We start from the raw sequence: 144,179 nt of genomic DNA, 5'->3' as shown, positions 1-144,179 counted from the left end.
TTTTTGTGTTGCTAACCCCTTGCTTCTGCTTTGTATTCATGGATTTTCTCTCTTACTCTAGAAAAAGTCTTTCATATAAACACATATATTATTTCAAGTGTATTGAACCACTTGGCTTTCAGCACTTTGAGAAGATATTATTTTCCTCTATGTCTTTTATTGCCTGAATTCAGTCCTTGTTAATATTAAAACAAATATCTTGGCACCAAATGCAGTCTCCTTGTTTTTTGTTAGCCACTGTTTGAAAACTTTGTTAGCTTAGTATCAGGCACTCATTAAACTTTCAACTTACACAAACTCTGACAGATTGTCTGTGCTGCAGCGTGTATATGTATGAGCATGTGTTTGCGTGCATGTGTTTGAGTGTGTGACTTACTGACCTATATGCAAGGCCAATAAAACTGTAAAAGAAATGCACCCCCCTCTCACCCCCCAAATCCAGGGTGTAATTCCTCCCTTCCATCTGTGGTTTGCAGAATCCAGCAGTGATCCCACAGAGGGCTCCATTCTGCTCTCAAACAATGGGCTGCTGTTCAGTTCATATTATCATGTACTACCTTAGCTGTGGAAACTCCTCATTACTAAGTTAATAAAATATTTTTCTTCCTTCCCTCAAAATATTTCACAACAAAAAGATGCATGTCTTTGCATTCAAAATGATCAATATCTCTGCTTATGCAGGCAGGTGATCACATGTTGTTTTATTTCATGTTGATTTTTTGTCCTTTTTTTTTCAGCAGAGCTGGAAGCAGCACAGGAGATGATGGAGGGTCTGTTTTTCCAAAGTTTGGGCTTGGTTTTGCCAGCGATGGCCTGGTTTGCATCTGTGGCAAAACACCATCAAAGAGCGCAGTGGCTCCTTATGCTGTAATTGCTATGTGGCATTTTAATATTTTGCTTTAGTTACATATCCCTTCTCTGAACACTTGCCTGCTGTTTTGGAAAAAACAAACAACAAAAAAAAAAAGAGGTGCCCTTAGAGAGCAATGAACCAAACAGAGACAATTTTGTACATCAGAACAAAAGAGAGAGCATAAAGTGCGTTTCTTTATCTCTCTCCCCCATGATCCTGCAACTGAACATATTGCGTTTTAGCAAAAGGAAAGCATCAGGAACATGAATTATGTACACACAGGTCCTCCTTTTCAGAGTAAACCAGCAGTGATGTCAGTGCTGCCACACTGATTTACTCCAGCTGGAAATGTTACCCATTGCTGTCATGGGGTTGTACTGGTATACACCTGCTGAAGGGGCAAGCTCTAAGACATCTAGAATATTAGTTAAGGCTTAGAGCACTGTTCTGATTCTGTTATATCTGTTATGAATTAGGAGTTTGTCCCATGAAATTAAGAGGGATTGTAACAGCATAAGGGAGAGTTTAATCAAGCTCCTTCAATTTCTGCTGACTTGTATGGCCTCTGAATTTGTTTCCCCTTCTATTCACCACTCAACAGCTACTTGTACTGCAAAATATCAGTATATACATTGGGATATGTTGCTGTGAAAACCAGTAGCTGATTATTATTGGTAGTTTGTGCTTGAGCTGAGATTCAAGGTAATGAGGAATTCCCCAAACCAAATTATTTAAGAATATTTTTTACATGTAATCTTTTTAAGACTCCTTAAATTCAGCGTTAGGGTTCCAAGTTCCTCAGTCACGATTTTACCATACCTATTTTGCCAGCAGTAAACCTGGCTCCAAAACTGGCTTTTAGTTCTAGAAAATAATTTTAAATCTTCAGAAACTATTTTCTGAAATTGGGAATAATGCTGTTTATGCAAACGATTTTAATTTGACTAAGTCAGCAAATCTTGAGACAAAATGCTTTGTTGGTGTACTTCTGGTCAGTTCTACTTTGCAGTAGTACTCTTGACTTGAAATCTATCACTCATTCTGAAACACCTGTCACTTTTGGGAAAACCTCCTTGTGCTTTCTTCTTTAATCTTCCCACTTTTGCAAGATGCTGATTGTCCTTCCTGTGGAGTTTGCTGTCTGTAGAGTGAGTAAAGAGGATGTTCTCCTCACCAGTTGAGAACGCCGTTGTTGCCACAGGAATTCAAGGGGAGGATTGCTGTTGATGTCGGTGATGCCTGTTTTTAAATCAAATTCATTGTCCTCACTATCTGCTTGTTCCATTTGTTGTGTTAGCAGAAATTATTCCATTGCTTATCACTGACAGGAAGAAATTAGTTTTTGTACACCTTTTCCAAACATGAGAGGGAAATGAGGTGAAAATGGATGGGGCAGGGATTTCCTCTTTCCTGTTTTAGCTATGACACAGGACAAAGCAAAATCCACCATCAACGTACCTCAGGTGCAGATATTTGTTGTCACATGACAACAATGGATGTGGCACCTGACACCTGACCTGGTGGTAGCACCCTGAATCATAGGAATGAGAAACACATATCAAGTGCACTGATACTGCTGAAAGTTTGTTAATGTAATAAACAACTTAGGTTGCATCAGAGAAACTAAAATAGACACTTTGAAAGAGGTGTTTGGAGTGTCAATTTATATGCATGCAAATTGAGATTCCCATGTCTTATTTATAGTCATTTTGACATTTTAGATTCCTTCTAACCCTGGTAGAAAACACTTTCAGGACTCTCAACATGAATCATATCACCTTTTGTCCACATTGTAAACATCTTACTGGATGGTGATAATACAAGTATAGAGAAATACCATACACATCCCGGTCAAGGAAGTTCACATTCTGAAGAATATATTAGAGGCTTGTGCAGTTCTTTGTTAGTGTGGAGGTGAGTTAGATAACTCAGTGGGATTTCCTTCTCCAATTTCTACTTTATATTCCTAGAAATATTTGAGCCTAGAGCAAATTCTCTCTCCTCTCCTTGGATTTCAGAAGGAAACATTAAGAAGTAGAAACTATGAGTCTCTGGTTTGCTTGTGACATGCTTAAGACTAATTTAAGATAGTAAATTGCTGTTAATACAAAAGTCACAGCATGACTTTACAAAAAAGAGTCTGATTGTCTCTTTTATGCCTCCCAGCATGGGTTTGCCATCCTCTGTCTTTCTTGTTGGAAACTGAAGGTAAAAGCTAGCTAAGTCTGTATCTTGCCCTGATTGCAGCAGTTCAGTGTTTCTGTCTCTTGGGATGTAGTTTGAGGTTCTTGCCTGTATCTCTTTTATCCATTCATGCTGATTCAGTATCCTGTCTATTTTAAAATAGATAAAGAAATAATAAAAAAGTTAGTTCATCCTTGCAGAATACAAGTCAGATGTTTCTGAGACTGAAGAGGGGACTTTTAGTGGAGTTTGAGTGGAGGGGTTTCTGCTGTTCCCCACAGTGGTTGCTAAGGACCAAAATGAAACCAGAGCATCAGAGTGCAGAAGGACCAGGCTTTTTTAGTTCCATCACTTCCAGCAGCATTCCCTAAACACTTCCTCAATTTGTTCCTTTGCTTTATCTCCTGTCATATTATCTGGTCTAGCAGGCCCATGTCTGCACATGCTGTTGGTGGTGTCAGTTGTCAAAAGTAGAACGTAAACTATTTCTTACGTGATAGCACAGCTTCTTTCCCTTTTGTAGCCAGAAAACAAGGGTAGAGGAGCTCAATTTCCTTCCTTCTTTTGAAAGGTGAGAATTTCTAGGTGTGCACAGGCAAAGTCATCACTGAGCTCTGTCAGTTTCAAGGTCTGTGCTTGCCCTTAAATAGGAGATGCAGGAATAATATCTTCCTGCATCTCTTGCTTTCCTCTTGCTATTGTCTTCACCTTTCAAGCCCTTCTTAGGTGCAGGTATTTTCAGGTGTGCCTGCAGTATACCCCTTTACCTTCCAAGGTATATTCCAACAGTTACTTCTGTTGCTAGCAGAATTTGCTAAAAAAAGCAAGTTTATTTTTCATGAGAACCTGAAAATGAATCTGTTTAATTTAAAAATAAATAAATTTTAAAAAAGTAATTAGAGTGAAAGAGTTGTTCTTTCCCCTCTGTTTCAGTGGGAGAAATGTAAGCAGGAAAATCAGAAAATGTTATATGAAAAATACTGACCATGATTTAAGTTCCATGTGTCAGCCAGACTTTACAGCACATTCCCTGCTTCAGCAGTCATCCAACTGAGGGAAAAGCAATTTCAGGCCATGGGGATGGTGTGTGTCAGCTCAGTGCCTTGGCCTGTGTGACCATGTTTAAAACAACATTTCATGATTAAAAGAAGCTCTTGTGAGATCATTTGATGAAACCTAATGTCCTATCTGACCTTCTCAGAACATAGCACATTGGTAATTGTACTATTGTTTTGTTTTATTGAGTAAGGAGATTGTTGCTTATAGTTTACAAACACTTTAGGTTGACCTTCTCATCTGCCACTGATATCCTCTCTCAAGTGGCCTATGTTATCAATCGCATTTGATTGTTTGAAGTACCTCAATACAGCCTAAATCATCAGTTTTGCTTTGAAATATTGCATGCTTCAATTGTCTTTAGCTGAAAAGTTGCTGTGTAGAAACAGCTGGAATGAAGCAGCCTGTCACCTTGTTTCGCTGTCCCTGGAACTGCTGACTTGATTACATGTAGTCACTCATGGTTTCTGTTACAAGAAACCTCCTAACCATCATTGCATAACAAGGTGATACAATTTCCATAACTCTATCATTTGATGTTAAAATTGAAGTGAAATATATAATTTTTAGAGGTTGGTGTCAGAGCTCTGCGTTTATATACTTATAGTGACATTTTCATCACGACAGCTGTAAGGATACCCTTCCTGCTCCTTTAAAGCTGCAGTGGGAAGTAAGTCAGCAAGCTCTGGGAATGTTCTTGGCTGACTTTTCTCTAGGGGAAGACACAGAGGAACATTCCAGCCATTATTGCTTTTTGTTTTCAAAGTGCTAAAAGTACTAACTCTTGGGGGTGTGCTGTTCACTGATGGAAATGTCGTAAGTATTGCTCTTCTGGACATCTATGACATGTATCACACTTTATCTCTCCTTTTTGTGTTCTTTATAATGCCATTTTAGGGGGCCAGTATCAGAAGGGCTTCCTTCTGTCCCAGATATTCATGCCATTAGTGAATAATGTTTAAAGTACTGAATTTTATGGGTGTGAGCTCATATTCTTCTGAATAAGCTGATTTTTAATTTTTTTTTTTTTAATTTTAATCTTATTTTCTAGTTTCTACCTCTCTGTCTGATTGTAGGAGGAAGTTTGAAAGTGTCATTGTCTGAATAAGATCCTGAATACCATGTTATTAGCCACAGGTGCCTTGATGAGGGGCACTAGATGCTTGATTTTTCTCTAAATAAGTGTTGGTATCTGAACACTGTTAAAGTTGCCATTTGTACTTCAGTAGTATTCAGAGTTATTCATCATGAATCAGTGAGCAGTAGTCTACAGAACAAAAAATGTTTTGGCTCCAAGAGCTTAAAATCTGTAAGCAAGCCTCTCTGTAGTCAAAGGTCTGACTGCTACTTGCATAAACATGTTAGCTTTCAGCTAGATAGTTTGTTTTCGCTGTATCTCTAAATACAGTAGCTGAAGCACAGGGAGAGGAAGTAACATCTCCAAGGTGATTTAAAGCCTTAGAGTCTGTGAAAAAAACCTGAACTGATGAGTTTTTCTACAATGCTCTGCCTACCAGACTGCCTGCATACTGTCTGCTAATTCTACTAGAGTCAGATGCTTCACTGATAAACACCTAACTCTGACTTAATTTGATTTATACTGCAGCTTTTGACAGGGATAGTTCCCCTGTGTGGTACCCAGAGAGTAGAAAGTCCTAATAGGTAGACACCACTAGCATCAGAGGAGTTGTTGATCTGTAATTAATAGGCTTCTAACATAATGGTTTCCTGATAATTGGAAATCCTCATGTTTGGAAGAGGCAAGACATACTAATATTCACCAGAATCAAATGGAGTGATGAGTATTGTGGACCTTCTGTGAGCCAGTAATGTCCTCACAGCATCATGTAGTAGAAGAAGACAAAGGCTTGGTCCTCCCTGGGGTTTCTCACATGGTGGAGGGAGCACTGCCAGTTTTACATTGACTTAGTTATTCAGCAGTGGAAGCTGTGATCATGAGCTGGATTCATCTGGTTTCAATCACCCGCTTCTCTCTCTGCTGAATGTTCTTATGTTCATGGAATATTTTTCCAACTGCCAAATGTGCTCCTTTGGCATTACCTTTCCAGCCCACAGCAGAAGGATTGCAGGAAAAAATGAAGTGGCTTCATCAAAGTAGCTGTTTGAATCAATAAGGCATTATCAACATTATGGGTAGCTTTCTCGGCTGCACTAGCAGCAAACTTGTTCTACTTTTCTCACAGGGAAGTGCATCATAACCTTTCCCAGCTCTACCCTCAGTGAAATTTAAAACAATCTGATCAGTATCTTTAGAGTCCTTAGCTAGCTAATATGATTCTATCTTGCTGGTATGGAGTTAAAGAGTGTTTGAATGAAGAAAGGAGTAGTGTTCTTCCAAGATATCACATTATAACTTGCTTTGGGGAAGATTTTCTTTTTATGTATGTAACACTAGTGATGGAAAATAACCTCTCTTTTATCCTTCTTACACTTCTGTCACCAAGAATTTACGCAAATCTGTTCTTCATCCCATCCAGATAAAGTCACAAGCAGATTTCAGAATCTTTGCATGTGTCAATAATCAAGTAATATAGAGGCCAGGGGACTGGTATAACTTTAGCAGTTTTGTGCTGGAATTATTAAAATGCATGGTGATGTGTTTCACGGATAGGAATATCAAAGTTCCCTCTTTTATGTGGAGGCAGCAATGGCACATGTGAGAACACTCTAACCAAACCCGGCATTTTAAATAGAAACATATCCAATATAAAGCCAGTTTAATCTGTGTCTGCTGCAGGATTCCTTACTGACTCCAGGAAATAAATGTGCTAAGTGGGTCACTTTCAACTTAGAAGAGCAAGATGATGTCAGTGTCTTCTGGCAGAGCCAAAATGAAACTTAGCTATTTCATGGAAATTAAATGAGGAACTGAGTATAGAAGTATGTGCATATCTATTCCTTTAGGTGAGGGCTACTTTTATTCCTTTGAAGAAGTGGCATGAAAGATGTGTTTCATGTGAACTGATTACTAGAAAGGGCCAAAGACTTTCATTGTCTATTAATAGAGTTTCACCACCAAGATGCAAAGGGACATCAAATTGAATCAGATCATTTTCCACTGGAGGCCAGATGGACCACTGTAATGAGTAGCCTAAGACCAAAGGAACAATAGATAAATACCTTTTGTGTCTATCTCAGTTATTTTAAGATAAGGTCACTTGATCTGGGTGAATTGTTTAGATCAGTTTTACAAGTGTCTATCATTACTTAAGACAGGCAAGACACACAATATTTTCTCTATAAGGAGTAAGTACCTCAGACTAAGAGTTAGAGGGAAGTGCTATTAATTTTTGGTGGTTGCTGTACTTGACCAAAAGGAACTACACATACAACTGAATGAAATTCTAGCAAATTTGAGTATTGCAAGCTAGATAAACAGAGGCATTAGGCTTCAAATGTAGAATGAGAAATCCCCGTATAAAATCATCCTCTGTTTGTAATCTTGTAACTATCCAGGCTGTTCAAGCCTGATCACCAGTATCGCAAAACATATAGTTAGGATAATTTTCATCTGAGAGCCAAAATTACAAATTTTGCTCCAGACCTGTAGATAGGGAAGTCTCTAATGCTAAGTAGACAGAAGGAGGAAAATAAATAGTTGGAAATCTAAGACAGGAGTTAAAAATAGTATCAGCTACAAGTGTTGCCGTGCAGCTGCACCCAAGTAATGGCTGAGGAAGGCCTCTTCCTGACATCAAACAGCTGTTCTGTCTCACAGAGAACAAGGCCATGTGGAGATCAGTGTCAGGTGGAATAAAACAGAACAGAAAGTGCTTTCCTTAAAACAGGTGGAAAAAGCGTCATTCAGAGATTGCTGAGCACAAGCCAAAAGCGTACTTTGTTCTATGGAACAGATACTTCCGCTTACCGAGGCTTTGTTGAAAATGCATGAACAGACAACTGGAGTATGTCATTGCCACAGAGTTAATTGGGATGATTAGCATCTCTGTCATGTCTCTAGCAACAGCAATTTTGCTAAGTTATACTTGCAAAATTGTTTCATCTTTCCATCCTTGCTCCCTTGCTTCCATACTCCCTGGTGTGCTAGCCATTTTTTTGTAAATGTCTTACAGTTCTTGGTGTGTCAATAAGCTGAACAAGTATATAATTCTTTCCACTTGAGACCTTCAGATCTTTTTCTGTGACCAGGTTACAGCTGAGAGTGAACATGCATTATGGTCCCTAGCTTATAACGTGGGGGAGCCAGCCATCCCAGTTAGAAAATACCATCAATGTAAAAGAGATTTTGGGGTGATTTATAGCCCAAATGTAAGAATCATGGATTACATTAAAGTGAAAAAATAAGAAATGTAATGGGTTTATATGATGCATAAAATTTTGCTTGTCTCCTGCATAGTAGCTAAATTGTGTCTGCAGTACATTGCAGTTAGCTGGACTAGGATGCAGGCTGGATCTCAACAGCCTCCCAGTCCACATTACCTAGGTGTGGATTTCTGCCTATAACTCTGTGGATTGGCCAGCATTGCTATGGGAGCAGAGACTGCAAATACTGATCTTTTATGAAACATAGTTTTAGGATTCCTTTAGAAAGGATACTGTGACACATTATTTGCTCACACTGTCTGAACTATAAGAACAGATCTAGAACGTGGTTACCATGCTTGGTCCCCCCACTGCAAGTGGGAGTTTGCACAGTGAGGCAGTGTACACGTGAGTTCTCACTGTCATAAAAGTTGTTCTCACAGAATATGTAAGACAACCTTGGGCTTGGCTATAGTGTAAGTCCTTCTAGAGCAATCTTTGCCGTGTTCTGAGTGTTACCCTGTATTCAATGAGTGTGAAACACCTGCCTTTCTCTCCCCTGTGCCTTGGCTTGTTTTGTGCAGCTTTCTTTATGTCAGAAAGATTAATGGGTTTCTATGATCCTTTCTCCTATTCTTCTGTCTGAAAGGTTTCATAGAGAGTATTCCTTATATGATTTAGGGAAGGCTGGACTTCTTGAGGGGAAATGCGGTGCTTCCTGATCCAAATACTCTGCCAGTCTAATTGCGATGCTCTTAGGCCAGTAAAGTCAGCCACTGTGCTCCTGTATATGTGTAGTTTCCCATCCTAATAGCATCTGTTACTGCTTGGCTTGAGTGTTTTAAAGCTGTCTATGATTCTTGGGACTAAGCAAAGAAGCTTTTGGGAGGGAATCTATCTTATATGTTACTCACTAACCAAATGTGAGAAGGTCTTTGGTCATTTGAGTGTAACTTTGATAGTAATTAAGTATTTGGCCTAATACCTTCTGTCACTGTTAAAAGGTATCATTTCTCCTTTTTACTGGAGTTCATGAATATCATATTCACTAAGGGCTTTTTAGGTAACAAGGGAACAGAAACCTTGTAAAATGCATCCAATATTGTGGAGTTAATTTTTAACCTACTGTAGACTAAAGCATTATAAAATCAATTTGGCCAAAGGCTGCTTAAGTGGGTAATTAAGGTCACAATCAACCAAAATGGTTTCTGAAACCATTGCAGCTATAGATCAGTACACTTCTTTCCTGGCACAATGCAAAAAGACAGGCCCCAGCTAATGCTTTCATCTGGCTATCAATCATCATTACATTGTAAACTGCCAGGGTGAGAGAGGGCAAAGCTTTGAATTCAGAGCTGATGGAAGTTCTATGACCTGGGGGCTTTCTTAAGCTAAAGGCTAATTAACCATAAGAGAGTCAAAGGTCTGCAAGTCTAACACATTAAACGATGTGCCTGCCCCTTTGGGTTCCATTGTATCAGTAAACATTAATTCCATTAAGTGTGAACATGGTTAAGGCAATCATTGCCTTCTCCCACCCCTCATTCCGCATTCTTAATTTTATATGTTGGGATTTTCTCCATCTATGTGAAGTTAGGTGGAGCTTGAAAAATGTACTCCTGCTGGAGAAAGTTCTGAGCAATGTAGGCTACATCTGGAAGGGGAATTCCTGACATTCTTCTTTCCTAATCAGCTTGGCCAAGCTAATCACATTAGCTTCAGAGAGTGTATTTGGTCATCTTAATCCAGAATAAACAAACTCATAGTCTAAACAAGTGTCTTTGAGATTTCATAGGCTGTGTGAGGCAGTTGCAAACCCACATGAATCTATATAATAAATCTATTGATAACAGTATAAAATTGAGAGGTAAAGGCAAACATTTACATTTAAAGGTAGCGATAGCACTATATGGGGCAGATTGGTTGGACAGATCTACGTTCTGGAGAACATGAATATTTTCCTAAGTAGTGTATTTTTTCTTTAACGGAATCTATTAGCCATTAAACAAAATGGTTATCACACAGTACCTGCTTTTGAGGTCTCATTCATACACTGTTGAACTCAGGGAGAATTTATCCATGAACTCCCAGGAAATGTTAGATTAGATGAAGTATGGTATCAAACAGTATAGCAAAGCTCAGAGGATGTGTATTTGCCATTCTTATAATTATGTGGTTCAGGTACCCTCCCCACACACCCCTTCATTCTAGCCTGTCTATCCCTTTCCATGCTGTCATGCTCGAATCGTTCAGTCTATAAACCAGAACTAAAATAGAGTTAAAAATGTTCATTTTAATCCAACACATTTCAGTGATGCAATTGGCAATTCTAGAGGGAGAGAATAAGATTTAGCAGGTGCAGGGGAAGGCAGAAGCTTCTTAAATCAGATTTGGCACCAGGGAAAGTGTTCATCTAAGAACATGCTGAGTGTCTCTTTGCTGTTAGTGTTTCACAAGTTCAGGTTCCTGAGGTTGCAGTTCCATTTTACAAATCTTTTCACAGCTGAGTGTAAGAGGTTACTGTTCTTGTCCCTGCCAAGCCTGCCTACATCCATCAGCTGTTTGTTCTTGCCACCTGCTAGACATCACACCCCTGTGGTCATGCCAGTGAAATTGTTTAACTGGGGTCCAAAGAAGTCTAAGAAATGACCTGTTTAAAAAAGGCAAAATGTGGAAATTCTCCAATCTTTCTCCCCAAAAATGGGATAAAAGAACCCCATGTCATGCCAGGTATGTTGACTCTCTTAGAATTCTCCCTTGTGAGACTGGAGGGCAAAAAACTTTATGAATGTTACTTAATAAAGGATCTTGCCTATAAGCAAGTAGAAGGTCCTTTACTATCATCTGCCTTGACTGGTTACATAAGCCAGTTTGGAGTTTTTAAGAGTATTTCACCGAGTCAAACCAGTTTTGTGATTCTTAACAGTGAATTTAAGAATATTCTAAACTGCTACTTTTAGAGGAGGGTGAATACTTTATAGCTCAAGCACATCATTTTGCCCACAATGCTGAGCTGTGGGTTATTTTAATTGCAGAATAGAGTGAGCATATGGATTAATTATCAATAAAGTTCAGAAGTTTGTGATCAGAATACTACAGCAGAATTTAGACTGCATTTGTGCTGGGCTTGTACTGATAAATACATAATGATGTAACAGGCATAGTTCACAGGGAGAAGTAATATATTTATTAGTTTCAGAGACTTGAAAAAGCTGAGAAGTTTGGCATTCCATTTTTATTACCAGATCATATCAACAGTCATGCTGAGACACAACAGTCTCACGATCTAGGTGGAAAACATAATTAGCATTTGGTTTGGGGTCTTGTTAGAAAGGTCCCTTCTGTGCTAAGAAAAAGATGTTGATATGTTCAAGGTCAAGCCCATATGTTTATGGGCTTTTGGCTGCTGAAAGTAACATTTTTGGAGAAGCCCTAAAATTATGTTCTGACCATTGAGTGTCAATTAAAGATACCATAATGACATTTTCACGAATGTTGATGCTGGAGTTTTGCTTCAGTTCCATTGTGGCTTACCACATTGTAGCTTTGGTCAAAAGAATTACTCCTTTTTGCTTCTTCAGAAATGTATCTCCAAAAGTCAACTCCTGATCCCTTTGTGATGGGGTTGTTGGTCTATTTGACATACATGACTTTCTCCAGAGCTTTTGACTTAGTATTGACAGAATTTGGCTGCATTTCAGGGTAGGTATTCTTGTAAGATCCCGTCACCTGACCCCATCCAGTCCTAATCTTCTGATCATCAAGTCAGAGCACTATTGGAGTGTACAGAAGTTCTCTTCCTGTTGATGTATATATCCTCCCACAGGACACAAACAGAGGCCAGGGCTGAAGGTTCTCTTACACAGATTGGTACTCTTTTGGAAATAAAAAGCATCTCACCAACAATTCTCACAGTATCACAGTCACACAGTATAACTAAGGTTGGAAGAGACCCCAAGGATCATCAAGTCCAACCTGTCTCGACAGACCTCACAACTAGACCATGGCACCAAGTGCCACGTCCAATCTCATTTAATTGTTAAAAAGAGCTAGGATGGATCCCCACTGACTGCTTTTTTTCTAATATTTTCTAAAACTAAATAGTGAAATAGATTTTTGAATGGTAGGTCTTGAATAAAGATTATTAAATAGTAATTAATGAAGAAGACAAATTTCTATCATGGAGTGACTGGAATAACCAGGTCATGTGCTCTTCCAACAAAATGTTAAGACTGCTGACTAAGAAGCCAAGGTATTCCCACATGCTGTTAGATTCTGTCTTGGAAATTCAGAGGAATAAGATACTGTCTCAGCAAGAGCTCTTAGTGCAGTGCTGAAACTAAAAGGGACAATGTGATCTTATAAGAGGGTAGAAAGGCTGTTAAATGGAAATATCAAACAGTCATAGAGAATTAATTTTACTTCTGTACATGGAATTGATGAGATCAGTTTTGGTGTCCCTATTTTGAAGAATAATGTTCAACAAAGAGATTATTGTGAGACAAACTTAGATGTGCCAGATCTTCTGCTTGTTTTCTAGAGATGTCGTAAGTGATAGAGGTGTCCTAATGAGGCTGGTGAGAGGCCTCAAGCACAAGCCCTATGAGGAGAGGCTGAGGGAACTGGGACTGTTTAGCCTGGAGAAGAGGAGGCTCATGGGAGACCTTATTGCTGTCTACAACTACCTGAAGGGTGGTTGTAGCCAGAAGGGGGTTGGTCTCTTCTCCCAAGCAACCAGCACCAGAACAAGAGGACACCATCTCAAGCTGTGCCAGGGGAAGTTTAGGCTCGAGGTGAGGAGGAAGTTCTTCACAGAGAGAGTTGTTAGCCATTGGAATGGGCTGCCCAGGGAGGTGGTGGAGTCACCGTCCCTGGAGGTGTTCAAGAGGGGATTGGACACGGCTCTTGGTGCCATGGTTTAGTACTCATGAGGTCCTGGGTGACAGGTTGGACTTGATGATCTTTGAGGTCTTTTCCAACCTTATTGATTCTATTATTCTATGATTCTATGATTCTATGATATGAAATGTCAGATTAGATGACTTCTTAAGGACTCATATCCTGTTAAACTTGTGAAACAACTGCTACTTCCCTTTCACTTAACCTATTTTATATGCAGGGTTAGACTGGGTGCATTCTAACTCCAGCATGATGGCACTGTGACCTAGCTGACTTCAGAAGAGTCACATTGGTGTCAGCTTGGAGTAGCTGGCTCTAGAGTTAGTACATAATTTTTGGGATACCTCAGAATAAAAGGTGCTATATAAATGTAGGTCTCTTTTATTAAATGCCTTGCAAATTATTTATAACTCCTTTAAACATCAGAACAGCCACACCACATCAATAAGCCCTGCACATGTGTTTACTTTATTTTAGTCTGCCGCAGCTCAGGCTAAATGTCTTAGATCTGCTCAGTAATTCGGTTATAATGAAATGCGCGAGCCTGCCATAAACCTCCGTGTTACAACTGGCCTCTGATGTAAATACTCTGCCAATTATATGTGCATTAGTGATGACTGTAGCAGGGTTATTAATGCTATTTGTAATTCTTTGGTCTCTATTCTCCTCTGTCTTGCGTAACTTTTATAGTAGCATTTAATTCTAGATTCACTAATTTTAAGGCCGGGGGGACCATTAGATCATCTAGCCTAACTAGTAGTGCAAGAGGCCAGAGAATCATCTGCCCATTTAAGCAATGAGTCCAAGAATTTCTTTACTTGACTAACACATATCTTCCAGTCTGCATGTCTGCAAACCTTCATGTGAAGACCTTGAGACATGAAACATCAGTTAGTGGCCTCTGAAGGTTGCTAAAGTTATTTACCATCCTCTCAGCACATCTTGTCATCTTCCCTTACTGTATCCTACTGTATCCTCTTTGATTACAGCAGAATATAAATGAGGAGAGCATCACTTTAATTTTTAGCCTTAGCTCTCATCTTTTCAGACTCTAACTTACATGAAGTTTGAGGGGGGAAAAAAAGCTTGAATTAATTCTTGCTACCCTTTTTTTCAACAGACCTCTAGACATTCTTTCCATTTTCTTTCCATAATGGATAAATTCATTGCAGAGAAGCTGTGTGAGAGCCATATGCCATCTCAAATTCATTTTCAGCTTTTGAGCACGTTACTGAAAGAACTCCTCTCAAGAATTTTAAGGGTTATACATCCAGAAAAGATGCCAAATTTTCAAGGGCCAGGCACTTCTGTAGTTACATACATAAAACCAATACAGTATTGAGCTTATCCAAGAATCTGTGTGTAAAGGTTAGTAGATGGGGGCTGAAAACCCTGAAAAATCTTCTTGGTTTGTGTGAATGTATCTTTTGGACAAATCCAGCTCTGTTCTGAGTCATGCAATGCTTTGACAAATTTTTGTACAGATGTGTTGGAAAGGGGTAAATGTTTCCCCTTTCCATCCGTTACCCAATACAACTACCTGATCACTTTTTTGGTAGCTGTCACAAGTTTCTTTACTCTCCTGTGGTTTATTCAGCCCTGTCTGAAAGTCTGCAAGTTTCTAACAGGATGATTTTATTGTCTGCCAAATGCACAGACAATTTCATTGTATGGGGCTGGAGGAGGAAGAAGATGGAGAGTCTGGATCCAAATGTGGATTCTTGTGTTGGAAAATTTTATTTTACTCAGACTGATTATGCCATCTGTAAGGGATAAGTAGAAGTACAGTAGAAGTACATCAGGGGCAAGCAGAAGAACAAGTGGTAAGCAGGAGGAGTTCAGCTGGTAGATGGTTTCTTGGAGTTTTGTGCTGGAGCAAGACACAGTATCAGGGAATTGCAATCTAGTAATTAAAACAGAAACTGCCCAATGCAGAGAACTCATTAATTATTAGCTTAATGGGCTAATTATTATTAACCCGTTCATTCTTATGTTAATGAAAGCACAAAGGCAGGAGAGATCTGTATTCTCCTGACCGATAGTGATGTGCAAATCAGACCTGTTAATCCACGGGAAAACATTGAAACCCCTTTAGAATAAACATGCAAAGTTGAGACAATGTGCATTCTTAATTGCTCTATTAGCACAAAATAAAAATGTACATAAACTTTAGTGCTTTTAATATTGTGCTTAGGAATGTTTACTTGCTGAAGGTAAAGTGCTTTGAGAAGGAAAGCATACTTCCTCACAGGGGCTGCTTTCCATAATTGGAGTATGACTGTTTAAATTGTAGCTCAGCAGAAATATTTTGATTCTGTGGGGCACCAGCAGCTCAGTAACAGTGCTGCCTTTCACATCCACTTCTTAAGCGTAACAGATCATTTAGACCCTGGGTTGGCTAGGCTCACATAAACCAGGTTTACAAAGAGTTATAAAAGCTTGGCTTTCCTCCTTCCTTCTCCCCCACATTCCAATTTTTCCCCTTTTAATTTTACCACAAGGCAATGCAGTCAAGCTTTTCTTGGATCAGATGAATTTAGATCAATAAATATCAGTTGCAGAATAGGAATCTATGCAGAGGCATGTGCTAGAAGGATGAAATGGTAGTGTTAGTTTAAAGGAACCTCAAAGTTTGTTTTGTTCTCTCTTTGCATGGCACAATGCCTATGTTATATAGGTACCAAGCTAAAGCAAGAATGGAATGAGAAAGTTCCTTCTGAAAGCAGCAATGCTGTAATGTGCTGTGGAGACTCAGATTGTTTTTCATCTCTGCAGGCATGTATAGCGAGCAAAATGAGGTTATCTTTGGCTGGATAAGGGTACTGCACATTGTGGAGTCATTTGCACTTCAGCTATGATCAGATAGTTATTGTCTATAAATAGTCTGTTTAACAACAGACTCAAAATCATTAAAGCAAATTTTTTTTCTGCCAGTACTTAGACTATGAGTCAATATCTACCAGGCACCTTGTCATTTTCTCCTTTCATACCTCCCTTGCAAGAGAAATCACTTTATTAGCTCTAAAGTGAGATCTAGAGTGAAATTCAACCCTTTGCAGCACACCACCACAAAAGTAAAGCATTGTTTAGCAGAGATTGTGTGGGCACACAACACTTGTGCTAGTCCTGAGCCATGTTGTTCTACCTACCTTATCTCAAACAGAGGAACTAAGATCACTGTATTACAAACAGTATTCCTAATGAAAATTTCCCTCTTTCTAAAATGGATTTGGATCTTTGCATGGAAGTGCTTATGGAAGAATAGCATAATTATTAGTTGGTCTCCACTGTAAAAGGATACAAGAACTGCCGCAACACCAGGAAAAGGTATTGCACCTTTCTAATTGCACATGACTCCTATGAAGATACAGCATTTCTTATCATAACTAAAGCAAAAAGTTGAACTGGTGTTGTATAGAGGTATGTTGAATCATCAATGATGGTGGCAGCTTCTGAAAGTTGCTAAATGGAGAAAATCAAGCATATGACTTAGCATGAGTTGTAAAGGCAATTGTTTTCTGTAAGAAAAACTGTTGGTTCTGTCATATTTTACTTTGAAGGAAACAAAGTACAAGATTTACATATAGGAATCATGACAATGAGATTTTATGTAGCCATCTCTTGCAGGCCTGTTTCATGATTCTAGGCAGTCACTTCCCTTCTTTGTGGGGCTATCTTTTAATTTAGAATCTGTGCAATACTGATTCCCAGGGTGAGGGTTTTTGAAGTTAGAAGGATCATTTATTTATCTCACCCAACTTCCTGCATAAAGTGACCATAGAATTCCAGCTAAGACTTATCACTATCTTACAAAGTACTGTGCAGTTCCTGGCCAGATGCAGCTGTATTCATGATGAAGTGAGTGGGCTGCACACTGATACAGCTTCTTTTCATTGATATGGCAAGGAGCAACATACCATGTGTGCTTAGAGAGAACTGGATGAGTAGGGTTTTTTACCTTCCCTGATACATCTCATTTGTCAGGAATAAATTTTCCATTAAAAGGTTCTTCTTTTCATTAATTAACAAATTTTAGGCATACAAAAATATCATCAGAAAGAATTTTTTCCCATCTGTTTTAGCTTCCCTGGGAGTAAGAGTACCTTTGCTTAAACTTAAGATAAATAATACATCTGCAGCTATGTAAGATTTATATGCACACATTCAGAGCATTCTGTGTGCATAGTCTGTATATAAATATCTGTATCAGAGTAGTGGGTCAGGGCAGTAAGAGATAAGTGGCCTGTCTCATACACCTGTTTTCAAAAACTGAGAGTTTGGGAAAGTTGCAAACTCTAGGCAAAACAAATGTAGTTGCTTTGGCCCGTTTGCATCTGACTTGGGATTCAGTGGGAAGGATTATCTGTGAGCAATTCTGTTTAGAGATGTACCAAATCTCTCAGGAACTTCTACCAGCTGAGATCAATGTAAGAAGGTAAGTCAAAAGAGCACAAACAGGTCAAAGGTTGAAAACTCACATTTTTGCTCTTTGTAATCCCATACTGTTGTTACTGACAGACCCTGTTGTTACTACAATCGCAAGATGGCAGCAGAGTAGATTGAAGATGATTCATGGTTTCAGAAGACAATCTTTAGAAATGTCTTTACCCTATGTCAGGCTCTCCTGTCATTTTGTTGCAAGAAACGTGTGTGTTTATACCAACACGTACACAGAGACTCTTGCACTCCCTGATGAAGACATCTTGCTAGAAAAACTCATCCTTAAATATAAATTAATCTGGTTTCATTGATCAATTTATAGCAAGTAAGGGTCTGAGTACGATTAATCCAAAGAAAAACCTGGTCCACCTGACCAAGATAGGATGTTTCTAACAGTCCAGTGTAGCTGAATCAGAGGTTTGGGGATTACTGGGGACATCACTTAGCAGAATGCCTGGATTGTGATATGAGTTTATGGTTTTGAAATTGCTGGTTTATCTTCAGTAAAATATGACAGTTTGGCAAGTACATCTAAGAGAGCAATTTCATATAAAGGGATATAGCTACAGTTTCTGTTTGTTGGTTTGTGTGTGGGTTTTTGGTTTGTTTGTTTTTTCCCACTAAGTAGCATTGAGTCAATTCTGCTGCCTGAGCTACCATGAATTAAAAAACAACTAATTTTAAGAATGGTGAATCTGAATGGGATGAGGATAAGATGGGACCCAGGACCAGGTATATGAGTTAATTTGAGCTACATGGCAATTCACTGGCTGGCATCGGAAGAGTGCCTGATCAAACTTTTGAGATACTGTGGTTTTCTGTTTTCATCTCTTAATCTGTGTTTCTATGCAGATGTGATGCCACATTACAGCAGCAGTGTAGGAGCCACAGTTAAAACACAGACCGTACTGATAAGAAATAGCATAGAAAAAGAAAATCATAAGCAGTCTGTGCTCTGCAGAGCTTACTGCCCATAATGCCAGTAGTACAGTATGTGGTAACCTCCAACACTCCACTGACATCACTGGGAAAATTAAAACATGCTAGCTCTCGTTGCAGTCTGTCTTACCTAACCCCTGATGTAAGCTGAACAGAGGGGCCATGTATTTTGCTGAGAAGAGACAACAGATTGAATTAGGACCCCAGAGATGGTTACATGGATTGCTTGTTTAGAGTTGTACAAACCCCTTTTCCTGCCCCATCATGATCATGTTAAGTTCTTGTGGCAACCACAATAATTCCCTGCAGGGGGCAGGGATATTAAGAAAGTATGTTTGGAGTCTCTTAATGTAATTTAGCAGCAGGAAACTAGGAAGGAGTGCCAGAACCATGCGTATAGCTAGTTCTTTGTGCAGCACTTGCAAACACTCCACCTAGGCCACAACAGGGCAATTGCTGCCTTGTTTATATTCATTGCTGAAAAGTGTTTGTCTACATTTATATTCCACACTGGATTTCAATCATTTCATTTACATGTGACTTACATAAGAGGAAATTTACAGTTTAAGTGTGGTTAATGAAAATTAGTATTGTATTCATTGGAAAATCTTTTTGACTTTCCAACTATTCTATTTTTTTAAGCTCTGTAATAATTCTAAGCTAAAAATGTTTCTTTCCTAAGACCAAGTAAGCCTGCTAGGTGAAAGTATCATCAACACCTCTTACGTGGCAGGTTTTTTTCAGCTGAATACTGGAAGTGCCCTCATTTTAGTTCTGTGGAAAACCAGCCATAAAAATACTTCATTGTAACAAACGTTCACTTAGACCAAGTCACTAGACCAAGTCAGTATGCAGAAATCTCTAATAACTAGTTAAGAAGAGTGAAGAGATGGTATCTGCATTGAAGAGCATGTTAAGGGAATGATTGAGGCCAGGGATACCCACAGACACAGAGAGCACAAGTGATTTGTCTCAGGCCATGCTGCTATTCAGTAGCTGGTTCACTCCTCAGTGATAGTAACTCAGCCATTTAATCATGTTGTTCCCGCTCTCCATCATACTGGTTACATGAACATAATAACAATATTTAGTTACAGAAGACTAATGAAGTAATTTATGTAGTAAGTACCAAATGATTACACGTTTTAAAAAACTCCAAAACTAAAATAACAACAACCCCCCCAAACCTCAGTTGTGTCCTTAAAAAGCAGTTTAAAATATCAAGAATAATTTATCCTCAAAGAAAAGACATCAGGGATGAATTTGGCTCCGTTTTATTCAATTTGTCCTCAATTTGTTAAGCTCATTAATTTTCTCTTGTTTTACTCTCTGTTAGCTGAAAAACAGCAGGCCCTTTGCAATAGGCATTAGAAGCGGGAAATCTCAGGGTATGTTTCTAATTGCCAGACTTTCTTTCCTTCTTTCTGCCACTAGGGAAACAGAAAAGAGTATCAAGGTCATTGTGAAAACCACACAAGAAGCAGGAAGAGATGCTTGCAGTTGGGTTCATGACCTTTGTATTTTTTTTTTTCTGATTGTCCAGGAGAGGGAGGAAGCAGGGTAAAGAAGGAGAGATAGGAAGTAACATTTGAGCAGATGTGTGCATAACCCCTGCTAGAAAACATGAGTATTATGAAGGTTGCACTGAAGCTGCTGAAAATTGTAGGATTCTTACTGAACATCTGGGAAAATCAGATGTGCTTCTGGTCTTTGTTCCTAAGAGCTGGGGTATTTCCAACAGGTAAAAATGCAAACCTGGGTTTCAAAAGGAGAACTGAACTGTAGAAAGATGTGAAACAAGTTTTAATTTTTTTTTTAGAAAGCATTTTAAAGGCACCCTCCCCAACCCATTAATAATCAGTAAATCTGAAGTTCTTACCAAATACAGTCCTTTATGATGTACTATCCATAGTAAGAGTCTAAAAATCTCACTAAGATGCTTGCATTCCTCATCAGTTCTCTCTGTGTTCTTACTTGGATGTGGTAATATACACATCCTACTCCACAAACACACAAATGAAAAACTATGACCAGGTCAGAGGGCCAGTTAATTTTGTCCAGGTTTGCTGAGGTCTCAAACATTTTGCTTTAGGCACATTCCTGAAGAAGATAGAATCTTCTTTCCAGTGCCTGGGGGAACAGATTTGATACATCACCACACTAAAAGGGTAAAAATCTGTTACAAAATTCAAGCACAGTCCTTGTCCTATTCCATTACATATGGAACTGCACGGAATTTTTTCCTACTGTTTTGTGAGACAGGACAATGAAATTCAGGAGCTGTGAGGTACTGGGTGATGGATTACTGCAATCAAAAGATGCTTGCTGGAATGAATATTCTATAAAATATAAGATGGTTTTCTGTGAGATTGGAAGGAATGACAAGTGTTTTGTAGTGATGTGCCAGATGTGTAGGTGATCTTTTACACCTTCATGAAGCACTGCCCATACTGTCACCTTCACCTGTATTGTACTCTGAGCCACAGTTCCTGCTTCAGTAAAAAATGCTGTGAAGCTGCAATGCAGTCTTCTGCCAAGCATAAAACCAACTCTGGAAAATGCAGTAACTTCATTTTTCCAACCAAAATTAACAGAAGTGCATAAAATGATGAGTAGAAAAGAGTTAAAATATTGATGTTCTGACTGCTGGTAGCTTTTCACTCACCAGCATATTCTACGTGCAGTCAAGATATTCTAGAGCTTAAATGGCTTTCCAAGCTCTTCATGTGATATCCTCTGGTGTTTCATGTACACAAAATAGTTTAGAGGTCTGTTCCCAAGACTTTGTATGTTGTCACATTGAGGATAATGGTTCTTTATTGTGTCATGGGTCTCACAGTAGTCATCTATTGACAGAGAGAAGAAACTGGGTTCATGGATATTCCAGGTTATATCTGGATGGAACTTGAAACTCTATCGCCATCTCTGAGGAGTCAAGCAATTAAAGAAGTCTTCATTTGTCTTTCTCCTGTGTGACACAGGAGACATATTAGTGACAATTAGCTCAGTTTCATGTATACCAAAAATAAGGCAATGGAGACAATAGTTTCTTTTGGGTGATGACAAGACATGAGAAGATCAACAAATGTCCCTGCAATTAATTTTTACCAGGATTAACTGAAGTTTAGTGTGATTGGATGCTAAAACCAGGAAATAATTGTTTTATTGAATGTAAATAAAATAAAGTGGAAAAAATAGTGTTGGTTTTGGTAGGTATTCATGAGGGTAATGATTCTGTTTGAGATATTGCATGGTGCTGAACTTTCTGGGGAGAGGTAGCATCAGGATAGATTTCATAAACCAAGCAGATGATCTCCAGGATTTTTTTGTTAACGTCACAGAAGCCAGCAGCCCAGCTGATGAGTTTCAGTGAGTTCCCCATTCAGTTATCAGAAAAATAATTGCTGAATCTGGACTTGCAGAGCATATTATGAAGCACTCCCCAAAATAGGAGTTTTCCTGAATTGTGGGTTTTACCAGCTCTGAAGATCAAAATGTGACCTGAAAGCCAAATGGAGTGAACCAGCAATTGCGGTGTATTGTCAGATACTCACGTAGAGAGGTGTCAAGATTAAAACAATGAAAGGAGGGACTAACACTGGGAGAGCCTTACCTTCAGATATTGGTGATCCATTATTGCTTCCTTAGTAAGTTTATTCTTTGCCAATCTTCCAGTTCCCAACAATGTTATTTGCTGACGCAGGGGGCTCAGTGCTTGCATTTGCATTTCCCAGTGCAGAATGTAAATAAAATTGTTAACAATTAGTGTTGATCTCAAAATGGGATTTTTGTTGCCTCTTCCTGTTCTAAACTGCTGCCTTCAACTTGCATTCAGAAATCCCATCGATGTTCATGTAGATTCAATGAAGAATATGTCTGCTGAATAATTAAGCACTGTAATTATCAGTTGAAAGGAGCTGAATCAATTTTTATGAATTAATTTTTAATGATAAGGAACTGGGATCTGTAAACAGAGAGAAGTTACCTATAAGCACCTGCATAAAGCTGTAAATCCTGAACCAAAGATAAGAGGATGGTGATAAAGACTTGGTTGTTTCATTAAACTCTAGCCTGAAAATTATTATGTACAGGAGAATAAGAGGAGGAAACTATATGTTCTACAAATCTCTGTTAACAGTAAAGGGAACATGTTCAAGTAGTCAGGAGCCATGTCTCCAGTTGGAAAATTTTCATTTGTTGCTAATGGTGCATGAGCACAGAGAAGTTAGCACTAAGAAAGGTCCCTGTAGAACTTCATCAAGTAGTAATGTAAACAGTGCCAGGAAGCATTCCTTAGCACTGAAACTCAGTTCTCTGTGTTGGAAAAGTTCCTGACACAGTTTCGCTTCCATTGCCTGGAAATCCCCTACACAATTCCAGGTCCAGGAGTTAGCAGTTTGCAGTAACAGTTAGGTTGAGAACACTCTGTTACAGGGTAAGTGAAACTAATAGCATGGAAGAAAACTGTTTTGTGCTAGTTGACGTTGGTACTAAAGAACATGCATGGGTATATATTAGTCCTCTTAGACAAGACACACACTGTCTTAAATCAATCTCAACACCAGCAATTCATAGCTTGTTTATCTGAGTGTTTCTGGGGAATGAATCATGCTTACAGTTCTAGAGACTAGGCTGGCAAAGCACCATTAAAACATACAACCATGATCTGAATCACCTTGCCTGTGTCCTTCAGCACCTGTAAGATAATTTTCTTGTGATGAGGACACTGGCACAGCTGAGATATTCTGGATTTACATTCCTAAAGATGAAAGTTCTTGTTTACCCACAGAAGTATAGGAAATGTCAACATGATTTAATTTCAAACTGAAGTGACTGCTTCCAGAATACTAAAGCCTGATTTAGTTTCCATGACTAACTCACTGGCATGTATCTTGGTGTAGAATTATCATTTAGGCTGCCTAAAATGATGGTGTGTTTTTTTTCCAGGCAGTTGGGATCTCAGCATCAAGTGCAGAAGTTCATCTAATATAAGGCCACCAGCAGCCAGAACCTGATCCTGGCTTGAGGTCACCTTTATTCAGGACTGAACTCTGATCCATTATCAGTCTTCTAAATCACAATATCACTTAGAATGTTGGAATTTGATGTAAAATCAAAGTCCATAGCATCCTTTCTGGCACTTTCAATCATTAGATTGAGTGGGAGAAAAGAGGTGACACAGTATCTTCTCTTGTATTCAGTATTACAAAGTAGGTGTTTGGGAGATTGCTCGCTTACCCTTTGCCTGCCATCAGAGGCTTTGCACAGTGGATGTCCCAGCAATGTTACCAGCTGTTGCCAAAGAGAGACAGGTGGCAGTGTGTAGGGAGGAAAGGAATTAGAGGTTTTGACTTTGACTTTGACATGGTTAGAAATGTGTGGGCACGGGATTCACTGAATAGAGAGGGTGTTGGTTAGCTGGTAACAACTCAAAACCAAGAAAGTCCTTGCTGCCCTGTTGGAATTCCCCAAAAAAGGCAACTCTGGAAGATAAGCAAAGTGTAAACTGGAATAGAAAAGAAGGAACAAAAGTTCCAGTATGGAGACAGAACAAGTGAGCTTGCAGAGAGGATAAAACAGTATTGGGATAATTGTGAAAGAGAGACCTGATTCAAAGTAGGATGGAGAGGTGACTGGTGGAGTAAGGTGAACAAAGAGAGGACAGGGAATGGTGACTAACAGAATAACCAGAAAGAGCAATTACTTGAATGACCTATATGACAGAGATCAGTAATGACATGCCTTATACTCTCAGGAGTTGTTATCAGCACCAGTAGAAAATGAAGCTAAACAAACTGTTAACTTTGGGCTAGTGACAAGTGCTCAGACTCCAGACTGCCTGAAATTTGCACTAGCAAAGGCACTGATTGGCTCCTAGACTGCTGCTGTCAGTAATGAGACATGGGACTGAATGCTCCTTTTCCCTCTTGGGGTGGTCTTGCAGCTCTGAGTGAGCTGTGTGTGTGGCAGAGACCCTCTCCCTGCCACTGCTTGTCTTGTACCTATTCTGCAGACAGAAGGCCTCTGTCTGCAGACTTGTTAAACTGGCATCTTCTATCAGCAGCAGATTCACTAAAAGAAACATGTAGGAAGGGAGAGTTTATTTTGCTGATGCTCTTTATCTTAATCATACAAAGAAAATGACAATTTTTATATAGAAGCCATTAGGGATGCAAGAGGCGTCGGTTCCTAGCTCTGGGGTTCTTTCTTTTAACCAGACTGTGGCAATGCAAATACAGCCCATCATGATATTTATATCTTTAATTCTTGCATTCATCACATTACTAACACACTGATGGGCCCCTTGTTCTTCATTTGTCTATTTCCTTAAACTTTCTGCCCCCTTTATTATTATTATTATTATATTTTCTGTCATGTGTGCAGTTCTTGAAGGTCAATCAGACGTCACGGATAGAGCCATTCTGTTCAGGGACTTGCAAGCAGCTTGTTTATGAATGAAGAAGGCTTTGTGAACTTCCAGGGACCTGCTGAGCTTTTTTACAAAACTACCAGTGGGACAAGGAGCTTGGGAAAGTAAAGGCCTCTTAAGGGAACAGAAAACAGAGGCACAAGGCCAAAAAACCTGGGCTGACATTCCAGTTTGTCAGAATCTTGTCCAAGTAACAAGTTTCTAGAAAACAGATCAGGTATCTACATATTCAGGATTCAAGCCTACCATATGTGAGCACGGGGCAGTAGGTAGTAGGCCACAGCAAGTTGTTAAGTCAAGATTTGACCATAAAGGTGTCATAAAAGGAACAGATCAGGAAGACCAGAGTTTTGTGGAACTGAAAACAGAAAGGTATATTCACCTTAAAGAAAAATCATTAAGGGACTATATCTGCCATGGCAGTAGCAGATGTGTATTGATCTAATACTGACAATCACAACTTTTTAGCCAAATTTCCCTTGTGTTAAAATCAGTGCTTCATGTGACTGAACAGACATTCTTCCATAAAAGGCATACACAAACACTTCTGACAAAAAACAGAAAAATGTAGAAACCACAAAGTGAACACAGGTAAAGGCAAACAAACAATTATGACTCTAATGCAGTTAGAGAAGGAATCAGAAGTAAAATTGATTACTCTGTGCATTCTATGCATTTTTACTGTTTTATTTCTAATGCAAAATTAGCAGCATGCATATTGCCATTTTTGGATGATGCAGGAAGGGAACAGAGAAATCTCTTTCCATTCAAGTCAGGCTACTTTCATGTGTAGATACGGCAACTTAGGGACATGGTTTAGTGGTGCATTTGGCAGTGCTATGTTTACAGTTAGAGTCACTGACCTTAATGGCCTTCTCAAACCTAAATGATTCTGTAATATGATGATTCTATGTCCTGTGCCATCTGGGAAACCTCTAGGTGAAAGAAGAAAATTTCTTTTAATCTCTGACTTGATGCTTTAGCCAGCAGACTGAAACAGCAATTTTGGGAAAAACCCTGTAGAATTTAGCTGTCAAACTGTACCACACTATAGTGCATGGGCAACCACTCATTTTTGCCCCCAATGAGTTAGGCTTTGGCTAGCATCAAATTGTTTTTAGAGGGGAAGATGAAAGGTTCATCTCTGACAAGAGAAACTCATTTGAATTTCAATTGTATTTTTCAGCAGTGGAAAAAAAGAAGTTGTGAGAATATATTTAATATGTATCAAACATCTCCTGCCTAATTTCACTGAATCAATTAGCCTTTTTCAGCACAGCATGTAAAATAAGATAATACTTCTCTAGCATCCATTTAGCCTGTGGCATTTCAGTTCTAACAGCTAATTTTGGCAAAGTCTTGTAAATATTCTAAAAAATATAAGGCATTGCTATGCCTAATGGCTATGAGATTAATATCGGTCACCTTGGACAGCTGAGGGTGAAAAATCACTTTAAAATATGGCCTTTGTTTTGATATTTCAGAATATGTTATAGATACAAATTATATCTCTCATACTCCAGCCGTACTCAGTATGGGTTTTCCTCTATGTATCTATCCATCCTGGTTTATATCCAAAATTAGGAAGTTAATTTGGAGAAGAGCCATTTTCTCAGCCGGTGTTGCAGGCCTTGCAACAGCAAATTTTCAAGTGACGGAAGATTTTCTGAGCTGAACTTTAAGAAGATCAGTGACAATTTTCTTGAGAGGAGACAACTATGTAACTGAGAAACACAACAAGGAAGAACGTTTTCTTCTGTGCAGGTGTTAGAATGGAGGAAAGGAGACTGACTATTATATATTTATTGCCTTGACTGATATCCTCCAAAACTGACAAACTTGAAATGTTCTTGGAGGGAAGATTAACACCATAGAGGCCTTTGAATGCTCTTCCCAAGAAGAAAGGAAATTAAGCTGGAAATCAGTTTAGAGGATCAAATCACCATGCGAATCACTTCATGGGTTTAGACTGACAAAGAAAGACTGAAGCCAAATTACAGGTACTTCTGCAAACTTACCATGGAACAAGATCCTGACTATACAGCTGCTGTGCCAGTGGAAACATCCTTCCTCTTTGAATACGTGAAGTCTTACTGACACCCATATAGCAATTCCAGTTGACCTTAAAGTGAGGTATGAGCTATAGTCTGACAATTTTGTATTCTGTGCTGCATCTGCTACCAAAGTTTCTCCATGTTTCAGAGGTCCAGCCTGATGACTCTGCTGCTAAGATTTCCTTTTGCACTGAAACTTGCCATATAAGGATTCAATGAAGAGAGCAGATTTTATGTACACTAAAATCTGTTTTGCTGTTTGGAAGCTGTTTGAAAACATTATGGTTACTAACTGGTTCAATATTTTTTTACAAACATTGACATGGTTAAGGCCTTGCTATTTTTCATAGGCAGGCAGCGCCACAGTTTGTTTTCATATTCTTGATAAAGGCTTTGCAGCACATGTGATACAAACCCCTCCTTCCTCTGCTTATCTCTTATGACCTTAAAGTATAGTTGGCAGAGTTTTTTTAGGCATGTGCACATATTCAGATGCAGTGGGCTCTAATAATCATGCAAGCCTCTCCTTCCTTCCAGTTCTGTTGGCTCCAAGTCAGATCCTGATATTAAAAGTGCTTGACTGCTGAGCTGCCCAGTGCACTGTGATTGTCTACCATGTATTGTAAAAGGGCAGGAAGATGTTCAGCCCACCTTTCAGCACCAGAGCAAGAAGTACTGCCAGTTATACTGGAACTAAATGCCTTCAGTACTCTAGCTAGGAGACTTGGACTTTCCTTAGCTACAGACACCAGGTTCCTGGAAGTTTTAGGGGCAGTAAGCTAGAGTAGCTGGTGGCAATAGCAGTAGTAAGGCTGGAGCAGTCTCTGTTACAGTAGAATGGGCATGCAATGAAGCAGTGAGCCTCTACAAAAATCTGTATTGTGGTAGCTACAGTAAACACCCTCGCCTATGATGATTGCTCACCAAGCACTCACAGGATATCCCTTTGTTGTGAACTGGAGAATAGTGATGTATGCCTGAGGGCTTTGGGTCACAATCAAAGAAGATTCTTAAGTGATGCTACTCTAAAAATGCCAGAAGTGATGCAGAATGGCATGCTGGTGCTGAGGGAAGGAAAGAATTTCCTGGGACTTTGCAGAGGGCTATGTAGAAGAAAGAATACAGTAGATTTCATAAGCTAAATATTTCCCAGTTCCAAGTTAGCAATAAATATTCTTTAAACCCTCAAGTAACTCTGTTTCACACTTGAGAAATGTCAAGGCTGCATCAGAATGGTCCCACTCTGTGTGTGTTCTCCAAGTTGCCAAGTGGTTTCATCTCGGTGCCCCAGTCTCTATGTTGCTTCCACTCTTGTTCCTAGCTTTGCTTGTTACACTCTTGAAGTACTTCCCCTCACCACTATTTTTCTGCCTGCTGCTCTTAAGAACAAGGGGTAATGAGGGATAGGGGGCTGGGGGGATATTTGCATGAATGACTGTGTGGGGCTTTGCTGTGGCTAGACCTAAAATCACAAGTGGTGACTGAAAGCACAGTAAATTTTGGTCTTAAAAAAACCAAACTGGAAAAATTCCAGAATGCCAGTCTTATTCCAATAGGAGAATTTATTTAATGGACCATGCTATCCTGCAGTTTTGTGCACTCTACTTAAAGGCATGAATTTTAAAGAAATCTTTCTTTGGAAGTGTAATAGAATATAAAAACTGTCATCAAGATCATTCTTGAGGAAACTGGTGGTCTTTGGGGAATCACAAAACCAGGACCCATGTGGGTCTTGATGCCTTCAGACATGGCATACTTATTATGCTCCTTGGTTGCAACAGTAACACATATTAACCTTTCTCTCCTAAAAAGATGTGATTGAACAGCTGCCCTTCCAGGATAGCTGTTGCCTGGCCGTTCAAAAACACTTCTGTTAAGCTACAAATAATATACTGACCTTCACTATTTAGAAATGCAAACAGACTCAGTTTCCATGCTGACTCTTCAATGAAATTATATCAAACCTGATGTATTTGAAGGGAACATGAAAAAGTCTTACTCTTTAACTCCAAAGTGCCATCTCTGGATGACTCAAAGGTCCTATTATCCCAGGTGTCATAGAATCATAGAATGGTAGGGATTGGAATGGACTTCTGGAGATCACCTAGTTCAGCTGCCCTATTAATGCAGGTACACCTAGAGAAGGTTGAACAGAAGCATGTCCAGGTGGGTTTTGAAAGTCTCCAGAGAAGGAGAGCATGCAACCTCTGGTTGTTCCAGTGTTGTGGAACACTGGAACTTCAGCCTGTGTTCTAGTATGTACATGTTGCCCCTTGTTCTGTCATTGGCTACCACTGAGAAGAGCCCATTCTCATGACCTGGGAGAGCTGAGGCTGTTCTGCTAAGAGAAGAGGAGTTTAAGGGGAGCCCTCATTGCTCTCTAAAACTACCTGAAAGGATGGTGTAGCCAGGTCTAGCAAGTGACAGAATGAAGGGAAATGGCCTTAAGTTCTACCAGGGAAAGTTTAAAGAACAGGCTGAGAGAGTTCGGGTTGTACAGCCTAGAGCGGAGAAGGTGGGAGACCTTATTACAGCCTTTCTGTACTTAAAGAGACAGATGGGGGCACTCTTTAGCAGGACTTGTTGCAACAGGACAAAGCATAATGATTTTAAACCAGAAGAGAGGATATTTAGTCTAGGAATAAGGAAGAATTTTTTTTACAATGAGAGTGGTGAAACACTAGCATGAATTTCCCAGAAGAGCAATAGATGCTTCATCCTGGAAACATTCAAGGCAAGGCTGGATGAGGCTCTGAGCAACCTGATTGAGTTGAAGATGTTCTTGCTCACTGCAGGGTGAATGGACTAGATTACCTTTAAGGGTCTCTTCCAACCCACCCCATTCTATGATTTTCATAGAGTTTCTGAGAAATTCTCAAAAGCAAAGGGCTTCTTTCTATATCTGTAATATTCTTTAGTGGCAGTGGGATTTTAATGTGTGGGATAAGGCTTGGTGGGTAAAACAAACCATCTCAAAGTGTTTCAAATGTTCATTTTCATACTCTAAAATGAATATGAAAGTTTCTTTGTAGCTCTTATTTAGTGCTTGTTATGCAGTTTCAATCATCATTGATTTGCCATTAGGTAAATGGAAGCTTTGCTTAACTTGAAAAGAGCACAATTTGGCCTCTGAAAAAGTCTAGGCTTGGTCTTGTTCTTTGGATACCTGGTAAAATAAAACTATGTTCATCTGTAGCATATTTAGTCTGCCCTGTTGTTACATTTTGCTGGGGGTTTTGCTCTTAAATTTTTAAATTCAGACGTTTGTATGATTAAAACTTACAGGGTTTAGATGGTTATTGAGAGAAGCAGATGAAGGAAGCATCAAGAAACCATTCTTAATTTTCCAACACCTCAAATCATAGCCCCTAGTTGGATGAAAAGTTCCCTTCTTATTGCCTACCACTAGTTTCTGCAATTGGCAAAACTGCCTGTTATTGTTTGAGTGTGTTTGGATCTCCTGCGGTAGGTTTTATATGTTTGAGAATTGACTGGAAAGAAAAGCAGTGGCTTTCCCAAGTCACTGTTTCATTCACACAGACTGAGCTGTAGGTATGAGATTAACAGGGTCTGACATGAATGGAGCTCCTTCTCTCTCAGGCCCACTGGAAAACAAAACACATACCGGCATACATTTGAGCAACTGTGAGTTGACTTTGGAGAGCCCTGGTATTTTTACACGATAACAGTCCATTGGATTCTCTCATAAGTCTTTCAGTTCTTCGTTACATAAGGATTTTTCCTGAACTGCAGGGCAGAGAGCAGCATGTATGTAATCCCTGTTTCACACTAATGCATCACATGTGCTTTGGATTTCAAACATCAATATTTGTAGGAACATACAGTAGGGCTCTTTCTATGAGCAGGGACTGGATTCTCACACTTACCGCCCTTCATGGACTCTCCATAATTCACTGAGCATGGACTTTGCTTTTCTTTATTTAAATTTTTGTACTTTTAGATTGCCTCTTTACATTTAAGTACCGTGGAACCCTCCAGTAACAATTCAGAGAACTACAACATGACGTTTACAAGAAGAGCCTTTCTTATTGGCGAACATTACTGTATAGTTTTTGGTTATTTCCTAGTATAATTGTTTTAATTGCTCATATTGTTCAGATCTTCATCAGGTGTAAATCACATCTTCATCGATGTCAGTGGTAACACTGATTTACAGCAGCCAAAGGATTAGTCTAATCTGACTCCTGTCATACATGTAAACACAGAAATGTGTAACAGTAATTTCAGAAATGCTCCTTCATTAACTGGTTAATTTGTCTGGTATAGTTATTTTGGTCTGATCCTGTAATATTACAGGGGGAAGTGATAAACTACTGGTTTCATCAACTGTAGGTGTTACAGGTGCAGAAAGAATTTCCAGGCTTGCACAACCAAAAGAAATGTGGTGTAGTCCCTAAATGTAAGCATCGAGTCTCTTTGGTGTAATACAGAATTTAGGGTTAAGTGCCAAGGCTCCAGTATGTGGCAGGCCAAGGTAGATGTCTCAGAATGGCAATCAAAGCAACCAGCACTGGGAGCAGGAAGCCATGTAATACAACCAGTTGGAAGTGTTAAGCATGGAGCCCTCTTTGAAACAGAGATTTGTATTCTAGAAAGCACACAAGTTCTTCCATCCATTCAGGATCCAGTGCCATGAATCATCTCATGAATATAGGCACCTACAAGTCTTTTTTCCAGAGAACTGAGCAAGGGTCATTGTTTTCTTTTAAAACACAACTGCAAGCAAAGCAGGACATGCCTTTTATGTAAGAAGAGAGTAGCTAGTAATTTAACCCAGAAAGGACGAGAGCTGAGTTCTATGCCTCCCCACCCCTGCTGAAGTCTAATCGGGTCCAGAATGTCAGTTAATAATGAAGCTACATTCTAGTGTGAGGAGGAGTTAATTTTGACCCATACAGAAGCTTTTTCATTGCCTTTGGACTTTGCTAAACATCTAAATATGATGTTAAATCTGTAAAAAGACTATGTCCTTTTAGCAGCACCGTGGCAAAACTAGTCATATGACTACTATTTCAAAGCAGGCGCTGGCCTTGTGTGTCTCAATTATTTCACCTGCTTGCGTTGCAGCCTTCAAAGCTCTTGACAGAAGAAGAAAGTGTCCTGTTTCTAAATGTGCTGTTTGCATTTATCCACAATTCATCTGTAAAGAAATAATGAAAACCTAGAAAGTAGCATTCTCAGTGAGAATTGTGCTCTTTTTTTCCCTTTTTTTTTAATGCTCACAATGAAATGCTTGTGAGTGCTCATAACAGCAGACAGCTTCTGTTAGTTGCCTTTCGCCTGCTGAGTTAAACAGAAAGAAAAATGTTAATGGTCAGAGCTTGTCAGCAGTACATTGCCATTCACGTTTAGTCACACTTCACTATTGTTTTGTGTAGTTGTTAGGATATAGATATTTCTAGGGTCAAAAAGGGAGTAGATTCATCCCTCTGGAAACTTTAATGAAGGTTCAGCTCATGCCTGTCCTGCAATGCACACAAAAATCAGTCCACTGGCTTTTAAAAATGTGAGATTATAATTTCTGAATTACCTACTTCTTTTATAAATGTATGTTTCCACTCCAGCACAATTAAGAACATGTTCCATTTTGCTATTTATTTCATCAGGAAATCTCACTTTGTCTTCCTGCTTCTGGATGTAAAATAATGCGAGTACTGCTGTCCTCTGTGCATCTTTTTTGTTTGTACTGTAGGATCTTGGAAGCACAGACAATCTCTTCCTATGTCTTGAGAAGTTTTAATGAACATCTCTGCTAAAGCTCTTTTCTTCTCACTCAGATTTGGCTTGAGTTGGCTGTATGCAGTTGATAATTTGACCAAATCTGAAGTTGAAAAACTTAGTGAGAAAGAAAGAAAAGTATTTTATGAAATTTGTTCATTGCTTCTGTTTTTCCCCCTTTGCCCTGGTCTACAAAACCAAAGAGACTGAGATAGAGATGTTGGAGTTCTATGTAAAATCTGTTAGACTGTACTGGTAGCACATAAGACCTTTAATGGGGAAGGTCGTGAGTTCAAGCCTGCAGTGGGCACTAGTGTCCTCCCTACTCTAGTCATGAGGTCTGTGGTGACAGGTTGGACTCGATGATCTTTGAGGTCTCTTCCAACCTTAGTGATACTGATACTGAATACTGAATACATAGACCCTAATAGGCTGTTAAACCAGAGTCCTCAGGTTGTTGAAAAGCATGTTTGGAAAATGACTGAGCTAGGAATTTTGGAATGGCATGCCAGGATCCAGTATATTCCCAAGGAGGCAACCCTTATTGGTGTTTTCTTGAAAGTTCATTAGGCAGCTGGTTCAGACAAAGAGGACATAAGCAACAGAGACTGTACAATGATAGAGATAGTGAGGATGACCTCTCCAAGACACAAAGAGATTCAACAAGCAAAAGAGATCTTTGCTTGAGGGCATTTTCCCCCTCTTTGCTAGGAAATTATATATAGGGCTGTCAAATCCTCAAATAAGAAATCAAACCACAAAAAAGGATCAGGAAATCATCTTTCCATGACAACCAAAAGAACCAGAGGGCTTTTAAGCACATGAAGTTTGGAGCTTATTTTCTTCACATCTTGGACTTCTGAAAATAACATTGTTTTCCTCCTGTAAGAGTTAAAAACAAATGCTCAGACTTGTAAGTCCTGTGATAGATATGCTTTTACTGTTCTTGTTTGGTGACCCAGTATGAGTTGCAGCAATCAATGACACTTGCCTGAAATTGCAGTGTGCTTTAAAGACACCTATTTCTAACTCTAGATTGAAATATAAAAGGCTTTTGAAATACAAATTGCTCCTGATGTTAGCAGGTAGGCCACGGATGGTGCCATCTCCCAGATCCCACATGGAGGACAGGGAGGTGATTCAAGCAGATAGCAGATCCAGAGAGGTGCCACTTTGCTCTGGTGAGACCTCACCTGGAGTAGTGTATACAGTCTCAGCCCTCAAAATAGGAGTGGGTCCAGAGGAGGGCCATGAAAATGATCAGGGGGTTGGAGCACATCTGCTACAAGGATAGGCTGAAGGAGCTGGGATTGTTCAGCCTGGAGAAGAGGAGGCTCCAGGAAGACCTATTAGCAGCCTTCCAGTACCTGAAGGGGGCTTACAGGAAGGATGGAGAGAGACTATTTACAAAGGCCTGCAGTGACAAGATCACAGAATCACCAAGGTTGGAAGAAGCCTCAAAGATCATCAAGTCCAACCTGTCTCCACAGACCTCATGACTAAACCATGGCACCAAGTGCCACGTCCAATCCCCTCTTGAACACCTCCAGGGATGGTGACTCCACCACCTCCCTGGGCAGCCCATTCCAATGGCGAACGACTCTCTCAATGAAGAACTTTCTTCTCACCTTTGAGCCTAAACTTCCCCTGGTGCAGTTTGAGACTGTGTCCTCTTGTTCTGGTGCTGGTTGCCTGGGAGAAGAGGCCAACCTCCTCCTGGCTACAACCACCCTTCAGGTAGTTGTAGACAGCAAAGATGAGGGGCAGTGGCTTCAAACTAGAGAAGGGCATTTTTAGATTGCATATTAAGAACTGGTTCTTTACTATGAGGGTGGTGGAACACTGAAACAGGTTGCCCAGGGAGGTGATTAAGTCCCCTTTCCTGGAGATATTCAAGGCAAGGCATGATGAGGCCCTGGGAAGCTTGGTCTAGTTGAGGATGTCCCTGCTGACTGTGTGAAGGTTGGACTAGATGACCTTTGGAGGTCCCTTCAATCCTGGACCATTCTATGGTTCTACAATTCTCTGATTCTCTTGCTGTGAATGGGAGAGGCGAGGTATGCATTAGTAAGGTGTAAAAGCCTACTCCACTGTGGGTTCTGTGTCCTTTCATAAGGGAAGAAAGAGCTACGAGGACTGGATTTTAGTCAGAAACTTTTCTTTTCAGAAAGGCAGTGTAAATACTAAAAAGGTGCTCTTTTCATGAGCCTTTTCCTCACAGTGCCCCTACTAAGAGAACGGTAAAATGCAACATTTCCTGTCTCAGTGTAACCAGTGTCTTAAATCATGATTTTCCCTGTACATCTGAATCAAAAACATTCCAATATGAGGGAAGTAACTTTGTTTATCAACAACAGCTGTTTATTATTAAATAATTATTTGAACTTCAGGAGTACATTAAGTTGTAGGGGGTGAGATACTCTCATTACTTGTCTAGTTTTGAAATCTACACATCAAATGAAGAGTTAATAAGCTAGTACTTCATTGAGCTGCACTATAAGCCTAACAAAAGTCCATTTAATAAAGAATGTGTGAGAACAGAAGCAGGGTGTCCCCATCTTCAGATTACAGTGTAAAAATCCTTGGCACAGCACTCAATATTGGGAGCTGCTTGGCAGTTCAGTTGGGTTTACTCTTACCATCACACTCTCGGGCCTCTGTTCTGCACCTCCTGCCTGTGAGCCATTTAATAAGCCACATGAAAAAGGCTTAACTTTTCCTGTCAACCTAAAGGTGTGTGAGCCAGGGTGGGAATGATAAGATTCCTCCCCAGTCCTTCTGGGGGAGATGTGAATCCAGCAATTTAGTGCAGAATGACCTAGACAGAAACAGTGCATTTGATCTGTAGAAAGAAACATTAAAAGGACTTTTTTCATAAGAAAGATCTTGACTGTTGAAAGTGTTGTTTAAAACTTTCTGGTTTAAATTTCTGCTTCCTGCAGTCACAGGAATGGCAAGAAGGATAAGGGAACTTCTTTACATCTGTTTAGGAACTTAACAAAACCCTGACTGAAATGTCTGAGGCTGATCAGCAAATAAAAATGTTGGGTATTTTAAAAAATAGATATTTCAAATTATGCTTTTGTGGTGCATTGCCATGCAAATAAAGCAATTCCAGAACAGCCAAAACCCCAAACCAACCAACCAACCAACCAAACACACACACACAGACAAAACCAACCAACCAGAAACACCCAAACCCCAACAAAACCAAAAAACTTCCCAAGGACTTTTGAGACCCAAGTTGTCCTTGATGTGTTTGTCCTAGAGGAGAAATTTCAGTGTCATTTTTCTTCATGCATATGACTGCCTTGTTACAGACCACTGCATGTGCCAAATTTGACCTGAACTTCGAGCCTGAAGCTTCATCTCAACTACTGCACTGTGTGAGACTGAATTAGTAACTCCCAGCAAAACATTTCTAGATGAAAGAAATACAAATGTATTGGCCAGCTCAAAGTGTGACACAAAGATATTGTGTCTTTTTTCCAGACCTCTGCAGTTGGAAAAGATTGATTGAAAGTCTTGAACACCTGCCTTACATCAAAAGGCTCAAGAAGCTCAAAATATTAATCTTATCTAAGTTAAAGCAAAACATCCAGGAGAGGGAGAGATTTTTGTTTTAATCTGTTAAAACCATATTTTCACAGTTTATATAAAAGAATATAATTCACTGATGCAGTAACTTGCCAGAAGCATGGTGGATTCTGTAGTACTGGAAGGTACTTGAAAAGACACTCGTCATAACTTTAAAAGGTACACTGCAGATTAACCATGTGCTATAATATTGTTGCATAAATCATTCTGTGGATTTGTACAGAAGATCATAGTGGTCCCCTTATGGTTTTAAAGTTTGTCTATTTAGGAACAAAAATATGCCTTGGATAATGGAAGATTACATATCCTCCAGGACTCTGTCTCCATGTTTATCCCATATCCTGGAACTTTTGTGTTCTGCCAGCTACACATCCAGAGCTGTCAAGCCAGAGTGCGCAATGTACCTTGCTACAGCTCTGGGTCACTGGCCACACAAATCACGTACCTTGAACAACTTGCAGAACAGAAAGGGTAAAGGTGAACTTTCTTCCACTACTAACTTTCTTCTAACCAGCAGGTCACTTGATAAATATGGAACATCTGGCAGGCTTTGGATTTATTGGCCCCAAAATTCAGGTCCACCGCAAGCAGGGGTTTTGTGTATGTTTCCACTCTTTATTTTGTTGTGGTTTTATGCGCTCATTGGAGATTGTGATGTCTGAGTGAAGCAGACTGACCTACCATCTAGAAACTCTGCTTTATGATTTCTGGTGCCTACTGCCCTTGTTAATTGACACTCTGCTGCCTTGTGCCTTCCTGGTACCATGTAGTTCTGCCAAGCCACATTAACTTTGATTCTGTGAAAGTATACCCACAAAGAGGAAAGCAGGAAAGAATGCTAGAAGGCCTTCAGGTTGAGAAAAAGAGTTTACTGTGATGATAAGCTACACAATTACCTTAGGAGAAGGTGTGTAGGATTTTTGTTTATTTTATCAGCCTATCAAAATCATGTTTGGGTTTGTCAGTAAATTATCTAATATCCAAGAGTAGTGGAACATCCTGAAACTACACATATTAAGCATCTAGTGATCACTGAAAGTCAATAATTCATATTTGAATATGATTTTAATATCCATTCTTTCTCAAGAACATTGGTTTCACAGTCTGCCCCCTTTCCACTCCACCTACCCCATTTTCTCCCTTTTTTCCCCTCAAACCTCAGAGCACCTGGGCTCTGTTTCAGTCTCTTCCCACCCCAGGTGTGGCCTTTGCCCTCCCCACCCACTCCTCTTTTTAATCCCACCCAGGAAAGGCAGAAGCCCTAAGCTGAGCCCATCTGGGCTGGAGGATCCTCCTCTCATCACTGGTGAGTCCATGGTGCACACTGGGTGATGGTGGTGGTGACAACAAAGGCCGGGGGGCCTGGTGGCCCCCCGGTTAGGTAGGATTACAATTGATGATCCCTTGAATATCATCCATAGCTGCTGGCTGGGCTTCCTTACTACTGCTGAGCTCCTCTCTGTGTTATCTTGGCTGGTTGAGGGTCTTGGCCCTGGCTCTGGGATGGGTGCAAAAATAGTGGAGCTATTTAGGCAGGGTGGAGGATAGTGTAGAGGGAGCAGGAGCTGCTTGATGAACTGAGGGATTTGGGGTCTGAAGCTACCTTATTTTGAAAATAAGCTTTTTTTGTATATAGACATAAGAAATTTCATACATGAAATTCAAGAGTGAATAATAATTATTGGCATAAGAACCATTTAAAATCCCACTGAGTTTGTGGAAAGGGTTTGGCTATTTCAATACTATTGCTCAGCAAAAGTTAGTCTTTATCTGAAGTGGAAACACTGAAGTAAAGTTGTAACTTAAAGACAAGTTGTCTTACCAATATATTAAATTATGTCATTCTATAAAGTTCCATAATCCATGCCTAATTTTTCATCCTGACTCAAGAAGTTTTGATTCAGAAAAAGGGTTGGAAGGATATTCCAGGAGAGTTAGGCTAGATGATCTTCAGAGGTCCTTTCCAACCTTTACCACTCCCTGATTCTGTGACAGGCATTTGTTAATAGCTAGCTTTGCTTCCAAACACACTGCAATATATGGAAATAAATACTCTCATGTCTACTGATGTAATTTTTTCCAGAAATATGTTAATTTATTTCAGCAACTAACCTCAACATCTTCTGAGTCTTATATTTAAACATATTTCCTTTATAAGCCTTCATAGTACCTCAAAAATCAAGGTTGGCTTCTGAGCTAGAAAAATGGTAACAGCCTTAGTAAATGAACAACTTGTTGGAGTTCTGCTGTGGCTCTGCAAGAAATAAGGGTAAATACATAAATAAGGACAATTCACAGAATCACAGATTCACCAAGGTTGGAAGAGACCTCAAAGATCATCAAGTCCAACCTGTCACCACAGACCTCATGACTAAACCATGGCACCAAGTGCCACATCCAATCCCCTCTTGAACACCTCCGGGGATGATGACTCCACCGCCTCCCTGGGCAGCCCATTCCAATGACGAACGACTCGCTCGGTGAAGAACTTTTTTAGCAGCTCTACTTGGGGAGGTCAAAATTAAAAGTGCATTGTGATATAATAAGAAATATTTTATCACTACAAGTTTGTTTCAAGCCTTTTTGCAGCTGCAGTTGAGAGTTTGTATACATGTGGAAGGTTTGGGGTTTGTGTTCTAGCATCTCTTTAAAGTGAGAGCTGAGGTTTTCAGTTACAAGTCTCCTTGTAGAACCCAAGCTGCTCACTTTTTATTTCAAACATTTTATCCATGCTTCCTGCACAGAATAGTTTGAGTTATGGCTATTAACTACAGCACAGGAAGTTCCAGCTCAACATGAGATGGAACTTCTTTACTATAAGGACCACAGGGCACTGGAACAGGCTCCCCAGAGAGGTTGTGGAGTCTCCTTCTCTTCAGACTTTCAAAACCCATCTGGATGCATTCCTGTGCAACCTACACTAGTTCCATGCTCCTGCTCTAGCAGGGGGATTGGACTGGATGATCTCCAGAGGTCCCTTCCAACCCCTAACATCCTGTGATCCTGTGAACTCAACTTTACATCTCCTGGCCTGTGCCTCCCCTGGGGCACAAAGCCATGTGTTCAGCTCCCAGCACTGACAGATGAAGGTAAACACTTCAGGTTAAGCAAGTCTCATGCTCCTTATTTGCACACCTATGGAAAAATCAAAGTCAGCCATTCATCTCTCCTATTTGGTAAACACAGAGGCTAACTGGGCTGTGCTGCGTGTGGTTCCCCAGGGGACTGTTTTCATAAGACTTCATGTGAGGATTTTTGTTGCTGATTTTGGAAACCTTTTGAGGTTGGATTGCAAATGCGATGTCCTCATTTACAGCCTTCCCTGAACCATAAATCAAGGCATATATAATTAAAAGAAACAAGATAGTCAAAACCTTGACTAAGCTGTTTATTGCATCTCTGAGGGAAAGGGATTCTGTGGTTTCACAAAGAGCTGATATAAAGATCCACTTATGAGATGCAGTTGACAGGGTTCAGGTATGGTGGTATTAATGTAAGGTAGCAGCTAGCACTGCATGTTGGCTACTAATGAGACCTGTCTGCTAAAGCAGACTTGGACTGTAGGACACTTTGCAGTAAGAAATAAGAGGTGTTCTACTCAAATAAGTAACTTTAAGTCTCTGATTTTCTTTTTTTAAAAAATTTCCCCTGTGAACCAAACCCAAAATCTATTTTACACCTCCTCTGCCAAGCATGTTTTTTCTCACATTAGTTATATATATTATTAAATTAGATGATGTATTGCATCTTCTAAGAGTATTTAAAAGTAAATTTTATAAAATAAAATTGATTTGGAAAAAAAAATTGAATGAGAGCAGAAGAAAAATATTAATTTTCTTGCTGGAAAAAAAAATAAATCCAAATGGATGCTCCTGAAATATTTAAGCTGGCAAAATGTTTCTGTGGAAAAAAAATAGCCATCATACCCAAGGAATAAAGAGCAGATGAGATTCTTGTTTGTCATTTATTATTTTGAATTAGTTAATATAAACTGGGTAACTTTCCTTTCTTTCCCTCTTGTAACATAATTTGGGGAACCCTAAATGCCATGATAGTGACCGTTGCAATAGTTTGGTTTTTTTAACAGCTTGGTCAAGCACAAGGTGAGAGGTCACAAAGTTGTCTCTCTCCATCATTCAGCTGATGGGGCACTTTATTCAGTCTCTACCTTGTAGCACATTGATCTCTGGAGAAGTGAGTGCTACTGTAAGTTCTGGGAGTGCTGGAATTGGCTTTCTCAGTTTTTTCTAGCTGCTAGAAACATCCCATTGCAGGTAAATGGATGGGCCCAAAGAGTACATAGGGAGTCAGCAAGAATCAGAATCACAGACCGTTAGGGGTTTAAAGATCATCTAGTCAAACCCCGCTGCCAGAGCAGGACAGCCTTTACCAGATCACACTGGAATACATCCTGGCAGGTTTGGGGAGACTCCACAGCCCCACTGGGCAGCCTGTTCCAGTGTTCTGTCACTCTCACAGTGAAAATTTTCCTCATGTTTACATGGAGCAAGCCTGGGCACTCTTTTGCATCTTCTTCTGTGTTGCCTGCTGGTGCTTGATCAGCTATGTGACACATTTGAATGCCACTTTGCCATACATTTATATATATGTGTGTGTATATTTTAATTGTCTTTATTATACTACTGTACACTTTATCTGTGCATACAAACAGAATTATAGACCATATAATACCTAATGCTTAAAATACAGAGAGTATTGTGTCTGATTAAAGGGTTTTGTTCTAAGTTTGATTAGAGATGCAGGCTTAGAAAATGAGATACTTAGATTAATAGAAGCCATGGTTCTTCATAGGAATTATACATGCAAATTATTTCTTAGAAGTGATGGAACTTAATTTTCATTTCTCCAAGGGTGAAATTTTATAGAAGAATGAAGTTGTGTGCACACAGTCTTTTTCATATACAAGTGGCGAAAGCTAATATAAAATCAACAAAGTTGGTGAGGGGTTTGGAACACAAGCCCTACGAGGAGAGGCTGAGGGAGCTGGGGTTGCTTAGCCTGGAGAAGAGGAGACTGAGGGGTGACCTTATTACTCTCTACAACTACCTGAAGGGAGGTTGTAGACAGACGGATGTTGGTCTCTTCTCCCAGGCAGCCAGTACCAGAACAAGAGGACACAGTCTCAGGCTGTGCCAGGGGAGGTTCAGGTTGGATGTTAGGGAAAAAGTTCTATACAGAAAGAGTGATTGCCCATTGGAATGGGCTGCCTGGGGAGGTGGTGGAGTTGCCATCACTGGAGGTTTTCAGGAGGAGACTTGATGGGGTGCTTGGTGCCGTGGGTTAGTTGTTTGGGTGGTGTTTGATTGGTTGATGGGTTGGACGCGGTGATCTTGAAGGTCTCTTCCAACCTGGTTTATTCTATGTATTCTATGTATCTGAGTGCCACACAGAAGAATGGCTTGAGGCACTTTCTTCCCATTCCAGAAAATAATGCATTTCGAGTTCACCTTGCTAAAGAGAACGGTATGCTTGCAAATCAGTAGGACTTCTTGCTTAAAGAAATCAAGCAGGGCCTTGCTAGGAGGAAAATCATTTCAAGCTGTGCAGCATGTAAAGTTGAGACACCAATAAGCCCTCAGTCCTCATACTTCATCAGGTACCAGATACCAGACCATGCACTTCACAGAACTCTATATACATGTCTGTCTGGAAGTGACTTGTTTCACTTCATACATTTGTGATTTGTGTGTGGGACTGCAAAGTTTCAGAGGCTTAGCATTCTTCCTGCAATGCCAACAGGCAGGTAGTCAAAAGGGCAGCATTCGTGGGCTGTGTTTCAGCTGGAGCTGAAAACCCATCTAAGACTAAAAGAAGTGGTCCATGCAGCTCTGCAAGTGTATGTTCTGACTTGCTACTTCTTTTTAAGTGTCACCTTAAATCTAGATGGCACAGCTGGTGTTTATCTATTGTGGAGGGCTGGAGTGTTAACAATACGGATGTGAAATGAATCACTCTGAATAACCAAGAACTGCACTAGAATTGTCTGTATCACAGAGACGATACAAACAGCGCTGGAGGCAGGCACCATTCCATCAGGCCTTTTGTGCTCTGCAGAGATTTTGAGTGAATACTTCAATTAAGCATATGCTGACATGTTTTGCTGAACAGGGATTGATTTAAGTAATGCATGTAAATGTTCTGTGAAGCTTAAGCCTCTGTTCCAAGCTGTGCATGATAGAAATAGAAATAACTTTTTAAAATGCACTGAGAAGCTACCTTTAAAGAATATAGAGAAGGGTGAGAGAAGGGCATCTACAGGTAGAAAATCTCACTGATCTGGGCAAGAATTATTGTACCGTGTTATGTGCAAATATCTTAGAAATGGAGAGTTGGGATTACACCTCTAAATAGCAGTAGAATGTCAGCTGACAAATAAGAGAGTGTGCACTTGGATTAGAAAGGAAGAGCTCTTTGGCTATAGAGTAGTCCTTTACAAAAGGTCAGGAGGGTTTCATTGTGTGAGGTTTCTTCAAGTGTTTTACAGGGGAAGCTAAATAAAATGTCCAGTATGTATTCTTCATCTCCTGAGTTCTCTGATGTTTGTCAAACTGGAACACCTCTGGCCAATGATTTATATTTCAATAACATCTTAATAATGTAGATGACAGATAGGAAACCATGTGCAGCCTGTCCAGCTTTTCTACTGTGCTTTCTTTAAAGCTCATAGAGGAGAGGAGTCACCCTCCCCAAAGCTGTAAGTGCATCATTGTACTTCACCAGCTACTAATGTAGGGTCCTTGGAACTTGTTCTAGTACCCCACTGGAGTCACTCATTTAACACCAGCCTGAGCTGGGAATTAGGAAGTACAGCCAAGCAATAAACGATTTCAGCTTGGGTCTCTCTTTTTTTGTTTCATAATGCTACCCAAAGCAACTAAGCCAAAAATATGCTAGAAAACTATGTGACCAACCGTATTTATTTTGTGAAAATAGGGATTCCTGTGGTTTAACTTTTTTTGCAGGTGTGAAGAAGCAGGAAGCACATGGATTTCTGGCACCAGGTTTACATAAAGGGAGTGCAATGCCATATATGGCTGGGGCAGGTCAGGAAAGGTGGGGAGTACTGTCTCCAGTTCTGGGCCCCTCAGTTCAAGAAGGACATTGAGACACTTGAATGTGTCCAGAGAAAGGCAACAAGGCTGGTGAGAGGCCTTGAGCACAAGCCCTATGAGGAGAGGCTGAGGGAGCTGGGTTTGTTTAGCCTGGAAAAGAGAAGGATCAGGGGTGACCTCATTGCCCTCTGCAATTACCTGAAAGGTGGTTGTAGACAGGAAGGGGTTGGTCTCGGGACACAGTCTCAAGCTGCGCCAGGGGAGGTTTAGACTCAAAGTGAGGAGAAAGTTCTTTACTGAACGAGTCATTCGTCATTGGAATGTGCTGCCCAGGGAGGTGGTGGAGTCACCATCCCTGGAGGTGTTCAAGAGGAGATTGGACGTGGCACTTGGTGCCATGGTCTAGTTGTGAGGTCTGTTGGGACAGGTTGGACTTGATGATCCTTGGGGTCTCTTCCAACCTTAGTTATACTGTGATACTGTGAGATAAACAAGCCAGATTCTGAATATCCACCGCCCAGAGGCCAGTACATTGCTGCAAATAAAATTTGTTTCTTTGAAAAGTTTGAATTTGGCTGAAAGTATGTAATCTTTAAGGTCATTTTGAAAAATAACACTTTCAAAAGTGAAAAATAAGGAAAATATTAATTATTTTTAAGTAAAATCTAAAATGTTTCCAATATCTTTAATTATTTTTTCATCTGTAACTATTTCAAACTAAACATATTGCTCAGTTTAACCTAAACTGTCAAATTTTGTCTTGTTAACAGAAGCCCCTTCACATACCTTTTTGTAGTTGCTAATAGGAACCCTGACCTAAAATCTTTGTGATTCCAGTTCATCACAGAGCATAACATCTTTGAACTCTTCTGACCTCTATGAAAGCCACCACCATAAACATTAAATTCCTGTTTTAACTCTATTTTCCCATGCAGAGCCTAACCATTTTCACTGATAGCTATTATCAGGAATTGTCAGGAAACAGCATACTTATTGAACTCCTAAAGATCAATGTCAGGGCCTTTAAGTGGGTCCATATTGTACCAATATATGGCAAGAAGCCCCAGTACATTGTGTTGTCATCTGTCTTTCCCTTACCATGAAAGAGGCAAGTTGCTATGTGTTGTTGATTCAGCTGGAGCTCCTGGGTGGCCCATGTGCAGTTGGTCACAGGTAGATGTAAGGCAGCAGTGCAGAAAAAATCCTGGGTTATTGTGCCTTGACTGGTTCTAGGAATAAAGGTATAGCCTACTAGCTAGCTCCTGATATATAAAAATTATTCTTGGCTATTGGTACTGATTTGGTACCCAGAAACAGGAGAGGACACCAGGAAGCTGTTGAAGTGGCAATACTTCAACAAAAGGAATGCCTCTTCACCTATTCCTCAGGTTGCCTTTGGTATTGTTTCTATCCTGGTTTGATCCCACTGCTTTATATCCAAGAGTTAATTGTTATAAATTGATGACATCACAGTTTAATAGCATCAAATATGTTACACATGAGGGGACCAGTGTACAGCTATTGCTCTTTATGTACTGTTTTCTGCAAAATCCACTGGCTTCAGATTTTATGTATGCAGTATATGTAGACGGTGGATAAAGGCTCATTACCACCTGTTTGGTGAGTGAGGCACACTATACACTTTGCTTTTGTGGTACCTAAACTACTCTAGTTTACCAAAGAAACCTCCATCTCCATTGGACTTTAGGTTTTCATGATAGCATCCCAAACCTAGGGAATTATAAGTTTATATGGATCCACACAGGATTCTGTATAGCTACATATTCTTTAGGCTGAGTGTTATCTTCAGCATTTGGCTTCTTGCATTTTTCTATAAGGGAAGGAAAGGACTTCTCATCTCTACAACATAACGGTTAGGAAGGCCAGGATGCAGATGGACCACAGGATCTCACTGCAAGCATGCTGTCTGATAGTAAAGATAAGTTTTAAAGTATTATTTGAGAGGAATGGCAAGAAAACTTGTTTTCAAGTTTCCATAAGAGACTTTTCCACTTTATTTCTCCATCTGAAGTAAAAAATCCAAATAAAACTAGTACATCAGAGAAAGAAAGTGAAGGACTCCACATAGAACTTTCACTCTAGAAACATTTCCTCTTTTGTATACTGAAATTTACTTACTTTGTTGCTTTTGTGGATCAAATGTAATGCACCAAGAAGGATCTCCTTGCAAGCCCTTTCTGTATCCCCCTTTTTCTGCTTTGTCATTGGTAGGGATGGTAGGAGATTACAGTCCTATGGGCAAAAAAGTTCATTGGCCAAACGTGGCCTTTAACTTAAAGGGTGGTTGGCTGGAGAAATATGCTGCAGTGATCCCTGAATGGCCTCTGTTTTAACAGCTGGTTGCATAATCTCCCATCCTATATAACTATAAAATGTTTATGCTTGTGGCATACTTAGACTTCAAGCTTTCCACGAAGTACAGGTCCTTGCCTACAGAAAGACATCCCATGGTCAGGAAAACACGTAAGAGAGAACCCGTTTTTCTTCCCCTATTGTCTCTCTGTATGTATTCATACTGGTGAAAGAGTAATCAGTACTTAATTATAGCCTACACATACTCATAGTGCAGATAGTCTAGAACAATAGAATGACACAGCCATCAAAGGAAACAGTAGATGTACTTCGTTCTGAAAATGCCCCTTTGTACCTACCAGGACAAGACCTCCAGCCCTCTCTATCTTCCTTAGCCGGTAAAACAGCTCCCTCTACTGCAGCTTTGTTTGAAGTCTCTTCTCTAACAGCCTGTGCTTCGGATTCTTTGCCAAAAGAGTATGAGGTACTTTCAAAGAGCCGGCCGGGTAGCTTCAAGGCCAGGTGAGATGGTGAACACGTAAAGTGAGGACTCTGTCTTTTTGCTTGCACCGTATTCCAGCTGTTGACAAGCGGGGCACAAGTAAATGATTATTCTTTTACATGACAAAATTTCAGCATCAGAACTTTTGATCACAATAGTTAACAAAGAGCAGACAAATGTTTTTGCCTACATACTGGAGCAATTTCTAAATTTCTTTTTACACTTGTGTAAAATATGTGAGATAAAGAATTTTGGGAGCCAAAACTTGTCCAAAATAGAAAGGAATGAATCATGAATGGAGCCTGGCCTTACATTCCTTAGAACAGAAATTTAATTTCTGACCATAGGCTGATTGCTTCATGTCCCCAGGAGGGGTTAAGTATTCCCTTGGCAAACAGGTATAGTATTGAGAATAAGCTCTAATGACTCTGGACTGCTCAGAAGCATACCGTGAATATGATTTTGAGACAAGGCAGGCCCACAAAACCCAGATCTGGTGCCCCAGTAGTGAAATGTTGATGACAGTTATTGGCTTAGTCCATTAAAAAAACCAAACTCTAACTGTGCTGTTGGTTTAATATGACTGCATTTATAAAAGCATTCACTGAAAAAGTATGCAGCCAGGAGTTTACGCTTTATCTAATCAGCATGCTAAATCTCTGCAGTATAAAAATAGATGTTAGTTTTTGAACACTCTTTAATCCTCTATGTGAATGTTCTTGGTAAATTTGTAGAAGGACTTAAAAATAAAAGACAGGGGGAATGTGTCCTGTATCTGATTATTCCCTCCTTCCAGTCACAATGCCTTGTTACAAAAACCAGATGAAAAGGTTATAATTTAATTTCATTGCGAAGTGAAATAAAGAGCTGGGGGGAAAAAAAATGACACTGCATTATGGTAATTCTTGGGGAAAAAAAATATTTGGAACTGCTGTTGTTTTGATCAAAACATTTCCGCATGCAGAAATGAAAACATCTCATGTTTTTCTCTGCCTTATCTGAAATACTTTGAAATTGTACAGAAAATACAAAAATATATGACCATATGGTAGGAGATAAATGCTTTTAAATGTTTTGAAGCAGTTCAAAAAATGAACTCATCTGTATTTCTTGCACACACGAAATTAGTTTTATTGACATAAAGCTGATAACTTTTTTTAGATTTTCTAAAATAGTATTATGGAGTAAAGCTTGTCTGAGGCTTTCTGGCAGTCTCTTTAGCAAGCAGAGATGCCAGGTCACTCTCTGACTCCTACCACAACTGCAATTGGCTGTAAGCTAGGTTACGATAGGCTTATACTCATGCAGACTGAAAGAGGACCCAGGGGAATCTCAGCCTGTTGGATGTGTTGGAGACTGTTCAGAAAGCAGAGCCTTTAAAAAGAAGGGATGGAAAGTCTTAGATGAAATTCTGTGCCTTCAATTGTTTGTGGGGTGGGAGAGGTTCATGACAGAGACTGATAAAAGAGAAATAAACAAAAACCATGTGGCTGCCTTGTTACATCTCTTTCCATCAGCAGAGGTTCTGTGGGAACTGAGAAATAAGCACAGTGTCAGCTCCTTGTGTCAGTTTGGGAAGGAGCTGAAAACAAGCAGAAGTTGAGACATCTTGTGTTTCTTCCCTTTTTAGTCTCTCTAGGTGAAAGTATTGCATCTACCTCACAGCCTCCTTTACAAATAGTTCCAAATCAGTTTTGCAGGAAATGGCCCCTCGTGTGCAGAGCGTTGACGCAGAAGTATGTAAAGGAGGACTGCTGTAATGGTTCCTCTTCCAACCTGGGAAATAATTGTTAGAGATCCCTTCCCAAACACAGCTTCTGATGTAGGAATTGATGGGATACAGCAGCATCTCCCCATCACTCGAGCAGGATCCCTGGGCCCAAGGGAGAGATCCAGAGTGAGGGGAGAAGCACAGAGACTTCACCAAGGATTCTTAGAGTGAGGCACCTATAATGCTATGTGAGTGAGTGGGTGGAAAAAGACAGAAAAGATGGCTGCAACCCCAGCAATTAAGGAGACTTTGGAAAGAGCTGATATGACCTGTCACTGGAGTGAGAAGAGAGAGAAAAGAAGTGGGGGCGGGAAAGCTGTTGCTGGAAAATGTATAGGAGAGAAGTGAGACAATGGGGAGGAGGGGAAATTCTTTAAGTGGGCGGAAGGAAAAGGAGACAAGAAATTCTTCTATGGGAAGAAAATGAATGAGTCTAAGGCTGAACAAGTCAGGGAAGGAAAAAGACTTTTTTTTTCTTTTTTCCAGCAAGAGTTGTGTGAATATGCAGTGCACTCTTCTGATTTGATCTCCAGAGCAACAGAGTTTCCATACAAGTTCCCACTACCTAAATGCAAATTATGTGCAGCTAAAGGATCCCCTGTAGGATCTTCCTAATCAATCAGGTAGGCTCAGTTATGCCCGTTTAAGCTGATAACTCCACACCATTGCTGCACAGACACAAGTCCATCATGGGGCAGCTGTGAATAAAAGTTGGAGTTAGGTCTACTGTGAAGATTTACTGTGTGCATTTACACACAATTTACTGCAATGCAGCAGTGATCTGAACTGGAACTATGGGCTCCTAATGTAGCACAGACACTGTTTAAAGGAGAAAAATTAATATTAGAGAGGGAGGATGAATGAAGTTATGGTTTTGTGGTCCTCGCAGCAAATAAATGCGCAATAAGCCCTGCACATTTGTGCTACTGGTTTTGACATGGAGAATGGCTAATGAAGCCTTATTTTCTGCTTGAATGCAAGGAGCAGACTTACTGTTGGACTTGCAGAAGGTCATTCAGTGATGCTGGTGATTCATGGTAGCAGGACAGTAGTCCCCTGAGAGCAGTCACGAAATTTGAATTTGTTGACTGGAAATAATGATATTGTGGTGGAAGGCTCTTATCTGTTGCCAGAGATTCTTAGTGGAAGCTTGTTCCAAACCATGTTTACCACAGATGTCTCCTTTTCTTTCTCTCACCAAGATCCTTTCCTGGCACATAAAGATGAGAAGGATCATGCAATTTGCCACTTCTCTTGTCCAAACAGCAAAAATCTTGGAAACTCTGACTTTACCCAGAAAAGGCTTTAGGGGGAACAAATTAGCTCTGTTCACCTCAGTAGTGATTAAATGCCAATAAAAGTTTTATTTATGTGAAATAGAACTTACTGACAGCTAGACCCATATTTGAACCTCTCCAACCTCTGCTGGAGTCCATGAGAGTTTGACTCGAGCTCCTTGTTCCTACCGAGGCTGGGAGGTTGGGGAAACATTGTGACAAGCTGTGGGGACAGAACACAATTAAGGACTTGAAGGGAAGTGCAGGAGGAATGTGAGACTGAATGATAGGCTTCTCTTCCCTGCAACTTTTACAAGGTTTTCTAGTGTTTTATTAGATTTACTTAAGCAGAAACAAATTCATGGTGAAAAACCTTCAAGTGCTTTGAAATGGAATCGGGCAACGTCTGAGTTAGCTTGTTTTGATCACAGTTGAAACCTAACAAGAAATTGCTGCCTCTGAAGTTCAAAGTGATTTAGAACAGAACCTGAGAAATATTCCAAATATTAAAAAAAGAAACAATCTCTCTCTGATTGTTTGTTTTGTTACCTTTTAGAGCTTACTGATACTTGCCATGAAAAAGCCTCTAAGCTTTACTCTGACACTCTATGTCAGCAGCTAGCATCTTTATGACAGTCCACTTGTAAAAAAATCACTACTCTTATCACCAGTACCAGTTATATGGTCTTAGACTAATTTCTGTTGTGCTCTGGGGTTTTTTTGATGGTTTTGTGTTGGAGTTTTCCACCACACCCCACCCCCCCCCAGGAAATGAGAGGAGGGAGTTGGCTTTGTAAAGCAATGAACTGGTATCCAGAAGAGCAGATTTTCTGTTGTAGTTTTACCAGATCCTTTATCTCAGTGACCTATGGCAAAATGCATGGTGTTCTGACTCACAGATGTAGGCTACAGAGATTATTACCTGCTTCAGTCTGCTTCGCTTCTCTCCCTTGGAGATTCCTTACCTCCTGGAGAGACTTACACCACTATAGGGATATAGCTTGGCTGATCCTGAAATGTGTTGTATTGTTGCAAGTGATTGTGATGTACCAAGGAAACCTAAAATCTCTGTTGGTTTCCGTGATATGCCAAGCTATAACTTATAGTGGTTCAGGGTGCTGATTTCTATCAGCATAGATGTCTATACAGTACACATCTGAGAAATTAAATTTCAAAACAAAATTTCACATTAAGAAGGAAATAAAGTTAGAAAAGTTAGTCATACTTGCACATATTTTGAGGTTTCCTCCCTTCAAGTGCTGTGCCCCCCAACCCCAGTGGTTGCTTCCTGAAGAAATTCTGAACAAGCTATAGAGCATCATACTAGTTGTGTCCTCAGGATTGGAAAATGATGCCAAAGTATTCTCTTATTCTCCTCCTCCTTTGTACATAGTGTCTTCTCTTCTATTAATGGCCCTGAGTAATCAAGCTGAAGCCTGAAAATCAGACTGCATCTGGAAGAAGGCTAAGTGCTGTAGAGAGGTGGTAGTTTGTGGGGTTCAGAAAATAATCAGCTCATGACCTGAAGCATGACAATTGATTATCCTCTTTTTCTCAGACCACATTACTGCAGTTATGTTTAGTCATTTAAAACCCCTGTCTTGGTGCTTAGCTCTGTACCCACCCCAGCAGTGAACAATGCCATCTGACCATGCATTGCATACAATAATCTCTGTTTAGGCTTACTGCATCAGCCATCAGATTTCATTGGCAACCCTATGGTAGGTGGCAAGTTAGTTTTCTTCTCTGTAACTTCAGTTTTATTTAGAGTAATGCTTACCTTTTCTAGAATAAATAAGCAGAATCCTGACTTTTCATTTTTCATCCCATCTATGGACTGGATTAGCCAAACAGCAGCTTACAGGGAAAAATGAGGATGAGAGTGAGGCATGGGAAAATAGCTATCAATTTCCTCTAGCTAAGTATATATTAGTTCACTGAAGTCTGTGAAGCTGTTTATCTTTTTACAAACAGAGGACCTACACAGGACTTTGTAGAAGGCAGCATGAGATGATGATAACCACAGTGCTTTGGAAAAAATCCAAGAGAACTTCATGTCAGAGTTAAGTCAGCATCTGACTGACATTAGCAAAGACACGTCAGTTCCCAGTTGGAGAAGAACATGTGTTAGCCATAGCTTATAATGAGAGAAATCCTAGATGCAAGCAAAACAGATTGGTGCTTGCAAAACAAAGCTAGGAGGAAAGAGCATGAAAAAGGAAGCCATGGTGGGACCGCGTTATGTTCTACCACCTGAATGTCCAGCTGCCTTCAATTAAGTAAACCATTTGACAAGAATGGAAAGTGCTTTTGAACACCAGCAAAACAACAACCACAAAGATTTCCAGGCGGATGTTAATGAACTTTATGAACTTTGCGCTGAAAGCGGTGAATGGCAGTACTGGGAGATGTGGGAAAATGAAAAGCAGGGGCACTAGAAAACCAATTCCTTCTTCTGCTCTACTAGCATACACAATATGTACTGGTACATCATATTTTTTCCATGTGGTTCTCACCTTTTCAAGGGATTTGTGCAGCTCCATTCTCCATCTTACCTCTTTAATACCTTTGTTCTTCATGTAAAGTTAGGTAATAGTGTAATGCTATGCAATACTGTACAAATTCCCCTCATACAGAGAACTGATACACATCTAGCTGCATCCCAAGAATGATGCAACTGAGACTCTGTTACGGTAGCTAACTTAGATGCAGGTCATGAAATGGACTTTCAGTCCTAAATCAGGTGATCAGAATCTCTACACAATGCAAATTGGGCTACATGACTGAAAATGTGCTTCCTGTACTCTTGTCAGATGCTCAGCTGCACAGTAACACAAAAGGAGAAGGTCAAAACTGTGCTTTCTAAAGAGAGTTAAATATCTAAGTGTGAACCCGATTGAGGCACCACTGGCTGGCTAGGCAGCCAGTATCCATCTGTATCATAGCTGTGATTTTCCGCCACGCAGGTTGGAGAACGCTGAAGTAGTGAATCCTAGAGTTGTGTCTGATTGTGCAAGAGTAGCATAATGCCATCCATTTTAACGAGAGAAAATCTGTATCGCTCTGCTTGAAAAGCTTTTTCAAAATCTAGTTGAGATTTTCTATGTGGTTTTTCTCAAATTTTTACATTGTTATTATTTTTTTTAAGTTCACTTATAAATAACTGTGAAACTCAAATGTATCTACCTGCGTGCATTTATCTAATTTTCATTTTTAAAAATAGAAAAGACTTCAAAAGCTGTCTTAGTACAATTTAGATACATGGATTCAGATTGTTTAGGAGTCTAATAGAAGAGTTTCATCTAGGCTGTTAATAGTCTCCATGATGCATGGATAGAAAGAATAGAATAGGCCAGGTTGGAAGAGATCTTCAAGATCATCGTGTCCAACCTATCATCCAACACCACCTAATCAACTAAACCATGCAACCAAGCACCCTATCAAGTCTCCTCCTGAACACCTCCAGTGATGGTGACTCCACCACCTCTTGGGCAGCCCATTCCAATGGGCAATCACTCTGTGTAAAACTTCCTCTTAACCTCCAGCCTAAACCTCCCCTGGTGCAGCCTGAGACTGTGTCCTCTTGTTCTGGTACTGGTTGCCTGGGAGAAGAGACCAACCTCTGCCTGTCTACAACCTCCCTTAAGGTAGTTGTAGAGAGCAATAAGGTCACCCCTGAGTCTCCTCTTCTCCAGGCTTAAGCAACCCTAGCCCCCTCAGCCCCTCCTCATAGGGCTTGTGTTCCAGGCCCCTCACCAACCTTGTTGCCCTTTTCTGGACATGCTCCAGCAAGTCAGCATCTATCTGGTAAACTAGCACCTACTTAGTACCATCTTTCTTTGTGGCTGCGTTACAGAATAAATGATGAAGTGAAAGGTTAGGTTTGTTTTTCCCAAGGAATACATATTTATATTCTTTAGCAGCAATGTATTTGTTCTTAAGTAAACTGTGTTGCCCTCAGAAAAGACAGGCATTGTGGTATCACTTCTGCACTACACAAGAGTAAATACAAAAGAGTAATGGGACATGTTTTGAGGTCTGCTTTGAAACTGAAATAGCTGAGCCCTCTACTACTGCTCCAGCTTTTGGCTGCAGTGCAGATAACTGTTAATTACAAATAATTTGTACGTATTAGTAAACAGGTTGGTCACAGAAATGTTCCAGATTCCCTCCTAATTTGCACCTTACTACTCTGATTCTGTAGTGAAGTGCCTATTCCTTCTTAATATTTTTTTTCATTTTCTTCTCTTATCTGGTTTAAAATGTTGACGCTTCACTAGCATGATATGAAAAAATTACCGTCTAACAGTACTACAAAAGTTAAAAATCACGTTTACCTTGACATTGTTTATATAGTTTTTCTTCACACCCCCTTTAACATATTAAAAGCCCTACTTACTGTTTCTATCCTCCATCCAGTGCTATGATGCTATTAGAATTTCCTTGTTCCTGCTTAAATTGCCTTGACATTTTTTCTTTATATGTGTGTTTCTGAGATAAGTAATCATAATTTGTTTTCAGAGGAATCACAAGACATGTCTCCTTTATTTCTTCATTGTGGGGTCTGCAATCCTCATATTTTACAGGTTGTGCTTATTAGGAGATATGGTCTGTCTGCATAAAAGCCTAGGTGCTTTGCTTTGTTTTTCAATGTATTTCTCTCAGCATAATATCCCCTAAAGAGTTGTTGTGTGTCTTGTGCTCACAAGCCAAGTCTATCCGCTTGGCCAACATGGTCATGGTCTGTGTTTTTCCTTGGTTCAAATTTCCAAGAACTTTTCAATACGCAGGAAGGGAAGGAGTAATATTTTGAAGTGGATCAACCCTCCTGGCTTTTTAATGATTTTCTTGCTGATCTCAGTGTAATGCTGAAGTTCATATACACAGAGGTACAAGGCAAGTTAGTAAATACTATGGAAATTTATACCTCTTTTTAAAATATTACTGCACCACCAACATGAAAAAGTGGTTGTGTGTGTCTCTGAAGCAAATCAACATGATGCCAGAACAAAAGGGAAAGATTCAATTTCCAATTGGAAGTGTAAGTTTATTCTTACCAAAATAAATGAAGAGTTGGGGACACAAACTGGATTGTATTCAGACGGTGTGCTGCAATGGGGCTGCACTGGCAAACCGTTCCCTCATCCTTTGGCCTCTGAACTAACACCTTAGTCATTATGAGAGAATAACTGTATTGCATGGAACATTATTGCTTGGGAAAAAAAATACCTCCCGCAATCCTGTTTCAGCAACAGATTTTGGATGTGGTGCTGTGTTGGGCAAAGTATAAGCAGGCATCAGCAGTCACAGGTCTATGTCTTACAACAAAGAAGAAACTTGAATATGATGTTGTTCATTGTGGTTAGTAAACAAGAATTTTTTTTGTTAAGAAACTACTTACCAGAGCCTAAGCAGTACTCTGTAAATGTCAAGGAAATCATTGGCCACACCAGCTTGACTTTGCTAGGCTTTATGGGGTTAGGTTACAAGCATGGAAACTTTCATGAGTTGAGTATGCAATGGGAGAACTTTCTTACTGTTCCTGGAACACAGTAGCAAAGCATGCTGAGAACTGGAAGAACAACTTAGCAATAAAAAAGGTGAATACAACAAATAGTTCCCAGGGTACGATCTTTCAGGCAATGAGTGTTAGTACCTCATCCCATCTGATCTGCAAGTAGTGGGTGAACCTCTAAATAACCAGTTGGGTTAGGAATTCAAACACTGCAATCTCCCTGAAGTGACAATCGTATGATTCTGTGTTTTATCTTCAAAATGCCTATCCTCACAAAACTGGAATAGCAGAGCCTTCATTAAGTATATTGTATTAGTTTCATTCCTAAAACTAAAAGGACAACAATTGCCACCAAAACAAAAAAATAAAATTACAATAATCTGCTGCAGTCTTCAGCTTGTCTGTGATCATTTCCTGTAGCACCTGAATGAGGTCATGACAATGTTTGTTCATGAGGTTGAGTTAGACTCCATTCCGGTGTGGAAGGCTGTCTTGGAACAGGTATCACATTTGGACTTGATGTCATAATTGTATCAGAATGCACCACTGGCAGAAACTGTTTGCTGTGGAAAGGAGAAAGGTTAAGCTAAAAGATCCTGTCATAAACAAGTGAGAAATCACTATTACTCACCACAATTATATTTATCAGGCTGGAAAAGCCTGATATTTCCCTGGGCACATCTAACTGGCACACTTGCTGCCGATAACCCAAGCTGCCACTGACTTGGCCAGCAAACACGAGACTAATATTTTCCTTTGTATAAACTGTTCCTGAGCTTTTTCTCCAAAGCATTGGAACATGCTTTTCATCAATATAGCTTGGCATGACTTCTTTTTCCATATGTTTGGGGAGAGGGGGGCAGGACAGAGTTGATATTTTCATTTCTAAAAATAAACACCCCAGTTATATAGCCAAAAACTGGAAACCTTCACTCCACAATAGTATTTAGAGTTTCCATTTTCTTTGGCTTCCTTGTCAGGATTGCAGTGTTGTGGAGGAATATTTGCTGTATGAGCAATACAGGTTTATGTGAACGAAAGCGTACCTTGGCAATCCAGACAGTCAGCAGAGGGTGGTAGTCCTGATGAGAACAAAATCCATTATTTTAAGGAACAAATGGGGCAGAAGGTATTGTTGTTCTTAGGCCATAAAAGATCACAAGGTGGAGAACCCAAAAATTCTGTAGGTCATCACAGATGTCTCCTTATTGCTTGTGCTTGCTTTATTTCATAAAATGGCTTTGGCAAGTGTATGGAATGGGATGGCTGGTGTTAAAATGACGATTGCAGTTGTGGGCGCTATCATCTGCCACCTACTGATCCCTAATTAATAAGGTCTGCCCTGAACAATACCACTGGCTTGTTGAATGCTGACATGTGCAACAAATTCTAAAAGGAAGAGACACTGGGTCTGGAGTCCCACCCATTCACTCACCCTTCATGTTTTTTCTTTCTTTCTTTTTCACAGCAAAGGTTACAGTATACAAAAAATGACTGCAAAACATTTCATCTCTTTGGTCTGTGTTTCCAACAATGTCGTGGGCTTCACTGGTGTGTTATAATTAGAGATCCATTATGAATTCTTAAAGAACGAGGTTTATTTGTTTATGCTGGTGCTTTGCAGCTATAAGAGTTTTGTACATTGATCAAAATCACTGGTTGCTTTGCTTTGTAAATGCACTTTTCTTTGCTAAGTAATCACCTCTGTATTTTGTCACATAGTTTTCAGGTTTCATTTTAATACAGTTCCTGAAGAGACATTATCAGCCAGAACTAAAGGAAAATATTTATTCTCCTTAATCTAAGGGAATCATTGTACTGTTGCTGGGTCAAAATGTTCAGAAATACACTATGGTTAGGTAGTGATCCATTAAGTTGCTGTCACATTTTCAAGGTAACTGCCAGATCTGAATACACTGATCACACAGCGGCTCACGTGAACTCCTCCGACTTGGTGTGGTTATCACTTTCAGAGAGCCTAAACTGATATTTCTACAACCGAGGATAATAGTTGAATGATAAATTTTGCTACAGCGCATGACTCTAGATTAAATTAATCACTAATATCTAACTTCCCAAGTAGACAGGAATTTTATTGCTTTACAGATGTGAAACTCAGAACAGCATTATGTATTTTTCTTTCATAGAGCTATATTTCTGTCTTATAAAGATAGTCCAAGCTAACAACATCTGAGCTAGTTTCAGGGACTGGAAGCAATGAAGCCACAGAAAAGTAGCAATCAGTTAAACAGCCTCACTGAGTGATAGTCTTCAAGTGCAGTTCAATATTAGCTTATGTTAATGTAGGTAGAAGCATCAGCTGTGTGGTGGTAGCACATTTTATGGTTTAAACATACCCAGGGTTACACAGCTTACTACTAGTCTACCTGGCAAAATGCAGATGATCAAGAACATTAAAGTGCAGCAAACTTCTTGACCTGACCACATTATACACACTGCTGGGACCTGGAGTGCTTGTAGTTTAGTTCAGTGTGTCATAAGTACAAAGCCAGTCAAACTTAGGTTGCCTACTTGCTCTATCATGCCTTAGCTAACACAGTACTGATGCTTTTCTTGGGAGAATAGCAACTCATTTATCTTCATAATGTGACACATGCTTGAGCCCAAGCTGAGGATTAATGTAGCACTAAATTTGTCCTCTCATTATCAAGTAGCCTTGCTGCAGGGATATGCCCAAACACTTTAAAGAGGAAGTGACTTTAGGCTTTGATAGAAGAAATTGTCCATCTGTCAGTCTATAAAGGCAAAAGTGGGTGTGACTAGAGATAAGTTTAGATCTCTTAATCATGCTGCAATCATTGATTTCCATTAATTTTATCACTTAGGTGTAATTTTATCAGATAAGTCTCATTAAATTGTAGACATTGTGTGCATTATTTCTCGTCTGTTTTGAAAGCAGGTGCTGTTGACCCACTTCTGTGGAATACAAAACTGGATGGGAAGGATGACACTCTCCCCTTCTCTCTCCAAAGATGCAGACAGGGATTTGGCTAGTCTGAATGAAAGCGAGAAAGTGCATAGTATGTTTTATATGTGTGCACACATATACATATGTGTAAATATTTGTGCAGAGGGGGTGTAGTGGGGGTTTTGTGGTGTTTGTTAACTGTAAATATCTGTAAATATTGTAAAATACTGTACATTTTGTACATATTCATTGCATTCCATTGTAGATTGCAATTTTGTTTGTAAATACAGCTTCCATTTTCTTCCAACTGAGCTGGTCTGGCAAAGTTAATGTTGGGGGGGAAACTTCAACCCACCACACATAGCAAAAACCCACACAACAAACACTGGGATTAAACAACATGTGATCAGGTACTACAAAGACTAGCCACTGCCTCTATAAAACATGTGGGAAAGATTATTTCTCATGATACATAGAGCAGTGCAAATGCATAGATTTTTTTTACTCTTTATGATCTAGACAGTGCTAAGGACTTCCCTTGAGCTCAGAGAATCACAGACTGGTGGTGGTTGGAAGGGACCTCTGGACATCATCCAGTCCAGTTTGTTTGTTTTGGGTTTTGGGGTTTTTTTTGGTATAATAGCATCAAAACAGGCCAAAGTTCCAGGCTGTGATTCCTTATGGGTTGCCATGTGCTGGGACGGTTCACATCCCTGAGGTGCTTGGTGGGAATGGTGACCCCTCACCAAGGCCTGGCAGCCAGACCTGCCCTAGTAGACAGTGCAGTATCTGCATCCCTCAGCTTCCAGAGTAGTCCACTCACTGCAGCAGCAAACTGCCTGAGCTCACAGTGTAATTTCTGCTCTCCTTTGTTGACTGAGAACGTAAACGTGAGTGGCAGAACCACCATGGCCCCAAGGGAAGCAACACCACCTTGGCCCCACAGATCTGGCCACACCACTCTGGGGCTCAGCCCTGGCACACAGTTAGGCCTGCTGTGCCTAGGGAGCGAGACTCCCTTCCACACCCAGGGTGAGCACAGCACAATGGAATATAGACAGGGTTGAAATGTCTATTTTGAATCTGTGATCTGAGATTTATAATAATTGACCTCTGAAGACTATATAGAATCATAGAATCGACAAGGTTGGAAAAGACCTCAAAGATCATCAAGTCCAACCTGTCACCACAGACCTCATGCCTACTAGACCATGGCATCAAGTGCCATGTCCAGTCTCCTCTTGAACACCTCCAGGGATGGTGACTCCACCACCTCCCTGGGCAGCCCATTCCAATAGCTAATGACTCTCTCAGTGAAGAACTTTCTCCTCACCTTGAGCCTGAACTTCCCCTGGTGCAGCTTGAGACTGCACTGAGTCCTCTTGTTCTGGTGCTGGTTGCCTGGGAGAAGAGACCAACCCCCTCCTGGCTACAACCACCCTTCAGGTAGTTGTAGAGAGCAATGAGATCTCCCCTGAGCCTCCTCTTCTCCAGGCTAAACAATCCCAGCTCCCTCAGCCTCTCCTCATAGGGCTTGTGCTCGAGGCCTCTCACCAGCCTCGTTGCCCTTCTCTGGACACATTCAAGAGTCTCAATGCCCTTCTTAAACTGAGGGACCCAGAACTGGACACAGTACTCAAGTGTGACACAATGGCTTAACCAGTGCTGAGTACAGGGGCACAATGACTTCCCTGCTCCTGCTGGCCACACTATTCTTGATGCAGGCCAGGTTGCCATTGGCCTTCTTGGCCACCTGGGCACACTGCTGGCTCATGTTTAGGCAGCTGTCAATCAGCACCCCCAGGTCCTTTTCTGTTTGGCAGCTCTCCAGCCACTCCAACCCCAGCCTGTAGCACTGCATAGGGTTGTTGTGGCCTAAGTGCAGCACCTCGCACTTGGACTTGTATGTCATCATGTTGTCCTTTGCCCATCTGTCCAGGAGAACAGAGAATGAAGAAATTGAAACCTTCATTAAAAAAGGGTTGTAACATCACTTGAAGCAGTAACTGGCAATCTCCCTGTTAGCAATAAAAAGGGTTATGCTGAGCCAAGCTATGTCGTCAAATGTGAGTTAAATGTTAGTGTTTTATCTTAGCTCTCTTTTGGTTTTGGTTGCTCATAGACTTAAAGAAAGTGAGTTAAAATTTTACTATAAACTTAAGTGTTTGGAACTAAGGTTTTGGATGTATTTCCAGTGCCAACACCCATCAAATCAGAACTCATGTGTTGGTTTGTGTATTAATTTTGAAATGCAGGGATTGCACAACACCCATTATAATGAAGTCCAAATCCTGATGGAGGACAATTTGCATAGTACAATCAAATTTTGTGATAACAAACGTAATACATAAAGCAGAGATTCCATAAAACCATTCGTTCTAAGAAGATATCAGTGCCCTTCCCTGTTTGATAGTGCCTGCATTTCACCCAAAGTGATGCAGACTTCAATCTTTCCAGCTTTGTTCTGCTTGAGTGAGTGTCTGTTCAGATGGATTCTGTGGCTCAAGTTGGCAGTTTGGAAAAGCTTGGTTCAAAGGGTCCTTTTTTTGTTAAGAGTGATTCTCTTTCATGGCTGTCTCTATGGCCCTTAGCACCAGCTGCATTCTGAAATTGAAGCACTGTGTTAATGCTCCACAGCACAGGCTGGAGTTTTCTAGCCCAGTCAGAAGCTGGGAGTCCTGGAAATCTTGCAAAAGAGCCCCCATATATCTGCCAGCTCAGTTATTGCTTGGTTGTCTGCAGCTGTGGAAGACTGGCTTTGATGGTCTGGATGCCCCCTACCAAGACTGTGTTCACACATTCTGATGGTTTGGTTGTAATCTAGAGACAGGCAACACTGTTAGACACTCTCCCAATTTTTACCCTACCCTTTCCATGTAAGATTGGTTTTCATGGGTTGCAGTGTATCTTGAGAATGGTATAGCACAAAACCATAAAGGCAAGGCTGGGAGCAGATTGGGGCTTAAAGGAGAAGCCTCAGCTGTGATTTCGTCTCTTTTATACTAAAATAGTACTAAATTTTACCAACTATTTGTTTCTGGATAGCTTTTTTTCTTGTACCAGTTCCTCATCAATGTACTGCTGAGGCACACCTCTTCATCTTTTCCATGCCTGGCCTTTAACACTTTTGAAGAGAGGGACAGTGTTAACTCTGATGTTAGAGTTCAAGGAACAAGTGCGTTACTTACCTCCACTGTTCTGAACAAGTGCATAGACCAGTCTTGTGCTGTTAGCTTGGTACACAAAATACTACTTGTACTTCAGTTTTTATATCTTTTAACCAGCAGTATGCCAAAATGTTCAGGTTGTTGCTGCCTGCAAGGCAAAAAGCATGCAATTACTGGTTTGTGAGACAACACCAGCCATGAGTGAGTATGAGCAAACAGCCACACACATCAGTAGTTCTAAAGTCTGTTCTATATGCTAGGTGTACAATTTAAATGAGAAGTTCTTAAAAAACAAACAAAAAATGAATGCAAACATTTAACTCTATGTGGCAGTTTAGGCTGGGTGCCTCCCACATGCTGCCACATAAGCTACACCTCCGTGCCCTGAGTGTTCAGCCCAGTAGGTGGCTGCGTATTTCATACCCATAATGTCCTGCACCCAATAAATCTATCTGCAAAGTCTTCCTCTTTCTTCCCTCTCTACTCCTGTGGGAGATGCTCCCTATCGGGTAATGGTGGCAGAGTATCTCAAGACCTTTTAGGCCTGGCTAGGCCTAATGCCAAGAGGAGAAGGGGGTGAGGCAGTCTCAGACCAGGCCTGCTGAGACTAGCCTAGCATCAGGGTTGGGGGAAGAAAGAGCCCTTGGGGTTTTGGGTATACTCTCAGGTGGGGAGAAGGGAAGCGTTGGGAGGCTTTTGAGTATGCTGTAGGGGACTCTGCATGCTTTGAGTTTCTTTTGTCACTATGCTTGTAGTTTTCTGTAAAACACTAATTGCTTTTCCATTTAAACTTTCCATCACTTCTGCAATCAATTTGTGTGAATATCATTCTTTTACTCCTTTCAAGGGCAAGAGAGGATCTGCCTGGCCTCAAACCAGGACACTCTAACCCAAGTCAAGGTGGGAACTGAGAAAAATTGTTTGTGCCTACCCTTCTTCTCTCTCCCCACTTTCCTCCCACCGTTTTAGTACCAAATAAACACAAACCTTTGGAGTGCCTCAGCCATTGGAATAAGATGTTGTTTCATGTCTGGTTTCCATCTGAGTCTGGAGACAGAAATGCCATAATACCACAAGACAAGACTCTTGCATGCTACTTCTGATCACGGACAGGAATCTGACTTGCTTGCTAGAAGGGCCTAGATGTGCTACAGGATTGCCAGGCACCCTCCAGAACTCTGGGAAATGATGTAGTGACAGACCGTCAACTTCTTAGAATGTACTGCTTTGGTTACTGGGTATGTGCAAACTTTCCCAAACAAATCTACACAGCATGAGGGCTTTCCAAACACAGAACTGAGCCAGCTCATGGCAACTTCTGGGAGCAGATGAGAAAAAGTATTGCCCAAAAGCTCAACAAAGGTGAGTAGATCTCAGCTGTCCTCAACTGCATGCCAATTTACATCTCTCCCTCTATGTTGTTAAAGTCACTATAAGTGACTGGTAAAGTCATTAATAAATAAATTAATATATGCAAGAGGACCTTTGCATGGAAATAAAAATGGTATTTCTGAAAACATGTGCAAATTAGTCTAAGTTTCATGAGTACAAAGATAAGTAAGAATGTGTCATGGTGCTGGTTATGTTTGTTAGTGTAAGAGCATTCTTTGGGTTTCTGTAGCAACAAAATCTCTGAATCTATCTTCCCTTACCCAGACAAAGTGCCCTCATTAAGGGATTAAAGCTGTTATTGAAGTACTATTCATAATGTATACATTTTGCAGCCCCTCACATCTGTTTTCTGCACTATTTTTTCTAATCAAGACCCTATTCATATTTGCCTTGGAGATAAGCAGAGCAGGATACCAAAGGATTCCTGAACTGAGAGGAAATGACAGAGGGTTAGTGTAATGGACTAATTAAAGACTTCAAGGTCAGATTGGAGAAATACAGAATTCTGTGGTGTAGAGAGACAGGATGTGCTGCACTACCCCATTTTTAATGGCATAGGCATGATCAAAGCCACCTGATTGTTGCATCCCAAGGAACATGCCTCTGCCAGATCACCCGGCTTCTGATAAGTGGCTGATGTTCTCAGCCACACATTAAGAGAGATGACAGGCTTTACTTTGCGTGTGAGGAGTTATGAGGAAACCTGCCAGCTTGTGAAAGCACAGAGCTTTCTCTCAGTAAGGCACTAGCAGGCCACGTGTGAGTCAGACTTTGCTCTCTTCTTGCTGTCCTGTCAGTTGTTTGACTTGTCTCAAGTCAGAGCGCTCTGGTGGCAGACTAAAATACAGTATGAGGATGAAGTGTATATTCTTTTCAGTATGTGCTTTCAGATACACCTTCCCACACCACTTCTACTGATACTATGTAGAGCAGAAGAATGTTCACATGCATGATTTGTGACAGAGCTTTGCTCTGTAGCCTAGATCCCTGGATGATACTTAGATTTCACTTTAAAAACTCACAGAGGCAGAAAATTAGAGAAAACTTCACTGCAGGACAAGAAATGTGCCCTATAAGACCTTAATTTATTTCATATATCTGTTTACACAGAAAGGTGTTTGTGCGGCATAAGATGGATGAAATGAATACCTATATCAAGTCAAAACTCATTAATTAAATAGTTGGAATTGTGGAATGTGATTTCCACCCTTGAATATTTTTCAAGTGTTACTTACATTGTTGAAGTCAGTAGGTAACAATGAAACTCTTCCAGTGGAAGTGCTGCAAATAGTTCTCTATGGCATCTAAATAAAACTCATGAAGCAAGAATTAAGTGAAATACAAGGATGTACAAGGTGAGAGTTAAACAATAAGGATCTGTATAATAAACAGTAGTTACAGTGTTGGCTACTTTCGTGGCCAGTGTGACATGCTATTTGATAATCAAAAGTAAAAGTTTCTGAGCTGCTAGGCTTAATGAATTAGAGGCAGTTTAGAAGGTATAGCTGCGGCCAACTCAGACTCTGTGAACTGACAGTGGGATACTTAAAACAAGTGTGGGGACATTTTAGCTGTCTAAACATTGCCCAATGTTTTGTAGAGATCTTCATAGAAGAGACTTTAAAGAGACATTCAAAGAATTTTAAGGTCACATACTCTGCTCTTCTTCATCTGGCTAATGTCACTAGCAAATCAGTTGTAAACAGTTTAAGTGTGTATTTAAAGAATTGGGAAGACTTGCCAAAACCAAAGTGATCCAGAGCTTAGGACAAGATGGAGTTTGAGCCTGCAAGCGCAGTTCATCCAGCTTGCAGGGTACTGCAGCTTTTCTTTTTCTGAGCATCTCTCAGCTATAGAGATAGAGCTGAGACAGACTAAATGAAGTGTTTTGCAGCCAAGTGCTCTTTTTGATTACAGTCCAAATTAACATCTTACAGTGGTCATACGATGGTTCTCCTTGAAAGCCATGTCTTATATCAGAGCAAGTCCTACTATGAGACTGAGGACACATTTTGAATAACCAAATTCTCACATGCTTTGCAATGTCACTCACTGTCGTCATTCGGAGGATATTGGGCTCTGCTCACTCACTGTTGCAGTTACCCAACAGGTCTTTGTAAGTGGCTATGAAGCTTGTCTGCTTGGAAAGTTCCAATCTCTATTTTAGAGCACTCCAAGCATAAATCTGTTTAGAATTTTTGCAAGATTCTGTCACTGCATCAACAGTTCATTTTGGCTATGCACTTAGAAAGAAATAATAATATGATCATAGAATGGTCTGGGTTGGAAGGGTCCTCCGAAGATGGTCTAGTCCACCCCCCTCTGCAGGTAGCAGGGGCATCCTCAACTAGATCAGTTTGCCCAGAGCCTTCTCGAACCTCACTTGGAATATCTCCAGGGATGAAGCTCCAGCCACCTCCCTGGGCAATCTGCTCCAGTATTCCATCACCTCATAGTAAAGAACCTGTTCCTAATATCCAATCTAAATCTAATCATCTATACTTTGAAGCCATTGCCATTGATCATAGGCTGCTCTTATTCAGGAATATAACAGAAACAAGCTGGAACTGGCTACACACTAAAATCTTCAATAGAAAATCCCTTTTGCGTTTGCTCTAAAGTTCAGCCTTCTTTCAACTTCTGCCCACACTATATAGCCATTGTTTATAATGATCTGAATCAAGTGTCCCTATTTGAACTCTTCTGAATAAGTTTGATAATACAGATGAGAGCAGCTATTCAGACAAACCCCCATTTTCTCATCTGGGCACTAAGAAGTGCTTATCTGCCGCCTTTTTCCCTCACAAAGTGAACTGGCACAGTGGTATGCTGAAAATTACCTTAATGCCAGGGCTTGGAATGAGCTTATCTTAGCCATAACTGGCTGCTGTCCCAAACTAGAACCTCTGAATTTCAGAGAGGTGAACAAAAGAGACCCAGGACTGGAACTCAGAGATGGGCCAGCAAACTGCCCCACTGCAGTAGGTATGAATACTTACCTAGTTCTAAATCTCCTTATGCTTCCTGCCATCCATGAAGAGCACCTCTGGAGATTATTTACTTATGATATCAGTGTGGATACACTAATTCTAGTTAGATTTTGACTGTCACAAAACTACACTGGGGTTTGTAGTTTCCAGTGTGTCAAATGGCAGGGCTGTGGTTCAAAAGACACGAATTCTGCACCCGGGTTGTTGTGGGGGTTTTTTGTTTTGGTTGTTTTTATGTTGTTTTGTTTTGTTTTGTTGGGTGGGTGGGGTTTTTTATTTGTTTGTTTCATTTTTGGTTTTGTTGTGGTTTTTTTCCCCCTGGCTTCCCAGGTGATTGTGACCGAGTCAATTTACAGATGTCCTCTTTGTCTATTTCCCCACTACTGAAGCTGTGTCTCCTTTGTAAAACACTTTCAAATCTGTCAATGAGAAGTATAAGATTCTGGTTCACAGGGGTGAAAATATGAAGTACTATAGTTATATTGTTAGTAAAAAAAAATTTGACTTTCATGTACTGTTCTGTATTTGGACTGAAGATTAGGACCCGATGAGTTGTATTTTCATAACCTGGCTAAGTCTCTGTCCATCATGCCCTGACAGACCCAAGGCACCATTAATGGGCAGGAGGCAGCTTCCTTACGTTTTGTTACTGTCTAATGATCTTTAGAGAGACAGTGACCTGCATGAATGGCCATGATGAGCAGCACGCCACGCTTCCTGTCACAGTCACATGTTAATCAGGGTACAGTAATTTGTGAGAGCATTAATAAATACAGATCACTCTCTAGGGGACTGCAATACATTATTTTACCTCTCAACAATAACAGAGCTTATTATTTTGCAGGGAGAAGCTCCTGTCAGGGCAATCAAGTATGGCCAATTTTAATGAAGACAAATGATCTCCTTCAAAGGAGCAGTGAGCCTTGATTTGGCTCAATGGCTTACTAGTATGAAGCATGGATTTAATCAGAGCTCCAGCTTCTGTCACGCACAGGCCTTGAAGTTAGGTAATTGGAGGCAGGTGCTAAGTACAATTTAAATGAAATGTCTAGTTAATAAGGACAGTTAGAAACAAGCTATTTGTTCCCCTCCCCCAAGCCCTACTCCTCTCAGGGATGTGAAAGCAGACAGCTGTGCTCAGGAACCAAATGACTTAATTTCTCAACTTTGCCTTTCTCACTTCCAACACTGTGCCTACTTTTAGCTTACCAGATGTCCTGATTGGAGTCATCTTGTTCAGATTAGATGGACAACTGACGGCCTATGAGAGCTTAGTATACTTTGTTTTGTGTTGGAAGAGGCAGCTGAGCTAAGATTGGGACAGAAATGTGGTCCATGAGATTCTGGCTTTTAATAATCTCAAATGATTAGAAACTAAGAAGGAACAAAGCAGCAGTGTTTCCCTAAAATATATATAATTCTTCACACCTCAACTGTGGATCTGAGTGAAGGAATCTAACTCTTCAAGATGTTGTGCAGGTCATTTCAGGTGGTCACAACTAGAAGTTTTAGAATTAACCAGTTTGGAAAAGACCTTCATGATCATCAAGTCCAACCTATCACCCAACACCATCTAATCAACTAAACTGTGGCACCAAGCGCCCCATCCAGTCTCTTCTTACACATCTCCAGTGTTGGTGACTCCACCACCTCCCTGGGCAGCCCATTCCAATGGCTCCTCTCTGTGAAGAGCTTCTTCCTGACATCCAGCCTAAACCTCCCCTGGCGCAACTACTGTGTCAAAATTGGATTATGTATGACCCACAATGCCTTCCATAATCCAAATTCAGGAGCCTTCTGAAGAGCACTGTGGCCTCTTTCTTACCTGATCACTTGTTATGTTTCCTTCCGAGAACATAATTGTAGTTCATATTTATATTTGTATCTTTTTCTTTTTTGATGGTTGAGGGTGCCAGCAAGACATTTCCTACAAACCATGACATAGGTGCAGTTCTGTTTGGAACTACGTAGCAGTTATCAGTGTCACTAAGTCTTGTGCTCTAAAGGAAAGTCTTACAACACTTGTCTTTGGGTTTTGGTGTGTTCTTGTTTTTTCCCTTGAAAACCTGAGGAAGAAAATCTGAATGTGTTATCTAAACCAACTGTAACACCAACCCAGCACCTCACTGGAAAAGGAATCCTCATTTTCAAATTAACTTTATAGCCTCTATTCTTTTCAGGCATTTGATGCCAACAGTGTTGAAACTTACAGGGAATATAGGGAGTTCTAGGAAGTTCAGTGAATCATGACAAATTATTATTTGTCATACTCTAGATTTTCAGACATGATCCAGCAGGAAACCAAACTGGGCTTTAAACCCTAATTACCAGCTACTTAAAAGCAGGGTCTAACAGGCAAAAACATAATAAAAGCAGTACTGTGGGTAATACAGGATCTCCCTTGTCCCTTTTAGGTCTTTCTGCCATTCCTTGAAACTAACAGTTAAAAGGTAGTGTATTCATAATGAAAACAATATTTTACTTCTGAGGGAGCAAGTAATTAGTCACTGGGTGTGGAAATATTTTCCATCAGCAATTTTTAAAGCACAGGCTGGAATGGAACTGTGCCTTTAGGGAGTGCATGACTGGGAGAAACCACAAACCTTCACTACAGGGAGATTTTGATGATCAGCTGTGAGAATTGGTTCTTAGTCAAGAAAGTAAACACAGGCAAGCAAGGACCATTGATGCAGCTAAGGAGCCAGATAGCCCTATGTGCTTTCTCAAGATGATGTGCTGTTTTGCTCTGTAGAAGGGCCAGGAATGTAGGGCTGCCTCTGTACAGCATGATCATAGTTATTAAACCTTAAGGCATGGTATGTGCACCTATTTCTGGGAGCATGACATGGCAATGATATTGGAAATTATTTCCTCTCTGTTAATATTTTGTTACTTCAATTAAAGATTATTCAATTCAGGATTGAGTTCAACATTATTTTAGTTCAACATTAACAGCCCTCTAAGGAATCTTTTTTAAGAGAGGAATTAAAGTAATCCTGGGCTCAAATTGCTTATTGAACTGCTTGCAAACAAGAATTCTTCCTGGAGGCCTCTGCAGTTTTGTCTGGATTTTGAGAAGCCAAAAAAGTTTTGGATTTTCAAATACATTTTGAAAGTCATTGTTAATTTCTTTCTCTCTCTCTTTCTTTGTCTTTCCATCTCTCTCTTTTCTTTCTTTCTTTCTTTCTTTCTTTCTTTCTTTCTTTCTTTCTTTCTTTCTTTCTTTCTTTCTTTCTTTCTTTCTTTCTTTCTTTCTTTCTTTCTTTCTTTCTTTCTTTCTTTCTTTCTTTCTTTCTTTCTTTCTTTCTTTCCTTTCTTTCCTTTCTTTCTTTCTTTCTTTTTCTTTCTTTCTTTCTTTCTTTCTTTCCTTTCTTTCCTTTCTTTCTTTCTTTTTCTTTCTTTCTTTCTTTCTTTCTTTTTTTTTCTTTCTTTCTTTTCTTTCTTTCTTTTTTTCTTTCTTTCTCTCTTTCTTTCCTTCTTTCTCTCTCTTTCCTTCTCTAATCTTTTTCTTTCTCTCTTTCTTTCTTTCTCTCTTTCTCTCTTTCTTTCTTCCTTTTCTTTTTTTGCCTTCTTTTCCTTCTTTCCTTTCCTTCCTTCCTTTCCTTCTTTCTTTCTGTCTTCTTTCTTTCTCCCTTCTGCTTTAAGGCTTGAATTCCATCCAATGGCCCTGAAGGTGGAAAATATCCCACTAGTTACAAAACAATTAGCAGGCAAAATGTTCACAGGGCCTTTTAAGTTTACAATGATATTGTGGTTGTGAATGTGATTACAACTCAAGTAGCTACTAGAGAGCTGCCAGCTATTAGAATTACTAAGTCTAGCTGGGTTGGGTACCCCAAGCAGTGGACATTCAATAATACAGACTGCATGACCAACTGATCGAGTATGGCTGGTGTGTGAGGAAATGCACTTTCAGTTGTGGTCATGTTTGTATTTAGTGGAAGAGAGAAGTAGAGGTCTCTAAGTGTCAGCGGTTTGTGCTCACAATCCCATAGGAACTTCCTATTCAGGTATTTATAAGTAGTGCTTGTCATGGGCATGCATGATAATGAATGCTGATGGAAGGGAAAAAAGAAAGGTAATGTGATTCTGTACTAGGAGAGGGGTTACAATGTCCACCTTGCCTTTTGAATGTTGGTTTGTTCTGTGCACTTGTCCAAGCAAGATTTTGAGATGGGAAGGGAAACTATCAATCTGTCAGGAAACAAAACACTGGAAATGCTAATATTGCATTTAGTTATTGTCCCAGATGAGGAAAAGAGAATTTCCCAGAAGAGAAGGCATTTGTGATAACTGTATAGATCACTTTTGTTGATGTAGGGAAAAACAGTGGAGAGGAAACTCAGCCTAGAACTGTAGTTCCCCTGCTGCTCTTCAGGAAGCAGAATTTGGAACCATGCAATCATGGTTTGTTTGTGTTCTGCCTGCAGTCACAAACCATTTTGAAAATATATACACAACTCTTAGACACAACGCACATCTTAGCATTGAGGATATTCCAGTTCTGGTTTGGAAGGTATTTTGGTAGACCAGGAGAATAACATAACACTCACAAGTGCAGTGGGCAGGAGACAGTTCTAGGGTTACCTGCTGAGTCACAGAAATAATGCATTCCTGAACTGAATTGTCCTGTGACTGTTGTCAGCTTGTCAGGTAAAACTGTGTTGGTTCTTCTGCATGCCCTTGGTTGCTACGTACACTGTAGGGAACAATGTGCACTCTATTCTCGGCTATATAGGAGAAACAAATTTTGCTATTCTTACAAAGATCTCTACACTACAATGTCATTTGTAAGTGCTGGCACAATAGAAACCAACAGCCATGCTTCCCTAAGAGCAAGGCTGTAGAAGGCAGTAGGCCTTTGTTTATACTGATCTGGATTCGCTTTCCCAGCTCTGTTCACAGTGAAGCCAATTCACTGTTGTCTCAGTGCATACTTCAGTGTCTGTAAAAATTGCAGAATAATGCTGCCAGTCTCTTAGAAGTGAAATGATTTGAAGCACCTCATGACAGGTGGTACACAAGCCCAAGCTGCCATAGTCAAATCAGCCCAAGCAATACCTTGTGGAATGTGTGCCTTTCATATTTGTTCTGGGGCCTCAGGGAGTAATGTCCCTTCAGGACAAGGGATGTCTGATTCACAGTGAATTTCCTTTCTTTCATATTAAAATTTACAGTTTAGCCTCTTAATTTTCAAACATATGTCTTGGATAGTTGTAATTTTCTATTGTTTTTACTTAGTCTGTGTATCTAAACTCTTTGAGACTAAACATTTCCTCTGATGGCAGAGACTTAAGAGTGCTATTCTGCCAATGGGATGCACCAAGGAGAGCCTCTTGAGTAGTGAGGTCTCAGGTATTTATGCTCAGAACTCAGTAACATTCAGAAGGCAACCCCCACCATGAAAATCAAGACGCTTAAATTACATTTTCAAGCTGAGTATGGAAAGTTCTCTTTAGTGCCTAGTTTAGCACATGACTCCCCATGCAGTTTCAGGCAGGCCACTTCATCTCAGAGTCTGTAGCCTGTAAAGCAGTAACACAAACTTCCTTCTTGTGCATGTTATTCTCTCTTCCTTGATTTAGGTAGGGGAGAACAAAAGAACTGTGATGTTGATACTCCCTAGTAATAAGTGGAGAATGAATCCTTTGAGATTAAACTATCCAACAGCAGTGAAATCATAGCAACTTTGGCTCTGCAGTGATTCAGCAATGTTTCATCTACCGATACAAGGAAAGGCTCTGTCCTCAGCTCCGTACATTTGCTATTTCACCCTGTTCTCTTTCAAAGGCAAAGATACTGTATAGGATTGGTACTGAAGCGGAAGACCGACTCCAGACACTCTTTATTGAGAGCTTGGTGACATCTGGTGGGAACTGGAAGGATGACAAGCCCTTTGTGATCCTCACTCCCAACTTATAAAAACAAATTTTAAAAAGATTCCCCTCAAAACACTACACAAACATTTCTATTGATTTTATGTTCAGGATCACAAGAGTTCAAAATGAAAACGTGCTATAATGATGCATACTGAACACTGTAGGCTTTAGAGATTAAAGGGCTTGAAATCCTGATGGGACATAACAAACCTGGAATATTCAGAATTTGGCATTGGGCTTTTGCATGCATATAAATGTCATCCTTTTTTAGGAGCTTAGTCAGAATATCATTGTAAAAAGCAAATGAGGCAGGTCACATTTTCTCATCATGCTATCTAGGCCCCTGTGATACAACCGTTCTTCACCATGTTTACAGAATCACAGGGCGTTAGGGTTGGAAGGGACCTCCAGAAATCCAGTGCAAGCCCCCTGCCAGAGCAGGACCATAGAATCTAGCACAGGTCACACAGGAATGCATCCAGATGGGTCTTGAAAGTCTCCAGAGAAGGAGACCCCACAACCTCCTTGAGGAGCCTGTTCCAGTGAACAGTAAAGAAGTTCCTCCTCATGTTGAGCTGGAACCTCCTGTGCTGTAGTTTATATCCACCGTCCCTTGTCCTATCACAGGGAAGAGCCTGTCCCCTCCCTCTTGACACCCAGCCCCTAGATATTTATAAACATTTATTACATTCCCTCTCAGTCTTCTCGTCTGCAGACTGAAAAGCTCCAGTTCTCTCAGGGCATGTGCTCCAGTCCCTTAATTATCCCAATAGATCTCTGTTGGACTGTATCCAGCAGATCCCTGTCCCTCTTGAACTGAGGAGCCCCAAACTGGATGCAATATTCAAGGTGAGGTATCACCAGGGCAGCGTAGAAGGGAAGGAGAACCTCCCTCGATCTGTTGGACACACTCCTCTTAATATACACCCCAGGATACCATTGGTCCTCTTGGCCAGAAGGGCACATTGCTGTCCCATGGATAACTTTTTGCCCACCAGGTCTCCCTGGTCCTTCTCCACAGGGCTGCTCTCTAGAATATTGCTTCCTAACCTGTACTGGTGCAGATTTTTATTCCTTCCCACATACAGGAAGTTTAAACTTGGCACCAAGCACATATATGCTTATAGCCTGGAATGTACCATTGTGGGTGTGTTCAGCAGCCCACTTGTGAGCAGTTAGTTAGATATGTTTGCCCTGAATTTGGATTAGGGCTGGTTCTGACAGTGGGCACAAAACATCAGTGAAGGGAAAGGTAGAATTAATGCTATATTAATGAAAATTCTGGTAAGGAAAGAGGGAAGTGCTTGATGTTTGGATCAGTTATCTCATATAATCTATATACACATGAATGAGTTTTTCCTTCCCCCCCCCCCCCCAATCTTTTTAATCCTATAAGCATAAGCACTATTGCCTTTCCTCTCATTTTTCCAAGTGCACTTTTGGGATCTAGCTGTGTATAATATTTTTTCAGCTTCACAAGATGGAGCAAGTAATAACCCACAATTTTTTCTCCCAGTGTCTTTCAGATATTCAAGCAACATGCCCTCCGAAAGACAGGATTCCTTGCATTTACCAAGGGCTTTGCAAGGCCTTTGATACAGGGGAAAGTGAAATGTTACCAATTGGTCTTCTTTTCTCTTTCATCCCCTTTTCAGATTTTTTATGGGAAAGAGTGGATGTAGAAGGAGGAAACCAGTAAAATGGTAGTCAAATTTTTCATAATCAATTGTGATGGCTACACCACAGATTCAGCTACTACTCTGAATCCAGAGTGTGGATACAGAGCATTTCTTGAAGAAGTCACTGATAAGTTTAAACAATCAAACCCTGTTACTGCAGCCTATTTAACTTTCCATCCTTTGCTAAGAAAGAGTTAAGTTACCGGACAAAGCAGGGTGGTCTTTCAGGGTGAAATCCATCAAGTCCAAATCCATCCTCTTAACTGCCTAAGAGAAAGATTTTCCCTATAAGGATTCAGGTTGCAGGCCATGAGCTCATCAGATCTGTGTCTCCCTTCCCTTGCCACTTCATCTTTGTCATGATGTCACAGCATGTAGGATCACTGCTGGTAACCTTATTATCAGAGCCAATTGTCCAAAGACCTATATATAGGAGGCTGCTTGCCACTGTATAAGCTCTGGTTCTATTGTTTATGACAGCACTAGGTGACCTAATTCACTTCAGTGGGTCTGTCACATACATCCTCACAGGGTGATTTTCGCCTCTGACAAGCCATTGTTGCCATCCTTCCTGCCAGTACTCTGCTAACTCTAGCCTCATGTTCATGCTAACACAAAACTACAAACAGATGGGACCCTTACTGAAATCTTGTCTAGTTAGCGGATATTTACATAGACACGGTGAGCACAGGGCATGAGCCTAAAGCTACTTAGACAGACCTTAGGACTTTACCATAGAAGTGTATATGGAATCTTTGGAGTCTGGTATTGTGTAAGCCCATTATTTTACCTTCCCTGACAAACACTGGATCAGAAATAGTACTGCTGATCCTGAAATGCTCAGAGTACTGTTATGACACAGTGATAAACTGTTCAGTCCATACTTAGATACCCATGCTCACAATCACACACATGGCATCTGCACAAAGCACAGACAGGAAGGAAGACAAAATCCCCACTGAAAATAGCTGTACACAGGTGCTTAGTTGAGTGTATTTGATTCTGTTGTGTAGAGAGCAGTCTTACATACCTGTCTACTTGCACAAAACCACACACATTACTGTGCCTTAGGTTGAGGAGTGAACAAATGTCTTGTTTTAGTGTAGACTGTTCTGTGATTTGGCAGAAGTTAAGAACAAAGAAAAGAGGACATTATTCCAAGGAGCTAAGGAAAGGTGGGGATTCTCCAAGCCTGGCCCATTTCCTGAATAATTTGTTGGCAGCCTGCATACATCACCAGCCTGCTCCTATGGCATTGCAGGCTGGTGAAAGCACCCACACCAATGCTAATGCCCTTCCCAGTCCTGCCAGTTTTCTCCCAGATAATTTTTGTGTAAATGGTGGAAAAAGAAGAGGTGAGGGTGTGATTAAACTTTGCCAATTTCGCATCGGTAATGAGCCGACAAGTAAATGAGACCAAATGTGCTTTGCTTAAGGAGCAGCTTTATCTATCAGCAGCAGTGTGGTGCAGTCCTAGAGAAGCTAAGTGGTAACCTAGGCTGTCATAAGCAACTTTTTTGTCTATTCCAATAAAGATTCCTTTTCAAGACTTCTCAGGGATCCAATCTGTGTAATGATTTTGAGGCAACTTGGACTGAAGCTGCAGAGAATAGCAGCTCTGATAAACTTTTTTCTTCCCTGTTCAATGCTGTAATCACTTCAGCTGGCTACAGGCCATTGACCAGTGCGGTCCTGACCACCTGGAGGTATCCAGCTGCACTTTGTGTCAAAGTGCACAACCAGAAGAGGGGTGTGCAAACCTCTTGTCCTGTAAGCTGTTCAACTAAGAACAGAGAGCTGTTGACAAGGAGGAAGAAAGAGAAGTTCCATTTAATGGATATATTTAACATATGTGTTTCTTGGTAGTGTTCCCATCTTATTCAATGTTCTTCTCAGAACTACCAGGAAATAGTTAAGTTTCACTAGATCCTTTGACAGAACTCAAACCAGTGTTATGTAAGTCCCCAGGAGGACTCCTTGGATAATTGAACCTGGCCTTTTGAGCTGCTGCCAAAGTCTAGCAGAAGAACATAACCCAGCAGCCAGCCACACTCTTAGCTAGGGATCTAAGTGAATGTTGATGAGAAGGGCAGTAGGTGGAGAGGTCTCCATGAGACTGAAAATCTCAGCAGGAGCTGCCATGGAGTGCTCTGGAAGGACCTGCTGTTGCCTAGAGCAGTGTTACTCTGAAGCGGTTGAGCATTTGTATGGAGCTGAGCGGTGTGGTCATCCCACTGCTGCTGGCATCTCAGGCTTTGTCTAGATTCTAATTATGGGAATAATTATAGATCTTTTGATCTAAAATTCTGTCACCCAAAAGGGATGATGCTCAATGTGTGCTAAGTGGTTGAAGTTAGGTGATGCTAAAGCAAATTTCTAGCTGTGAAATAACCACTTCTTTTTGTCCTTCCTGTTCAGATGATACACTAGCAGAATCCTAGACTTTACAGGGGACAATCACACGAAACAGAAACAGCTCACAATCAAGTGCAATATTTACCTTCATGTAGTAGCACAAATTTCTTAACAATAGAGATAGATGTTTGCTACCTGTACATAACTCACACACATTTGTGGAGGTTAATGTGTGATAACTGAACAGAGCAAGCATGAAGAATATTTTATGCTTTGTATTGACTTTTCCTTGAGTGCTTGCTCAACACATTGCAGGCATTACCTGTGATTCATGCATATTATGGTAAGACAATAAAATTGCAGATACAAAAATGAGGCAACATATTGCTCACGAACTTGCATTACTGTCGGTTGTAGACACGATGAAAAGAGGAACCTAGGAATTCTGAAAGGATAAGTGTAGTGCAATCCCAAGTTAAATAAATTAACCTTTCATTTCTTTTAACTACTAAAAGTTGATTCCAAAAAAAATCCAAGATCTTTCTTTACCAGCAATTTCACGTGTACAATAACACCAGTTTCCTTGCACTTATGGTCAGGGCTGGTTTTGTGAATGTTACTGTTGCTATGGTTACATTTCCCTAATGTTCATTATTTCCCATGGTGTCTTTGTCACTCATCCAGGGATGCTGGCATGAAGTAAGCTCACAGCATGCCATTTCTGCCATGAGAGCTATTGATAGGTACCCTGAATGGGCCAAGAGGTACTGCAGCTGGTGCTTTCCTGGAGTTAAATCTACTTCAACTATGAATGAAGAGAAATAGTTAGGAGCTTTTATGTAGCAATGAGATGGGAAGAGAAAGCCTACAATCACTACTGTGCCTTTCCAAGAAGGTTGAACAGGAAGGAGGAGAAGGAATTGTCATCTCTCAAGATAACAAATGCAGGGAGGGGAGGGAGCTCAGGCAACTTTTCTTAATTGCTAGGTTGTTTAATGAGCTGGGGTGCTAGACAGCTACTGTATAGTCCCCATTGTGTCTCTGTCGCCTGGTTGAGGGTATACTGCTCTCGGGCATTTTAGCTGGTTTTTGGGGGTTGTTTTTGAATGGTTTAATGAGAAAGCTAAATAGCTGTAAATTTCAGAGCAGGATCTCAAAAAGTTCACTGTCCCCCAGGCATGCATTTGTATTAAGTGCTGTGCAGAAAGGGCAATGAATTCAGAACAATCACCTACTCCCTATGGGAGGGAGATACCTACAGAACTCAGCTACACAAAGACAACAAAGAGTTAAGGCTAAATAAAGAGTGGAGCTTATCACTGGAAGATCTTTGAGACTGACATCTAAGAGGTAATCCAGACTGCATCTTCTCTTAAACTCCTGTGTTGGCTTCTCAGGCCTTGGCTCAGTGCAAAAGCGATATTCAAAGAGCAAGTCTGTCATCCTGTTAGGTACCACAAACTATATCCTAATTTCAATAGACATGCAGCTGTTGGAGTGAATCTTGACCTCTCTGATTCAGTATTGTCATTAGTATTAAGGCCACTGAGATGGTTAAGAGACTGGAATTTCTGTTGCATAAGAAGAATCAGAGAGGGCTGTGGTTGTTTAGTGTGGAGAGGAGCATTGTGGTTTAAAACAGCAACATAGCCACTTATTCTTGTAGCCCTCTGGTGGAATGAGGAGGAAAAACATACAGAAAAAGCCTTTAAAGTCAACACTAAGGACAGGGAGTGCACACTCACTGATTATGGTCTCAGGCAAAAGACAGACTCAACTGGGAGAAACAAAATCAATTTAATTTAAACAATAAAAGCAGCACCTATTCACCCATTGAATCAGAGTAGAATAGTGATAAATACAACTGGTTATTAAATATACTTTCTCCCCAACCCTCACTTCTTCCCATGCCCACCTCTGCTCCCAGTTTATCTGCCTCCTCCCTGCAGGACAGGAAATGGAGGCTGTGATTAGTCCCAGTCCATTCCATGTTATTTTAGCCACTCCCTCATCAGGGGGAAAACTCACAGACTTCCCCTGTTGCAACATGGTGTGCCTCGCACATGAGACAGTTCTCCATGAACTTCTCCCACCACTGGGAGTCCCCTTTGAGGGCTGTGTTCCTCCCAGTAACAGAGTCACAGACATGAGTGCCATGCTCCAGAATGGGGCCCTTCACAGGCTGCAGGCAGGATTCTGCCCCACCCTTGATCTGTAAGGGCTGCAAGGGCTCTCAGTCTGCTATCTCACCATGTGCTGAAGGGGAATGACTGTTTGGGTGTACCTCCCCACCTCCTTCCTCACTGACCTCTTGTGTCCACGTTGTGGTCTCTCTTATGTCCCACTCCTCTGCCAAGCAAAAGAACTCCCAAAATGAACTCACACAACAGATTTTCCCTTCTTAAATGTGATCACAGAGACGCTGGCTCAGCCTTGGCCAGTGGTAGGTCTGAGTTGGGGCTGAGTGAGCTTCTTGAAGCTTCTTACATGAGCAGAAACAGATTTCTCATAGTTGCGTCCAGTGCCAGGACAAGATGCAGTGGACACAAATTGAAATACAGGAAATTTTATTTAAGCAACAGAAAAAAAATGTTTTATGGTCAAATGTTGCCTTGACAGGTCATGGAGCCTCCACCTTTGAAATACTCAAAACCCAAATGAACAAAATCCTGAGCTCTAGATGTCACTGCTGTGAGTTGGGGGTTTAGACCGGATGCTCTCCAGAGGTTCCTTCTAATCTCAGCTGTTCTTTGGTTTTGTGGTTCTGTGGTGTGACATTAATTGCTCTGTGCTATTTGGGCCTGGAGAAGCATGAATGAAGTATGAAGTTCTGTTATTCCTAGTATGCATTAAATAATTGACCAAGACACGAAAAACTATACCTGTATGGTACCACAGAACACATTTATTCTGCAACTAAGAGATATTTACAGCTCAGCATAGGCCTGAAGGCTAAGGTATGTGTGGAACACAGCAGGCTTGAGCCTATTCAGATTAATCATTTTATGATTCACATTCCTTGATATGCAATGATCAGGATCACTATGCTGAGATATGTGATGCTCTCTCCAGTCCTCATTCTGCAGATAAATTTGCAACATACTTGACAAGAGAAACCGGTTTACAGGGATTGTCTTGCACTAAATATATCCCAGCCCAATTAGATTCAGCTGCTCACAGTGTTTCATAAAACTGGTTACTGTGCATCGCCAGGAGGATCCCTCATTACTCATAATTTCCAGTAAACGGGAAAAATATTTAATTCCAAAAGCACCCCTGCTTTAAGGTCAAGAGCAAATTTATTCATTAATCATGCTTTTGACAGATTTGGATAGATCCTGTGAGATTCCCAGGATCGCTTTCCTGGTCCTATCAGAGTACTCCATTACCATTCTTTCAAGATCTGTAGGGCAGTAGCAGCAGGGCTGCATAGCTGTCAGCAGCATGCAGCACCTGCTTGGCCAGAGAGCACTGCATCCTGCCAAGCCCGTCTTGGTCACACTTTTGAGTGACCCCCAGTGAAAGCTCACGGAGTACGTTTGTGCCAGCGAGCGACGCAAACGTGTGTTTAACGCTGTCTCAGCAGCACTTTGCCCGTAGGTGGCAGCACTGCTGCTCTTTGGCAACACCAGCGGCGTTTGCCTTCACTGTATTTCTTTCATCGAGGAATTCTGTTGTTTAATAAGGCCATGAACTGCAACTGAAAAGACGGAGAAAACTTACTGACTCATCTCACAGGCTTTCCAATAAAATTAAAAGGAAGTCTGATAATACTCGTACAAGTTACAAAAAATAGAAATCGGTACTTTTTAAAGTCAGCTATGCAAACCTGGCAATTTTCTTGTTGCTGATAGCACCCATTTTGACATGCAGATGGGGTGTTAGAGTGCATGGAGCCGTTGGTCCTGAGCAGTTTTGCACCCATGTAACTCAATGAAGATACTAAAGGAAAGAATGTGAACACCATTTTCCCCTATTCACATGAGTTTGTAACTTTATATCTATGAGGCAGATGTCCTTGCTGTATTTGCTTTTAAATTGAAATAATATGGTAGATGCAAAAAACTTAACACAAGTCTCAATACAAGTAAAGCTGTGGCTTCCCCAGAATAAGATGATGATGTGTGCTGTTTCGAGGATGGAGCTACTGTCTGAAGTATAGAAGAATGTGAATATAGAATATAGAAGAATATGAAGACAAAGAATGACTGACAAGGATCGTGCTACAGTATGCATCTAAAATCTAGCAGGTGTTTACTCATTTTGAGTGCTTGTTATGGCAGACACTTCCTCCAACAAATGTGTTCTTTTTATTTGCAATCTTACTGCAGCTTGTCCTGTTTGGTGACTGGGTGGTAGAATAACACAATTTAGAAATACAGATCATGATTCCAGCACCACTTCTAAAGTAAGGAGTGTGACCACAGGCACAGACCAAGGTTCTGTACCTCAGAACACCTCTTGCATATTAGGATGTGTGTAAGTGCCAGTTGGACCACATTATATACTAAAAAAAAAGAAATCTCACCAGAAATGGTTCAGAACACTATCATCACATTTTTTTAACTGAGGAAAGACATTTTTGTGCATTGGAACAGAATCAGAGCTTATATCACCCAGGTTTAGTTCTCAAGTTTTCCAAAAACTGGACAAAAACCTGGACCACTCACAAACCCCTGCCTGACTTCCCTATCACTGAAATTGGGCAGTAGATTTGTCTGTCCAGTTTAGCCAGACTTGTCAGGTAGTGTGAGCTCTTTAAGGAAAGGGTGGGTTGTCTCTTGTTCCAAATGAATTTGTATCAGTGAGCAGTCATCTCCATGGGAGCACAGATCTGTGATTGTGATGTATGGTGTATGAGCTGCTGGGTATAGTCAAATTCCTGTATTCTTAAATGCTTCTTAAGTCTTCTAACTGTTCTCAGCTGATCTACACTTTGAGCTCAGTGGCTCAAAGGTACATTATTTAAGTGTATCTCAGTAGTGCAGTGTAAAAGAAGAAACCTGTGAGGTGCAGAGAATCTTGTTTAATTGGTTTGGCTTATTCAGGAAACTTGCAGCAGAGCTGGAAGTTGAATCCCTGAATCCTGTCTTTAAAGGGGAAGTTGAGAATAGATTATTCCTTAGCATCTCCAAGGGACCATATGCAGCAGCCACCTCTGCTAAGCATTTTCTGGTGATGACTCATTTTTATTGTCTATTGTAGGAAGAAGCTGTGTCTATCATCTCAGTACTTCCCTCTTCAAAATTTATCTGCTGTCTAGGCTGACAGCAGCGAAGCTCATGAGCAGAACTAGCACTGAGGTGACCAGCTTTTGGCTTCAAACATGTTCAGAACCCTTGCAAGCCTTCAGTTTTCTTAAAATGTGTTCAGGCTGTGGACTGAGAGACTTGCTCTATAGGATCAGTCAGGGACCGTGACAGATGAAGGGCCTGTCACCCAGCCATGTGTCAAATTGCATCTGTCTCCACTCAGAGCTGGTTTGAGAGGCTCTGAGATTTTCTGTAGGTGAAGGTTTCTTTGTTATGGAACAGGTTACAAAATATCTGGAAGGACGTGTCTGTTTCACCTTATTCTTTTAGCAGCCCTAGAGGACTAGATCTCTGTAAAACTGCATTTCATCCAAAGATCAGTCTGGGTGAGGATATTGTTATAGGGATCATATTTGTGTTACCTGTTTAAAAGCATTTAATTATTATATTCCTAAAGGGTAAGAACATGAGATCAGAGGTCAGTAATGCCTGCTTTAGGGGAATGTATAAAAGGTACCATCATGACAACACCTGTTGTTAGAGGAAATTTAAATATATGCCTCGATTAGTAAAAGACTATTTTCCCTAGAGCTCTTTCTGGTTTGTAGTTAAGTGTTACAGCTGCTTTTTCTTAAAAAGAAATTGAAATTAAAAACAGGGTTTTCAGAAATAACTTTTTAATGTTCCTGTAAAACAGGAAAAACCTCTGTCAAACAGCAAACACTTCTGCCAAGCAACTGCAAAGATCATGCACAAATGTGGAAGATCAATACCGTGATGACTGTTCTCTGAATCCAGAATTCTTCTTGTAAGCCACAAAGAATCCCCACTGTTGCATCAAATACAGGAATATTTTCACTGAGAAGCTTTTTAATGCTGTTATGGTACAAAAAGTGAATTGTGCATTCATGTGCAGTGTACTGCATTAACTGAATAGTAGTGCAAAGTGAAAGACCAAATACCAAATTAAGGTAATGGAGCTTGGGACAAAACATTTTTCCGACAATTCTTGACACCACTGTGCAATAAAGACACTGTGTGTCTTTATATGTAACAGAAATACAGTAAATGCTTCTGGGAAGGCTGAAATGCAATGAATTATAGGCAAACATTGAATTCTGTTTATGTTTATGCCAGTATAAGGCCAGGGGTACTCCACTAATTTAGTGTTACTCTGGATCTCAATCCATACATTTGAAATCAACATCTGGCTCGTGTTACACATTTAATTTGTATCTTTTCCTGACTTCTAGCAGGCTATCTGAGAGCAGAAAGGAAAAAGGGCCCTTGGCCTTAATTACAATTGCATTTCAGTGGTGGCTTCTAGAAGTCATGCTTTTAATTTGTATTTAATCCCTCATTCTTTCTGAACCATAAACCTCTCATTTGCAACAACAACAACAAAACAACAAGTCAAAACCCGCAGACATTTTATTGTCTTGATCCTACTGCAGCTTTATACTCAAATACCTCTTTATATTTTCTCCTTTATTGAAATCAGAGAAAGGTTTTACAATATGTACAGTTCACTTAAATGAATGCTGTTATGATTTTGTCTGTTTAAAATTTACCTTTCCAATGCACATCTAATAGCTTCCGTATATACCACCTTCTACAGAAAGGACTTAGAAGTAGTAGTATAGAAACGTACAATCATATAAACTTGAACAGCATATTTCTGCTCAAACCCACACTAACAGAAACACTTTTTACATGAGACATAAGCTGTACAGAAAGTTATTTACTCTAAAATAAAGATCCAGTTCAGCCTCTGCTGAAACCAGTGGGACTTTGCATAGATTTATAGGTTCAGATCCTAGATAAGAATTAGCAAATAGCTAATCAATGGAAAGGATCAGGGGAAGATAAAATGCATATGCATGCCACAGCATTCAGTCATTTAATCTGGCTTAGTATTGCATTTCTTTTTACACAGATGCAGAATAAAAGAATACTGGTGCTGTTCATCTTGCAGGCAAAAAAAGTAATATTCCATCCCATTTTTGGAATGTTCTTCCTGCTTTGAAGAGAACCAATTAGAATTTAAAGGCATCCTATTTTCCTGTCAGTTTCTTCACTTAAAATGTCTAGTGATGGTGGAATTAATTTCTGGGCTGGAGTGATGACTGGAAATGGTTCTAGACTGCTCAGGCAATCCAAGGTAAACAAATTGAGTCCATCTACAGAGAAGCGTAACTACTGTAGAAAATACTGATCTTCAGTCCAGAAGCCAATAGTGCACAACAATATATATAAGGGACAACTAATCTTCCACCAACACCAGCAGAATATTAGTTGCCCTCTGGAAAGTAAAGCTATTTCCTAAGGCTGCTATCTCCTTGTCACAGTCCCAGAATATTTTCCTAAACAGTTTATATGTTATTATACAGCGCATGTAAAGTGTCCATGGCAATTTAGCAGCAGTGTTGCAAGTGCTGGCTAGCAGTTTCTTCAAACTGTGAGCTGAGATTTAAATGACTTACACAGGAAATGTTAAGCAAGATTTTGAAATGCCTTAGAAATCAGAGTGGTCTATCAAAGCATATAATGTAGCACTTGTCTGTACTGGTTTGACATCTCTTTAAAGCAATTGCTGAGTAGCCACTGGAGTCCAAGGGGAATAGCAACAGGGAAGAGTCATACTGCAGTCAGTAGGAATCCATTGCTTGAAGGTTCTGAAGGACTTCCAGCACAACTTCATAACAGAATAAATATTCATCCTGTATGCAGAGATACCAATGTGAAGTGCCTGGTTACATTCATGAAAACTCTTTTCAGAGATAGGTTTAGCTCAGCAAGAAGCATTTACTTAGGTGATGACAGCTTAGCTGTAGTAAGACTTTGGCTGAGGGCTGCAATTTTGCAGGGTAGAATTTATGGTGTCTTACCGGTTTTGTTTTGGACCCTTGCTTTTCTTTTCACTTTAAAAAGAGGGGAGGAGTCTGGTATCTGTATTATGTTGGTACATAGATTTTCTTTCCCTATGTTAGTAAGGGACAGACATTTCATATTTAAATCTAGACACCATTTGCCTGGAAAGCTTTTCCTCAAAAGAGAGGGCTAAAATGATGCTTTCAGTTCCAGATTTATGAAAGCACGTGGATATATGCTTCTAATTGAATGTTGTAAAAAATATGAAGCAGTTGTATGTTGAAAACTTACCTTAGTTTGGATCATGCCAAAACGCTGACGTCTCAGGTCTCTAACTATCTGCTTGATGTTGAACTATAGGAAGAGAACAGTTTTTATTTTGTTGACATGCATATTACAAGCAAAGATGTAATCGTGTTCAGATGGAGAAGTATATTTGCAAAGAAATAACAAACAATGAACAAACAACAACAGCTGTATTTACTCCATCTTGTTAGGATGAATTCTACCAGGAATTACTCTGGTCTAAGACACCTCTAACTGTTGATGCTTACTGATGATCTGTTTGATACTTACATGTAAATCTTTTTCTATATAGCTAAGCAGGACTTCAACACACAGCAAAACACCACTTCTTCCAATGCCAGTGCTACAGTGAGCAACAATAGGTCCTGTACTGTGAGCTTTTTTCATATAACTAATAAATTTTACAAGCTGCTCAGCCAGTCTGGGAGTGTTGTGGTCAGGCCAAGTAATAAACTGCAAGTGACTTACAATGCGCTTCTCTTCTGTCTGGAAGAGAAAGACAACAAATGTTAAAAAAGATCAGTCTTAAGTCTGACTTTCAAGAAATTCCACTGATAAATTCTCCTTCAGATTCATTCTTAGTCAGTTGCTTGTCTACTCTACAGTTCTTTATCTTCTCACATATGACCCTGTTAGTATTTCTCACAGGTTTTCAGAAATGCACTCAGAAAACACTGGCCTAGGAAATTTACTTCATATAAAGAAAACACTGGCCTAGGAAATTTACTTCCTATAATAATGCCTACAAGAATAATCATAATGGAGGTAAAATATAGAGTATTGTTAATTGAGTGGTCCTGAGACAGTGCTTCTTGTTGCCAGATTGCCGGAACATATTAAACTGAATGCAAAAGAATTACCTGTGCTTGTTTGTTTGTTTGTTTGTTTTTCCAGCAGAAGAATTTAAATGTGTGTCTGGATTTCTGCTGAAGTAAATCTGTGGCTTTCTATAGTACTGTGGTACTTGTCCAAGACAAAGACAGCAAATGTAACATGTTAATTGAAACAATCACATATAATGGCCCATCCTCCCATCTTAATCTTTTGAGAAGGCTCATACCAAATACTTTATTATGCTTCACACTCATTCACATAAGGTGAATTGTGTGTTCTTCATACAGAGAAATTGTTTTCTTCACAGAAAAAGACACCAAGTTAGTCTGGTACAAGTAGGAGTTTATTATTAATCCATTCATTATTATGTCCTGCAGAAACGTTTCCAAAGCGTTACTTAATGCTGAGGCAAGACTGATAGACTTACAAATGTCTCAATTCCCATGTTCTTACATCTGGATTCCATAGTTGTTAAGGTTCTAAAAATTTGTGGCTGGATTTGTATTTCATGTGCATTCATGTATTTTCCTGACAGAAAGAAGAATCAGAATTCTAGTATGAAAACCACCTTCTTTCCCTTTTTCCATCCTGCCACCATTAGAGAATATGAATCCATTCTGGCAGCCCTTACTGGTTTGATGTGGTGAGAACAGTAATCAATTCTGCAAAACACTGAACACATCAGCTCTGTGGCTCTTCAAGGACTATATTTTGGGTTTTCTTGTCCTAATATATGTAATGTTAGATCCATTACTTGTGCAATGAGTGAAGAAACAGCATCTCATTGACCCTAATTTTGTGCCTATTATTCAGATTTTTATATTTCTAAAAGCTACTGAGCAGGTGGTCTGAAAGTAGTAAACAGAAATGCTACTGAGTATTTCCTCATGTAAAATACGTAACTAATTTAATCATATATGAAAGTGTTAAGGCTACTCACCTGCTTGTTGATCATTTCTATTGTTCTAATTATGAAGTACTGCAGAATCTGGTAATTGTGTAGCCTGAGATGGAAATTAGCCAGGTCTATAGAGTCATGGGGAGGTTCAGGCCAGTATCGATGACATTTGACTTGCCCTAGCTCCACTTCTTTTGTCATCATGGCAATCACATCTGATTCATTCTCCCAGACCATTTGCCAGAAATCAGCCATAGTGGATGGCAGAGGCCCTTGGGTTATAATATAGAAATGTTCCTCTTCTCCAACTTTCATTCTAATGTAACTTGCATTAATGTAGCCACTCTTCTCTCCCAGAGGAACTCGTGTCTTATCATCTGTACAAAACCAGAAAGTTGCTATTTAAACTGTAGGTCTGAAACAGGTCTACCATGTCAAACACTCAGAAGATGGAGAACTCCAGCCTTTAGCACCAAAGCATGTCTCTGGATTTTAAAATATATTTGACTAATAGCTCTAATATTAATCACTGCTAACAGGAATTGCAACAGATAAATTGTATGGTTCACTGAAGCTTTATTTCTCCTAAGATTCTTGTGTAACGCTCTGACAAGCCTTCTGATTACCATAGAATTGTTTGGCAGCAATTCAAAAGAGAGTATCCAGTCCTACTTGAATGTATAACATAGGAACATTGTGACCAGATTATTTGTGCTATGAAATTGGGAACTCATGGGTATTTATATAGTATCAGTATGTGGTAGGTTGAGGTAACTGTGCTGCAGGTTTTGCATGTATTTTCCTGATGCTGTGATTTAAAGGGCATCAGGTGTCCATAAAGTGTTCTTCTGTCATTATACCTCTTGGGAAATAATTTGTTGGAAATCCTTGATAACATCAGTCATTCAGCTCTTGGAATCAAATCTTTCTCCTGAAATGACTTCTCATCAGTAAGGAAACTTGTTTCTGACTCAGATGAGAGCTGAGAAGCTGAAAGCTCTAGTTACATATTATGTTTTCAAATACTCCTGAAAGAATCTTTACCTTTCCAAGAGCTACATGACTCCATTATTTCTCCAGTACTTATCAGAATTTCACTCTGTTGCAAGCAGTAGATGTAGCTGTACATTTAAATAGATTTAAAGAACTGCTGTTGTAGTTCAATTTACAGCTGCTGACAGAAAACTGTCGGCATTATCTCTGAGAAAAAGGGAAGGAAACACTAAGACAACTGCCCCCCCAACCAGACTGAATCTTCAGAAACTTAAATACTGTGAAATGGAGACATCCTTATGTGAACTCTACCTCTTTTAGAAATATCTCAACACATTCAATTATTAATGGAGTTGTCTGTGACTAAGGACATGTTGGGATTAGCACCTCCTACATCTCAGTGTTATAATTATTTTTCTGTTTTCTAATGTCCTTGTTCATCTAATGTGTGTTCTCATTAGTGTGCATACTTACATGGAAGAATATCTCTGTATCTGTTTTTTCCCTGGTTTTCTGGTGCTTTGCCAGTTCTGCAGTCATCTATTGGTTTCATGCGTTCTAAAACCTAAATCACAGGTAAATTGTCAATCCATGTTGCTTATATCCTTTAGAGACAACCTTTACAGAGTCAATGTGAGCAAACTTTAGTGCTATATGTGACCCAAGCCTGTCAAATAGACTTCTTACAGCAAAGAATCAGTACATCATTCTCTAAACTCTAGGCAAGGAATTCAAAGTGCTTAGAAGCCTGCAGAAAATTTCTGGGGTTATCAAGCAAGATTTCCCACCTGCATCCTCAGCCCCTGTTATTACAAATCCCTTTCATATAATGTTAGAAAATAGATGTTTGGAACAGTGTCTTGGCCAAATGTCAGCATTCATTACTGATAACCCAATGGCTAAAGCACCAGCTATTGCCCTGTTGATAGGTAGTGAATGTCATTGAACACTTTTCAGTGACAGAGAAGGTGATATATTTACAGAACATCAATAATGTTAAGTGGAAATCATATAGTCTTTAAGTACTTCATAGCAGATTTAGTGGCACGGAATACAGTCTAACAAGAAGCAAGAATTTGCAAGCTTCAATTCATTTATGGTTTTGAGCTACCTTCACTTTTCTTTCTTATGTTACCTCTTTGGCATGTATTGCACAACGCTTAGCCATCACATTATGCCACTACATGGAGTATAGGTACTGAAATATGTGACAGGTACTTAACATCTTCTTAAGTCACTACAGCTTTTACTCAGATAAAATATCCATTTGCCTTGGTATCTAGTCCTTTTGCTGTTAGATCTTTAGGTTTTCTGTGCAGACATGAGACTCACCTTGTAGTATGCTATGCCTACATTAGTAATGGAGTGGAATGAATGGAAATTAATACATGCCCTTGAGCCTTCGGGAAAAGTCAGCAAATCCCATACGCTAGAGCTTGCAGGATTTTGTACCAAGCCAGTCAGAGTTGTAAAGGCAAGTGGAAGAACCTGATAACACTGTAATTACTGGGGGAAAATGGTAGCAATCTATTCCACTGGAGATGAGTACATCCTTTAAAGGAAATTAGAGTACTGTGCTGAAGAGTTATGAAATAGTGTGTTCTTTGGGAATTTGCTAATAAATCAATACTCCATTTATATGCTGAAACAACAGATTTTGTATGATTGCCTATTTTTACACTTTTTCATGATTTATATGCCACCAGAAGTAATTATGGGTTTTCATTACCTAAGGAGGTACATTACTTGTTCTTTTTATTTTCACAAAGTTCCTGACATTAATAGCATCTTGTGCCAGTGAGTTCCATGGATCACTGGACTGTTGTGTGAAACATTTTCCTTTCATCAGTTAAGCATTTCAACACTAGTTACTCCCCAGCAGCATGGATTTCTTGCTTTAATGCAGCCTCTAGCATAGTGCTTAGGCAGCCATTCAGCAGAGCTGACAGGTTGATAGGAAGAAGTCAGTCTAGGAAAAAGTGATTCATACTCTACATTTATGTATTATTTATTTTTTCACTCCATGTGAGCAGTATCTTTGACAGAGAACAGCCTAAACCAGATCTATTTGGAGAGAGATCCAAATACTCTAGTATCACCCAAGCAGATTAGAAGTCCCATTCTGGCTGAAGTAATTCTCTGAGAAAGTGGGGTCAATAAAGATATACAAGTTGATCCATACAGTATGCTGATAAAAGTCACTTTCTTAGCTCTGCTAAACACTCAGATCTTTAAAAAGAATCACGCTTTACCATAAACTCCTTGAACACTTCTTGATTCTCAATCCACAACTGAAGGTCTTGAATAAGACCTGTGATGCCAGTCCTTGGACCTACTCCAGTCAGTGATGGTTTAATTAGCTGAGTGAGTTCATCACCAGAAGCAAAGGTTCTGCCTATATGTCAACAAAAAAGCAAAGGCGTTTTCAGCTACTATCATTAAAAGTGCAAAGTCTTGTCTTGAAAAACTAGGGGGCTGCAGTACTTAAGCACATTTTGGTGCTTATGCTGTGGAAGTGAAATGTGAAAAAATATTTTTGGCTTACTTATGTTCACAGCAGAAAGAAGAATTAGTTGGCACCATGGATACAACTAGTACTGCATTTCATATTGGAAGCAAATCCAACTATTGCAATTTATTGCCTTATACTCTTTCTAAATACAGTCTGTTCCAAATTATTCTTACAGAACCAAAGATTTTAATACAAGTTTGTGTTGATATAGGAAACCCTGGCCCATCTTTACAGGGAATCATCTTCATGCTTCCAATGCTTTTCTGAAAAGTAATATTGCCTGCCTGAAGTAAGAAAATGTCGTCTGTCCTTTTCATCTTACCTCACACTCCCCTTCAAGAACAAGATGTGGAGTATCTTTGATGCACAAAAGTCAGGATTCAGTTTTACTAATTAGCTCATCTTGAACTATATGTTCTGATCCAAAATTTGACAGGTTAAAAAGATGGATAAACATTTATATCTCCAGAAAGATGACTACTCTACTGGAAAAACTGAAAAACTTGTGTTACCATGTAGAATAAACCCAGTAGTTTATCTGGGGAAAAAAAAAGGTGGTTGGAGGCAGAGGAATTATGGAACTTGTTACTTTAGTCATAGGCTACTATTGGCAAAGAATAACATGCCAGCTGCCTGGAAGAAAACCTGATGATCTGTTCCACAGGTTTGTTGTAGGCTGATGACAAAGTGCAAGGCTTTGTTTTTCTCTTGTAAGATGTCAAGGCTACTCTCAACTAATCTCCATTACAAAAGTGTGCTTGTGATGCCTTTCCCTGGGCCACAACTTGCACCTGTCTTGACTAAGCTTCAAAGACACTTCCTGTTTACTAGCCCTCACAGATGAGAGGATGTTTCTATCAACTAGTTGAGAGCCAATGTGTCATTTATTCACACTGTCCAGTAGTGCATGATTTAAACAAAACTCATGATATTGCAACTGAAATAAATTTTATGATTCTGTGTAACTCTAATTCAACAACTTTCTTTTCCTCATATTTGTTCTGTCTCTATACCTAATTGAGTATAACCAAGCTATTCAGATACTTTCCATTGGGAAAGGACACCATGTATCAATTTGGGTAAGGATACCATATATCAATTAAAAACATTTTAAAAAATCCCAACCAAACCCCAGAATCTTGTTCAGAGTGCCCTGGTCTTTTAGACCAGGTTTTTGTATAAGGGATCCCACTCAGACCCACTCAGGTTTGTATATAAGGGATTAGTGTTCTCACTGCACTTATACAGAGGAGCTGGCCTATAATGTTAAAGCAGCAAGCATAGTTTTTGCATGGTTACTTCTAGGTAGAGTGGAAATCTTGTGGGGCACATTATCTTCTTCATTGTTGCAGATGTCTGATTCAGACTGTTGACTCTCTCTTCCACAGTCTTCACATTCTGCATATTTCTGTGACCTGTAAAATAGCATTAGCTGAAAGGCTTTATGGAAGCAGCAGAAACTTGATAATCTTCACTGTACAAAGGTGGTGGGGGTGGGGGTTAATCTATTTTTGATAACTTTTAACTTTCTTGAGTAGCTATATTCAAGAATTCTTGATTCCCAGATGTCTGGAGTTAAACAATTGTATCACTACAGCCACAGTAGCCTAGGCTACAAGATCTGCTTGGAACACTTAGTAAAACCCACAGGGACCCTGCCCACACCAACATGATAGCACCATTCTCTCTCCTCCTCAGCTAGATAGGCTAAAGCTAGCTTAGTCACGTCTGCAAGAGCTGTTACATCTAGAAGCTTCTGTTTCATTTCTCTTAGTAGTCATATGGAAGCTGTTTAGCAGCTCTTACTATAGATGAAGCTACATTCCAATGGAGCTGTATTTCTGTTACTTCAGAGGCATGAGTGCATTTGCATATCATATTAGAACAGCCCTGGAAATGTAAGAATAAATTATCCATAGTGGTTTTTTAAGGAGTTTTACTGCATTTGAAAGAATTACCTGTCTGAAATATCACTGATGATCTCCTTATAGCCTTGCCCAGCCATCTGACCTTGCAGAGGGAAATTGTGTGTACTTTCTGCACCCTGCAGGTTTAAAATAAGAAAAAGTTGTGAAAAATCAATACACAGAAACATCAGTAACATTGTTACTTTCATCAGTGTTCTTTCTCATATCTTAATAAAACCCGTGACCTTCACTCAAGAAGGAAAGGGAAAGCAGAATAGTTTCTAGTTTTAAAAGAAAGTACGCTACTTTGATTCAGCACTGCAGTATCTACTAGGTGTAGAAATCCAGATTAGCTGTACGGGTGAGTTTCATAACAATGCAGACATTAGACATGCATTAGCATGCATGACTAAACTTTGAAAAGGTTAATGTTGGTTAGATCCTCTCTGATCTCATAACGAAAATGCAATCACAGGAATCATGAGTCGCACTCTACTCTTCATCTCACAACTCTTTGCAGTAAAATGTACCAGGGTCTGAGATGGAATTTCTGATAATAATTTCTTTCTATCTCAGACAGCTGCTCTCCTAATGAAGTACTCAATTAACTGAGAAGGCAAACACTTGATCACCCTTCATATGCAGTAGAAGCAAAAGTATTGGTGGCTGGTTTTCCATCCTAGAGAATAACAACTAGGTACTGCATTTGAATGCAGGATATCTGTCATTAGCATGTGGAAGTGGCACTTGATAGATTTTTTAGTTCAGAGCGATGTTTCTTTGTCTTTCCCTGCTTAATACTCCAGATGCACTCTGAAACCTCCCTGGCATGTCACACAGTATAAACTACTGAATGTCTCCTAAGAATTGTAATGGTAGTTCTCACTTGCCTACTTCTGTGCTTCCTCGTTTTCTTACTTCTGTGCTTGCATTTCTGTAGTAGAACAGGGGAATTTGTGGCTGTCTGTTTAACCATGAATTCATTTACCCAGTTTCTGCACCGACTGACTACAATGACTGGAGAATGTTCTATGGATTTTTATTTTCTACTTGCCAAGGAACGGTATTTTATTGCTGCTTTTTTTTGCATCTGTTTTTTAGTAGCTTATCACTTTCAAAGTCTACATCTTTGGAGTGGGTGGCAGCTGTGCTCAGTACATAAAGTGTAGTTTCTATTCATGGGAGACAGTTAAAGGCTTTCTGACAGTTTAGTTCAAACAGCCATTCCAAGAGCCTGCTTAAAAACTCCTCAAGGAAGTTTATTTACATTCTTCCATTTTTCTTTTTCTAGTTTGACTATATTGGTTGGTGCAGGGTTTAGTGTTTTATTTGTTCTGGAGGATAAGAAGAGCCATATTTCTCAAATTTTCTGAGCAGAGTCTTTAGAGTTGTAAACTTAGAAATAATAGGTTCTGTAAAATTTGATGTGCAGTGTCTTGTAGGACTTACTCAGGTTCAAGAAGTTTGGATGTCTTGGAGTTATGAATATTAATGGAAGACAGCTGAATAGAAATCTTGCAAGGTGCATTGTTTTAAAATACTGGGGGGGGGGGGGGGGGGGGAGGGAAATATTACACTAATAAATCAATCATGCCAATATCATAAAGCACCAGAACTAGACTTGCCACCTTCCTTCACCTGCCCTTTTAGCGTGTATATTACACCAATCATATGCTCTTATCTCAGTGGAATCCCCTGGCTCATTAAAGTGTTGGCAGTTCACGCCACTGTAGGACACTTCCCTCACATTCATCTTTTTTTTTTTTTCATTAAGATGCTGTGGTTCTTGCCTGCATTACAGCAAACTCATTTTACAAGGAACATACGAGTAACTGCTAACTTCTAGAAGGCTGATTCACATTGTACCTGGGTGCACGTTTGCTTGGATTCTTCTTCCTTGAAAGTGAAAACAGGCCAAGCTTTCGGGTTTCCCTCAGCACTATCTGAATATCAGAACACAAAATCAAAGTAAATTGCCTATAAATCATGAAAATATAAATCTATTTCTTCTGCACCCCTCACAGCAGAGGACTTTGATCATGAAAGAGGCACTGAGATACCGTGCCAGAAACTGACATGGTTTCATGGATGCTCTGAGAATGTGAGTACGGCATAACTGCTCTGTATCACCACTGAAGAAGCCAGCATAACTGAGGTTGCCAGAAGATACTGAAGCAGACCCCTGCATCAAACACAGTTATGAAAAACCTGAAACAGAACTTAAATCTGACACCCCCCCAGCCCACCCCATTCCTATGCACTGTTCAGGGATAAATTTCATAGATTAACTTTGATGCCAGTGCTTCTGTAACACTATTGTGTTTTTCTGGTTCTGCAGCCGTTCACACTTTCTAGTAACTCTGTAACTCACCACTATCATGTGAGATGTAAGTAAATGTCCCCACAGCCAGTTCCTTGAACTTGCAGAGCTGGTGAAAAGGCCAGTCTTACTGAAGTGAATGGGAATATTTCTACAGCCCGTAGTAGAGCAGGAGCTTCAGTCAGCGTGTTTATAATTAGTTGTGGCAGTTTGAGGCTGTGCCTTTAAGAAAGGGGCACGCTGGCTAAATGTTTATAAAATATTTTGGTATTCTAAACGAATTTCATTGGCCAAGTTGAGGTGGGAGGTGAGATTGGACCCAGGGGAGCTGGGAACTTTCTCTCAGTCTTCCTTTCTTCGCTGTCCCTTTTGGCTGGATCTGCTTATGGGCTTCTTGCCAAGAGATAAGAACTAACAAACTCCCTGTGCCAGGCCTTTCTTCCTTTCCTGCCCTGTTAACCGTCCACATCTCTTTCTTCTACCTCTTTGGGGGAGAAGGGAGGTAGGGGGATGAAGGGGGCACAGGGGGAAGCCCCCTCTGTGGGGGGTCTGGTTTCTGGTTGAGTTCATTTGCTGTATATTCCTGTATATATTGTAAAATACTTGTATTTGTTGTGTTACATACAATCTTTTTCCTTGTAAAATATAATCTCATTTCTCTGACTGGGTTTAGCCGTGGTCTCTTTCTCAGTGGGGGGAGGGAAAGCAGAGCCTTTCCTTTCAAACCACCACATTAGTTTAAGTAGCTGTGCTTCCATTTATTTATTTACTTATTTTCATCATTAACCCCACAAATTGAACTGGAATAGAGATGAGAAGAAAGCAAATAGCAACCATAGTGGCTTCTCACCTGAGATTTGAAACAAAGCCTCCAATTTGTAACCAGAAGGCCGGGAAGTATATTGAGGAGGAATTCTATATTCTTCCCAGTAAAGTTTGTCCACATTGCAGGAAACATGTCAGTGTTCAAAGAATGAGAAAGTTGAGGAATGTAGACCCATAATCTACTGGTAATAGTATGGCCTTGTTTCTACCCCCGGATTTCATTAATATTTAAATTTAGCATATTCAGTAGAGCAGAGCCTGCAGCACAAGGAGCTGCAGTGCTTTCAAGAGATAAGGTAGGAGTTCTGGGATTTGAAATTTGTGGGAAATGTATGTTGGCAGCTGGGTCAATAATTCTCTGTGATTCCATCAGTGACTTGTATAAAGCTGAGTAAAATTAGTTCAGGAACTGTCATGACTTAAAAGTAAAAACTGAATTAAAGCATCTTTGAGGGCCTTGTGGCTTTGCTTCCACTATTTCTAGACTTAAAAATTCGTGCTTGGGCATTCCTTCCTTGTGGTCCTCTGTCTCGAGTAGTTCAGACAGATCTGCAGATCCTATGGATCAGGACTAAAGGTAAAGCTAGCACCGCTGAACTGTTTAGCTAATAGAAACCTTTCATTATATACTGAGTGGATGTAGCTGCTTACCAGGCTCTACTTTTGTGTTTGGAGGGGAAGGTATACTGCTGCTCTGACTGTCTGAATAAGCCCATTGTAAGGCCATGCTTCGGCAGACAGTGAGTTGGACAGTGCCTTGAGCCTTGCGCAGCAAATCTATCACTGTTTGTCGTGACAGACCAGACACCAAAGTTTCATTCACCTGAAAAAGACAATGGTATGTGCTTCCAGAATCCTGTAACAGAAAACTTTTCTTAATCCTATATCCCAGCACTCAGTAACCTTTATATAACTTCTTTGCACTTCATGTGTCCTCATCCCCTCCGCCTCCAATTTTAGTAATTTGCTTGATCTTTTCCTCTCTGCTTCTTTATACCATGATTGCCAGCAGTACACCACAGAAGTATAGATTGCATGTTTTCAGAGACACTAAGAGGACTCTTTCCCCACTCTTCAGATGGAATATGGAGGAGAAATGGAAGCAAATGAAAATCAAAAAAGCAAATAAAAATATTGAAACTCTTGGAAAGGGAGAAAAGGGAGGAAAAATAACCTAAAGGTAAAACAAACAAATAAAAAAGACTTATGTTATAAGATCATTAAGATAGTAACATTTAAATAAAGATTCAAACCCTCTAATTCCAGGATTTTTTGTTGGTTTAGCAATATCTGAGTGGCACTGATGATAGGTTCCTCCTGGTTAGCTGATACATGCACACTTTGATCCGTTAACTCTTGTTTCCCTGACTTCTTCTTGTGTAATCCTCACTGGACACAGTTACAGTATGGAATAGTTGCACCTGCTATTCTGTCTGCTTCTCTGCTAGTGCCCAACAGCTACCTCCAGCTGTAGAGAGGCCCTGTCCCACAGGAACCTGCTAGGCAAGGAGTATGAGCCTAGTAGCTGAAGGACATCATCTTCTATGTGTTACTGCACCATGCAGACACAAATATCCCATCTGAAGAACATTTATACTGAACAGTTCTCATTATAGAGTAACTAGGAAAAATGAAGGCAAAACTAAGGAAGAAGAAGTAGTACCTTAAGTAGGATGTCACCAACTTGGAGCCTCCCATCTAGATCAGCAATGCTGTCTGGGCTGATGGCTTTTATTAAGATAGCCCTGCCATTTCTTCCACCTACCAATGCAAATCCTAGGCTTCCATTTTCTGCTTTTTCCAGCTCAATCTTGATTATGAAGTCCTATAATGGAAGATGATACAGTCTAAAGTGGATTTATTTTACCCTTTTTTCTGATAATTTCAGAATGAAGTTTCTCAGGTTTCAAAGATTGATGTAGAAAATGCTTCACAGTTAGACTTATTTACTCCAGAATCCCACGGTGTGATAGTCTGTCATTTCCTGTGCTACTTTCATTCTAAGCTAAGGATTAGTCTCGCAAGCTGTTAAAGAGTACTATGAAGACCTAATGGAAGGGCTACAACATATTGGTAGTTCATATATTACCAAGCTGGTAAAATACCAATATTATACATTGAAACACAACAGCAGAAGAGTCTGACCTCAGGAACTGCTCAGCACATTCTAGTCTATGAACTCTTGCAAAAAATTCACCAATTCACAGGATACTCTGCAAATGCATTATATTCACATTTTCAATGACATACATTATTGAAAAAAATCTCACTCCATATAGCTCACTTCACTCAATGGACTATCTTACACTTGATAAACTTGTCACTTACCTTACATTCTGGAGAATCAGGAGTGTTTTGCTGAGCATTACAGTTAGTTTCCTCTAAATGTTTCTCTGTGAAAAAAGCAGCAACAGTTTTTACAGAGCTGTGTTGGTAAAGTGTTCTGTAGTGTAACACTTGAAGTCATATTCGGAGACAAAAATGAGATGTAAAAGGCAAAAAAACTTCCTGCAGACTTATGTGGGCTTCCATCCCTAGACTGCAATCTGAGCCTTGTGTGAATTATCTGCAGACTTTTAATCTGCCACTGATCAGGTTCCAAGATAAGCTTTAAAAGCTGCATGCTAGAGGGTCAGGACACCAAATGGACAACAAATAGTGTATAAAAGTTCCCTGAAACTCTAAACGAGGCAGTTTTAGTTTTGTAATATCAATCTATCCCACGTGCTGCCGCTACCACCTACAGATTTTCTTTCAAAGAGAGGGCACAAAGTTTTACAAACTCTGATTGAAAAACACAAAAGACCTTACCATGTTGATGCAGCAGATGCTGTTCTTGGGAATTCAAGGTTTCACTTGAGAAAGAAATACTGACTTTTTCTGTCTCCGCCGGTGACCCTAAAAAGCATATATGTGGGTTTGTTCTAACAGGATGTGGTGGGTTGGAAATTCAGCCCCCCAACATTAAATTTGCCAGACCAGTTCAGTTGGAAGCAAATAAAAGCTGTATTTACAAGCAGATCTACCATCTACAATGAAATGCAAGGAATATGTACAAAATATACAGTATTTACAATTAATAAGACGCACAAGAGCCCCTCTGTCCAAAAGACCAGGGGAAGCTAATAGCTTCTTCCTCCCTACCCCTCCTTACCCCTCTGTACATAAAAGGGGCAAGAGAAAGGAGGGGAGAGACTTTGGACTTAGCCAAAACAATGCAGTCAAGGTCAAGCAGAAGTGAGTTAGTATCTCTCCCAGAGCGAAGAGGTGAGAGAAGAGAGCTAAATTGTTTACATTACTGCTTAAGTCCATTTAAGTCCATTTTAGACCAATCAGTATTTTCTTTTTTACACCCAGTAGTAATTTGTTTCCATTTTTTACTTTCTGTTCAAGATCTGTGAAAAAATTTTAAAAGCACTGCCTAAAACTACCACACAGGCCTCCTTCATGTACACAAGGAAACATAAATTCTGTGCTCAGATTATTAAAGAAAGCATCAATATCTGATATGAGATGTTTACCAATGTGTGATTAAGTTTGCCAGTTTGCAGGGTGAAATAATTCTGTCAGGAACTGAAGAGATATGACATCTCAGTTGCTGCTATTTTTAAAGCTTTAACAACAATCAGAGATCAGACTGAGTCATTCTAGACATGTGGCAATGATCAGGCAGAGGAAGAAGCAGCAGTTTTTAGTGTCTGCAGAGATGCATATTTAAGGAGACAATGTGTGTTTCTTGAGAGTCTCACCTCTACCCCCAGTTTGGGGGGTTTGCTTTATCGTATCTTGGTGATCTTCCACAAAGTACTCTCAATGTATGAATTATATAAAATTATGAGTGTTCTGTTGCAGAAAAAAACCCTTGCCTGTTGCATTTGCAATTTTAGCATCCTTTTTGTAACTAAGAGAGTCTAGAAAAATGAATCTTAATTCTTTACTGGCAAATTTTTATAGAATTACCTATAAATACACCAGAGAGGATACCAAACAGAATACCAAATACCAAATTACTATAAAATATTTTTAAGTGCCTTATAAAAGGGAAGAATTTTTTTTTTTTTTTTATGAGAGGCAGGTAACTGAACCATTATAGAGCTCATAAATCTGTGTCACAGGATCACAGAATTACAGAATCACAGAATGTAAGAGGTTGGAAGGGACCTCCAGAGAGCATCGAGTCCAGCCTCCCTGCCAACAGCAGGATCACCTAGAGTAGTCCACACAGAAATGCATCCAGGTGGGTTTTGAAAGTCTCCAGAGAAGGAGAAAACATGAACAGATAAAACATGATCAGATCTAGTGACCTATATTGAAGGTGTCTTGAAAAATTTTGGGAACTGCAAAGCTCATAGAGCAAGGATGTGTTAAGTAAGATCCTACCAGGTTATGCATTTACTATTCTTTATTTATACCACAGTCACTGAGAGTACACATAACTTTATCTGTGTTTTGTAGTAAATTCAGAGAAGTTTGCTCTTCAGTAAGTGAAATAAGCTACTTCAATTTATAAAAACAAATACATGACTAGTTGTTGTAGACTAGAAAACCTGTAACCAGCTTGACTTGGAATAATTGTTTTCAGGCAGCCATATGCCAGTATTCAGATAAGCACAGGCATGGGAGCAGTTCTGCTCCAGGGTTGCTTTTTCAAGTCATCTTTGCAAGATTATGAAGAATTCAGATACCCAATCAGGTAAATGAAACTGTGGGTCTGACTTAACTTAACAGTGCAGCAAAATGTACCCTGAAAAGTGTTACCTGCATAGCAAGCACACTTTCTATGCAGTGATGTAGATGTGATACCTATCATTCCACTTGATGGTGCAGAGGCAGCCTCTGCTGGCTGAGAGTGCTACTGCTGCTAGAGCAATTCTGGTAAAGTCTTTGTAGGGCAGATGGTTATTGAAGTGGTTTTTTTTTTTGCTGGTTATACTGTTAAATACTGTGCCCTGAAAGGAATGCTCTAATATTAATGAAGGGACATTGGTGCTGCCTGTTTCTGATTTTGTATAGATTTACTGATAACAGTTTAAAAAGTTGGTCTGAATGATGTAGTGGCTCCAAAAGTGCTGGAAAGTGCCTTCAATGAAAACAAATGTTGAAATATGACCATTTAAAATTCCCACTTAGTAACAACAGTTTTAAAACTAGAAACTGACCATGCAAAAGGCAATAATTAATTTCTTTACAGAGAACTATACATTTTATTTCTATCTTTAAACTCTTAGAATGGCTGCAACGGAAATACTGAATGCCAAGTTACAATCTATTAATAACATTCTAAATGCAATGAATCAATACTTTAGGCATATTTCCAGAATCAAAAGCAAGTTTGGAACTAAAAACTAAAATATTAGCCTTACTTACTATTTTCCTGCTCTATGGGAACCACTGGATTGCCATTTCTGGGGGCAGAAAAAGTGAAATGTGTGAGCTATTAATAGCTTTATTCTTTGTGGAGCATATATGAAAAAATATTTTCAGAAGCTCAGTTGTCTGAATTGTAGTGGTACTTCTATGATTTTGTTAATGGTGCTTTCTTAAAGAGCATTTATATCAGCATATAAAATATCTGACTGTATTTAACAACAGTGAAATATTTTATTTCAACGGGTTGGGGAAATTAAATGCACATTACACCATCTGTCCAAATACATAACTGCTTTGTCGTACATTTTGTCTGTGGCTCCCCCTCTATAAAGTTGGAATGGTCTGTTGGAAAGTTGGAATGGTCTTAGACTGTAAATTCTTATGATCAGGGTGTCTTGTCTACTATTTGCTTGTACAGCAGGAAGTATAATAAGGCTGTGTTTTCTTCATTTGCTAGACCAGTGCAAGTTAATAAAACACAGATAAAAATGTGAACTAGATCAAGAGGTCTGTAACAGACCTAGTATCACTTGCTCTGGTTATGTATTTTACTCACATGCTTTTTAGTTGTAATTTGACTGTTCATCTTAGATCTTTGGAAGCTGTTTCTGTATTAGTCCAGGACCTCTGCTGATGCTACTTTGAACTACAGAACACAATGAATCTAAAAAGTACATCCAAGAATTCATGAGAGAAATTCTTAACTGCTGGTTACAGATCAAGCCTGGGATGACTTTGCGGATACCTTTCTAATATGTCTAGCTGTTGAAGTAACAGAGTTTCCCATAAAAGGTAGTTTTGTGTCTGTAGTTATGAATCTGAAATTATACAGAAGACATTAGCACTAGTGGTGGAAGTACAAAGATTTTCCCTACAGAACAGGATATCTGGAAATGGTAGCTAGCCTCACAGCTGAAGAATTCACATTTGTGTTTGAATGATGATTGAAGAGTTCTTATTTGTGTAGCATGAGCCCACTTGTACTTGCTGTGTTGGTTGTAATTACAAGGGGTTAAGATATCATCTGGATGTTACGTATCAGGTTGCAGTGTTCAGATCTTTGAAGCATTTTGCTCATAGTTTGTCTTGGTTTTATTGTTTAACTTGATGAAAAATTTAGAAACCTGCTTCAGCATTAGAATTGAGATTGAGTATGCTCAGATTTACCTTGTGGCTTTGATTTGAACATTCTGGGTGGCAGCTTCACACACTCTCACTGCATCATCCAGGCTAATGCCCTCAGTCCACAGTCCACAGATGTAAACAATCTGATCTCGTGGCTGCAAACTGCCTTCCACACTGGCAGGAGAGCCAGGCACTATGTCTAGCACATAAATACCTTGCAACTTGCTTCCAGCTCCTCCTGTCAACTTCAAGCCTAGAATAATGCAGAGAAAGCACCTTTTGTGGCAGCATGTTTTGCATTTCACTGTCAGTGACACAGAACCTAGTGGAGTAGATGTGGGGCATTGGAATATGGGCTGAACAAATCATTAATACTATAAATAACAGCTTTGCTCCATAATGATGGGGTATAAGATCTGGACTGGGAAGGTGGAATGCAATCAGAGTATGGAAAAAACTTCAATGGTATTGTCCATCTCTATGCCTCAGCATTTCAGGAGTGCTTTATTTCACCTGATGTCTAATAGTCATCTGTATAAGACACTTACCTGCATAGCAGCTACTCACTTGCTACCAGAGTGCCTAAGTGACTTACAGTCTGTAGAGTGCCATAGGGAAGGGAGGCATACAACAACTCAGGAGATACCTCTGCAGTGCAGAACTGAGCTGTGCTACAAAACTCAGACAATCTCCAAACAAGCTAGCTTTTGAACTGGAAACAGGCTGCTATTCCTAAGCAAATATAGTTGTACAGTGTCCTGAGTCTACAGTTTTATCTGTGTGCAGTACATGCCATGTACTGCAGAAATATCAAGATACTCTATGGATATTTCTTTTATTACTTATATTGCCCAGTGTAGATAAAGTCTTGTGTCTGTGGTGAATCAAGGCATTTTCTCCTTATTAAATGTTGTTGTTTGGGTTTTGTTTTGTTTTGTTTTTCCCTTTCCATCCAAATAGATCTCTATGTATCTCAACAGATAGTAGACGTTATTATCTAACCATCACCAACTTCTCTATATCAGTAGTGAAAAAATATGAGACTGAACATCTGGCAAAAATTTCAGCAGATAGCATAATAATACAAAGATCATTTTCCTAACTGTATTAATTGGTCTAGTAAGAGTTATTACTCTTCCCTTTAAAGTCTTACTCAAAATAAAACTCTCTGTTCCTTGGTCGCGTGTGATGGAGGAAAGCATAAAAGCGTCAGTGTCATTCAGAATCATACTGAACAAAGACCACAGTTAGGATTTTCTTACAACTGCTGTAATCCCTGTCCAAAATAGCATGCATAGCATTTACCACACACCTAGCTGTCCATTGGCACCTTTTGTGAGAGTAATTTCAGGAATCTCATCTGGCCTAATAGAGGGACGTGGATCACTGTCAGCTCGGCCAACCACAAGGTGCAGATCAGGAGGAGATTTTTGCAGTAAAGTCAGGACTTCATTGCATGGTAAAGATGTGACATCAATTCCATTCACCTAAATGACAAATCAGTAAAATCATGTTATAGATCTCATTGACCATCATGTACTTCTCCCTCCACTCTGAATTTTGTATATAAACTTAAGTTTTCGCTTTCATGTTGCTGCTTTGCTGTGGTATTTATGTCACTGAATGGAACAGTTAAGATTGCAGTAAGATTTCTTGTTGGAACTTCTATTTTTATGAATGTAGAGCTTTCATAAAAATTGTTTTGTTTTGTTTTGTTTTTTATTTCTCTTGAAGTCTAATGCAACAAACTGAAGATGAACCAGACTGTAAATGGACTTGATTCATACAATACAAAGGATATAACTCCTGCATCCTTTGTACGTTACCTATCTTACTACATTAGTTCTATGTCATTTAATTAGGAAGGCATTGAAAGTCTCAGTACATTGTTACTAGATGAATCACATTATTTGCCTGGTCTGAAATTTTGCCTGGTCTGAAATTTGTCCTACTGAAGTCAGTAGAACTGCATCTGTTATATGATTCATTTGCACTTGCACAGCTAAATATGTGATACGTTGGACCATAAAAGAAGAACAATTCTAAAGCTAAAGGACTCTGATCTGAAAATATTTTATCCTCTGTATGACTGAAAGAATTGCTGTACCATAATGATTCTGTCTCCCCTTCTTAGCCTTCCATCAGATAGGGCAGGGTCATTCAAGATTTCATCAACATACAGGCAGGCGTCCACTTTGTTAAAAACTACAGAGAATCCATAACCATTGTTCTCTGACTTTGTCAAAGTTACAAAGATCTCCATTTCCTGTTAAAATAAGCAGAATACAGGTTGGATGTAGGGTTTTCACTTGCTTTATTAACATTTTCCATTATGTTTCACATGCAGATAGGAATTGGATCCTCAGATGACATAAATAAAAGCACACATAAGAGTTTTTCTCATTTGTCACTGGCTTATTCCAGAATTAATTTTACCTCTTTTGACCTAGTGAGCTTTGTAGTGATTGATTGATAGGGCCTAATAAGGCAGAGAATGCCACCGAGGACTGGAATTTTGGCATGTGAAATGTGTAAAGAGACACTGGGATTCTGCTGAGCTGACAAGCATGGCAGTAGTAGGGTGCAGAGGTTATTATTGTTTTTGCTGTTGCTGTCCCACTGAGGGAAACAGCTGGAGATAAATTTTGTCCTCTGTGCTCTTAAATTAGGAAGCTTTCAGAGCTCATTAGTGTCAGCAGGAATGCAAGATATTCAGTATGTAGTCTGAGACTTATATTTTGAATAGTAATTAGCATAAGGATCATACTTTCTTATCAGGACCTTAGAGTAGTATCACTGTAACACAGTGGTTTTCCACAAGGGTTTATAACCCAAGTAGGCCTTTGTAAACTAGGAATAATACTGCAGAATGGTGGAAAATAGAAGAAATAGTTCTGTGGCAAGAGCAAGGAGATGCCTTCGAGGCAAATAGTATATAATTCTGGACAGATGGGCAGAGTGGAAGGTCTGCTTTACTTGATGGTTGTAGACATTCAGGAAAGTAAAAAAAATCCATGCAGAAGTAGCACAGATAATGAGTTAAAATTTATATTTAAGAATGCTGCATTTTAAATGTTGTTTCTTTTCCCTTGTTGTATTCTACCTATTAATAATCTGGTGCCTATCACATACCCTTTCTTCCTTTTCTTCCTTCTCCTCCTCTGGCTCGTCCAAGTCTTCCCATTCATTGTCACTGTCATGTGTCTCTCTAGCAGGTGAGGATGATGAGAAGGGACCAGAGACACGTGGCTGTGGAATTGTCCTTGGGGAGAGTGTCTCGGAGCTTCCTTCCCGTGAAACTGAGGTCACAGATGTTGAGCTGATAGTGAGATACTCTTCATCAATAAGGGTTAGAGAGAGAGTTTCAGGCATACATTTTGTGTTCTATAGGTTATCATCATTCTCATTAAATATGTAGCTGAAAAATAAGAAGATTGCAGCTCTGGGGTTTTCATCCATGTGCTTTATTAGATGGCCACTGAAAAGCTGGCTGCTTATACATGACCTTATTTTAATTTTAACTGAAGGGCTGGTTATGATATTAAACTGCCATCTGGGTCCTTCAGTGTTACTATAAAAATAAATAAGTCATTGATATTTTGCAAAGCTAGTTAGAAGATCACAGAGCTTTCAGAATTTAAAAATAGCCTTTGCAAAATCATGCATTCTTTTTTTTTTTAAGGCACTAATTGGTACTTTGATTGCTTCTTGAAAACAATAATACAACCCCACAATAAACAATTTTTTGTCCACAATAAACAATTATCTGGTAAATGGTATGCACATTACAATGTTACTATAATTTTCATATTTGCATTTCTCTTGAAAAAGGAACGCCAGCCACATTTCTGGCTTCTACAGATCTTTCCTTGGTAACTACAGCATCGACCAGAAATGTGAAATACAAACCGATTCCTTTCTCTCCATAAAAAATACAAGTCCTTACTTCTTTTTTTGTGAGCTTGCTTTTAGTCTTACACTTGCTTCAAGGCACAACAGTTGTCCTATGGAAAGCAATGGATCGGTTCAATTACTTGAACTGATTATTGATTTTATTCCATGATATTTCAGACAGTATTCAGCACTTTGGATGTTTAAGTCAACACTGGAATCATATGTGTTATGTTTCATACCGTTTTGGTCATTGTCATCAGTGAAGTCTACTGTACTACTATTGCATTATCTCCCATCAAATTTACAATTAAAGCTAACAGAAATGCCGGGAAATTTTATTTATTTATTTATTTATTTAAGTATGTGTTGTCTTCATGTCAATCTTTACTGAAATATTGCTAAACCTCTTTCATGTTAAAAAAAAACTTTAAATGGCATAACTTTTATCAATACTTCACACTGCAATGATGCCATATATAACAGCTGCCTAAGATAGCTTGCTCTCTGATGGATGGTAGACACAGTTCAATTCTCCCAAGCAAACATTCACAACTAAAACAAGCACAAATTCTGTGTCATGTATTAAATCACAGAAGATCCCCAGTGTTAAGGTCTTGTTTCAAAATGTGCCTCTTCAGGGTGAACAACAGCAAAAAAGCACAGTAGCAAAACAGGCATTTGGTTTAGATATATCTGAAATGCTGCTGAAAATAAGAACTTGCAGGCTCATGCCATATGCCCTCAGTGATGGAAGCAATCTAGTCTGTTAGCATATATCTGTGCAGGAAGGAAATGAGAAGTTGGCCATCTCCAGTAGCACAGCAAAGATGAAAGTGAAGCTGACAGTTTGTGCTTTAATGGCTAGACAACAGAAAAAGTTTGGGATAATTTAAAAGAATGTTATGGATAAAAGAAAATCCAGTCTGCTCCTTTCTTTTAGAGATAGGAAAGAAAAGAGTGCGTACAATGGATGTTGGTCAATGTGGGTGTCAGTGCTGACTGATCTTCAAAGGGTATGAATGTTATTTGGTAGAGCTACACAAGCTCAAGGCAATGAGCCAGCAGCAGCTTAATTGTAGCGCAGCTTCTAGCCCATCTCTGCATCACCATAGTAAATAATTCAAGCCTTGGTGCTGCAGGCCCACACATAAACTCCAATACTCTACTTTCTTTTGGAGTCTTGTGATCTCTGCAGCTGGACTTCAGAGGAGAAAACTATGAGGTAAAGTTTGTCAAAGCAACTTTTTCAAAGGCTCTTATTGATGGCAATAAGAAGAGCCGTCAAAGGAATTTTCTATGTGAAACCTCGAGCAGGACACTTGCAAAATTAATATCGGAAGAGTTTTACATATCCATGAAGAGTTTTGAGCAGTCTGAAGAAATTACTTCATTAATCAAAACTAGTCCCTTCTGGGATCTTTTATACAGTTTTAATTGGAAGGATCATTTAGACTGAGATTACCCTTAAAATATTATTTTAAATGCATGTTATCTTAAACTGCTTATGCTGCCTTTTGAAAATACAAAAGCTGAAACTAAATAATACTGAGAATATGCCAAACCAAAACATTCATTTCAGAACTTCTTTCTTGGGAAGAATCCAAAGCTTTTCTTCTAATTCGTATTTTCCCCACAATAAACTTTGTTTTGTTGAAACTCTATCACTTGGCAAACATGTTTCCTATGGACATATTTCTGCTGGTTTTATTCTCAGCAGTAGAGGAGCATATTTGTAAGTAGTAACTTCTCTTGTGAATGCGAGCAAAGCTTCTTCTCTCAAGAGAGAGGAGCTGAAAGTATGAATTGCCATAATGATCCCACCTGACTTGCAGTCAGCTATATAGTGAGTCTTCAGAGTCTGGAGTCCCTGACTGTCTGGTTCTGTACTTCATGAATATCGAGAGTAACAAAAGGATTTCAAATGACTGTGTGGCAAAATAGAAGTTAATTTCTAGATAAAATTACTAGTGCTGTAAGTTAAAGGGCTCTAGGAGACCTTTAACTTGTCTTTCCAGCAATCCTTTCTGTTCTGATAATTTATATTCTTTTGCATTGGGACAGATAATTAGAATGGAATTGATCATCCTCTGTGTGCCAGTGTCTGGTATATCCAGAAGAGTGTAAAAGAAGGCTGAGTCCCTTTGCACTGTACTTTACTGTTTAAATCCTCTAGCTCAGGGCCTTTATTGCCTTCTAAAGACCAGAGAAATAACTTTTTTTTTTTCCTCCTTGCTCACACTTCTGAATTGTTTTTATTTACTATTTTTTTGCATTTTCTCTGAAAAAAACATGAAAACAAAAGTTCAACAATAAGACAAAAAAACCCATTGGTGCCTATTTAACACTGACAAAACTGAAATTAGAAGATCATACAATAAATAAGAAAGTATTTTTTCCTGTAAGCCAACAAGAGGCTGTCCACTGATTGCAAACTGCAGCCAGTTCAGCTGAATACAGCAGAAATTACTACAGCACTGCAGTGCTCAAACAACTGTCTTGCAATGCAGGCTTATACAAAATTATAAGAAGACAATCCTAAACAGAAATAGCAGATCAGGATAGTCAGAATGAGATTCTAAGACAAAATCTTCAGTAATCAGTAGTGATTAGAAGCAGATAACCCTGTGCTTAAACATAAGCAATTCACTTTCAAAAGAAAGAGGTGAAGGAAAAGTTGCAGAGTTTCAGTATTCCCTACCTTTTGGCCCATCCCAATTCACATGGTGAGTAGCAGTTCTGCTTCATTTCTTCCTCTAGGGAGTGGGAGACCTCAGAACTGGCAGCTTCTTTATGAAACTTCCAAAGATGCTTATAGAAACCTTCCCTGGGTGTCATAAGCCTCTGTGTGATTTTCTCTTGAAACTCAGCTTCCTGCTCTTCATAAGTGGAGCTGTCCTCTTCAGGAGGATCACTGAAATCTGCTGCCACTGGAGAATCCAGGCAATCTTCAAGGTCTGTAGAGGTGCTACCTCCATCAGTAGACTGATCTATACTATTTCCTACCTCTGTACTGCCTGGCATTTCTGCCACAAATTCCTTAATTGGAGATGGTGCTGGAGTCTATCAAAATAACAGAGAAGTTAGTGTAACTCCTTTTTTTGTCTCCCATCTTCTATAAGAACAAATTATTCTGAAGATTCAGTTATCAGTAAGCATTTGAATGTGAAAATATCAAACAGTAGCTGGAAGGGAGGGAAAGAAAAATAGAGGGATTTACTCTCACACTAAATAATTGTTTTGCCTTTGTGCTTATCTTCCATATTCTTCAGGAGTTCCAGCCAGGGAACTACTACACAAGTTCAGCTTTCCCAATAAATTCTCTACTAGAGGTGGCCTCTTTTTCATATCATGCCGCAAATATGTGTCTGTGCTTTCTTCATTGTGTAGAATTGGCTTCCAGATTTGACTCCTGTGCAACAGACCATAAAAATCAGCAAAGAGCACGTAGCATGAGAGCAACAGGAGCGTTTGTTATCTGGAGATGGTCTTGACAGTCATTTCTGTTCATTGACAGCTCTTATAAATCCCAGTGGGACAGGAAGTGGGGTGGGTGGGGAGCTGGGGGCCGATTCTGCATGGAGCAAGTGCAGTTTAATTATAAAGGCACTTGTTTATGTGTCCATGAGTTGTGTTAAAGAAGCAGGAAAAACAATGCCAATGGCACTCTTTCAATCTCTGCAGTCTATACTGTTTGGCTGTTTTGGGGTCATTTGGTTCTGTTGGTTTATTTGTGGAGTTTTATTTTTGTTTGTTTGTTGTGGTTTGGGTTTTTTTGTTATGTTTGGTTGGGGGAATGGTGGGGGTTGAAACCATTATTTGGGTCAGTTGAAACCATTTTTTAATTTAACTGTTTAAACAATTATTTATTTTTGTATTTATATTAAGAGGTAGCTTGGATAGGAAGAAGTCTTTATTTTCCTCTGCTTTTGTGAGTACTATAGCTACCTCAAGCCCATCAATTATAATAGCTGCAGTCAAAAATATCTGCAGTTTCTAGCTGAGGACCCAGTAGAGCATTTTTAAAAGCATTACTAGAAGATCTGCTTGGGCATATGCTTTTTCATTCCAATGAGAGTACTACACTTCAAAAGCTGTGAAACACATTTGTCCCAGTCCAACATCTGTAAGATTTCTATTATTTTGATTGACACACAATTATCAGTTAAACTCTAAGGACTGAGTTAAAGCTGGGAAGAGAAAGAAATGGAAAGAGGGCCTTGGACAAAAGGGTAGATTGCTTTGTTCAAGACTGGAGAGAAAATGTAGTAGTTTTTTTCCAGGTTTACAGAAGTAAGTTTACTGATAGAAGTTTTGCCTTACCAGGGCACTTTGTTCTATTTCTGGAAGAACACCTTTTGGTGGTCTGCAAAGTAGTAGTGTGACCTCTGGAGGAGCTCCTCTCAACAAGTGCAGGACATCCTAAGCAGGAGGAAGGAATGTTAGATTTCTTATGGAACACAGTCTATAGTACATGTCATTTTACCAAATGAGATGGAGACAGTTTTTATTGTGTGAATGCCAGATTTCTACTATTTGTGCCTCTCAGCCAAAGGTCACTACTGTATGATTGCCATGGAAGTGGAACATAGTTTTTATGTGAATATTTCTATAAAGCAAAGTCAGTTCTGTTTACAACCTTTTGGTCCACCAAAACACAGATAGGTTTACATTAATTCTTTTTCTTTTCTTGAAGAAAACAAGATTTTCAGACAGATTCTTTCAAGCTGCATGTGGCTGGGACACATCTTCAGTCAATTATATCAGCATAGCTCCACAGGCTGCCATATTGACATAACCAAAGGGAGACTCTCCATGACTCTTGTTGACATATCTGTTCAGTGGCATTCAGGTTTTACCTATAGTGGGAGTGCTTCATCTAGAGCACAAAAAATAAAATGCTGTAGGCCAAAACATGTACCTTGCCCTCTCCACAACCTGAGTAAAAAGGCTGTAGATCAGAGAGCAAGACAGTGCTAGAAAAGGGCAGCTCCACCAACAAAAAACAGTACAACTGCAGCACCCCCATCCACCGCCGCAGGTGTCAAGGACTTAACAATACCTTGTCTTTTGACCTAGCTGTTTAATGATGTGAATGACCCTGTAAGTGGGAAAAGTGCGTGATTTCATTATTTTCTATTTGTTACCAATCTTATCTACTCAATGCATATTTGCACACAAAACTCAGAGGTTTTTCATAAGGTGAAAAGCTTATGGTGAAAAAAAAAAATCCACATGTACCATTTAATTTCTTCATAAGAGTACAGAATTCCAGGTAAAAATGTTACCCTGGATCTGCCTCACCTGATGGAAGTTTGAATGTGCAGCATGGTACTTAAGATGACATTACTAAGCATAAATGATTATAGGGAAAGAAATGTTCCCTACAGCTACAAAGATTACAACTAATTAACAACTGCTGTGCATCTTACAATAGAATTTTTCCACCAGTCTTAGAAAGTTATACATTAAATAGCAGAAGAAATTGTCTATAAGAATTCTATTAGGAGGGAAGTTCTCCATTAGAGTTCTAGAGAAGACCCCTTTTGATGATAATTACATTTGAATACTGTTTCATCCCATTGTCTTTATTAGCATGTTACCCGTTTGGAGTCCCAGTGCCTGGTACCTGATAAAAAAGTCCTTGAGTAGGTTTCCCATTCACAGCTAAAATAATGTCCCCAACTTCAATTTCACCATTCTCTTCAGCTGGCTGCCCTGGAAACAGTCTTTTGATCCTGACAATAGGTCCTCCAAGGTGTTCACAAGCATCTTCTTCCATTTGCAGAACACTAAAGCCGAGGCCTCCAGAATTCTTTGTCAGTTTGACTTCAAATATATTATCTGTTCAAAGCATAGATTGGGAAAAGGATGGGAGCCATGGCATATGAACCCCCTAAGGAGCTGATGTAAATTATACCCTCATTAGACCTTTTCTCTGTGTGCTGCAGGGATGGAGCTACTGATACTAAAGGCAAAAAGGGTTTGGTATTCTTTTATCTTAGGTGAGTTGCACAGGCAGAATGAGGAGAACTGTATTGTATTTTACCATGTGTGCAAGGACTTTATGCAATCTGTTAGAAGACCACAAAGCAAGCAGCCTTTTGTACAAGCACTATAAGGTTCGAATGCTATCCTTTTCAAACATTCTACTATAAGTGCTGGGAGGATCTTACTATTCTGTAGCTACCTGATGTTAGTTTAAGTCCTGCACTAACTGACAGATGCTAGAATTTGAGCTACTGCTCTGTCCAGACAAGAATAAGAGACCAGCCCATTCTCAAATACTGTACTTGCAGCTGAATCCCATTCCACGAGGGACAATGCTGAGTAGTAACTGTCTCATGGGAAAGTATGGTTCAAATGTAATGTTTATAAGACAGTAAAAGCATTTATTTGTTGGTTAAACACAGGGGAATTGATCTCTGAATTTTCTGTTTTTAATATGGCACTCTCCAGTCCTTGCCCTGGGGCAGCAATCCACTCTAGCTTTGTCACTGATGTTGCATTAGCAGCTCTGTTGGTGGCGCTCTCTTTGGGTAACAGACTGGCAACATCGACGCAGCTGCCTCCTGCCTGAGAGTGCTGTAGAGTACAGAAATGGCTATTCCCTGCCAGCCACATTTCATGAAGGCTGAGACATACAGTATGTATGCCTAGGATAAATGGATAAATTCAGCTATATCTAGGAACTGTAACTCTACATACATCAGAAATATTTTGTTTAGAACTTATTTTTGCTTATGCCATTAATATTGAACATTGTAATTCAGGATTTAGTATGCCTTCTAACCCACAGAAATTCCATAGAATTATTTTCATTCCTTCCTTTCTTGCACATAGTAAGAATTCAGCTGGAGTTCCTTTTTGGTCACTCACCGTCTGTCAAAAAGCAGTAGTCTTTGGTACCATCTGTGAAGGACGTTGCCTCAGAAACAATTGTACATTGGTCCTCTTTTCTATTATTAGCAGTCAGGTGTGGCTCTGCCAATGGGTAGCTTTCCCTTTCTAGAACCAGTTTGGCAATCTAAAGAAATGATGAACAGGTTACAGTTATGTAGTACATGGTGACCCTAAGTCTTTTTACTTTTCAGTAGAATGCGTTTGGGTGGGGAGGAAGGGTTATTAGCTCAGCTTTGCTACTGTGTTTCGTACTCAATCCAGTTGATTTTAATGGATAACTTACTGAGCTCTGCTGTTGTACAAACCTGCCCAGATTTCTTAAGGTGTTCCACAGCCTGTTTGTGGGTGATGCCACAAAGGCTGATGCCATCTACTTCCAGCAGACGATCACCTGAGACAAAAGAAGGGAAAAAAGAAAAAGCAAATAAAGGATCAGGTTTCTTTGATGTTCATATTGTGGGTATAAACCTTGAGGCTACTCACATTGCAATAGATCTGTCAAATAGATGTGTCAAATTATGCTGCTTTGTATCAAAACAATACTGTTTGTTGTACAATGTTCTATCCCACTTAAAACATACCAGGGTAATTTCTAAGCAAATGCAATGATAGTATCTGGTTATCATAGCAACATTGACAGTAGATGCCAGAGTGTATAGCCTGATATGCAGCTACAGAAAGTGACTGTACAGTATTTGTATGAGGCTCCTGGTTTTTCAGTGGGATATCTACAATGGAATACAGGGACAGGATGAGGAATGATGGACTTCATATTACATTTAACATTTCTATGACCTCCAATCCCAAATGCGTTTCGTTGTTGCTGTGGCGAGCATTCCACACTAACATAGAGTTCTGTTTGCCAGAATTTTATTGTCAGATATGTTACCTATCTTTATTTGTCCATCCTTATCTGCTGGTCCCCTAGGAATAATTGACTTCACGTATATCCCACCGTGACGCACACTAGTGTTAATTCCACCCTGCAAAACATATGACCACAGATTACAGTGGAATCTTCACAGGTTCTTCTTGTGAGAAAAATATAAGCAATTTGCACATACATTACAAGGCAACTGCTTCAGGAATTACATTTTCTTAAATATTGGGGGGGAGGGGGGATGGATATATATAAAAGGATGTTACTCTAAAGTCCCATTTACTGCCTAGTCCCTAGACAGTAATCTTGTTTTATTTTCCCAGGAAAATGCATTGCATTTACACATTGCTATGTAAAAACCCTTAGTAAACTGACATTTCATAAATTTTTCAGTTATGCTAACATAAAGATTTCAGGAGAAACTTGATGGGGTGCTTGGTGCCGTGGGTTAGTTGTTTGGGTGGTGTTGGATTGGTTGATGGGTTGGACGCCATGATCTTGAAGGTCTCTTCCAACCTGGTTTATTCTATGTATTCTATGTATTCTATTCTATGTATTCTATGTAAAGATGGGGTTGCATCTTTCAATCAATCTCTATGCTAGCTTCCAAACTATGCAATTATTAACCTTTCAGATAGCATATAAAGCATGGACTGGAACTTGCACAGATACTTCATTGACTATAGTTCAGAGAAGTTCCAGCTTAACATGTTCTGTCCACCTACTTCCCCTGGCTAAATTCAGATGAAAAAGCAGCCTTCGATTTCTTCTGCAGGCAATGAAACATCTGTTGTTTCCCACTCCATTTCAGCAAGAAGAGGTAAATTCAACTTTGATAGCCAGGACAAGGAATTATTATTCAGATGTGGCAGACAGTTTTCACTTCTGCCTTCTCTGGTCCACTAAATATACAGAGAACTATTTTTCCTTAATTTGGGAAATACAATTTACTAGGGCCCTTTCTCTGTCTTTCAGAATAAAACCCATGGAATATCTTATGTCCACACAGCTAAGTTTTCAGCCCCTGACCATGGGATGGCTTCTGTTATGCTGCTTGTTCAGGTATAGGCCAAAGCATATGGAGGACAGTCAACAATTAAGTAGTGCCTGTGGGCTGCTGCGTGAGCCCATGCCATGGTCCTGTGTGATCTGCTTGAACAAACACAGCATTTGAGTTCCAGGAGCTCCAGGGGAGCAGCAAAGCCAACCATGATTTAGAGAATTCTTTGCATCACTGCATTTTCTAGAGGCTCTGGATATATCTCTCCATGTCCAAACTCCACTTTGAGTGATAGGTCTTGTTCTCAAATTGAGTAAGGATGAAAAAGTCTTGTACTGCTTTGTGCATGATGCTGATGGACTTCTTTCACTGATTCTGCAGGCAAGAACTGGGGAAGGAGCAGAGACACTACTTTATGCTTTCTCTGCCAATCAATTGGACACTTAGGTTAGAAATGTGCCCTGCTAACTATTTTTATTCTCAGCCTATCTTCTAGGCCAGCTTCCAAACTACACAAATAAATACCCTTTCCTAGTGTTTCTTGGTCATGTTACAATTTGACAGACACACTGAAAGATTAACAGCAACACTTGCAGTAACACTGATTCCAAAGGTCCCGTCTTCTTTAACAAGCTCCACAGTATAGATTTCCTTTGAGCTGTTTTCAGATGGAGATGGTAAAGTGGAAGAATCAGGTTCCTGTCTCAAAAATATAAACACTAATGAGACTACAGTATCTCAATTAACAAAAAAAGGGGGAAAAAGAGGCAGGAAAAGTAATCAAAAAATTCCCAGAAGAAACTCTAATCAGCTTGGTCCTGCTGTCACTGGAGTGGTACCAGTTTTATCTCAGATATTAATTCGAGCTTACACTAATTTTGCTCAAAATATAATGTGTCAAAATATGCATAAGCTGAGTATAGATTGGGAAGTTGTCTCCTAGTAGGAAATTAGACACAAAGTACTGCTGTTCTATCTGGTTTAAAACTTAAAAGATTGCAAGAAAATAAAATGTTGTCCCTCTACTGGTAAAGGGAGAACTTTACTCTTTTCAGATATTCTAAACATCAAGCATTTTGACATTTCCAATGTAATTTAACAAGTAACATATCCCTAGGTTTTCTCCCTCCTTTCCTCATTTAAAAAGAAATAGGTCCTGTTTACTTCCCATTCTTAATATATCTGGCATCTTGTTAAGATACATGCTGGGTGTTGTATTACTGAGCAGCATCAAAATCTCAGTTACCTCCACATCCAGTCTATCAGCTGAAGGAACTGTAATGCTAGGACCCAATTTTGGTGCTAAACTCCAGGAAAGAGCCTTCTCAAGTTCATCTGTATTCATGTTCTGTTCTTTGGGGAGAGCTGTATGACAGTCCTGAATCTGTTTTCTCCCACTGTCTACACAGGAGATCTCAGATCCACTAGTGCTGTTTCGTCTTGATAGATTCTTTTCTTCATTTACTCCTTCTTCATACATATCTGTAAGGCCATACAAAAACAAAACATTGCTGAACATAAACAGTGTGGTTGTGAAATCAGATCTATAAAATGATGAGTCAGTCACCGTAAAATGGAGTGCTGTTGCTAAAAGCGTGCAGAAACGTGTTCGCTTCATGACTGCAGAGGGCTATGACTCTCTGTCAGAGAAAGAAATGCCAACATTCCCTTGGCATTCAGGAGTGCAGCCCATAAGAGATATTTTCCTCGCTGTCTGGGACAGGCATAACACCCTCTTCAAGTTGACCATTTTCACTGCTAGCCTGTGTTTATTAAAACTGGCACTCAGTACCAAGTACTACTGCATCCCAGTGCCTAATAAATACCAGTGTCCTGAGTTAACTATTAGTGTTCCATAACCAGCAGAGACATTTGCCTTTTTATACCTTTGGGTTGAGAGATGATGAGTTCCACTTCATCAGGAGAATTCTGGATGATTTTAACTGCAGTATTAAATGAAACCCCTTCAAGACTAATATTATTCACAGAGATGAGTCGTCCTCCTTAACAAAAAAATAAAAGGACAAAAGCGAGATAAAGCACATCTAAATAAGCAGATAGATCCAGAGTACCCGAATTTAAACTATGGAAGTACTTTGATTCTAATTAAAAAGTAAAGACAATGACCTGGTTTGATATTTCCAGCTCTGTCTGCAGGTCCCCCAGGGATAATTGAAGCGATAAAGATACCGAGGTCTAATTTTCCTACATTTTCTCCTCCAATAATTACAAATCCTGCGAAAATGAGATAGCATGAGAATGCAGAGGTGCTGCCAGCATTAGAAAATAGGAACACAAAAGGCTCTTACTCCAATGGCATATGTTTTGGACATGATCTGGAGAATGGGGAGCAACCAGGTCTTGATTCATGAGACCTTTAAACTGACTTCATAATTAAAGTGTGTTGGTGACTTTGATGACTCTTTAAACATAATTTCAAGATTCCAACTACTTTCTTGCAAGAGTTATGAACTATATCCACCTTGGTGTTTTACATCTGCAGGAGGAAAAGTATATAAAAGCTCATTTGATAAATTTGAATTGTTCTCCATAATCTAGTGTCCCTGAGGCAGACCAAGTCAACTTCTAATGGATATGTAAGAGACATCTAAGAAAATTAGGTCTGTTTTCAAGTAGTTCAATTTCACTGTCCCAGCTCCGAATATTCTGCCTATTGCAGAATATATTCTTCCCACCAGTAGAATAGGTTGGCTTGGGACAAGGATAATCCACACAGGCCTGCACCATTTAGAAATCTGATTTTTAATTGTATTAATGGTCAACTGTGAAACCTGATGGTCCTCTGAGCTCATCCACAAGAACAGGGTACAGTGTAATAGCACATTATTTACTGTAAGAGTGCAGAGTAGTGGAACAGGCTGCTCAGAGAGGTTGTGGAGTCTCCTTCTCTGGAGACTTTCAAGTCCTGTTCCCATGTGGCCTGTCCTAAGTAGTCCTGTTTTGGCAGGGGTTTGGACTGGATGATCTCCAAAGGTCCCTTCCAAACACTACCATTCTATGATTCCATGATTATATACAAAGCTGTTATCCAGGTAAGAATCTAGAAGTTGGAAAACATTCACATTAAGCTTGTGTATGAATTTTTCACATCTTTACGGGCAATACCCAAATGATTTGCAGCACTTCATCTCTCCCTGGGTAAGGTCTAAGATAAATAAGGTCTAAAACTGTGCATGTGTTTCAGATACAAAACAAGACCTTTGTTCCTTTCATTCTACTCTTAGTGCTTGGTCCCCTTGACCTCTGTGGTCTGAGTTAATACTTTGAAAGAACTTGAAACACTCTGATAGGTCTTGATTTATGCATTTAGTCCTTTTCAGTCTCAAAAATTCCAAATTCATCATGCAGATTGGTGGTCTTATTATATGAGAAGAATAAGTGATGTGAAAAAGGATACAGTCTTGCCCAGCCTGAGTCTGCAAGTTTCAGTGTTAGCACTGGGATCTGATAGTCACAGTAAAATACATACCATTCGTGTTCTTTACTTACCAAACCCATTCTTCGAGTCACGCTTTAGGCTGACACAAATTATTTCTCTTTCTAGACCACTTAGCAAAACCTCCTTCTGGATGGCTGGTGATCCCGGTGCTGCAGAAACAAAACTGCTAGAATAAATGCAGATTAATGCAAGGAGACAGTAGATTCATATAGTTTGCAAAAGTGGGGCTACAAGAATGAAAAGTAGATTTTGTTCTTGTTTTTGACGGGGCCACTACTTCTGAATCAACGTCATTCGGGAAGAAAGCTCAAGTGTGTTTGGAAATTTGCGCTCTTTAGGAAAAAAATATGTACAGTAGATGTGTGAGGTCTTCCTGTTGTGTTCATTTCTGAGAGACTGCACATTTATCTGCTACTTTTTTTTTTTTTTTAATTAAGATTAGGATATCTAAAGGATAATGGGGCATATTGTGCTCACTGAACATAAGGGTGATTTGGACACAAAATCCTATGGGTTCCTGTGGAAACTCTTAGCCTTTGTCCCTGTGATCTCTTTAGGCTCAGTAGGTGCAATCCAGTTGGCACTGACGGCGGTAGTGATTTTTGTAGCCTTAACGCTACTTAGCATTGTGCAGTTGCCACAGTGTACTTACAGCACAGTTCTAATTTTAAAGTAGGCTAGCCAAATAATCATAGCTTCATTTTCCATAGATCTACTTACTGTGTGCATGCAATATGGCTTTTATCAGAACGTCAGGTATCCAGTTCTTACTCCATGTAGTGTCTTGCAAATGCAAGAACAAAAGAAGAACCTGGAGTGTGTTGTCCCATGCGTTTATTGAGCTGTAGATCTTAATTGCAAACCAAATGAGGACTTCCAGTCATAGGGGTATTAGCCCACAGGAGAGTCCTGTGTGTACTGAGCTGTGTCTCTGAAGAGCATTAAGCACCACTGATAGAATAATTTTATCATGAAGTCCCTTACCACTCATCATGATGAAAAGCAGGAGTGAAACAGAATTAAAACAGCTTGCCTTGCTAAACTCTGGATTGATTCTCAGGACTAGAAGTACAAAAGGATATTCTCTAATGTGTAAGTAGAACAGATTTTGGTCTCCTGCTATAAAAACAATAAATATGGAAGAGTACTACCTGCCTTTATTATTGTTGTACTCACCACTGATTGTGTTCTGAGTTGAATGGATAGAGAGGTAGTCATAACTCCTTTGCTTTCCATTCAAATTGATGTGCATTTCTGACTGGGATAGCCCTGATGTGGATCTGAACAACAGGAAATGAAGATTGTGTTACAGTAAGAAATTACCAATGGTACTTAGCACTCTTCTTTGTCATTAGTTTGTCAGAGCCAAGTTGGGATGTGCACATCTATAGCCTTCCAACAAGTATTCTGATTTCTGGGCTGCAGTTCATTGTAGGGGAGAAGTATTTCCCCCTTGCCAGCATTTACTTCCTAGTAACAGCTACCATTAGACCACTCAAAATTGATTTCCCCTCATCTTTTTTTCTGAGCTCAGTGCAGGTATCAGAAGAATTCAGTGTAGCCTCAGGAAAACACAATATAAGGTCAGCATGATTCATTTTCCCCTGCTGTCCATTTAGGCAAAAGCACGTCTGAAAATTTTCCTGGTAATTCATATTCTTCTTGGCTCTATTCAAACTCCAAGTATTCTAAAAGGCACTAGAATTCACCAAAGGCCTTGAGACTGTGCAGTTACAGTAACCACCTACACTGTTGAATGTACCAATGCTAATAAATAAATGGTAGTGAAAAGAGAGAAGATATAATGTATGGCTGGGTACTCTTACATGTTTAGAGGGAAAAAGAAAACTTACCTGCCAAGAATGCCTTTGTCTCTAGTCCTGTTGTTGGTTTCCACACTGAGGTTATCACAAGATTTGCTCATTAACCCAGCAGAAAGGCTTTCCAGGTTTGCTCCATAGAGCACATTCTCTGAACGAGACAATCTCTGAATCAGGGCAAGGTGTTCACGCTGAGCTGCATATGCAGAATTTGATTTGTCTATTTCCACAAATTTACTTTCCTCTGAATAAGAAAGGAGAGAGGGAGAGGAAGGAAAGATAAATCCACTGATATTATCCTGTCATTTTAAGATCAAAGGTTCCTTCTCTCTAACCTTTTTAACATGCCAGCAAAGATTGACACCACGGATGTATTTGTTCCAGTATCCTTGATGACCTCGAGTGGAAAGGGTTTCCAATCCATTTCATTCATAGAAAGTATATGCTGTATTTAGATTTAGTTCTATGAATTATACTGCATAACCACCTTACCCAAATGTACAACCTGTATAATTTATACCTAAATATCTCTCTAAAGTACATTTTGTAAACATTCCATGTATAAGAAATACCTGTCTGTAGGAGACTGAATGAGCCAGGTTGTTGGTTTCCCATTCTTCACATATTGGCCCCCTGCTCTGGTGTAAATATATCTGAGAAGACGTGAGCTCTACAAATACATGCTCTCTTTAGGTTCAGAGAGGGACTAAGCAGCTGTTTGCTCTGTGTGATTTGCACAAGTTAAGCTTAATTGTAGACCATCTTGGTGACAATGCTTGATATCTATTTTTCCACCTCTGTGTGAAATCCACTACTTGCTTAATGATATTTGGGCTTTGCTATACATGAATCTATCCTCTCAAAAGATTTTATTTCCCTGAAACAAGATAGTGCTGGAGGAGGCATTGTTAATGTATTTAGGCTCTCAGCTACTGGGCTGGAGAGGGAATTTGAAGGAGACAGCTGGCAACTGGAGACACATTGGAAAGCAAAACAAGAACACTACTTGGTACAGCCTAGCACAAATATGGACTTTAATTCTCCTTGTATGTGACAGCTGACCTCTTGTGTACTTGTTTTTTTAACAAATATTAGCCTGAATATAATTTTTTGGAACAGTACTCTGCAGCATTAAACCAAGGCTTCCTCTTTCCACAGTGACTTCGATCAGCAGCATTTGTTAAAGTATAAGAAGGCTTAACTGTCCACAGTATTAGTGCAGCCTGACTGTTGCCATGGTGATCTCAAAGTAGGGGATTGCTAGCAAGTTTTGAAGAGATGATGACTTATACATCTGAACAGTGCAGCAGAAGCAAGAGATTCCTTCATGCAAAAAGAGCCTTATAATCTCTTACAGCCTCACAGTGGTGGCAAAGGCCACATTTTGGACTACTGTCTGTCACTGCATTCACAAAGCCTTGTTTTCTGGCACGTCAAGCACATGTCAAGCCTCAGAATCTGCAATCACCCAGTTTGTGTAAGTCTGGTTTGTTTCAGTGTTCTGGGGTGCTTGTAATCAGATATGGGTTATAATTTTCTTCACTCTCATTCCTTTTATTCCTTATATATGGAATGTAGTAATTTTATTGAGTTATATTACCAGAAGCAAACGTGACACAGGAAATTTTTAGATTCACTATTAGCACTCATTTGTATACTACAAATCACAGTCCCACAAAGTTATGCTTGAGGCTAAAAGCCCAAGCAATGAAAGGTGCCTTGAAGATATAGGTCATCTCTTCACCTTCTTCCATGGTAACAAATTTGCACAAGTGGAATTTTACTTTTCATTAAATAATTTTAGTGGGAAAGAAGGAATATATCAATCATCCTGTTACATCCTACCATATAATTTGTTGCAAACACTGTTACAGTTTTACTAGAGAAAGGAGCATCTCAGCAGATAAGGCATGACAGTTGATTCTCCTGCTGTAACTTACTGGGTCAAATACTCAGCAGTTTTAGATGATTATGATTCTGTTTAAGGCAATGGATGAGCCAGTGAAAACTTATGTTGCTCCACTGAAGTAAAGAGTGATGATAGCTGACAGTTTAGGCTATTATGTCTTATGTGTCTCAGTTTCCCTATAAAGATCCTCAACTATCTTTACAAAGCATGCTGAAAATTGTGGGTGAAAAGTGTTATGTAACTGCTCTAGGCAGAGCAGTACCTTGTCTTAGAAACTACAGAAAATCTGAAGTCTAAGGATGTATTTAGTTGTATCTTTCACAGGCTTGGTGTGCTGGGTTGAGGATCTGCCCCAACCCGCTACACTTGGCAAAATCTAAGAGCAGATAGCAGCTACATATTTCTGTCCATGTGACAGATGTGCCTTTCATTTATTATTTTGCCCTGGAACTGAACTGCAGAGTTTAAACCATTGTCACATTCAAAGATAATCAGCTAACAGCATACATGGGCACTACTGTATTTATTTTTGGTGTGGACCATTTCTTAGGTTACATTTGGTAGAAGTCTGATATGTCTCTTCAGAATTCTCAGCAGGTTTCATGAAGTGTAATTACACTTTTTTATTTTTTTTTTAATCTGAGTTTAGCGATGTAGTTATTAACATAAGAGAATCCCTCTCCACCCTCTGCATGCACATGCTAAATTAGATTTACATACTAATAACTTTCAGTGAAGTAGGAGACGTTATTTTCTAGCCTGCAAGTGAGAAATTCATATGGCAGGTTATGACTCTCAGCTTCTGGAACGAGTCCAGAGAAGGGCAACAAAGTTGGTGAGGGGTTTGGAACATAAGCCCTACGAGGAGAGGCTGAGGGAGCTGGGGTTGCTTAGCCTGGAGAAGAGGAGACTCAGGGGTGACCTCATTACTCTCTACAACTACCTGAAGGGAGGTTGTAGACAGACGGATGTTGGTCTCTTCTCCCAGGCAAGCAGTACCAGAACAAGAGGACACAGTCTCAGGCTGCGCCAGGGGAGGTTCAGGCTGGATGTTAGAAAAAAGTTCTACACAGAAAGAGTGATTGCCCATTGGAATGGGCTGCCTGGGGAGGTGGTGGAGTCACCATCACTGGAGGTTTTTAGGAGAAGACTTGATGGGGTGCTTGGTGCCGTGGGTTAGTTGTTTGGGCGGTGTTGGATTGGTTGATGGGTTGGACGCGATGATCTTGAAGGTCTCTTCCAACCTGGTTTATTCTATGTATAATCTATGTATAAAATGTAACCTGGCCCTGTGGCTTGAATATCAACAGTGCAGTTATTCCTCACCTGGTGAAGTTTGCCGGAGTTGCCTAGAATTTGACTGTGCATTGAATTTGTGCTGGGCAGAGCAGAGGTTCAGTAGATATTTACATGTTTTTGCCGTATCGGTAATGAAGGTGTGTTTCTTGCCGCTGAAGCTGCTTTCAATAATGAATTTTTTTCTCTAAAGGGAAAAAAAAAAAAAAAAGGCAGCTTGTTTCATATATCAGTCATTGCACTGAGGCACTTGAAGTTCATTGGTATAATCTTGTCGGTTTGTCCAGTTGTACTTACGCGAGGCTGTGTGCCTTTTGGGTGCAGTAAACTTGCTGGAACTTGTCCAGAGGAGGGCAACAAAGCTGGTGAGGGGTTTGGAGCACAAGCCCTATGAGGAGAGGCTGAGGGAGCTGGGGTTGCTTAGCCTGGAGATGAGGAGGCTCAGGGGAGACCTTGTTGCTCTCTACAACTACCTGAAGGCAAGTTGTAGACAGGCGGGGGCTGGTCTCTTCTCCCAAGAAACCAGCACCAGAACAATAGGACACAGCCTCAAGCTGTGCCAGGGGAGGTTTAGACTGGATGTTAGGAAGAAATTCTTCATAGAGAGAGTGATTGGCCATTGGAATGGACTGCCCAGGGTGGTGGTGGAGTCACCATCACTGGGGTGTTTAGGAGGAGACTTGATGGGGTGCTTGGTGCTATGGTTTAGTTGATTAGGTGGTGTTGGATGATGGGTTGGTCATGATGATCTTGAAGGTCTCTTCGAACCTGGTCTATTCTATTCTATTCTATTCTATTCTATTCTATTCCATTCCATTCCATTCCATTCCATTCCATTCTAAATGACTATTGTAAATTTAGCATTTGTTAGTGTGCTGCCCCCATGTTGAAAGTCAAGAGCCTTTGGAGACTGCCTACATGGAGAACAGGTTTATAGAAGTAGCAAAATTTGGCCCACAGATGTTGATATCATTAATTTAATGTAAAAATGAAAATATCTTCAACAGGCAGAAGGGACATTCTGGGAGAGCAAACAATGGGTAATGCAGGTAGTCACCTTTGACACCTATACCCTGTATAATGTAGATTGATACAACTGTGATGGCAGAATGCCCTTTAGAAAGTGTCATAATCTTGTCACCAAGACTCATTTTTTAACAGACATCAATATACTTAAGAGACAAGGATGGGAATAATGAGATCTTGAAAGAGGGAGACATGATCCTTTGATCTGATGTTCGGAAACTTGAAAGAGAAAGGAAAATAAAGATGAGAGAGGAAAAAGTATGGAATATGCCATAAAGAAGTTTGGCATAGTCTTTGTACTAGTTTACACCAGATTATTCAGATTTATAGTCATTTGATGCTAGCCTTGGTAAAAATTCCAGAAATAAAACTTGCTAAGAACTGAACATCTTGGTATTCACATCCAGATCCAGCCTTGATTTTAGACTTGCCTGTAGAGAAAGAGTCTAATTCTGGCTCTGAATGCAATGAATTTATGGAAGTGACAGACAGAAGGGGAGTAAAGTAATAGAGTGGAGAAGAGTTTCACTTGATTCCAACTCACATGAGCTGAAATTCTCTCTGTTTCACGCCATTGGAATCTTAAACTGGCAATCCTTGTGTGATTTTTGACCTCATACACAATGATGCCTTTGGCACAGATTCCCAGGATGATGTCTTCTCCTGCTCCTTTCTTCTCTTGGGACACATGATGGAATAACACTCCATATTCAGGAAGTTGCTGAGTCACCTTGTAGAGAAAAAGCACATTTACCATGCATTATTCAAAAAGAAGCATGGGAAGAGAAAGTGGTTTTGAGTGTCTTTACAGAATATTCTTTCACTCTGTCAAGGAACCTTTGGAAAAGCTTACAAATTTTTCATATCTCCTGTCTCACATAATCATCACCATATTTTGGTATGTCATAGAGCCATTACATGCATTCATTTTCCCTGTTTGAAATATCACTTTCCCAAACACTTTCTGATTTCAAGAGTTGAGAGTTTTATGTAGCTTCCTGCACAATAATCTAAATATTACAGTGGCACCGAGGTACTCAGTATTACTGGTACCTGGCACTTAGGTGACCTTCTGAATAGAAATCCATGAAGTGTTAATGCTGCTTGATTAGTGTTAAACTTTGGGGTTTTTCCATTTTCTTTTCTGTGCATTTCTTTCCCTTGAGCAAACCCAGAAACCACAAGGTATAGCAAATATGATGATCTTAGTTAAACTAATACTTTGGAGCTGGGGCTATTCTGATGTTGTTACACTACAAAAAGGATGACCAGCTGTAAACCTTAACTGCAGTGACACGACAGCCCCCAGCATGCTCAGGTGCATATGCCCATTCCTTCACAGATCTCATCTTTCAAAATCAGACCTTAGAAATCTCTATTGCCAGGAATCTTAAGTGATAGGGTCTGTTAAATTATACCTCAGTGTATCTCACTTAAACATAGTGGTAACTTTTGAGGTAGTTTCACTAACCCGTAATTCCCTTCAGTGCTAGATTTCATAGTAACAGATCTCCAGTGTTACTTCTTTCTTGCACAGTGCTCATTGATGGGTGAAAAGTTAGGCAGGATAATCCTACTTCAAGGGACTGAGGAGGCACCTTCCGCCCCTGCCATCTGACTGTGCAGAGGAACAAACACAGAGGATACTCTAAGGAACAAACACAGAGGATCTGGGTCTCGTTGATTGTCTTCCTACCTCCTACACTCAGACACAAAATGTGAAAATGTGAGTCAGACCCTTTACAGAACTATGAAATATGAGGAGGGTTTTCTATCCTTTTTTTTTTTGTTTTTATCTGTAGATCAATATAAGTTTACTCTAATTTCTAATTTTTTTTTTCTGGGAAGCTAATGTGGGGTCCCCAGCTGACTTTTCAACCATGAAGAGAAATTTTGAGTGACCAAAAAAAAAAACACTTTAAGAAGATCTGTTTTTCAGAAAGTAGACAGAGCAGAAATATTCAGGTCCTGAAAACTGGGGCATTCACAATCACCAGCTGAATCTGAGTTTTAATTTTTAATCTCCTTTCTATTTGGAATTTGCATGGTTTTGCCATGGGGGCTATCTATCTCACTTTGTATGATCTGTTGGCTCCCTCTAAGACTTACTCATTGGAAAAGATAATAACAAAGCTGCTTTTCTTCACTGGATTTGCCACGCAAAGCTTCAATCTATTGCTTCAATTGCACTGACAGTGTTAAATGAGGAACTAATATAATTAAACAGCAATGAACTGAAATGATTCTATAAATAAAAGCATGTGGCACTGCAGCAAAATGCCTACTGATATTTATCCATTATCTAATCCCTGATATTTTTCTTTTGATGGAAAGCAGAGAAATTTGGGGGAGGAGGAGAATCTAAGGGAAAAAACTTAAATCTCACATTCTTGTCAATAGTCATGTGAGAACATACTTCAGATAACTCTTGTTATCTATCTTTTAGGGCTCACAGATACTTCTAAACAAATAACCACTACAAGTTTAGAACATGGCTGAATAGCTGCTGTAGTTTCAGAAGTCAAGGAAGTGTTTATTCCTGTGTTTTATAATCATCTCTAATAGATCCTGTAGGTGTTTTAGTAGTCATCTGGAATGCAGACATGTTGGTAACATGCTGAAAATTTGCATCACCCCTTAGGATGTTGAAAATACTCTGAAATGTGCATTACCCCTTTACAGAGTATCAGTGAAATGAAACCTAACATGTAAGTACATTGTGAGTTAGGGTGACAATACCCACAGCAGAATGAAATGATGAGTTTCTTTGTGGCCTGTTAAAATTTGTTCACCGTAATTCAAATCCACTGTATCAGGAAGGGAGGAAATAATAAGCAAAGGTAGATAGAGAGGCACTCTCTATCTTAAAATAAATAAACAATATTGAGGGCATGGCAAGTTACCTTTAGAAATTCTAGTTCAGCTTCATCCTCAAACAGGGAACGATTCATACGATGCAACTTAGCAAGCTCTCGCTGTACATATGCCAGGGTCATTTTCTCTATTCGGCTTGCTGGAATGTAGTCTTCAACCCGAAAATAGCTCTTTCCGTGCATCTTTGGGAGAAAAAAATGATAAAGCAGAAGAAAGAGGAGCCTTTTCTTCTTTCTTGATGTTTCTTATTTGGTGCATTTACATTTTCAGAGTGACCTGTACACTGAGGTCACCCTGTTGCCATTTTTTAAAAGAAGATGAGGACAGCAGGCAGCATCCTTACAGACAAATGTGTCTCCTGCACCTGTGCCCAGCCAATTGCTCAAAGCACAAACAGCTCTGGGCTTGTACTGTACATCAGTACAACCTAGAATGGGTGACCCAACACTGCAATGGATCTGACCAGGTGGATCAAACCACTCAGAGTTGAATTAATAGACCTACACTGACTTAGATAACTGAAGATATGGTAGAGATCATAAAAGGATATTTTCTGTACACTTCAAAACTAGGCTAAGTAGTTCAGATATATACTCAACAGCCTTCCTGTCTTTACAGCTTGAGGATCCAAGCCTACACACAAAAGAGCTGTGAATTCTGGAGTGGTTTTGTTGTGGGTTCTTTTTTAATTCCATGTTTTCTAATCCCTTTAAGTCGCTCTGTACATCCAAGCTGTGCCTGTGTTGGAAACTTTCTGCAGATTGCCAGAGTTTCTGGGCTATGTTGTCATTTATGAAAGACCAAGAGTCTTTTATCATTTTCCTGTATTTCCTGCCAATTTCACGTGTCTCATTACTGCTCCTAAATCAGGCACATTTTGTTAAAAAAAAAAATTAAAGCTGAAATATGATTACTGGAGGACCTAGCTGAAATGATGTGCTATTCACAGCTCTTCTTTAAACTCTACGTGACAAACAAAAGCTGCAAAAGCTGTTGAGAGACCTCTGAGAAATATTGCATGATTTATCCACACCTCAGAAGCGTAATTGCCAAACTCTGCCTGTAAAGCCAAAGCGCCGAGTTTCAGGGCAGTCTCATCATTGCAATACAATCGCTCTTCCAAAATATCTTTACGAAGCTGCAGGTAAAACTGATGCCTTGTCAAGCCATGCCTGCAACACAAAAAAGTTTTGGATCACAGGAGGAGCCTTGAACAGCCACCATATATGCTCCTGGTTTTCTTAAAGTCACCAGAACCACGCACTTACTGGATAACATTAAAATGGTTGACAAAGAATTTTATCCTTAGAAAGAGTGTGAAATTAATGATGGAGCTTTTCTTCTTGGGTTGGTCATTCCAGCCATCTGGGGCCACTTTGTAGAGCTTGGTGTCCTCATCCAAAAAGAAGAATTCTTTACCTGAAATCAGAATTTTGGGTTCTGTGATAAAACTGGAGATTCTTTGGTAGCTCAAAGTTCTATTGTCTTCATTGCATCACTAGCAATAAAAATCAAAATGAATCATGCATATCAGTTGAGATTTGTTCTCTGTGTCATAGCTTAACTTACTGCTTCTTTGATGGAGAATTTAGGATAACATTTAGTGTGTAATTTAGGATTACAATTGTTACATGTTGAATTGGTGTGATATCTATGGAGTCACTCAGGAATTGATAGGGCTACCATTCTGCTCGTCATTCAGGTTCTGCAACCCATTGTAATCCTTATGCCCTAAATAAAAGGTGTGTTTCTTCCTAGTGCCTCAGCCACACTTGCCATCATAAATGAGATAGTGAGATGTGGTCTTGTAGATGAAATAGCTGAACCTCTACTCTGATTTATATCTCGGGGAAAAAACGCAGTCTGCCTTTCTCAGTGCTGCCTGGCATTTCTGCTGGAGCTACGTGCCTCAGTATTATCCCAATGCAGTCCTGGGACACAGCCTTTTCTGCATGGGAATATCAGCTAGTAACAGTATGGCTATGCTGAAGCATAGTCCTAAGGTAGACATACTTTAATCAGTGCAGCACAGTTTAAACCAATATACTTTACTTTTGCTTAAGCTTTGGATTACTTTTGTCTGAGCATCTTAAAGGATTTTACTAGAATTTGTTAATAAAGTGACTACTGAGGCACTGGTGGAGAGAACTGTTACTGTAGTTAGCTGTGTTTCATTACCTTTCAGGTAAGCCAAGCCAAAGTAGAAATGTTCCACCAAGTTTGCATATGCCACCACGGTGTTGAAAACATCTCTTGCCTTGGACTTGATGTCACATTGTACCTCAAGGCACTGCCCATTAAGTAGAATCACATTGAGATCCCTTTGGGACAAATAGGATTTCCCTTTTTTAGTCTAAGAACACGTAACAAAGAATGAAGAATGAGTACCCTGTACAAGCAATGCAAATTCCACAGTATTTTATTGCTGAGGCCCTTTAGTTTGCTGTCTCTGCATAACCTGGTGGCATTGGTCACAGTACTATGCGATTCCCTGCCTCCTTTCTCCAAAGTTAATTCCCCAAACTGTTTAATAAAACCCTGGGAATACCCAAAAAACAGCTGAGCAAACTCAGACTCAACAATCACCAAATCTCTAGGTTTGAGAGAAATTCCAAATCAAATTTTCCTTGCCTTCCTTTTTACTGCTGCATACTGTCAGCCTTTCACCTTATCTTAATGAGAGGTAGAGGATGTGCCTGCAAACCAGAGGAGTCCAATATCTCAGCACTCTAAGTCACACTTCATATCTGCTCTTCATCAAAAAAGTCCTGTGCTAAAGTGAGCATTCTTAGCTATGAAGGGTAAATTAAGCTATTTTCACCCCAACAGAAATAACTACATAGCACTGAGAATTAAATTACCTCCTTTCAAGTCTTAATACCTCTGCAGGAACCCTAACTTAGTTTGGAGGAGGACATGGCAAGAATACTGAACTGGGACTCAGATGCAAGTTACAAAGATCCCCAACTAAAGAGTCACTAGGTTAATTCTGAATTATTAATATTTATACTTACCACAATTGATCCAGGCAGCTGTAAGGTCACTGGTGGTTCACTAGATAAAATAATAAATTCTGGGCCTGAAAACTGTAAGGAGGCAATTTAGAAAATGAATATCTCCTTAATGTAGTGAAGATCCCAAACACCAGTTCTAGTGAAACCTATTTCTGTTAATCTGTATGCTATAGCTAATTGACTTCAGTGCCTAATAAATTACAAATGCTGACTGAAGAACTTTCTCTGTTTGGAGTCTCTTGTATGGACTCTGGGGGATAATTAGGGATAAGTCCATGGTGAAGACTTTTTTTTCTGTAAAGGCACTTAACCAAGATCCATTTCCATTGCAAGGCACCTATTTTCATGGCACTTACAGAAACTTCATTTCTTTTGAGACCTTTTCCCATCTGATTCCCAAGTTACTATGAAGACAGTCACAGACATGTACCCACATCCATGTATACATATATAAACCACTGTGTTTTCCTAAGTCTAGCTTCCATAGGGTGGTGCAGAGCTGCTTTCTTTCCTGTGATGAAAGCTGACTGATACTTCTTATTAGCATACATTGTATTATTTTGGTTTAACTTTAGCAAACTTCAACAGCACAAGATGCTTTTTTTCTTGCTGAGCATCCACCTCAAGGAATTTTACATGCTGGGTATTTTTCAGGTCCACCTATGCTTTTAGATTCTTGAAGCAGACAGAAATAACTATATGTCTGCAAGTGGTAAATGTAGATCTTTCCAGCTGTCCTCCATGACAGCACCTTGACCCATTTAGATCTCTATTTTTTTGGGAGAAAATTTATGGTTTGTTTCATAACAGGAGTTGGTAATGCTGTTTTGTATCACCTATAAAGAGGGAAAGAGGGAGTAGCACTTTGTTGTAACAGTTTCTGGACTCCTTCTAAGGAGCTCTATTATTATGCCTGCAAAAATCATATTAACAAAATTTAAAGCTAAATTTATATCTAAAACCCATAATTTCCCAAAGTATCTACTTCAGTATCACTAAGGTTGGAAGAGACCTCAAAGATCATCGAGTCCAACCTGTCACTACTGCCCACTGCAGGCTTGAACTCACGACCTTCCCATTAAGGGTCTTATGTGCTACCAACTGAGCCACACTTCCTTAGATTCCTTAGACTACTTGAAACTCTTGATCAAATTTCTTTCACTGGGTTAGTCTTGAGTTTGTGAACTGGGAATAGAAGGGTATCACCAATTTATGTCCACAACAATAAGCGGCATAGACAGCACCATTGTGAGTTTTCTGTGATTCATTTTGTTGGGTTTTTTGTGTAGGTTTTGTTTGTTTGTTGGTTTGGTTTGGGGTTTTTTTGTTTGTTTGGGATTTTTTTTGTGAAAAGTTATCCTTCTCATCCTTCTCATTTAACAGAATCATACAACAAACCAGAAACTAGCAGTAGACCCTTAGGTGAACTGTTGCTTTGCCACATTTACTGGAAGCCTATGCTTTCTGTCCTTTGGTAACCATTGACCAGCAAGTGTTTGGCTTCAGTGTCTCTGTAAATGTTTTTGCTGTTCTGAAGCCCCACCAAAGTGGTTGGTGAAAGCAGTTCATATACAGTTCATACAGTGTTTTATGCTTGCAGAAATCACACATGTAGATCAGAGAGGGTGAGATTACAAGCTCTTGCTTAGTATTTACGGACAAGAACTTTTACTGCCTTCAAGTCTGAGTTACCACCATCTTGCCTAGTTTAGAGTCTGCCAGTTTAGAATACTCATCTACTAAGATGACTCAGTAGCTAATATGCATGTCACTGGTAAAGAATAACTGGATGAGAGGTTTCTCTTTAGTGTTATTTACATTTCTAAATCAGCTTATACATTTTTCATTAGTCACCTTTTCCTTCCTGTGGAACAGACATTTCTGTGATGTGGCAGCTGCTGTGTAGTCCTTTGTAGACACAGAGAAGGTGGAATCTAAACTTAGCAGGTTTTGTCTGCTGTTCTTCTGAGTTCCACCTGGGATTTCTTCTACAGAGCTGACGGACCTGTAAGGGAAATGTCACAGTGAGCAATATACATGGCATGAAATCAAAACAACACAGACTGGAGGACAAAGAGCTTAAGATACATTGGCGGAATGTTATGGAATCCAGGCTAATGTCAATTACAACTTGTTAAATGTTTGTTTACAGAAGAAAAATAATTACCGATGCCTTTATAAATAAATCTAAACTCTGCTTTAATTCAGTAACAGTCTGTTTGTTTGTTTGTTTCATTTGGTGAGCCAGATCCATCTTGTTTAAGTCCAGTGAAGCCACAAGGCCCCATGTCTTTCTAGTAATTCTACAGGATGAAGTTAGTTTCTCATTTCTTATTTTCTGAAGCACGCAAGCCTCAGAAAGCTGTGACATTTGTTGTTATACAATTCAGAATCTTCCAGAATGGGAACTAAATTTTTGGAATATTAATTCCTCAGAATAAATTAATGTCTTTGAGAACTGAGGGAATTTTCCATTTAGAGAAAGGTGTATGAAATCTCAGATCAGATAGCTGTCTGTATACTATATTTTAACCTATAAAGTAGCGGTCTTTTCCAGGCACATGTATGCTCAGAATAAACTTAAAATGCAGTAGATACTTTATCAATGAGGAATTATTATGGGGTATAGAAGGGAAAGTTTTGTTGAGGTGGATTTTTGTTGTTTACATTGTTAACAAACACCAAAGTCACACAGAATCTTTTCTTGGTTGTCCTCCTGTATATGGGCTAATTATTTCACCTCCACTGTTATCATGGTACTTAAAATAGAATGGTGACCTTGGTAGAAGCACATTTTGCAGATGCATATAATCAAAAGTGAGAGTTACAATCCCTGAAGTTCTATGGAAAGCAGTTTGCTGGAAATTTGGAGAAGAGAGTTTGTCTTTCAGCACAGGAGGGAAACATTTTCTTGGCAGCATGATTTTGGATGAAGGATATCAAAGTAATATCCAGGTTGGTAGTCAGAGGTATGGCAATTACTCCAAAATAGTCAGTAAATAAATAATTTGTTACTGATATCCTTGCCAGGAGTGTAGATATTGATGCCTATATGCACAAATATATATGTATGTGTCCGTAGTTAGATAGAGAGACACTGCTTTCATAACAAAAGCTGCCACTGTACTGCAGCCTGCTTTCAGTTCTTTCTTACTGCATAGAGGTTTACTGGGGTATCTCACACTGTTCAGATAATTGTGACTGATTTATCAGGAAGTTCAAAATGTTTACTTGGGATACATTTAATTGGGAGTTGATCTAAATGGAGCATTTCCTGTAGGCCTGAATTACTCATGTCATGGTTAAAAGAAGAAACTCCTGGTTAAGTGGGTCAAGAACTCAATTTAAATGGGATGTCAGCAGGGATTTACATGGTGCTTAGCTATGGGATTCTGGTCTTTGTGGTGCCTAGAGTCCTTATGTCTCTTCATTCAGAATCAGCCATGATTACAACTGCTCTGTGCTAACTTCCAGTCTAGAAAACTCATTTGGCAGCAGTGGTTTCTCTGGGTTTTGGAAAGGAGTTAGTATCAGTTGTACAATTCTTAGCTTTCCTTGTCTGTATCTGCAGGGCTGCTGCATATATCATGACTGAAATGAGGCTAATCCTCATGACCAGCAGAGGTCTTTACTTTGTGTCCCTGAGTTACCTATAACTCTTCTGTAAAGTGGTGGTGTAGGGCTGGATGTGGCTGGCATAAGTAAGACAAATCAGTCTAAGAACTGAGATGCAAATGCAAAAATTCACTGAAAATGATGGATCATATACATGTTCTGTCATAATGACTGTAGAATGTATCAGGCCTCTGTTGAGGTGACAGCAAGGCATGACCAGATCCAAACTCTGAATGTAGACAAATGTAGACTCTGCAGAATGTCTTGCCAGTAAAAGCAAGGACTGTTTATAGCTTCTGAACATGTTTTTCTCTTCCATGCTCTCTGTGGAGCTGTTTTCCAGTTTCAGTTATTGCTGCACACCTGTCTGATCCAGAAGGAGCTGTGCTCAAGGCAACTGTTCTGGGAGGTCAGGGACATCTGGCAGGACACATTGATAAAAAGTAAAGGTGGAAAGCAATGTGCCCACTTTTGTATAGATTGTTCAGGGGCCAACTTAATTTCACTAGAACCGCTAGTCTAAGTGTACTTTAATTCTACTTAAACAGCATCTACTATCAAAGCAAATTCAGATGGTGATCCAGGCATTTTCTGATAATGACATTACCACACTAGTCATCCTGATTCACTTGACAATAAACCAGCTGCCATCTTGTAGGAATATGCATTTTGTTTACCTGTTTATGAAGAGCTTGTAGCTACTTTGTGTCCTTGACCCACTAAGGGTGGGGTCCCATGACCTGTGTGTCTGTGGAACTTTACCTGCAATGAATGAAAGAAATTTCACAATTGAAGCAACTGTAGCAGCACTCAACATCAGATCTTGGGACTAGTAAAACAAGGAGGAAATTTTGACTGGCTGCTCCCTCTCATGTGTCCTTTCTTGGGCATGATAAATGGCTGCTTTGTAAGATTAATAATACTACACCAGTAGTATTCTCAAATTATTGTTGCTTCCTCTTGGTAACCCTTCATGTGAACGTAATTTGGGAAATAGTTGAAAGGTGTAGTGGCTGTTATTTCCATGTGTATGGGGGTAATTTCTGAAACAGATTGTGCTCTTCAGAAATTGCTACTAGTATTCTTTACTCTTTTATTCCAGCCATAAAATAAGAGTGGTGGGGAAGCCATGAAACTTCTCTGGCTTAATCAGAGTAGGATATAAAATCACTAAAACAAAAACTGTTTGTAAATATTCCACTCAGTTTTTGGTACATTAACTGTATTGTGAATGTTTTTAACATTGTAAAAATATGGTGGGAATATAGGATGGTTTATGCATCATTGGCAAAAAAGATTTGTATCATTTTTCGCACTAACATCATAGACATTGTTTTGCCCAAATACATGAAGGCTGAAATTTAGAGCTTGAACTGGAGAAAGTTATGCAGGCATTAGTTCCATGAACATTTCTTCTAGCAGAAGAGGTATTTTTAAAACCTTTAGGGAAGGGTGGGAATGTTGAATTTTTCCTCACTTAAATAGTTTCATTGATCTGATTTGAAGAACAGGATATCATACTATTACATAGGTGGAATGCTAGAGGCTAGAAAACAAATTGTGTGGAAGCAACAATCATTGAAGCCAGCTGTTTCTCTGGGTAAAATATCTATGAATTAAACCCTGAGACGTCACTCTGAATTCCGACACAGAAACATAACACTGAATTTTAGTGCACCAACCACAAACTGCAGTTTTAAAAACTAGAAAATCTACAGTCACATTGCTAAAATATTCATAAACATGTTTTTCTCAGGCTGCAGATGGTAGTGACAAAATGTGATATTTGAGATAAGCGAAATACCCAGGGCTAGTTAAAAAGTTAAGATTAAATCCTGAAACACCGTGCTTTTTAATGAGAAAGCCTCACAAAATTTGTAAGTTTCACGTAATTGTATAAATATACTTTGACAAGCACATAAAATTCCCCTCTATTTTCATGCCTCAGATGTTATGGCAGTGGGACAAAGTGGCTAGCTTCAGTGTCCAGACTGCCATGCTTTGATCACAAGCAGCACATTCCTGATGTTTAAGAAACATGTGGCTCTCAAAGAAGTTGATCCCATAGATGATTGCTTCATTTATTAGATGTTAAATGAGCCTAATACAAGACATTGATCTTCCTTGACAATGGTGCTCTACCAGATGGTAATATTTCTTTTTCAGATACATTATCTGAGGAAAGAATGTCTGCAGCAAACAAGCTTTCCTGTTCTGTGTTTTCCTTTGTTGGTTTTTTTTTTGAGTTTGTCTAAATCCTGAGTACAATGACCAATTATTTTAAAAGGACTTAAAAAGCAGGCTCCTGAGTTTGACCTTCACTATTGTGCCACTAGGTATGTGACTGACATGTATGCATTGCATGGGGAGCAGCTGCAATTTCAGGTTTTTATTGCTGCTTATATTGATTGCAATTCTGGAGCTTTAGAAAGGTGCCTTTCAGGATGAGAGTATCAACAGCAGTTGCATAAGTAACCTCACTTTCCTTAGCTTTGGGGTTAAGGGCTTGGGGCTGAGATGCAATTGCATGTTTGTTTCTTTTTCTCATTTACTTTCTCTCTGGCAGACCTGTGATAATGAAGTAGGAACCCAGATTCTTTGCCATGTTTTCCTAGGGAAATGAGTCCCTTGACATCATGTTCTATGCCTTTTATTTTCCACTTGTAAACATTAAGCCTTTCAAATGTGGAAAAGTGTGGGTAATATGTTCCTGTGAATTTCCTATGAATCATCAACCAGGTATCATAAACTCATTGAGAAAAAACAAGGACTACTCAGCACTTTTTTGTTAGTTATGACATCAATGAGCTAACATGTTGATGTGCATACTTTGTTAAAATGCAACTGATGTAGTGGGTGTCAGGGTTACACCTTAGGGAAGAAATGAAAACCCACACATGCTTGCAGAGCATACTTGAATCCACACCACAGGAAGACCTAGTATGTCATTTCTCATGGAGGTTCATAGAGGGAGGAAGCCCTGGAAATAAAGAAGTAAACTTCCACCTCTGGGTCTGGAAGCTCAGGAGAAGTGCCCAAGGAAGAATGGAGAAAAAAAAAATTGAAAGCAGATGGGAAGGTGAATTACTGTGGAATGGAGAACATAAATGAGCAGGAGTCTGAGAATGTGGAGCTGGCATGGTGAGCTTGTTTATGTAGGAGCTGCTGGTGACATTTGGCAACAGGAACTTTTTGCTCCTGGGCAATCTGAACAACCTGTCTAGGTGTCCTTATCTCAGATTCCAATTTAAACATGAAGATACATATGCATAGCAGTAGTCTCCTTCCCGCTGAATTCCCTTCTTTGTTGCATAATATCCCCTTACACTGTGATTTCAGTAGCTTGTAAAGAGCCCTGACTGACATCTACCACAGTATCTTCACTGGGTGGATCCACTCCATGACAGTTTCTTTCATGCTGATCCTGCCATAAAGGACTGCAAATGGAGCTAAAACTCAAACTTTGATACCTCTAGACCAAGTAAATCAGAAGAGCAGCATTGCAGCATTGCAGCCTAGCCTTTAGCACAATTAATACACTAAGCAGGAAATACTCAATGCCATTAGGACAAAAATGAAAAGAAAACAAAGCGTTGTTTGGATGTTTTCTTCCTCTACATATCATAATTAGCCCCTTTGTTTTCGAACAGGCTTTTAGAAACATTAATCCCCACCATTCAAGTCTTAAATATTATTCATAGATTCAACTGATTTCAGTGCTGCCTTCTTGGCAGCATCATAGGCATCATAGGCACCATTTCCCATCTGTTTCAAGACCCCATGTACTAGAAGCATGCTGATAGGCTTTGTCTGTGATCTGCTGAACAGTTTCACTTGGCAAAGGGTACATAACAAAGCAAAAAAGGGGTGTGGGCCCTGCATGGTAAGCAGGGAATACATGGCTTTACTGTAGGACACAAGTGAAAAAGAATCCAGTATAAAGCAACCTCTCTTCCCTGCAGCTTAGTATGAATATACCTCGCTAGTCACGTAGCCACAAGTACATGGGAGTACCTATCACCTGACCATATATGAGTAGCTTCATAATTCATAAACATAATCTTTCAGGAAAATCTTACCTCTCCTATGTCCTCGGTTAGACAGTATCAAAGATGTGCTTTCAGAAATACTGTTAGAATCGCTGTAGTCAGCAGAGACTTGTCTGTAATCTTCTGTTGACTGACTATAATTCATTAATCTGGACCCTTTGTCTGGAAATGAAAAGGAAATATGATGAATCACATACTTTAATTACAAATCATTGAATCTGCATGATAACATAAATAGCATTTGGCCTCACTAAGTTTTCTATCATCTGCATCTATCTGTCTTCTAACCCTGACTTCAATTCCTTAAGGACCAAGGAAAGCTTGGTAAATGCATTCTATTATTTTCATAATCTTATTCTTACCCCAAATAGTTCTTCTCCACCATTCCAATTAAAATAAATGTAATACATTATTATTATGTTTAACTGAAAGGTTGTAAAGTACAGATAACCTGCAAAGTTCTCCTTCCTTCTATTCTGAGGTCCAAAACCTTCAGCTGTAAAATATTCTTTCTGTGTAGAAGGTGGACAGTGCCCAGACACAATCCACTGCCAGAGTCAGCTGCAGAAATTCCATTAAGGGGTTCTCCTAAGTCATTAGGAAGTACATGTTTCTGTCTCACAGTAACTTTGTTGCATTGTCTCTTGTTGTTTTCCAGAATGTCTGAAGGTGATAATTTTTATCAAAAATAAATAAATACATAAATTATATATATATATATATATATATATATATATATATATATATAAAATAATAAAGGAAGAAATGGAATGGAATGCTGCCCTGAAAAGTATCTCTTTTTCTTATGACCAATAATACTTAATAGAAATGTTCCACAGCTATTTAAGCATGTGTTAAATTCTAGTTGAAGTTAATGGAACATATATGTGCTTTGCTGAACAGAGATTAGATTGTTCAAATGCCTAATGTTGATCATACCCAAAGAAAGCCTGCATATCTTGGACCAGCCTTCCCCTGCCTCCCAAATCAGAGATTTCTGTTGAAGTGAACCCAACAAAAAAAAAAGAGAATTATATAAACTTGAGGTCTATATTTAGTTAAAGTTACAGAATTACTCTGAAGGATAATAAAATCTTAATCTTAGTCAAATGAAATGTGTAAATAGTATATGCTGGGTTATTTATATAGTGAACAGGATTTGGCCTTGTGCCTTGAAATCACTCCAGAAATCCCACTCTGCCTTTGAAAATAGACTGGGGTATACAAAATACAAAGGCAGTTTTGAAAGTTGGTGGCTTTTTATGTGCACAGGTTTCATGCATATTCTTTAAGAGTCGACTCTGTGCAAGCTGAATTATTATCATTGTTTTGCAGCTCTCAGGCTACTGTCCTCTGAGGAAATACGGAACAGAAACCTTGCTGACTTGCCTCAGAGTCTTTCCATTATGAAGTCATTTATATGTAAAGCAATAAACATCCCATTCCACACTACATGTAATCACTACGGCATGAAATTAAACTATTCACCTAGCTTGAGAGAGACTCGGAAAAGACTTGCCGTATCCTTAGAAGATAATTCACATTATAAGTCTTTCTTTACCTTGATGAAAATTCATCTGGGAGGACAATGGTGAGGTGTCAGATATTTTCTCATGCAGTCTTTTCCTTATTACATGACTTCTGTTAAGGTGGGAGGCTGTGCTGTCTTCATTGACTACCCACTCTGCCTAGAAGACAATAGTACTGCAAGTTAATGTCATATGGTATGCGGACTTCAGACTGTCATACTGAAGTGATCCTTGCCCTCTGCTTGTCAGAGGCTGTTGATTTACTTGGCGTAAGCAACTTCATCTTCTCAGATTAGCACACAGCAGGGCTGACTTTTCATGGCTTCCTGCTCTCATGCTACATGTGTCTAAGAGGGGACACCCTCTGTTACGGTGGGAAATAGAACAGTAGAGAGTTACAGGGAAAAAGTCATCTCAGAATGGTAATGAATAGGTCATCTCAGAATGGTAATGAATACTGGTTGCAAACAGGAATAGGAAAAAAAAAAAAAAGCCATGTTTTCTTCTAGTTCATTCAGCTTGTCATCAAAATATGTTCAAATGTTGAAAAAGACTCAGATGCTTACTTATTAAAAACTTCATGTGGTCAGGCTAGACTGAACAGGAAACATTCACTTCCACTCAAGGACAATGAATGAAATTCTCAATATAATGCAATTGTGATTTCTTTGCATTTCACAAAGAAAATCTTAAAGCAGAGTGGAAAATCAGGGGGAAGTTTTTTCTCTTGTGCAATGTCTATTCCTTTGGCCAATGCAAAGTCTCTGCAAAGGTTATTGCTTTCATATAAATCAAAGAAATTAAGATATTGCCAATGCAATAGATGGATTTGCATAATTTCCCAGGCACGTAAGAGTGGTGAAAGATGGCTTCATTGTCTTGTGTGCTTGTACATATGCCCACTCAATTTTTCTGCTTAGACATCTAGAATGAAATCTCACTTCCTTAATTCACAGAAGCATTCATTCATTCATTTCAGGCAACTGGTCGCCTCTACCCCCTACTGCTGCTCACCTCTCTCACCAAAACCAGGAGATAACTAATGTATGAGAGTAGTACCTACCTCACTGACACTTCCCACAGCAAACTGGACCATTTTCTTTATGTAGACATTTGCAGGTAAGGAAGCAGATTCCTTCTGATGTACCTCACATGCTTCCAGGATTGATTCAGGAGAAAGTCTTTTATGTGGCAGATCTTCACATAGCGTCAGCAAGAGCATGTGTAGTTGGTCACTCAGCTGGAGGGACTGAGCCAAAATGCAGGTACTGTTAAATGACATCTGCCAGTGGTCTGAAATTCTGTGTAAACTGGGGCCAGGAGTTTCTGGAAGTCTTTTACCATAGGTGAGAAATGGGCACTGAATTCTTTTATACTTTGGGAAAATTCCAGGCAGGCAGCATAACAGGAATAAATGGAGTCTCTAATGGGATCCAGGGCAGCCCTGGAGGGAACTGGAAATCTGCAAGGAGGTCATCAGCCCATACAGAGGCTTCTTGGTGACAGACAACAGCTCAGTCTGCTCCAGAACTTTGGTAATTAAACTGTGAATCTTAAAGATACATGCAAGTAAGACATGTAGCAGCATTAGCTTCAAAAAGGCCAGGAGTTACACCAGCCCAAAGAGGTGCCATAGAGACCTGATACTTAAATTTAAGAGTCATTTAGCTTAAAGCACCTCTTTTCCCTGGGCAGCATATTCCTTATTACAGTCTTGGAATAAATAATCTTAACTCTTAAAAGCAAAATGCAGTTCATCTTAATTGGAACAATTCTAGGTTTCGAAGAAAAAGGCGGTGACAGCGGGAGGGATGGAAATGAAAGAAAAAAGATAAGATGTGGCCTCACTGAATCCTGATTTGGATGAACTGGTATTTTTGGTGAAGTCTGGGCCTTGACACAGCTTTCCAGTTAGAATAGAATAGAATAGAATAGAATAGAATAGAATAGAATAGAATAGAATAGACCAGGTTCGAAGAGACCCTCAAGATCATCGTGTCCAGCGTATCATCCAACCCACTTAATCAACTAAACCATGCAACCAAACACCCTATCAAGTCTCCTCCTGAACACCTCCAGTGATGGTGACTCCACCACCTCCTCAGTCAGTCCATTCCAATGGGCAATCACTCTCTCTGTAAAACTTCCTCCTAACCTCCAGCCTAAACCTCCCCTGGTGCAGCTTGAGACTGTGTCCTCTTGTTCTGGTGCTGTTTGCCTGGGAGAAGAGACCAACCCCCTTCTGGCTACAACCACCCATAAGGTAGTTGTAGAGAGCAATGAGATCTCCCCTGAGTCTCCTCTTCTCCAGGCTAAGCAACCCCAGCTCCCTCAGTCTCTCCTCATAGGGCTTGTGTTCCAAGCCCCTCACCAACTTTGTTGCCCTTCTCTGGACACTAGTTCTTTCTAGTGATCCAGAATATAAAGCCCTTTTTACTATGATTTCAGATAATGCATCTCAACCTTTGAACCTATTAGTATAAGGCAGAATAAAAGAAAACAAAAATCTTTATATCACTGGCCTGGTTTGGAGGAACCTGGTAGTCTGCTGACCAATAGAGAGTCATTCCTAAGGAATACACCAACATCTGTCAAAAGAGAAAAAGAAACCCTGTAAAAAATTAAATCCAGTAAATACACAGAAAGCACATACTAGAGAGACTATCTTTTTGTGTCTTTGATCACAAAAAAGAAGTCAAACAGCTAATTTTTTTTAAAAACTGGACTACAGGAAAAAGCTCTAAAAGTACAATAGTGGCTCTTGGCTTATGGACTAGATGCCATACAATGAGTATTGTTTAACATGAGGAAATGAGTGATGCTGCCCTCTCTCCAATGATGCCATGAGTAGGAGAAGATATTCAAACTCCATTCTTAGTTTTGAAGTTCTCTCACTGGTGATTAAAGTTCCCTCCTACCTATGGGTCTGACTAGCAATCATGTCCTGGAAGAGGATTACTAGGGCAAGGGCCATTTATTCCAAAGCTACACGTTTCTGCATGAATCTGAGTGATCTCTTATGTGGGAGTCTGCAACTACTGTGCTCTGCCTGAGGAACTAGGCACTGGTGCGGTTCTGGTGGTATTTAAAACATTTAGGCACCTGAGTGTTCCATCTTACAAGAGAGACTCATTTGACAGGGATAAGGAAAGTAAATTATTAACATAGCTGAACTTATTTCTGACTTCCTGGGAGTGCTTCTACTCTCTGGCAATATGAATACAGTAGTCCTGATGCTTCTGGGACTACAGTTGCCATATCTGATCAACCATTGTGTTCCTAGAAATATTCTTCCTTGCTGTGGGCTTTTACAAATCACACATTGAACTTGAGAACTGATGTTCAAAATTGATTTTGATGCTGACATCCTTGCTAATCTACTGGTGAGCTACAAGATAAATGCAAATCTTTCAAACAGTACTGTTATTAGAAATGGGTTTTGATGGTAGATACCTGGTATGTTGCATTACAATCCTACAAACTTGTCTTCATGAGGTACGATCAAGATTTGTATTGGAATATACCTCACCTTTGTTAATCCAGTGTGCTGGTTTTTACTTTGTCTGTGCAGCAGTTCTGGTGCACTGAAAGGGACAGCTTCTGTTTGAGATGCATTGTTTTGGAGGGACAAATTTCCTTCTGCAGACAGTAGTACTGACCACGGACAAATCACACAGAGGGCAGGGTCTGAAAAATGTTGAAGAAGATAATGGAGTTCTTAGTGTTGAATTCACTGCACTTAGAATATCAGATTGCTGGTGTCTCAGCTGCATAGTGAAACCCATCACCAAAGTTTCCTGGAGATGTACACAGAAGTCAGTGGAATATTCATTTATGCCTGGCTGATTTTGTCGGCTGGAATTCAGTGATGGTTATAAAACTTCTTTCCCAATTAATTTCACACCTATAAACAATATATTGATTTCAATGGATTTCTGAAGCATAAGGAGGGGCAGAATTACATCCTGTGTGCAGAAAATGGACAGTTTTGATATATCTTTTTATGCAAAGCACCAGAGAGTATTGGAAAAGTAGAACATTCCTTTCAATACAGCATAAATGCATTAAATCCGGCATTTGCAAAAGACTTTGATATAGGATAGGATAGGATAGGATAGGATAGGATAGGATAGGATAGGATAGGATAGGATAGGATAGGATAGGATAGGATAGGATAGGATAGGATAGGATAGGATAGACCAGGTTGGAAAAGACTTTTGAGATCAAGTCCAACCTATCACCTAATCAACTAAACCATGGCACCAAGTGCCTCATCCAGTTTCCTCTTAAACACCTCCAGTGATGGTGACTCCACCACCTCCCTGGGCAGCACATTCCAATGGGCAATCACTCTCTCTATGAAGAATTTCTTCCTAACATGCTGTCTAAACCTCCCCTGGTGCAGCTTGAGACTGTGTCCTCTTGTTCTGTCACGGGTTGCCTGGAGAAGAGACCAACCCCCACCTGGCTACAAGCTCCCTTCAGGTAGTTGTAGACAGCAATAAGGCCTCCTCTGAGCCTCCTCTTCTCAAGTGAGCTTCCATTACATTGCATTGCCATGGTACAAGTCTCTTTTTTGTTCTCTTTGCTGCTTCTAGTCAGTGAGCTCTGCATTTCCGTTACCCCTCTTTCAGTGCACTGTGTCTAGCAAAGCCAATTTACTTCACCAGAAAGCCAGTGTCAGTATCCTTTTATTTCCATTGTACAGATGAAGAAACAGATGTAGAGCCCAGCCTTGATGACTACAGCACATCAATCAACAGACGCTGAGGTAGCAGCAGAAACAAACTTCCCAAGTCCTAGTGCTATAAACTGCTAAGCTTTTTCTTAATTGGAAATATAACTTCCAAATAACCTGAATTTTGGGATTTAAGAAGAAATTTTCTTTTTGTAACTAAAATTTAACTGTGAAAACTGTCCAAAGTAAAATTTAGAATCATGTTAACAGCCATGACATTTTAGCATTATTCACAAGCGGTCTTTCTGTCTGCATATCTGTTCTGTTAAAAGAGGGGGGTCTAGGTCAAAAAAAAAAGAGATGAATCAGAGAATTGTTTTAGTTGGAAAAAAATTCTCAAGTCCAATCATTTACCTAACACCACCATGGCCATTAAAACTTGTTCTAAAGTGCCACGTCTACATGGGATGGCAACTCCACCACCTCTCTGGGCAACCTTTTCCAATGCCTGACTACTGGTTCAATAAAGACTTTCTTTTTTTTCTAAACCTCAACTGCTACAATTTAAGGCCATTTCCGCCCGTTCTGTCAGTTGATACTAGGGAGAAGACACTAACCTCCAACCTCACTATAACCTCGTTTTAGGGAGTTGTAGAAAGCAACATCGTCTCCCCTCAGCCTCTTCTCCAGACTAAACAATCCTGGTTCCCCCCAGCGGCTCCTCAAAAAACTTCCTCTCCAGATGCAAGATTAAGGTCCCACTGAGATTTGAACTCAGATCGCTGGATTCAGAGTCCAGAGTGCTCACCATTACACCATGGGACCTCCTGGATAGTGTCATTTCTAAATCTGGCAAGGTCATGAGGACACTAACAGGCATTAATAGCCCTGACCACCCTTGTTTGGGACCTACTTTCATCATTTGCTCACAGTCCCAGGCTTGATGAGACTGCCCCTCTGCCTTGAGCCCCTGCCTGAGATATGGTGTAGAAGTGCCTGTCTCCCGCTCAGCCATAGCCATACTTTTCCTGACTGTGGACCTCATTGATCCTGACCCACAAACTGACTTCCCAGCATGACCTGGTTTGCCTTGTCCCTTTGGACTTGCCTGGTGATCTTTGGGCCTGTTTGACCCTGGTTGCCCACATCAGACCTGATTTTCACACACCTTCCCAGCCTGACCTTGGACCTGACTTATTACCACAAACTTGTGTGGTGGTCTGGAATTCTCAGCTGTCTTGCTTGCCTTATTTCAGTACTGTGGAACAGGGCCCTGAATGGCATAGCCCCTGCTTTGCCAGCCTTGTAACCATGCTTGGGTCTCACCTCCCTGTTCCTTAGGGAGCAGCTTGCTCTTGCTGCTCTCTGAAAAAATCTATTTGCAGGTATCTCAGTAAAGGACTGTGTTCTTCTTGTAAAGGGCTGTGTACTCAAAAAATACCACTGCAGAGAACCACTGAGGTCAGTCTCGGTAGTCTGAAACAGGAGTGGAAGCATGAGGATGTTCTGCAAGCACTCTACCCTTGCGTGCATAAGTGAATTTGACTGAAGACATCCAAATTATTTCATTAAAATGTTCATTTAAAAAGCATGATAGATCAAAAGCATCTTAGATCAATCTGTTCACTTCAGAATGGGGAAAAGCTGCGTAACAATATTTAGATGCAGCGTTCTTGTAAACACAGGTAATTTATTTTAATAATAG

At 39.8% G+C, this 144,179-nt stretch overlaps 1 protein-coding gene and 1 non-coding gene across 2 annotated transcripts; both read right to left on the bottom strand.

The window, feature by feature from the left end:
* Positions 1 to 82,560: 82,560 nt before the first annotated feature.
* Positions 82,561 to 141,426, bottom strand: FRMPD2 (FERM and PDZ domain containing 2). The gene is made up of 41 exons (XM_054163657.1): positions 141,326 to 141,426; positions 140,319 to 140,384; positions 138,860 to 139,045; positions 137,829 to 137,955; positions 136,298 to 136,429; positions 132,896 to 132,980; positions 130,458 to 130,608; positions 128,604 to 128,675; positions 127,768 to 127,942; positions 126,858 to 127,008; positions 126,623 to 126,761; positions 125,619 to 125,771; positions 123,260 to 123,445; positions 121,720 to 121,876; positions 118,518 to 118,728; positions 117,841 to 117,944; positions 115,091 to 115,207; positions 114,407 to 114,686; positions 112,214 to 112,341; positions 111,630 to 111,715; positions 111,301 to 111,448; positions 110,051 to 110,265; positions 108,745 to 108,843; positions 107,123 to 107,484; positions 103,663 to 103,849; positions 102,638 to 102,796; positions 101,843 to 102,017; positions 100,573 to 100,783; positions 99,403 to 99,440; positions 96,364 to 96,428; positions 95,699 to 95,860; positions 94,687 to 94,858; positions 92,757 to 92,833; positions 90,942 to 91,027; positions 90,283 to 90,398; positions 88,724 to 88,866; positions 86,946 to 87,036; positions 85,521 to 85,855; positions 84,017 to 84,232; positions 83,732 to 83,794; positions 82,561 to 83,289 (listed from the first exon to the last, which is right to left on the bottom strand). The coding sequence occupies exons 2-41, from the start codon at positions 140,382 to 140,384 to the stop codon at positions 83,218 to 83,220; spliced, it is 5,898 nt and encodes a 1,965-aa protein (XP_054019632.1). The 5' UTR covers positions 141,326 to 141,426; the 3' UTR covers positions 82,561 to 83,217.
* A 1,801-nt stretch (positions 141,427 to 143,227) lies between these two features.
* TRNAQ-CUG (transfer RNA glutamine (anticodon CUG)) lies at positions 143,228 to 143,299 on the bottom strand. The gene has a single exon. It is a non-coding gene; the product is annotated as a tRNA-Gln (tRNA).
* Between the last annotated feature and the right edge of the window lie 880 nt (positions 143,300 to 144,179).

This window comes from Dryobates pubescens, chromosome 8 (genome assembly GCF_014839835.1).
Source record: "Dryobates pubescens isolate bDryPub1 chromosome 8, bDryPub1.pri, whole genome shotgun sequence".
NCBI classification, from domain to species: domain Eukaryota; kingdom Metazoa; phylum Chordata; class Aves; order Piciformes; family Picidae; genus Dryobates; species Dryobates pubescens.
This window is presented reverse-complemented; position numbering and strand designations above follow the sequence as displayed.

What these genes read in the sequence shown, in the direction of transcription:
- FRMPD2 (XM_054163657.1), bottom strand. Translation starts at nt 140,384, where the DNA reads ATGTTGGTGTATTCCTTAGGAATGACTCTCTATTGGTCAGCAGACTAC. An exon ending in CTGAACTAGAATTTCTAAAG is followed by an intron (nt 123,446 to 125,618) that starts GTAACTTGCCAT and finishes TTTCTCTACAAG; the next exon opens with GTGACTCAGCAACTTCCTGA. An exon ending in CTCAAGGACTTTTTTATCAG is followed by an intron (nt 108,844 to 110,050) that starts GTACCAGGCACT and finishes CCTCCTGCTTAG; the next exon opens with GATGTCCTGCACTTGTTGAG.